Source organism: Nothobranchius furzeri, chromosome 2, assembly GCF_043380555.1.
Source record: "Nothobranchius furzeri strain GRZ-AD chromosome 2, NfurGRZ-RIMD1, whole genome shotgun sequence".
Lineage (NCBI taxonomy): Eukaryota > Metazoa > Chordata > Actinopteri > Cyprinodontiformes > Nothobranchiidae > Nothobranchius > Nothobranchius furzeri.
This window is the reverse complement of record NC_091742.1, coordinates 80,129,449-80,255,926: the sequence shown is the minus strand read 5'-3', so window position 1 is coordinate 80,255,926 and position 126,478 is coordinate 80,129,449. Positions and strand designations below refer to the sequence as shown.

Sequence of the window (126,478 nt, the reverse complement as noted above, 5' to 3'; positions counted from 1 at the left end):
AACTGTCAGTGTTGTGCCCTCTTTAGGAAAAAATGTCTGCACTACATTTGAATTTAAATCTGCCACCGCTCTTGGCTAAGATGTACCCTATGACGTTAGCTTGTACTATGCGATGTCACAATGCCGCTGTGAGCCTGTGTGTGTGTGTGTGTGTTTGTTAGCGGCTCTGCCATCTCGGTTTGCCAGGCAACGCCTCCTTGTGGTGCATTTTTCAAACAGGAAGTGGGAGTGGAGTTGGATCCTGGTAGGGGGTGACTTGCTCTTTAATCACCCACTTATTAAAATCAGGTGTGTTGAAGCCAAGAAACAACTAAAACATGCTGGATAGGGGTTCTTGAAGACCACCAATGAACTAATGGTTAGTCCAGGGGTGGGCAATTATTTTTTCCATGGGGCCACATGAGAAACAGAAAATATTGTGGAGGGCCAGGACAAAAGGCTGAAGTCAATTATGCATAATATTAATGGTATTTCTTTATAAAAAGCAGTAAATACCATCATTTTTTCAAGCTGGTAAGAGTAGACTATATGTTATAAATGAGCAAAAAGGAAAAAGTGAGGTTGGCTTACAAAAATGTGATTTATTCAAATTTCCCAAGGCAATGGTAAACAAAGTGTTCGCATTTGGTTTTTGTTAAACATTTGTGACTTATATTAGTTAACAGTTTTAGTCACATTCACTCCAAAACACATTTTGAGTTTCAAATATTGTTGGAAAGAGGTTCTTAGCATTCTACAGACACACAGTATTGTCTGTAAAATAAAATCACTGAACTGTGATCCTGAGAAAGAGGTTTAAAAAAAAGTGTCCCAGTTTGCCTACATTTGTGGTCCAAACACCTTATTTTGTGTTTTTAAGCAATTTTATTCTTATTCAATGAGAGAAATCTAGTCTCTGCTGGGCTTTAACGAGTGCATCAAAGTCAGGTTGAATGTCTGAGGTGGAGATGCGAAGCACAGCTGACAAATGATCATCAGTGAGAGAGGATCTATACCTGGATTTTGTAAACTTCATCATTGAAAATGTTTGTTCACAAATGTAGGCAGAGCCCTGATTAAGTTTATTTTAGTAACAACATCAGTAACATGGTTGATTTTTAGCACTGACTTCAAAGCAAAAACACCTATTTTTGATCTGCATCGATTTCTGTCACTTTATCTTGCATGCGTTTCAAAAGTCCGACATTTTTCTCTGTAAGATTTGAACAACCATCTGTTGTGACACCTGACATTCTCTCCCATTTCAATCCCAGAGTGTCCGTGCACGCATTTACCTCTGTAGAAACATCACTCCCTGCCGTTGTCTCTTTCATCCACCGCATTGCTGCCAGCTCCTCTGTGAGCTCCGTTATCCCCCGGACATCACAGCTCTCGTCTAAGGCCAATGAGAAAAAGTCCAAACTTGCCACTTCACGTTGCAGCTGAAGCTCCAGGTTCCCCACGGTTCGGCTGGACAGCGGGATTTGCTCAAATGCGCCTTTTTTTTTCAGGGCATATTAGTGCTGCGGAGTCCACCATGCACTCTTTTAGACAAACTCTCCCTCCGAAAACGGCTTGCTGTTTTTAGCTGTTTTGTGGGATATCACAAAGCTGGTCCTGGTTGCTGCATCCCTGGATGTGTGAAGCTTAGTAAAACAGCCTTGCTGCTTTTGCAACTTTGCTAGCAAAGCTTCGGATGTCCGTGCCCTCTCAGCATCAGACGAGTTCTTGTATTTTTCCGAGTGTTTCTTGTCGTAATGCCGACTCAAATTGTAGTCCCTAAACACGGCAATCTCCTCCCCACAAACCAAACACACGGCTTTGCCTCCGACTTCAGTGAAAAAAAAATACTTAGCAGTCCAATTTTTGTTGAAAATCCTGTATTTGGCATCTTTTTTTTTTTTTTTTTTTTTCTTTTTTTTTTTTGCATGATGAGCGGACGTTTCTGGGGCTACAATCACCATGTCAACCGCGGGCACTTGTTGCTATACGTATTGCGTCATTGTGCACGTAAAAAACAACTTCAAAATAAAAGCAATGCAGCCTTAGCCCATGCATGAGGTAAACTGAGAAAATACATTTATTTTGTAATTTCCAATTAACCTTACGCGGGCCGGTCAAAGTCAACCAAAGGGCCGTATGTGGCCCGCGGGCTGTAAAATGCCCAGGTCTGGGTTAGTCTGAACATAGCCAATGATAAAATGTAATGTTCCTGTATGAAACGGCTCCAAATTTCAGTAAATTAAGTAACATTTGCATTCAGAGGTGGACTGGACATTTGCTAGTTGTGGAGCTGGGGTGGGGGGTGGGGTCTGGTCCAGACCGTCTGGATTAAGAACGAGTCTATTTCCTTTACTTCCATTCTCATTTATCTAGCTAAACCATACCCTGGCTGGTGGAGAACTCTTGGCTTCAGATCGCCGATGGGTGGGTACATGTAGCCTGCTCAATCCTACGATGGGGGATCGCCGAGTGTGTGTGTGTGTGTGTGTGTGTGGGGGGGGGGGGGGTGGATTCTCCTCAGATGTCCCATCCACCTCTGAATGCAAATGTTACCATTTAATTTACTGAAATTTGGAGCGGTTTCATACAGGAACATTACATTTTATCATTGGCTATGTTCAGACTAACCATTAGTTCATTGGTGGTCTTCAAGAACCCTTATCCAGCATGTTTTAGTTGTTTCTCAGCTTCAACACACCTGATTTTAATAAGTGGGTGATTAAAGAGCAAGTCACCCCCTACCAGGTTCTAACTCCACTCCCATTTCCTGTTTGAAAAATGCACCACAAGGAGGCGTTGCCTGGCAAACCAAGAGGGCAGAGCCGCAACAAACACTTACACACAGGCTCACAGCGGCATAGTGACATCATATAGTACCAGCTAACGTCATAGGGTACATCTTAGCCAATAGCGGTGGTAGATTTAAATTCAAATATAGTGCTGAGTTTTTTCCTGAAGAGGGCACAACACTGACAGTTTTAGGCAGAATATTTTAATTTGAATTAAGATGCACTAAAGTGCCAGATTATTGACTACACGTGTCTACAGCATGATTAGACACTCATTTATAGTTTATCAGCTAAAAAAATTGACATGGGGGTGACTTGCTCTTTAACAGGCTTCTGCAGAGCTCGACGCCCTCCTGACCTGAAAAACGATTATTTCTCACTGCAGCAGCCAGTATTTATGTCTTTTTATCTAAAGTGTGATCCTCATTATAAACTCAGTTACTTTTGTTATGTTAGTGAAACATGTTGTGGACGTTTTTGGTTCTATCAGCTGTAAATTACAACTAACCAAAGTTATTAATGATCAACTGTGCAGCTTTAAAAACAGCCTCTGTAATGCAGTCACAACCCGCACCCCCCCCCAGACGGCTGGACAGACAGAGATATTTCAGGGCTGAATTTTCATCCCAGTCCGCTCCTGTTTGCATTTGTCTCCCGGATGCATCAGAAGAGCTCCGTTTAGCTACTGCTGGTGATATTCACCCTCACAAATAAACACAGAGCTAAATGTAAATCCTCATTAGGTAGGAAATGGATAAAGCAGTTGGAGTAAGCTACATTAAAAAAAAAAAAAAACTCAATACCCCCTTTTTCCAGGCCCCTCCCCCCAGGCCACACCTTAAGAATACAGGAGAATGTAACGCATACTGACAGACAACCATAAAAACGTGGAGTTATCTTAGCTCTTCGACTCATTGTTGGCACCTTTTCTGCCATAGATCCTTATAAAACCCACCTTTTAACAGCTGTGGAGCTTTCAAGCTTCTGACGGACTCCACATGGTCTGGTGTTGGTCAGGGGTTCTCAGGACTCTGTCTCCACTGGAAGTTCAAGAGAGAGATGCACAAATCGAGCAGGAAGGACTGGGCTTATTACACTAGAACCCCAGGCCGTCTAATCAATATAACATTAGTATGCCAGCTAAGATGGTTGGCCTGGCACTGGCTTTGGCCCTTTGTTTCCTGCTCAGCTGCTACAAGCTGAGATCGTGCACAAAGAGGGGTATGTGCAGAAGTACCTCAGGGCAGTTTGTTGTGTGGATCACGATCCAGTCATTAAGAACGGGATGTTCACAGTGATCGGATGAGGGTTTTCCAGCATTGCACGTGTCAGAGGCGATTAAAACGATTCCTTTCAATGGCAAAAAAATTTAATTTATTGGTTTCTATTTGTATGTGAAGAGCATTTCAATCAAAATGGCAAAAATGTTCACAAAAACATCTTCAAACCCACTTTTAATATAAAACTGGCAATGGTGATACGATTTTACAAATACCCTTGCATGAACTGCTATGTACATTCAATTTGGACTAGCTGTTAGCCTATCAGCCATGTCGGACGTGAACTCTATTCCCCCAAACTGAAGCCGTTCAGGCAGCTTTTTACAGCAGGTGTGATGGTGGTTCACAGAAACATGAACTGACACATTTCGGTTCTCCCTCCCGTCTCTCATGTTTTCTTCTTTTCTTTAAATCAAATAACTTTATTGGTTCAGCAATATTTCTGCATATTGCCACACATCGTATTTTTTTATGGCATCAGCAAACACAAGCGTTCAGCCTGTGTCGTGGACAGTGCATCTGCTCGTTTTATTGCAACATACGGACAGTGTGGAGCGAAGGTTCGGCCTGCAGAGGCTTCGCAGTAAGTCATTTAGGGACTAAACGCCCACCGGTAATGAACCTTTGAGACATCCGTGTAATCGGATAAACAGGTTTCCAGGTTTTCACGTACCGGCTGTATTTCTTTGTCAGTGCAGATTTCTTAAAATGTCCCGCCTCAACATCACATGCTGAATGAACAGTGCCACAGCCTTTAATCCCTCTCTTATGCACCAAACCCGTTTAAAACCCATCTCTGCCTTGGTCAGGCTATTCCTAAAATAGACATGCTGTCTATTTTCTCTATTGTTCAACACCTCACCGAACCAGTCTAATCAGCATCTATTCTTGGAAAGACGCAGCTCCAGTCTTTGTGTGTGTGTGTGAAGTTAGAAAAGGCCTTCCTGTATAAGTACTACTGCATACTCTGTTATCATTTTTCATGCTTTACACAAACAAGATCAAAATAAAGTCACAATAGCAGAGCGGAAGTGAACTGAAGCAGAGAAAATGAGAAATATTAAAATAAAAAAAAAGTCTGACTAACGACTGAATCAGTTTTGCTTCAAACCCACAGGCGGAGCTGACTTTAAACATGTCTGCTCACAGTGGAAGTTTCTACACACGGGGTGTAAAATCTCTCCCCAGAGCTTCCTTTTTTGGGGGAACTGAATATGAAACGTTGGCAACCGACAGGAACAGGAAGCTGCTCCTCTTGACTCAGATAAACACGGCAGCATAACGCAGCACGTTAATGGGCACAAAGAACATTTGGCGCCCAGAAAGACAGATCCAATCGGGATGTAATTTGCCAGAGAAGAAAATGATCTGATTTGGAAGGAGCTGGATAGACTAGAACAGACACCCAGGAGGCAATCATGTTGGCATCAGGATGGGAGATGTAGTGCCGGTCAAAACAAAGTGTAAAGGTCATCAGACTCAGAAAACACCTCCTAGACGTACCAGACAGCTGGGGTTGAAGTGCATGTGTATGAGGCTGGAGGTGGTATAATCAGCGGCTTCTCATGTGGGACAGACGGACGTCCCAGAGGGCCAGTTGGAAGCATGAGGTACATTAGGACACCCAAACTTGTCCAAATGGTTCTGTCCACTCTTGTTGACATATGAAACCCCTGTAGACACTAAGTTGTGGAATCCCATAAGCACGTCTGGATGACCCATGGCGGATGGCTGAATTTGGAACCAGGAGGCATGGACTGATGACTGATGATGTCATATCCTATTCAATGATGAATTTTGTTTCTGGTGATAAAAACATCTAGAATTTACCCGCTGTGGTCCTGCAGCGCTGCCGCACGGCAGAGACTACACCCCACACAAACGTTCCCCCGTCAGATGGGAAACCTGACTTTGAAGTAAACAAACAGGCGAGGAGTGAGTAACACGCTTCTGTCACCTCGCTGATTGACCACACCACCAATCAACAGACAGCACCTTCGTTTATCCTAAAAAAATCAGACCAACATGCTGAATAACCCTGTTTTATGATTGGAGCAGTCCTTCCGGGCAGACCAGAGCACTCTTAGTACACCACACAAGGCAGGATTATCTGATGAGATTACCTTTAGAGCCGTTACATTATTCAGATGTCCTCAAGACTGTCAGAAATGGAGAATCAAGTCAAAAAGCAGCATAATCAGTTGGTGTCATTTGAACTGGGCCATATCTGGGAGCTACGTGGGTGTGACTTCAGGCGACCCCTGGAAGCCATTTGAGGGACTCCGACACAACGCCCGTCCAGACCCGACACGGTGAGGTCTTTCCATGTGTAGAGAGGTTCTTTGAGTGTTTCACCGATCCAACATTAATTGGATGAACTTTGACCCCAACATCTTTGGCTCTTGTATATTTATTTTGTCAGTGAATGTTTGTGTTGAGAAATGTGGTCACCAATGTGTGGTACCTACATATGTGTAAAGGTTCATTATACATGTGACGCCCATCTTCACAGTTCAGGTGAAGCCTGACCTCTGGTGGAGCCAACGGATAACTGCAAAGCACAGACGAGTCAACACAAACCCTTCCTTGTTAAATATTTAACAATTTGGCAAATAAATACAATAAATCAACAACTCTTGTCTCAAACTTCACACCACATAGAAACATCTCAAAATCCGATACTCCCCGACTCGTCGCATCCTGATAACAAAAATTTTATATTATTTTATAATACAGATGGTTGTTTTTCTAACATGATGTAGCCCTGGGACCACTTTTGCTTCCAGCTCTTCACATCAGTTCTCCTCCTTAAATGAAACAGATCCGTGTGTCCCAGAATCAGCTGTTCTCATTCAGGTGTTTTCAGTTTGAGAAAGACAAAAGTGTTTAAAACGGAGACTAGAAAGAATTCCTCTAAACCAAAAACTAGAATTACATCCCACACCCAAGACCTTTCAACATTTAATAATACCGAGTCATCATTTCCACATGATAAAGTTAGAACAGGGCAACATGTAAAACTAATTAGATTTACTACATGTGGCCTTTTAGAGTTCTATGTTTCTATTCAAAGACATAAAACCCCAGAAGGTTTTACCCGTTGTTCCCGTATTAATAACACATATAAAATAAAATCAATAAAGGTGAAAGAAAAAAGAGTGGAGCTCTTACAAGTGATGGATGATAAACAAAACTACCTTTTTTCAAACACATCATGTATGATCTTTATTGTCTCAGCATGACCCATGAGCAGTAAAATATAAAAATAAACTATAACGAGTATCAATGTTATTGGTTCAGTGTTTTTTTTCTAAATCACATCTAAGAACTATGTACACATGTTCAGTACCACCCATTAGGTCTGCCGCTGTTAAATAACCCATCATAAAAACACATTTAGCAAAAAATAGCATCTGAAAAGGTTAAAACCAGCTGTTGAGGAAAACGTCTGCATGCTGACTATAGTTTTAATTACAGGGTTCACAGTTCTCAGAGTGCTTTGTACCAAAAAACTGGAATTCACTACTTTGAACCCTAATCCTCAAAATCCTAACGTTATCAGCCTGGTTGGAGTAATTTATTGTGTTTTGTGTGTAATTCAATAAGACGTCAGTGAAAATGTGATTTACAAACAGACTTTAGATTCTTTTACACCAAAGAGTTGAACATACTTCGTTCTCATAGTCAGATCAGACACAACAGACCATAACTGTTGGTGTTAACAAGCCAAAGTCATTGGTGTCCAACTAGTCACCCAGTTTCTCACCCCGCACGATCCCGTCCAGGGTCATGGGTGGAGATGGTCCCTATGGGCACCAGTTCATCACAGCGGTTGTAGTCTAGTGTTTCACATGACTGGATTGTTGTGGAATACCAGTGGTCCCAGTTGTTAAGCTGCTATCTGAAGACTAAGATGCATGGTTTGCAGTGTGGGGCAAAGGTCAACCAAGCTTCGGCTGAAGATTAAGACTCTGACAGAAGAGAGGTAGGAAGTGATCCGTCCACAGGTGGATATTAGAGCAGGTATGAATTGCTTTTTGCAGTGAAGCAAAAGTTTTTTTTTAAATATTGATCTGGATCAGTGCTGCTTTAGAGGAAACGCAAGTGGTTAGCGGAACACTAAGGTTAAAGAGAAAACTCTGGTACTTCTAGTTCTTTTGCTGCTCTAAGATCAGATCAGAAAGGACGTTGATGTCTTTCTCTGCCGGGTGGCACTGCAGCACCAGCGTCACCATGTTGTCCTGATCCAGGAAAACACACAACAGCTGCCCTTTCAGGTCAGCTGTTTCTTCAGGGGTTCTGTCTGGAACGACCATCATCCCCCTGCTGCCAGGCCTGTGCTGGACCCCTCCATCCCACCCCTTTCCGTGCACTCTCCCCCTGCCCCGCCCACCTCCACCTGATGAATCCAGAGCGCCGCCAGGTGTGCGGTCGCGGAAATTCAGGACTTCTGTTTGGGAGCGTGGATTCTTGAAGGGAAGGAAAGGGGAGGCTGAACCGGCAAAGGAGTGATTTCCTGGATCAGGAGTCCTGATACAGAACAAAGAATTAAAATAGGAAAATCACACAGCATTAATTCTAGATTTTGGTGATGATTGACAAAAAGCAGCACAAAAGAACCCAACCTGTGCTCTGAACGTAGAAAATCATCCAGGTGGGGTCCTCCTCTGCCCAGAGGATCATCTGGGACCATGAAGAGATCTCCAACAAATGTGTACTGAAGGAGTCTAACAGCGCAACAAGAGGGAACACAGGAGTCAGACTTTTAGGCATGGTTGTATGTAAAAGTTACAAATACTTACTATATAAAGAAGATGGCTTCCTGAATACGCTAAGCTTGACTAAGTAGCATTTACTTTCTTACGGATTGATAAGCTAACAGCTAGTTCTAAACATACAGTGTATTACTGCTGTTTTAAAACAGCTCTCATCTCCAAACATCGGCTTTGCATTGATTCCTATAATACGTTGGAGATCAGAGGTGTTTCTAAGACAACACCTTTTAAACTTGACTGCACTTAAAGGGGCATTATGGAAGTTTGACAGCCAAAACATGTATAGAAATAATAAATTTCTTCTTAATACATTCTCCTGCAGTGCCCTGGTCCTGTAGAATGAGCCCTGGGATTTTTATTGTGATTGCCTGTTTTTCTGTAAAATCACAGAAAAATAGAGCTGCTCGGGTCGAGCAGGCTGCTTCATGCGCGTTCACGCTCAGACATAGTCCTCCGAACCATTCTTTGAACGTTGTTTCAGCTGTCATCAAGGATATAAATGTTACAGATACAGAAGATGCCACTGGCGGTTTAGCTCGCCTTGTAAGATTTCAGGCTTTTGTGTAGGAGACTCGGGTTTGATCCTGGATGTGAACATAGTTGTTTTAGAGTTTCTTTTTTACATTAATGGTATATTTTTTTTACAGTAAGATGCCCAAATTTTTACTTGAGACTCGCCGAACGGCATTCAATCCACAGACAAAAAAGATGTGGGTTTAACTTTCATTTTGGAACAATTTTTCAAGCAAGGGAAGGGAATGATCTGAGCATGTAGGACTGACCCATCTTAAACCTTTGTCGGCTGTGCTGAAGAGAAAGGTACAGAACCAAATTATTTAATTAATTAGCTGCGCGTTCTCCTGTCCTCTGTCCTCCCCCCCCCCCACACACACACAAGGGACTGTCAGCTCTCAGAGCTCTGTGAAGCTGACCCCCGTCAGCTTCACAGAGCTTCCTCTCAGCTGTTATTTTCGTTAAGGAGTGTGCACGTACAGCATGCGCGCCTCGTGCACGAGCCTCCAACTGAAGCTGCCGTTACGCTTTTGGCCTGAGGGGGCAATCGCGAGCATAAAAATTCAAAACTCTGAAAAGTTCCTTTAAACTAGCTGTTAGCTTATCAGTCCTGCAGAATATTAAGACTGTTCTCTGAATAGAGACCATTGCAAAAGGCTTTCTAGAACAAGAAAGATAGTAGTTATTTATTTAGCAAAGCCCAGTTTTAATATAAAGAGAAGACTAACTAAAGTATGGAAGCCCATTCCTGCCACTCTGATTGAAAAAAAAATCTTGTATATCATAATTATGAGATAATATCTCCTACTTATGACTTATGACTTAGCTAAGTCATAAGTTCAAGATAGAAGATTAATTTTAATTAAAAAAAAATAACAAATAAATAACAAATACATAAAAATAACGAGAAATCAAAAATGTATTTGATGAAAAAATATTGTTTTCCATTATTATGATTTAGCTATCTCATATTTATCTTTATAGATGAGTCATAATTATGGGATAGAAGATTCCTTTTTTATTAGAGTGGCGAGAGTGGGCTTCCATACAGGGGGACTAAAGGAAGCTAAATATGCTAAGGCATGGCTGCCAGATTGAAACATTCAACCTGCCCTCATCTTTAAGGACTCCAGACAGTGCCTACATTGTTTTTAAATGCAATGCGATAGTTGTTTTTTAATTTAGCAAAGCAAAAAATACCTTTTTGTCATTTACGAATTGCTATAATAACTCTCGCTCATTAGTGCTAGTATTAAAAACAATCTTTAAGTGAAACCTTTTTTTGATGATGTCCCTCCATACAGGCGACTCATCAGAAAGGTCTCTCAGGTTGTCGTTGGTAACGATCACTCCATCTGTCTTTTGGGCAAGCTGCAGAATCAGTCTGTGGGCAGAGGGCAGGCTCATTAAAGCGTTTCCAGAACCTGACTCTAATAGTGATTTAGACAAACATTATCAGGCAGCAGAGCCTCGACCTGTCATCGTACGAGCTGATCCTCTTGCCGTAGACCTCTCTGGAGGGGGTGTAGGAGAGCAGGCCCAGCTTCTGCAGTTCTGTTAGATAGTGTTGCTCTGAGGGAGAGGAGAACATAATAAACTACGTTGTATCTACTCAGAGGGGAAACACCCACGCTTCTCCTGAGAACACACTCGGCACAATAAACACCCTTGGATCTGATTTGTGTTTTCAACCCACAAGTTAGAATTTATCTCCTGTCACCAACACCAGGGGCGGATTTAGCAATTTGGGGGCCCAAGGCGAACACAGACATGGGGCCCCTTACACTAAACTTTTGACAATCTTACCTTTAACTGGATTTGCGAAACTCTCCCCTCTTCTGACATGAGTTATTTTCCCTTTTTATTAGTCCTCCTCTTTTTCCTGTATTTCCCTCCCTTTGAGTGCTTTCAATATTTGCTCTGCTTTCTTTTTTCTGTCAGCGCTCCTGTGCTTTAGCCTTAGTTATTTTTTTTCTATTTTCCATTTTGGTCTGTTTTCCTCCCTTTAAACATTTTCCATAGTCTTTCCTTTCTGCTTCCTTTTGATGTTTACATCGAAAAACAACGTCACTTTCAGAAGTGAAAATAAAAGCTTTTATGAAGCAAGCTAATTCTTTCTCTTATTGGAGCCACTAGGATAACTTCATGTCATGCTTAATGTTTTGACTATCGCTTTGAGTTTGTTACGAATGTTCCCGCCTCTCTTCTTATTCTTATTTGTGGTCTTATGGCACTTGGCAAACAACAATTTGGTGCATTACCGCCACCAACTGGATTGGAGTGGAATGACTACCAATCACTTCCTGTTTGTGCATCGCAGTCTTAATAACCCTCTTATGACCATAATTATAACAGGGCCGCCTGGTATATTTTTTTAATCTTATGGCTGTAAAATTGTAATAAATAGTGCAAAGTGTGTGTAACTCTTCTCCTTTTTTCAGAACAACCTCAGCTTTCAGTGTATGGTTTGTATTTCCAAACCACTATAACATTTCACGAAAAGAAACGTGAAGCCACTTCTCCTCCAGCTTCACTGGCTGCCAGTGAACTTTAGGATTCATTTCTTAATCCTGGTTCTGGTCTATAGAGCCTTACATGGACAAGCACCATCTTACATTGGTGATCTTCTTAGTCCCTACACCCCCAGCAGGTCCCTGAGGTCCAGTGATTAAAGCCTACTGGTTGTGCAGCACCAGGCTAAAGACCAAAGGTGACAGATCATTTGCTGCTGTGGCCCCCAGACTCTGGAACTCTCTCCCCCTGAGCCTGAGATCAGTGGACTCAGTGGTCTCCTTTAAAAAGCAGCTGAAAACTCATTTGTTCAAGCTGGCTTTTGCACGATCTTCTTCACCACTCTCTCTTTATTCTGCTCTCCCCACCTATTCCACCTTCCTCACTGATTTCCCTTTTTCCTATTCACTCTCTCTCTTTCTTAACATTTTTTAAATCCCAATTGCCTGTTTTTGCTCATTTTAAATATATTTTTAAACATTTTCTAAATGCTTTTTTATATTTATATTTTTATTTTTGTGAAGCGCCTCGTGATTTTTATCTTGACAGGCGCTATAGAAATGATATTTTCTTCTTCTTCTTCTATTTAGAATGTATTTCTATTACAGCCTTTAAAAAATCAGCTTAAAAGTGAAAAAGGCAAAAAACGGATTTGAATTTTTTACAGTTATTACTGAACAGGAACTTCAAACTTACTGGGCAAACAATTTAAACTTTGAACTGAAATGCATCCATTCTTAAAAAAGTTTGAACCTTGGTGTCTTGTAGCAGTTTTTAAGACTTTATTTTTGTAAACTTTCAGACGTTTTTATTTGATGTGGTAGACCTTGAAGCAGCTTCTCTCCAGCTGCAGGCAGAACACACCTCACACTGCCATGGGGTGCTTCTCTGGCACACCGTGCACTGCTATACCAAAAACATTTGTTTTAGCAAAAATAATTATTTATTGTAAAAAGATAAATAATACTGGAATGATGCTGAATCTTACAATTAGCAAATAGTTGAGGGTTGTTCAAATAAAAAAATAAAAAATAAAGACTGAACAAACATTCATATCCTGGTTCACCGGAGATCTGGCCTTCTGGGACACCTAATGGATTGTGTTGATTTTCTTTGAGGCATTTCCATAATTTCTTGCTGGCTTTTTATGCTAATTAGCTTCCCCGTTCCGTTATCCGCTTTCACCGTGGCGCTGCGCTCCGTTTCAATCAGGCTGTACAGCAGGATTTCCCCTCGTAGCGATATTTTCCCTAACTCTGATTGCTTCATGCTATAGATCGTTGGAAAGCTGGTTTTATGTACTTTTAGGAACCGTTGGAATTTCCGGGATCTGATCAGCCATTCAAAAGTTATGAAACAGAGCATTTTGGATGACAAACTCAGCACGTCTCTCAACCTTTGTTGTGATTCGGTGCGCTCAAGACAGGGAATCCCGGTGGCTACCGTAATGTATTGTATATGCACGAAAAGCCCCATTTTTAATCTTTTCAGCACTTTTGGAATTTTAATGATATCTTGAACGGTTCAGGAATTATGGTAATGAGAAGTGCGCATGTCCAATCCTGTCTGCGGCCACAGGTTGGTAATAAGAATATTGTGGCATTAACAGAGGGGTGCTGGCGGTCAGGGCTAGGGGGCCCCCCAACACAAGGGGGCCCCAGGCGGCCGCCTACCTATGCCTAATGGTAAAACCGCCTCTGACCAACACACACACACACACACACACACACACACACACACACACACACACACACACACACACACACCTCCCCACCCTGAATTAAAGACTGGCACAATGTGTGTGATGTTGAAGCTTCATTTTGAAAAGTATCAAATACGGTGAAGCGAGGCATCGACACGTCTTTGCCGACACTTCTGCTTTGAAAAATCAATACAAGAGTGGCCTGTATTTGTAAAGGACCCTCTAGAGTCCTAGAACCCCGTCAAGCATTTTACAACACAGCAGTCATTCATCCAGGCACGCGGTGATGAGCCACAGCAGCCCTGGGCTAGGGTTAGGGTTACTGACAGTGGGACTGTCATTCATTCTAGGTGCCACTGGTCCCTTCCTACCAACACCAGCAGACATGGCGGGTGACGTGTCTTGCCCCATGGCACGACTGCAACTGAGTGAGCGGGGCTTGAACCTGCAACCCTTCGTTTAACGTCTCTGCAATCGTCCCGCTCTAATAAAGACATGTCAAAGTGTTACCTTTGATTCTTTGGTCACTTTTCTGCCTCCACTGTGGCACCAGAGCACTGATGTGCCGATGACCGCGCTCCCAGAAATGCTGGATGGCCAGGGCGATTCCTCGGCAGGAGAAGAAATGACCCAAGCCGTGGCTGAGGGGCACGCGTAAAGAGAAGTGTGAAGTTTTCTAAACTGTTCAGATATGTTCTCCAACGAAAACAATGACACAACAGGAGTAGATGACAGCAGAGAGTAAAAGTACTTCTCACCTCATGGCTACGTTGCTCCCATCAATGATGACCGTCCTCAGCTCTGGGTCTCCTGGCTCGTCTGTCAGCTTCAGCTCAAAGGGGGTCTGCAGACCCTCCAGGAAGCGCTGCTCCCCTGTCACCACCACCGAAGAAGAGGGAACAAAGTCCTGCCTTTCCTTTGTTCTAGTGGAAGACGAGTCGTTGTTGGTGAAGATATGGGGTTGAGGCTGCGGCGGCGGTTTTGACTGGCGTTTTGAGTTGGGGGGATGGAGTTGCTTTGACGTGGACGGATCGATCCAGTGAGGGGTCTGGATGTGTTTGGGAAGAGGAGGGTGTGTATTTAGGGCCGAGGGGTAGGTAAACATGGGTGGCCCTTTGACTTCAGGCAGGTTGGTGTGTTGTGTCTGTGTGTTTAAAGGCGGTTGTTGCTTTGGTTGTGAGGCAAACTGGCTGGTGGCTAGATGCTGGGATTTATCGGTCCAGCCAGACAAACTTGACTTTGGAGAAAGGTTTGCCACCTTTACCGTTCCCTTTTCACCGGATTCTCTCTTCTGTTCATGGAACAGGAACTCAACATCTTGTTTTAGCTGAGCTTCAGCAGGTCCATCGTCCAGTCCTTTCTCCAGCACCAACTTCTGAATCTCTGGTTCTTCCCCTAAGCTGTCGGTGTCTCTGCTCCCCTCTTTCTGGAGCTCCAGCAGCAGCTGGTGAGTAGATCCATCAGGCAGCCTGTTGTAGATTTTGGTGATGTTCTGTTCGGTGTACCCACAACTGACAGCCGCTTTTTTCAACACCCCAAGGACAAAGTCTTCCTCCTGTTCTGTCCCTTCCATCTCTGGACTTCCCTTTTCCCGACTTGGGCTTGTGGTTGCCCCCCACTCCTCTTGTTCCTGATCCGATCCCATTTCTCCATCACCGTTTCTTACCTCGACCCCTTCTGTGGCTGTTTCCTCATCCTCCGTCTCACAGGGTTGGGCTTCTCTTCGACTTGAAGTAATACTGACTGGACTGATCACTTTTGGGACACTACCATTTTTCTGCTCGCGGTCACTACGATCCTGTTCCTGTTGGACCAAATCCAGAATCTGTGATGCTTCTTTGGGTCCAGTTCTTGCAAGGACCCGTTTCACAACTTCCTCCGTGTACCCCATGGCTGTGAAGAACTTCAGGAGAAGTAAAAAGTCCTTGTTGTCCTTTGAGACCTGCTCCTCATCTTTTTGCTGCCTGTTGTCCACTCTGACGCCTGACGCTCCCTGATGTTCAAGCTTCACTTCTTCTCCCACTTCCTGAGGCGAGTGCAGGAGTTCTTCCTCGGCCCCTTCCGCCCACCCTCGTGGGCCTACAGCGAACATGAAAGCTTTGAAAGAAGAGTCATTAACTGCTGAGTCATTGCCTGCAGCCATTCCATCGGCCCTTTGATCAGTGGGACCAAGGGGATCGGGAAGTGTTAATTTGGTGGCTTTGGATTTATCCCGCCTACGTTCAGAATCCCTACAAGAGTTGGTACTCTCAACAGTAAGTTCTGGATTTGATCCCAGACTCGATTCTTTCACTAAATCCAACAGGATCTCCTTTACTGACCCAGGCAGAACAAGAAGGTCCAGAGTGTGTCTGTCGTCCCACTTCTCTACCAGGGTTTTGAAGGCGCGGCGTGAGTCCAGGGACTCACCTAAGCCTCTCTCCCCTGTGTCCCAGCGTCTAGACTGGGTGCCTTTATACCTCTCCACTAGGTCTGCAATGAGGGAGTAGGCCCGTACAACAGGCTCCGCAAGCCCTGATAGGAGCAGGAATCCAGGTGAGCCAACCTGTTTGGTCAAAAAAACACAACTATTTTAAATGCATGTCCTCTTTTGGATCATTCAAAACTCACAACGGTGTATAATTTTTATGAAACAGCATTTCCATGATACAGCTCTGGAGACTGGAGCTCTTTAAAAATGAGGGTGATACACTTTGGTGTTAGCTGACTCTGACTAGCCCCAAGGGACATAAATACTGTTTCTTTAAGCCGAGGCCATTCAGGAAGCTATCTACATGTAAGATTGTGACTAATTATGACTTTTATACACCTAAGAATGGCTAAGAAATCCCCACAAGGACCTAGTAGCAGAGGTGTGACCAAGTCACTGCTTTGCAAGTCACAAGTAAGTCACAAGTCTTTCCAGTCAAGTCTCGAGTCGAGTCCCTGTGAAAGACAACCAAGTCCACGTCGAGTCCAAAGTCAATGATGTGGAAGTCCAAGTCAAGTCCAAGTCCTTAACTTTGAATTTTCAAATCATAATCAAGTCATCTGTCAAACTTCAATATAATGACGATGATAATAAATAAATTCCAGAAATAAAGCTGGAATTATGGAAGTTTGACAGCCAAAACATGTATAGAAATAATAAATGTCTTCTTCATACATTCTCCTGCAATGCCCTGGCCCTGTAGAATGAGCCCTGGCATTTTTACTGTGATTGCCTGTTTTTCTGTAAAATCACAGTAAAAGAGAGTTGAGCTGAGCTGCTCGGGTCGAGCAGGCTGCTTCATGCGCGTTCACGCTCAGGCATAGCCCGTAGCATTTCCTATCCGTAGCTTTAGCAGCAGAGAGTGAGGTAGTGCCAACTCAGCGACTTTGTCGCTGTTCCTAACGCCTAGTGATGAACCTAGCTACATTTCTGAGGACCCTTAGCTACTTTCTTCTAGATATTTCCTGCAAATTAGCAACAAAATAGCCATTTTCACTCCGAACCGTTCTTTAAACGTTGTTTTAGCTGTAATCAAGGATATAAATATTACAGATACCAAAGACATCAGTGGTGGTTTAGCTCATCTAGTTAGATGTCAGACTCTGGAGCAGGAGACCTGGGTTTGATTCTGGGTGAGGACACAGTTTTTTTTTTAGAGTTTCTTTTTTACATTAATGGTATATTTTTTTACAGTAAGATGCCCAAATTTTTATTTGAGACTCGCCGAACGGCATTGAATTCACAGATAAAAAAGATGTGGGTTCAACTTTCATTTTGGAACAATCAAGCAAGGGAAGGGCATGATCTGAGCATGCAGGAAGACTGACCCGTCATAAACCTTTGTCGGCTGTGCTGAAGAGAAAGGTACAGAACCAAATTATTTAATTAATTAGCTGCGCGTTCTCCTGTCCTCTGTCCTCCAGGCCACACATACACACACACACACACACACACACACACACACACACACACACACACACACACACACACACACACACACACACACACACACACACACACACACACACACACAAGGGACTGTCAGCTCTCAGAGCTCTGTGAAGCTGACTGTTATTTTCGTTAAGCAGTGTGCACGTACAGCATGGGCACCTCGTGCATGAGCCTCCTATTGAAGCTGCCGTTATGCTTTTGGCCAGAGGGGGCAATCGCGAGCATACAAATTCAAAACTCTGTAAAGTCCCTTTAAAGCTTCATTTATTTGCTCAGACAAGCAGAAAATGCAACTGAAACTGATTATAAACAAAGTGCTGCTGCATTTAGCAGTACAAGATCAAACCCAGAACCAAGAATGATTCATGATTTTGTCCATGTCGTGCCATTTTTGTGCTAAAATATCAAATGCGCTCAAGTCATCATCAAGCCAACAGATGCAAGTCGATTCAAATTGCAAATCATTGGCGTTCAAGTCCGAGTCAAGTCGTAAGTCTTTATAAATTTTATCAAGTCAGAAGTCATTAAAATAATGACTCGAGTCCAAGTCATGTGACTCGAGTCCACACCTCTTCCTAGTAGTGGCCTTTGATGCAAGCACTTCATCAGCTTCACAGAATCTGCAACATGGAACAGGACCAATAAAACCACCACAACATAAAGGCTGGGTCCAAATTCAGGGGCCGCATGTTTCTAAGGCACAGTTTAAAGGCTGATTATGTCACAGAGAAGCAATAAGAGTGTCTAAATTTCAATGTTCCTAAAAACTTTCCCCGAATTTCAAGGATGGGCCAGGTGTATCCTTACTCATCACCCCTATCCCTGGACACAATCTTTACTCCAGACAAAAATAGCACATGTAGATGGGTGAACAGTATGAGGTGATCTTTATGCTACATAGAAACATAAATCAGCACAAAAACAGTGGTGATGATGAACACTCTGCTCTAGGGCTGCACAATATTAGGAAAACCTGCGCCATTCGATAACAGTGATTAATATTGCGATGACCATATTACTTGCGATAAATAAAAACTTAACTCAGGATCAAAAATAATCAAAAACAAAACAAAAAAAATCATAAAAGTGAGAAAAGCAAAAGATGTGAGGAAAGGGAAAAAGAAAATGAACAAGAAAAGGCAATCCGTGGATCCCGGGAAAAGCAGAATCAGCAAAAAGAGCAGGTTTTGCTAACTCAGGTGTTTGCTAACCATCTAAATGAAGTGCCGCCCGCCTCGGGGGTGGGCATCTAACCTATGAGAACCCACCCAGTTGGTCAAATGGGTAAAGAGCTCTATTTGATTTGTTAAAAAAACATCCTGCTTCCATTTGATTGACAGAATGCATTATGTGTAGCAAACATTTGAGCTGACCATTCATTGCGATATTTATCTGTTCTTTGCGATATGTTTACTGTGCACGCTGATATCGCAATAACGTTATATTTACGATATATTGTGCAGCCCTACTCTGTTCAGTTTTATGGCTTTTTGTCAGACTCTGAACCAGGAAATGGCTGCAGGCAGCAAGTAGAGAGCTCAGAGCAGCCAGCGACTCCACTCCCTAGCCAATCAGCAGCTGATAGTTATGATGCTGGCCAGACTCACAACCTGGCCGCTAACAAATACACACACACACACACAGGCTAACAATGACAGTGTGACAGCATAATGTACCAACTAACGTCATAGGTACCATCTTAGCCAATAGCGATGGCAGATTTAAATTCAAATGCAGTGCAGTTTTTAACTGAAGACAGCGCAACACTGTCAGTTTTAGGCAGAATTTTTACATTTTAACTGAGATTCACTAAAGGGCCAAATTATTGAGTACACGTGTCTACCGTTTTTCAGCATAAAAAGTTGATTTGTGGGTGAATTGCTCTTTAAACCGTTTAGAGCAAACGGCAGACTCAAAAAAAAGTAAAAAAAAAAGTGTTAATGCACATTATTTATCTCATTAATTAATGAATGCATTAACGCGATAATAACATATACCCTCAACAGCTATAACTTTAACTTCTATTTAGCGCTGCTGCAGTTGCTAGGCAACAGGACATATCCTGAAGAAGAGGTGAGAAGACATGTGAAGGCTAGACGGTCCAAAATCACAATCAAAAACCTACATCGGGTTGGTCGGCTCCTTACCAGAATGCTGCCCCTGAATTTTGACCCATGAACCTTTTTTTTTCAAATAGTGGTTATTCCTGCAAAATATTGAGGGCTTACGTAGCATGATGCATCAAGACAGTGGGGATTTGCTCCATGACGGACGTAATTTAGATTTTCTGCAATATTTTTGAACAATAATTATCAATTTAAGCTGTTGTGCTGTTTTAACACTTTGATGATTATTTGATGCAACGTTTGGTTTGCTTGATTTAAGGGTAAATGTTGAAGTCTCACCACTATATGTGCTGAGGTGTTTCTGATCAGGCTGTCCACGAACAGTCCTCTGGCTCCACAGAAGACACAGTGAAGGACCGGCGGGTACGACACCTCCTGCTGCTCCTCCTGATTCACAACTCCCTTCACGAATAACTAAAGAAAAGAATTTACATCTTAATCTTGAGTTAGACAAACAGACAGGATGCAAAAGCAGAATCTGCAGAAGTTTGGCTACTGTGAAGGAGAAAAAGATCTTGAAAGACAGAAAAAATCTCTCAAAGGATCCATAATTTAACTCATAAACAGATCATTACACAGAAAGAAGAACGCTGATGTTCTAGCAAAGAGGAAAGAGGGGAAACACCGAGCGACTCGCTAAAGGAAGGTTGACCTTCTGAGACAACCAGTCAGATCAGACAGCGACACAGTGACAGGAAGCAAAACCAACCGGTGGTTAAATAGGTTGAAGTGTTTACATCCAGATGGTGAAGTGTCAGCGTCAGAGGCACAAATTCTCCATAATTTACCTTCAATGTTTGTCATCAAGTCATCCTTCATTACAGAAACTGATTGCTCTGGGATCTTTGCAGCCGTACATAAATCATTTAAATGACGTTGAATGCAAAATGGTAAAACTTTGCTATTTCTTTTCACTTTGTACATCCAGCATTTAAAGAAATGAAATTTTATATCTATTTTATTAATAAGAAAAATTGAACAACACTTAATACTTTTTGTAAAGTCGTAACTTTATACTGATTAATTATTTTTTGACATTCAACAGGATGTTAGAGGGGAACTAGAGAGTTTAGGCTTGCGTTTAACACCCCCAGTGTCCGCTTGTAGAACTGAAACAAAACCTATCTCCTCACTGTGCATTTGTCTTCTTAAAGCCTTAATCCAGGGCTATTCAAATCTGGGCCTGTATCCAGCACGTTTTAGTGGTTTCTCTGGTCCAACAAACTAGATTCAGTGCAGCAGCTCATCAGGCTCTGCAGAAGCCTGTTAATCACCTGCTGACTAAAATCAGGTGTACTGAAGCAGGGTTAAAACCAAAACGTGCTAGATACCAAACCTCCATGCCCAGAATTGAACAGCTCTGCCTTAATCCAGTGTTGCCAGATCCAAAATCCCACAATATCGTACAGAGAGGCTTAAATTATCGTTTTTCAGTACAAATTATCGTGCATTATAAATTTGATAATAACGTTCTATAAACGACTTCTCACTCCAATATAATATAACAAAGAAGGTGTTTTATATTGCCCTGTTTAAATAAACATCTTTAAAACCAGTAATATAATGCTTATAAACGTGCAGAGTGTGTCGGCACCACTCCGACCTCCACGCATTGACACAACATGCACATTTGCGCAGCCCTATTTATTTCATTTCTACATAGGTTAAAAGCACGCGACAAAACATCACAGCAGTGGAAAAACTGACCCAATAAATGACACAGCAGCCTACTCACCTAGTTGCTGATCTCAATCTCCTCATCTGATTCACTGTCTGTCACAGCAGAATGCCTTTAATCACCTGTACTAAGTGGTCTGTGCTTCTCATTGCAATGTTGTGCTGGACTAAAAAGCCACATAGCTTGATTTCAGCGTTTTTCACATAATTTTCAAACTTCTCTTTTTCATTAGTTTGTAGGAGACATTTATAAACCTGTAAGCACTGAGGTGAAATCTGACTTCAGAACAGTTTAAAATTATATAATTGACTTGGGAAAGCCACAGCAAAAGATGGTGTTACTAGATGCAATGTGAAATTATCGTACATTTGAGGATTTTTGAAACTATTGATCGTACATCGTACAGAGCCCAAAATTATGGTACAAATACGATAATTATCGTACATCTGGCAACACTGCCTTAATCTATCATCTGAAATGTCTCCCAGCCTGCCCCTTTCACACTAGCATCGGCTCCACACCACCCAGATAGCCCCAGTCAGCCCAAGTTGATTCCACACATCCTTGCTTAGGAATGCAAGGAATGCAGTCAGAGAAGTTCTCAGCTCCTTGGTAATCAGCATGATAATGCCGTAAGCCCAGGTGGCTTCCCCTCCTCAGACGTTGCGTTCCCGTTCTCGATCTCCACTGGGCTTTTCCAGTGAACCTTCAGTTCCTGTTTTACAGTAAAGATTCTTTTTAGGCCCGAGCAGCGAAAGCGCTGCGAAGGCCTCTTGTTTTTGCTCTGATTATTATTAGGCCCGAGCAGCGAAAGCGCTGCGAAGGCCTCTTGTTTTTGCTCTGATTATTATTATTTTTTGTTATTCCGTGCCCCCTTTGAACAGCTTTTTGGGGACCTTAACATACCCCAAAACTCACAATATTTTGCACACTTGTCAGGCCTGGTGAAAAATTTGATATTTTAAAGGTCCCAAAAAAATCGCAAAGAAAATGGCTGAACAGCGCCCCCTACAAAGTGAAAAAAACCCCTCTCCATAAAGCTTAGTTTATCGTACAGTTATGAAATTTGGTACACTTGTAGTACTCAACAGTCCGCACAGAAAAGTCTCTTGCAACCATGGTCAATATCAAACAGGAAGTCGGCCATTTTGGGTTGAAATGGCGATTTTTTGCCGTTTTTGCCGTTTTTAGGGTCCGTTTCTGATTGGATTGCTCGATCATTTTTCGCACGATCGTCTCAAAAATTGTGTAAAATTGCTCAGAAGGGATGGGCGAACAAAATGAGATAAGGATTCTGAGTTTTCGTATATGTTGAAGGGGCGGAGCCAGGCCTCGAAGTTTGACTACTCGCCAAAAATATTTAAATTGCTATAACTTCATAACTGAATGGAATAGAGTTACCAAACTTTCTGTGGTCATTCGTCATCCACCCACAAAGTAAATTGAAAGGTCGGATGATGACATCACACAAGCCCCGCCCCCTCAGGACCAAAAAGATCAAGTTTTACTGTGAAAGGTCCCAAATTGCCCCATTTCACTTAATCACCACAAATTTGTAGCTGGTAACTCAAGACAAGTGGGGGTTGCTTGGCGTCACTTTATGGGAGTTTTCGGCAGAGGGCGGGGCTGTGGTGGCGCGGCGAATTCAGGCGTACCGCCTTGGCCTTACGTTTGCCTCCCATTTCGTCATTTCCAAAGATATCGTCACGAAACTTCTTGTGAGTGATCCTAGTCCGGCCCCCCAAAAGATCTGATGTGAACATCTGGTGGGCGTGGCCTATTTTCTGAAATAGCGCCCCCTAGGACCATTAAAACTATTAGCCCCAAGCCATGCTTTGACTGAGGATTACGAAATTTGGTACACTAATGTGGTGTCTCAGGACCTACAAAAAAGTCTCTTGGAGTCAAGTTCAAAGTCGCACAGGAAGTCGGCCATTTTGGATCAAGTACGCGATTTAGTGGTTTTCGCACACGTTGTTTGGAGAGTGATGCTCCGTCGCCCTTTTCACCAATCTCCTTCAAACTTCTGCTATATACCCTTAAGACATAGGGGAAAAAATTCAACCGTCGGATTTTTCAAAAGTTGAAAGGTGTGGGCGTGGCTAAGCCTCAAACTTTGACCTGTCGCCACGCTACTCTTTTTTTCACAGCTCCCTACTGGACTCCTTTTACCCAATCACCAGGATTCTGTGGCAAACAGCAGTAGACAAGTTGAGGTTACTTGGTCTCCAGTACTGGCAGGTTTTGAAAAAAGGCGGGGCTTTGGGACCATGGCGAAAATCGCCATCACGCCATGGAAATACGTTTGTCTCTCATTTCTTCAGTTATCGTGATATTGCTACGAAACTTCTGGTGAGTGATCCTAGTCTGAGCTCCAAGAGAAATAGACAGCTGAATTTTGTGGGCGTGGCCTATGTTTTGAAATAGCGCCCCCTAGGACCATTTAAACTATTAGCCCCAAGCCATGCTTTGACTGAGGATTACGAAATTTGGTACACTAATGTGGTGTCTCAGGACCTACAAAAAAGTCTCTTGGAGTCAAGTTCAAAGTCGCACAGGAAGTCGGCCATTTTGGATCAAGTACGCGATTTAGTGGTTTTCGCACACGTTGTTTGGAGAGTGATGCTCCGTCGCCCTTTTCACCAATCTCCTTCAAACTTCTGCTATATACCCTTAAGACATAGGGGAAAAAATTTAACCGTCGGATTTTTCAAAAGTTGAAAGGTGTGGGCGTGGCTAAGCCTCAAACTTTGACCTGTCGCCACGCTACTCTTTTTTTCACAGCTCCCTACTGGACTCCTTTTACCCAATCACCAGGATTCTGTGGCAAACAGCAGTAGACAAGTTGAGGTTACTTGGTCTCCAGTACTGGCAGGTTTTGAAAAAAGGCGGGGCTTTGGGACCATGGCGAAAATCGCCATCACGCCATGGAAATACGTTTGTCTCATTTCTTCAGTTATCGTGATATTGCTACGAAACTTCTGGTGAGTGATCCTAGTCTGAGCTCCAAGAGAAATAGACAGCTGAAGTTTGTGGGCGTGGCCTATATTCTTAAATAGCGCCCCCTAGAGCCATTAAAACTTTCAGCCCCAAGCCATGCTTTGACTGAGGATTACGAAATTTGGTACACTAATGTGGGGTCTCAGGACCTACAAAAAAGTCTCTTGGAGCCAAGCGTAAAGTCGCACAGGAAGTCGGCCATTTTGGTGCAAGTACGTGATTTAGTGGTTTTCGCACACATTGTTTGGAGAGTGATGCTCCGTCGCCCTTTTCACCAATCACCTTCAAACTTCTGCAATACACTCTTAAGACATAGGGGAAAAAATTCAACCGTCGGATTTTTCAAAAGTTGAAAGGTGTGGGCGTGGCTAAGCCTCAAACGTTGACCTTTCGCCATTACTTTACTTGACTTAATAACTCCCATGTGCATGATCAGATCTTTTTCGAACTTTGTCTGTGTGATCATTGACCATATCTGTAAACAATGACAATGTGGACAGCTGACATCACCTAAGCCCCGCCCCCTGACTACAGGAATTTATTTTTTATGCTGAAATGCCCATATTTGTCCCCTCTAATTTAGTCAACATGACCCTAAGGTCATGCACTGTCTTCATGATGCTGTAATGACCATTCAGATCTGATAGCTTTCCAGAAAGGGAGGGGCTTTGATGCCATGGCGAATTCTGGCGTAACGCCGTAATCTTAATATTCAATTTAATGGTGAGCTCAGAGGGGATGCTGAGTCAGGGTGAGGTGCAGACTAGGAGGCCATTCGCGGTTTCTGGTGTCGGGGTGGTTGACGTTTCTGTTCTGTCAGACGTGCACTGGTGCGACGGCAGACCGGAGCGGCGCGGAGCTGCGAGGGCCGAACGACGCTGCTTGCAGCTTTAATTAGGCCCGAGCAGCGAAAGCGCTGCGAAGGCCTCTTGTTTTTGCTCTGATTATTATTATTTTTTGTTATTCCGTGCCCCCTTTGAACAGCTTTTTGGGGACCTTAACATACCCCAAAACTCACAATATTTTGCACACTTGTCAGGCCTGGTGAAAAATTTGATATTTTAAAGGTCCCAAAAAAATCGCAAAGAAAATGGCTGAACAGCGCCCCCTACAAAGTGAAAAAAACCCCTCTCCATAAAGCTTAGTTTATCGTACAGTTATGAAATTTGGTACACTTGTAGTACTCAACAGTCCGCACAGAAAAGTCTCTTGCAACCATGGTCAATATCAAACAGGAAGTCGGCCATTTTGGGTTGAAATGGCGATTTTTTGCCGTTTTTGCCGTTTTTAGGGTCCGTTTCTGATTGGATTGCTCGATCATTTTTCGCACGATCGTCTCAAAAATTGTGTAAAATTGCTCAGAAGGGATGGGCGAACAAAATGAGATAAGGATTCTGAGTTTTCGTATATGTTGAAGGGGCGGAGCCAGGCCTCGAAGTTTGACTACTCGCCAAAAATATTTAAATTGCTATAACTTCATAACTGAATGGAATAGAGTTACCAAACTTTCTGTGGTCATTCGTCATCCACCCACAAAGTAAATTGAAAGGTCGGATGATGACATCACACAAGCCCCGCCCCCTCAGGACCAAAAAGATCAAGTTTTACTGTGAAAGGTCCCAAATTGCCCCATTTCACTTAATCACCACAAATTTGTAGCTGGTAACTCAAGACAAGTGGGGGTTGCTTGGCGTCACTTTATGGGAGTTTTCGGCAGAGGGCGGGGCTGTGGTGGCGCGGCGAATTCAGGCGTACCGCCTTGGCCTTACGTTTGCCTCCCATTTCGTCATTTCCAAAGATATCGTCACGAAACTTCTTGTGAGTGATCCTAGTCCGGCCCCCCAAAAGATCTGATGTGAACATCTGGTGGGCGTGGCCTATTTTCTGAAATAGCGCCCCCTAGGACCATTAAAACTATTAGCCCCAAGCCATGCTTTGACTGAGGATTACGAAATTTGGTACACTAATGTGGTGTCTCAGGACCTACAAAAAAGTCTCTTGGAGTCAAGTTCAAAGTCGCACAGGAAGTCGGCCATTTTGGATCAAGTACGCGATTTAGTGGTTTTCGCACACGTTGTTTGGAGAGTGATGCTCCGTCGCCCTTTTCACCAATCTCCTTCAAACTTCTGCTATATACCCTTAAGACATAGGGGAAAAAATTCAACCGTCGGATTTTTCAAAAGTTGAAAGGTGTGGGCGTGGCTAAGCCTCAAACTTTGACCTGTCGCCACGCTACTCTTTTTTTCACAGCTCCCTACTGGACTCCTTTTACCCAATCACCAGGATTCTGTGGCAAACAGCAGTAGACAAGTTGAGGTTACTTGGTCTCCAGTACTGGCAGGTTTTGAAAAAAGGCGGGGCTTTGGGACCATGGCGAAAATCGCCATCACGCCATGGAAATACGTTTGTCTCTCATTTCTTCAGTTATCGTGATATTGCTACGAAACTTCTGGTGAGTGATCCTAGTCTGAGCTCCAAGAGAAATAGACAGCTGAATTTTGTGGGCGTGGCCTATGTTTTGAAATAGCGCCCCCTAGGACCATTTAAACTATTAGCCCCAAGCCATGCTTTGACTGAGGATTACGAAATTTGGTACACTAATGTGGTGTCTCAGGACCTACAAAAAAGTCTCTTGGAGTCAAGTTCAAAGTCGCACAGGAAGTCGGCCATTTTGGATCAAGTACGCGATTTAGTGGTTTTCGCACACGTTGTTTGGAGAGTGATGCTCCGTCGCCCTTTTCACCAATCTCCTTCAAACTTCTGCTATATACCCTTAAGACATAGGGGAAAAAATTTAACCGTCGGATTTTTCAAAAGTTGAAAGGTGTGGGCGTGGCTAAGCCTCAAACTTTGACCTGTCGCCACGCTACTCTTTTTTTCACAGCTCCCTACTGGACTCCTTTTACCCAATCACCAGGATTCTGTGGCAAACAGCAGTAGACAAGTTGAGGTTACTTGGTCTCCAGTACTGGCAGGTTTTGAAAAAAGGCGGGGCTTTGGGACCATGGCGAAAATCGCCATCACGCCATGGAAATACGTTTGTCTCATTTCTTCAGTTATCGTGATATTGCTACGAAACTTCTGGTGAGTGATCCTAGTCTGAGCTCCAAGAGAAATAGACAGCTGAAGTTTGTGGGCGTGGCCTATATTCTTAAATAGCGCCCCCTAGAGCCATTAAAACTTTCAGCCCCAAGCCATGCTTTGACTGAGGATTACGAAATTTGGTACACTAATGTGGGGTCTCAGGACCTACAAAAAAGTCTCTTGGAGCCAAGCGTAAAGTCGCACAGGAAGTCGGCCATTTTGGTGCAAGTACGTGATTTAGTGGTTTTCGCACACATTGTTTGGAGAGTGATGCTCCGTCGCCCTTTTCACCAATCACCTTCAAACTTCTGCAATACACTCTTAAGACATAGGGGAAAAAATTCAACCGTCGGATTTTTCAAAAGTTGAAAGGTGTGGGCGTGGCTAAGCCTCAAACGTTGACCTTTCGCCATTACTTTACTTGACTTAATAACTCCCATGTGCATGATCAGATCTTTTTCGAACTTTGTCTGTGTGATCATTGACCATATCTGTAAACAATGACAATGTGGACAGCTGACATCACCTAAGCCCCGCCCCCTGACTACAGGAATTTATTTTTTATGCTGAAATGCCCATATTTGTCCCCTCTAATTTAGTCAACATGACCCTAAGGTCATGCACTGTCTTCATGATGCTGTAATGACCATTCAGATCTGATAGCTTTCCAGAAAGGGAGGGGCTTTGATGCCATGGCGAATTCTGGCGTAACGCCGTAATCTTAATATTCAATTTAATGGTGAGCTCAGAGGGGATGCTGAGTCAGGGTGAGGTGCAGACTAGGAGGCCATTCGCGGTTTCTGGTGTCGGGGTGGTTGACGTTTCTGTTCTGTCAGACGTGCACTGGTGCGACGGCAGACCGGAGCGGCGCGGAGCTGCGAGGGCCGAACGACGCTGCTTGCAGCTTTAATTAGGCCCGAGCAGCGAAAGCGCTGCGAAGGCCTCTTGTTTTTGCTCTGATTATTATTATTTTTTGTTATTCCGTGCCCCCTTTGAACAGCTTTTTGGGGACCTTAACATACCCCAAAACTCACAATATTTTGCACACTTGTCAGGCCTGGTGAAAAATTTGATATTTTAAAGGTCCCAAAAAAATCGCAAAGAAAGTGGCTGAACAGCGCCCCCTACAAAGTGAAAAAAACCCCTCTCCATAAAGCTTAGTTTATCGTACAGTTATGAAATTTGGTACACTTGTAGTACTCAACAGTCCGCACAGAAAAGTCTCTTGCAACCATGGTCAATATCAAACAGGAAGTCGGCCATTTTGGGTTGAAATGGCGATTTTTTGCCGTTTTTGCCGTTTTTAGGGTCCGTTTCTGATTGGATTGCTCGATCATTTTTCGCACGATCGTCTCAAAAATTGTGTAAAATTGCTCAGAAGGGATGGGCGAACAAAATGAGATAAGGATTCTGAGTTTTCGTATATGTTGAAGGGGCGGAGCCAGGCCTCGAAGTTTGACTACTCGCCAAAAATATTTAAATTGCTATAACTTCATAACTGAATGGAATAGAGTTACCAAACTTTCTGTGGTCATTCGTCATCCACCCACAAAGTAAATTGAAAGGTCGGATGATGACATCACACAAGCCCCGCCCCCTCAGGACCAAAAAGATCAAGTTTTACTGTGAAAGGTCCCAAATTGCCCCATTTCACTTAATCACCACAAATTTGTAGCTGGTAACTCAAGACAAGTGGGGGTTGCTTGGCGTCACTTTATGGGAGTTTTCGGCAGAGGGCGGGGCTGTGGCGGCGCGGCGAATTCAGGCGTACCGCCTTGGCCTTACGTTTGCCTCCCATTTCGTCATTTCCAAAGATATCGTCACGAAACTTCTTGTGAGTGATCCTAGTCCGGCCCCCCAAAAGATCTGATGTGAACATCTGGTGGGCGTGGCCTATTTTCTGAAATAGCGCCCCCTAGGACCATTAAAACTGTCAGCCCCAAGCCATGCTTTGACTGAGGATTACGAAATTTGGTACACTAATGTGGTGTCTCAGGACCTACAAAAAAGTCTCTTGAAGCCAAGTGCAAAGTCGCACAGGAAGTCGGCCATTTTGGTCCAAGTGCGCGATTTAGTGGTTTTCGCACACCTTGTTTGGAGAGTGATGCTCCGTCGCCCTTTTCACCAATCTCCTTGAAACGTCTGCTATATACTCTTAAGACAAAGAGGAAAAAATTCAACCGTCGGATTTTTCAAAAGTTTAACGGTGTGGGCGTGGCTAAGCCTCAAACTTTGACCTGTCGCCACGCCACTCATTTTTTCACAGCTCCCTACTGGACTCCTTTTACCCAATCAGCAGGAATCTCTGGCAAACAGCAGTAGACAACTTGAGGTCACTTGGTATCCAGTACTGGCAGGTTTCAAAAAAAGGCGGGGCTTCAGGAGCATGGCGAAAATCGCCATCACGCCATGGAAGTATGTTTGCCTCTCATTTCTTCAGTTATCGTGATATTGCTACGAAACTTCTGGTGCGTGATCCTAGTCTGACCCCCAAGCGACATAGATATCTGAATTTAGTGGGCGTGGCCTATTTTCTTAAATAGCGCCCCCTAGGACCATTTAAACTAATAGCCCCAAGCTATGCTTTGACTGAGGATTACGAAATTTGGTACACTAATGTGGTGTCTCAGGACCTACAAAAAAGTCTCTTGGAGCCAAGCGCAAAGTCGCACAGGAAGTCGGCCATTTTGGTCCAAGTGCGCGATTTAGTGGTTTTCGCACACGTTGTTTGGAGAGTGATGCTCCGTCGCCCTTTTCACCAATCTCCTTCAAACTTCTGCTATATAATCTTAAGACATAGGGGAAAAAATTCAACCGTCGGATTTTTCAAAAGTTGAAAGATGTGGGCGTGGCTAAGCCTCAAACTTTGACCTGTCGCCACGCCACTCTTTTTTTCACAGCTCCCTACTGGACTCCTTTTACCCAAACACCAGGATTCTGTGGCAAACAGCAGTAGACAAGTTGAGGTTACTTTGTCTCCAGTACTGGCAGGTTTTGAAAAAAGGCGGGGCTTTGGGAGCATGGCGAAAATCGCCATCACGCCATGGAAATACGTTTGCCTCTCATTTCTTAAGTTATCGAGATATCACCTCGAAATTTGTTGTGAGTGATCCTAGTCTGACCCCCAATAGAAATGGACAGCTAAAATTTGTGGGCGTGGCCATTTTTCTGAAATAGCGCCCCCTAGGACCATTAAAACTGTCAGCCCCTAGCCATTCTTTGACTGAGGATTACGAAATTTGGTACACTAATGAGGTGTCTCCGGACCTACAAAAAAGTCTCTTGGAGCCAAGTGCAAAGTCGCACAGGAAGTCGGGCATTTTGGTCCAAGTACGCGATTTAGTTGTTTTGGCACACGTTGTTTGGAGAGTGATGCTCCGTTGCCCTTTTCACCAATCGCCTTCAAACTTCTGCTATTTACTCTTAAGACATAGGAGAAAAAATTCAACCGTCGGATTTTTCAAAAGTTGAAAGGTGTGGGCGTGGCTAAGTCTCAAACTTTGACCTTTCGCCATTACTTTACTTGACTTAATAACTCCCATGTGCATGATCAGATCTTTTTCGAACTTTGTCTGTGTGATCATTGACCATATCTTTAAACAATGACAATGTGGACAGCTGACATCACCTAAGCCCCGCCCCCTGAATACAGGAAGTCTATTGTTTTATGCTGAAATGCCCATATTTGTCCCCTCTAATTTAGTCAACATGACACTAAGGTCATGCACGGTCTTCATGATGCTGTAATGACCATTCAGATCTGATAGCTTTCCAGATAGGGAGGGGCTTTGATGCCATGGCGAATTCTGGCGTAACGCCGTAACCTTACAATTCAATTTAATGGTGAGCTCAGAGGGGATGCTGAGTCAGGGTGAGGTGCGGACGAGGAGGCCATTTGCGGTTTCTGGTGTCGGGGTGGTTGACGTTTCTGTTCTGCCAGACGTGCCCTGGTGCCCCGGGCTGCCGGCCAGGCCGGAGCGGCGCGGAGCTGCGAGGGCCGAACGACGCTGCTTGCAGCTTTAATTAGGCCCGAGCAGCGAAAGCGCTGCGAAGGCCTCTTGTTTTTGCTCTGATTATTATTATTTTTTGTTATTCCGTGCCCCCTTTGAACAGCTTTTTGAGGACCTTAACATACCCCAAAACTCACAATATTTTGCACACTTGTCAGGCCTGGTGAAAAATTTGATATTTTAAAGGTCCCAAAAAAATCGCAAAGAAAATGGCTGAACAGCGCCCCCTACAAAGTGAAAAAAAACCCTCTCCATAAAGCTTAGTTTATCGTACAGTTATAAAATTTGGTACACTTGTAGTACTCAACAGTCCGCACAGAAAAGTCTCTTGCAACCATGGTCAATATCAAACAGGAAGTCGGCCATTTTGGGTTGAAATGGCGATTTTTTGCCGTTTTTGCCGTTTTTAGGGTCCGTTTCTGATTGGATTGCTCGATCATTTTTCGCACGATTGTCTCAAAAATTGTGTAAAATTGCTCAGAAGGGATGGGCGAACAAAATGAGATAAGGATTCTGAGTTTTCGTATATGTTGAAGGGGCGGAGCCAGGCCTCGAAGTTTGACTACTCGCCAAAAATATTTAAATTGCTATAACTTCATAACTGAATGGAATAGAGTTACCAAACTTTCTGTGGTCATTCGTCATCCACCCACAAAGTAAATTGAATGGTCGGATGATGACATCACACAAGCCCCGCCCCCTCAGGACCAAAAAGATCAAGTTTTACTGTGAAAGGTCCCAAATTGCCCCATTTCACTTAATCACCACAAATTTGTAGCTGGTAACTCAAGACAAGTGGGGGTTGCTTGGCGTCACTTTATGGGAGTTTTCGGCAGAGGGCGGGGCTGTGGCGGCGCGGCGAATTCAGGCGTACCGCCTTGGCCTTACGTTTGCCTCCCATTTCGTCATTTCCAAAGATATCGTCACGAAACTTCTTGTGAGTGATCCTATTCCGGCCCCCCAAAAGATCTGATGTGAACATCTGGTGGGCGTGGCCTATTTTCTGAAATAGCGCCCCCTAGGACCATTAAAACTGTCAGCCCCAAGCCATGCTTTGACTGAGGATTACGAAATTTGGTACACTAATGTGGTGTCTCAGGACCTACAAAAAAGTCTCTTGAAGCCAAGTGCAAAGTCGCACAGGAAGTCGGCCATTTTGGTCCAAGTGCGCGATTTAGTGGTTTTCACACACGTTGTTTGGAGAGTGATACTCCGTCGCCCTTTTCACCAATCACTTTCAAACTTCTGCTATATAGTCTTAAGACATAGAGGAAAAAATTCAACCGTCGGATTTTAAATAAGTATAAAGGTGTGGGCGTGGCTAAGCCTCAAACTTTGACCTTTCGCCACGCCACTCTTTTTTTCACAGCTCCTTATTGGACTCCTTTTACCCAATCACCAGGAATCTCTGGTAAATAGCAGCAGGCAAGTTGAGGTCACTTGGTCTCCAGTACTGGAAGGTTTTGCAAAAAGGCGGGGCTTTGGGAGCATGGCGAAATTCGCCATCACGCCATGGAAATACGTTTGCCTCTCATTTCTTCATTTATCGTGATATCACCTCGACCATTGTTGTGAGTGATCCTAGTCTGACCCCCAATAGAAAAGGTCAGCTTAAGTTTGTGGGCGTGGCCTATTTTCTGTATTAGCTCCCCCTAGGACCATTAAAACTGTCAGCCCCAAGCCATGCTTTGACTGAGGATTACGAAATTTGGTACACTAATGTGGTGTCTCAGGACCTACAAAAAAGTCTCTTGGAGCCAAGTGCAAAGTCGCACAGGAAGTCGGCCATTTTGGTCCAAGTGCGCGATTTAGTGGTTTTCACACACGTTGTTTGGAGAGTGATGCTCCGTCGCCCTTTTCACCAATCGCCTTCGAGCTTCTGCTATATACTCTTAAGACATAGAGGAAAAAATTCAACCGTCGGATTTTAAATAAGTATAAAGGTGTGGGCGTGGCTAAGCCTCAAACTTTGACCTTTCGCCACGCCACTCTTTTTTTCACAGCTCCCTATTGGACTCCTTTTACCCAATCACCTGGAATCTCTGGTAAATAGCAGCTGACAAGTTGAGGTCACTTGGTCTACAGTACTGGCAGGTTTTGAAAAAAGGCGGGGCTTTGGGAGCATGGCGAAATTCGCCATCACGCCATGGCAATACGTTTGCCTCTCATTTCTTCAATTATCGTGACATCGCCACAAAATGTCTGGTGAGTGATCCTAGTCTGACCCCCAATAGAAATGGGCATCTGAGATTTGTGGGCGTGGCCTATATTCTGAAATAGCGCCCCCCAGGACCATTAAAACTGTCAGCCCCAAGACAAGGTTTGACTGAGGATTACGAAAATTGGTACACTCATGTAGGGTCTCTGGCCCTACAAAAAAGTCTCTTGGAGCCAAGCGCAATTTCGCACAGGAGGTCGGCCATTTTGGTCCAAGTACTCGATTTAGTGGTTTTCGCACACGTTGTTTGGACATTGATGGCCCGTTGCCCTTTACACCGATCACCTTCAAACTTATGCTATGTACTTTTAAGTCAAAGGGGAAAAAATTTAACCGTCGGATTTTAAATAAGTATAAAGGTGTGGGCGTGGCTAAGCCTCAAACTTTGACCTTTCGCCATGACATTACTTGACTTAATAACTCCCATGTGCATGATCAGATCTAATTCAAACTTTGTCTGTGTGATCACTGACCACATCTCAAGACAACGACAATGTGGACAGCTGACATCACCTAAGCCCCGCCCCCTGACAACAGGAAGTCTATTGTTTTATGTTGAAATGCCCATATTTGTCCCCTCTAATTTAATGAAAATGACACTCAGGTCATACAGTGTCTTCATGATGTTTTAAAGACCATTCAGATCTGATAGCTTTCCAGAAAGGGAGGGGCTTTGATGCCATGGTGAATGCTGGCGTGACGCCATGACCTTACATTTGACTGTAACTTCCACAAACGGCCTCCGATTTGCCCGAAACTGAATATGGCAATGAACAATCATGCCCTTTAGCCAATGAGGCACAAACGGTTGGTGAATGTTATATAATGTCACCAAAGCTGACCTCAATGGGACTTTTCTGTAGTTGGTCACAGCGCCACCTAGATAACGTTATCCTTCGATAACTTTAAAAAACATGGTCAGAATAGCATTAAAGTTGGTCACTGTCATCACACCACCAGTGTGGTAAAGATAGAGGATTCCCTAGTGGTGAGACATAAAATATAATGGTGGGCTCAAAGGGGATGCTGAGTCAGGGTGAGTTGCGGACAAGGTGGCCGTTAGCAGTTTCTGGTGTTGGGGTGGTCGACGTTTGTGTTCTGCGGACGTGCCCTGGTGCCCCGGGCTGCCGGCCAGGCCGGAGCGGCGCGGAGCTGCGAGGGCCGAACGACGCTGCTTGCAGCTTTAATTAGGCCCGAGCAGTGAAGCTGCGAAGGCCTATTGTATCTGCTCCGTTTATTATTACGCTTTCTTTCTTTCTTTTTTCTTCCGCGTCTTTGACTGGCCTTTAGGGGGTCTTAGCATATCCAAAAAGTCACCAAATTCTGGCCCAATATAGAAAGTGCGTGAAATTTACGTATTTCACTGGCGATGTGAAAGTTCATAAAAAAATGGCTGAACAGCGCCCCCTAGAAAGTGAAAAATACCCCTCTCCATAAAGCTTAGTTTATCGTACAGTTATGAAATTTGGTACACTTGTAGAACTCAACAATATGCACAGAAAAGCCTCTTGCATCCATGGTCAATATCAAACAGGAAGTCGGCCATTTTGGACTAAAGTGGCCATTTTGACCCTGTTTCGGCCATTTCTTGGGTCTATATTTGGTTGAACAGTTTGGTCATTTTTCGCACGATCGTCTCAAAAATAGTGTGCGATCGAACAGAAGCGACGGACGATTAAAATGAGACAATAAAATTGACTTTTCGTAAATACTGAAGGGGCGGGACCAGGCCTCAAAGTTCGAGCACTCGCCAAAAAAATTCAAATTGCTATAATTTCATAAATGAAAGAATTACAGATAAAGTAACTTTCTATGGACAATCATCATCGCCCCCCGAAGACAAATGAATGGTCGATTGATGATGTCACATAAGCCCCGCCCCTTCAGGACTTAAAAGGTCAAGTTTTACTAGGAAATTTTCCAAAATTCGCCCTTTCGAATAATCATCCTAAATTTGTATCAGGTAACTGAAGACAAGTTGGGGTTGCTTGGCGTCACTTTATGGGAGTTTTCTGGAGAAGGCGGGGCTGTGGCGGCGCGGCGAACTCAGGCGTACCGCTTAGGCCTTACGTTTGCCTCCCATTTCGTCATTTCTAGAGATATCGCCACGAAACTTCTTGTGAGTGATCCTAGTCCGGCCCCCAAAAAAATCTGATGTGAAATTCCGGTGGGCGTGGTCTATTTTCTGAAATAGCGCCCCCTAGGACCATTAAAACTGACAGCCCCAAGCCATGCTTTGACTGAGGATTACGAAATGTGGTACACTAATGTGGTGTCTCAGGACCTACAAAAAAGTCTCTTGGAGCCAAGTGCAAAGTCGCACAGGAAGTCGGCCATTTTGGTCCAAGTGCGCGATTTAGTGGTTTTCGCACACGTTGTTTGGAGAGTGATGCTCCGTCGCCCTTTTCACCAATCGCCTTCACACTTCTGCTATATACTCTTAAGACATAGATGAAAAAATTCAACCGTCGGATTTTAAATAAGTATAGAGGTGTGGGCGTGGCTAAGCCTCAAACTCTGACCTGTCGCCACGCCACTCTTTTTTTCACAGCTCCCTATTGGACTCCTTTTATCCAATCACCACCAAACAGTGGCAAATAGCAGCAGACAAGTTAAGGTCACTTGGTCTATAGTACTGGCAGGTTTCGAATAAAGGCGGAGCTTTGGGAGCATGGCGAAATTCACCATCACGCCATGGAAATACGTTTGTCTCTCATTTCTTCAATCATTGTGACATTGCCACACAATTTCTGATGAGTGATCCTACTCTGACCCCTAATATAACTGGACAGCTGAAGTTTGTGGGCGTGGCCTATTTTCCGAAACAGTGCCCCCTAGGACCATTAAAACAGTCAGCCCCAAGCCATGCTTTGACTGAGGATCACAAAATTTGGCACACTAATGTAGTGTCTCAGGACCTACAAAAAAGTCTCTTGGAGCCAAGCGCAATGTCGCACAGGAGGTCGGCCATTTTGGTGCAATTACTCAATTTAGTGGTTTTCGCACACGTTATTAGGAGAATTATATCTCCTCGCCCTTTCCACCGATCACCTTCAAACTTCTGCTATATACTCTTAAGACATAGAGGAAAAAATTCAACCGTCGGATTTTAAATAAGTATAAAGGTATGGGCGTGGCTAAGCCTCAAACTTTGACCAGTCGCCATTACTTTATTTGACTTAACAACTCCCATGTGCATGATCAGATCAATTTCATACTTTGTCTGTGTGATCACTGACCACATCTGAAGACAGTGACAATGTGGACAGCTGACATCACCTAAGCCCCGCCCCCTGACTACAGGAAGTCTATTGTTTTATGGTGAACTTCCCATATTTGTCCCCTCTAATTTAGTCAAGATGACACTAAGGTCATGCACTGTCTTCATGATGTTGTAATGACCATTCAGATCTGATAGCTTTTCAGAAAGTGAGGGGCTTTGATGCCATGGCGATTTCTGGCGTGACGCTGTGACCTTACGTTTGACTGTAACTTCCACAAACAGCCTCCGATTTGCCCGAGACTGAACATCACATCACCAGTGTGGTAAAGATAGAGTATCTCCTAGGGGTGAGACATGTAATGGTGGGCTCAGAAGGGATGCTGAGTCAGGGTGAGGTGTGGACGAGGAGGCCTTTCACGGTTTCCGGTGTTGGGGTGGCTGACTTTCTGTTCCGCCAGGCATGCCCTGGTGCCCTCGGCTGCCGGCCAGGATGGAAAAGCGCGGAGCCGGGTTTGGAGAGCGTCGGGGATGGAGCGGAGGGGGTGCGGACAGAGGGCGAGCAGCTTCGCTGCGAGGGCCGAACGACGCTGCTTGCAGCTTTAATTATTATTCTTTTTTCTTCCGCGTCTTTGAATGGCCTTTAGGGGGTCTTAGCATATCCAAAAAGTCACCAAATTCTGGCCCAATATAGAAAGTGCGTGAAATTTACGTATTTCACTGGCGATGTGAAAGTTCGTCAAAAAGTGACTGAACAGCGCCCCCTAGAAAGTGAAAAATACCCCTCTCCATAAAGCTTAGTTTATCGTACAGTTATGAAATTTGGTATACTTGTAGTACTCAACAGTCCGCACAGAAAAGTCTCTTGCAACCATGGTCAATATCAAACAGGAAGTCGGCCATTTTGGAGTAAAGTGGCCATTTTGACCCCGTTTTGGCCATTTCTAGGGTCTATATTTGGTTGAACAGTTTGGTCATTTTTCGCACCATCGTCTCAAAAATTGTGCGAGATCGAACAGAAGCGATGGACGATTCAAATGAGACAATAAAATTGACTTTTCGTAAATACTGAAGGGGCGGGGCCAGGCCTCAAAGTTCGAGCACTCGCCAAAAAAATTCAAATTGCTATAATCTCATAAATGAAAGAATTACAGTTAAAGAAATGTTCTGTGGACAATTGTCATCGCCCTCCGAAGACAAATGAATGGTCGATTGATGATGTCACATAAGCCCCGCCCCCTCAGGACTTAAAAGGTCAAGTTTTACTGGGAAATTTTCCAAAATTCGCCCTTTCCAATAATCACCCCAAATTTGTAGCGGGAAACTGAAGACAAGTTGGGGTTGCTTGGCTTCACTTTATGGGAGTTTTCTGCAGAAGGCGGGGCTGTGGCGGCGCGGCGAATTCAGGCGTACCGCTTAGGCCTTACGTTTGCCTCCCATTTCGTCATTTCTAGAGATATCGCCACGAAGCTTCTTGTGAGTGATCCTAGTGTGGCCCCCCAAAAGATCTGATGTGAAATTCCGGTGGGCGTGGTCTATTATCTGAAATAGCGCCCCCTAGGACCATTAAAACTGACAGCCCCAAGCCATGCTTTGACTGAGGATTACGAAATTTGGTACACTAATGTGGTGTTTCAGGACCTACAAAAAAGTCTCTTGGAGCCAAGTGCATTGTCGCACAGGAAGTCGGCCATTTTGGTCCAAGTGCGCAATTTAGTGGTTTTCGCACACGTTGTTTGGAGAGTGATGCTCCGTCGCCCTTTTCACCAATTGCCTTCACACTTCGGCTACATACTCTTAAGACATAGATGAAAAAATTCAACCGTCGGATTTTAAATAAGTATAAAGGTGTGGGCGTGGCTAAGCCTCAAACTTTGACCTGTCGCCACGCCACTCTTTTTTTTCACAGCTCCCTATTGGACTCCTTTTAACCAATCACCACCAAACAGTGGCGAATAGCAGCAGACAAGTTGAGGTCACTTGGTCTATAGTACTGGCAGGTTTCGAATAAAGGCGGGGCTTTGGGAGAATGGCGAAATTCGCCATCACGACAGGGAAATACGTTTGTCTCTCATTTCTTCAGTCATTGTGACATCGCCATACAAGTTCTGATGAGTGATCCTACTCTGACCCCTAATAGAATTGGACAGCTGAAGTTTGTGGGCGTGGCCTATTTTCTGAAACAGCGCCCCCTAGGACCATTAAAACAGTCAGCCCCAAGCCATGCTTTGACTGAGGATCACAAAATTTGGCACACTAATGTAGTGTACCAGGACCTACAAAAAAGTCTCTTGGAGCCAAGCACAATGTCGCACAGGAGGTCGGCCATTTTGGTCCAAGTACTCAATTTAGTGGTTTTCGCACACGTTATTAGGAGAATGATATCTCCTCGCCCTTTCCACCGATCACCTTCAAACCTCTGCTATATACTCTTAAGACATAGAGGAAAAAATTCAACCGTCGGATTTTAAATAAGTATAAAGGTGTGGGCGTGGCTAAGCCTCAAACTTTGACCAGTCGCCATTACGTTACTTGACTTAATAACTCCCATGTGCATGATCAGATCAATTTCAAACTTTGTCTGTGTGATCACTGACCACATTTGAAGACAGTGACAATGTGGACAGCTGGCATCACCTAAGCCCCGCCCCCTGACTACAGGAAGTCTACTGTTTTATGGTGAAATGCCCATATTTGTCCCCTCTAATTTAGTCAACATGACACTAAGGTCATGCACTGTCTTCATGATGTTGTAATGACTATTCAGATCTGATAGCTTTTCAGAAAGGGAGGAGCTTTGATGCCATGGCGATTTCTGGCGTGACGCTGTGACCTTACGTTTGACTGTAACTTCCACAAACAGCCTCCGATTTGCCCGAGACTGAACATCACATCACCAGTGTGGTAAAGATAGAGTATCTCCTAGTGGTGAGACGTGTAATGCTGGGCTCAGAGGGGATGCTGAATCAGGGTGAGGTGTGGACGAGGAGGCCGTTCACGGTTTCTGGTGTCGGGGCGGTTGACTTTCTGTTCTGCCAGACGTGCCCTGGTGCCCCCGGCTGCCGGCCAGGATGGACAAGCGCGGAGCTGGGTTTGGAGAGCGTCGGGGATGGAGCGGAGGGGGTGCGGAAGGAGGGCGAGCAGCTTCGCTGCGAGGGCCGAACGATGCTGCTTGCAGCTTTAATTATTTTTTGTTATTCCGTGCCCCCTTTGAACAGCTTTTTGGGGACCTTAACATACCCCAAAACTCACAATATTTTGCACACTTGTCAGGCCTGGTGAAAAATTTGATATTTTAAAGGTCCCGAAAAAATCGCAAAGAAAATGGCTGAACAGCGCCCCCTACAAAGTGAAAAAAACCCCTCTCCATAAAGCTTAGTTTATCGTACAGTTATGAAATTTGGTACACTTGTAGTACTCAACAGTCCGCACAGAAAAGTCTCTTGCAACCATGGTCAATATCAAACAGGAAGTCGGCCATTTTGGGTTGAAATGGCGATTTTTTGCCGTTTTTGCCGTTTTTAGGGTCCGTTTCTGATTGGATTGCTCGATCATTTTTCGCACGATCGTCTCAAAAATTGTGTAAAATTGCTCAGAAGGGATGGGCGAACAAAATGAGATAAGGATTCTGAGTTTTCGTATATGTTGAAGGGGCGGAGCCAGGCCTCGAAGTTTGACTACTCGCCAAAAATATTTAAATTGCTATAACTTCATAACTGAATGGAATAGAGTTACCAAACTTTCTGTGGTCATTCGTCATCCACCCACAAAGTAAATTGAATGGTCGGATGATGACATCACACAAGCCCCGCCCCCTCAGGACCAAAAAGATCAAGTTTTACTGTGAAAGGTCCCAAATTGCCCCATTTCACTTAATCACCACAAATTTGTAGCTGGTAACTCAAGACAAGTGGGGGTTGCTTGGCGTCACTTTATGGGAGTTTTCGGCAGAGGGCGGGGCTGTGGCGGCGCGGCGAATTCAGGCGTACCGCCTTGGCCTTACGTTTGCCTCCCATTTCGTCATTTCCAAAGATATCGTCACGAAACTTCTTGTGAGTGATCCTAGTCCGGCCCATCAAAAGATCTGATGTGAACATCCGGTGGGCGTGGCCTATTTTCTGAAATAGCGCCCCCTAGGACCATTAAAACTGTCAGCCCCAAGCCATGCTTTGACTGAGGATTACGAAATATGGTACACTAATGTGCTGTCTCAGGACCTACAAAAAAGTCTCTTGGAGCCAAGTGCAAAGTCGCACAGGAAGTCGGCCATTTTGGTCCAAGTACGCGATTTAGTGGTTTTCGCACACGTTGTTTGGAGAGTGATGCTCCGTCGCCCTTTTCACCATTCTCCTTCAAACTTCTGCTATGTACTCGTAAGACATAGGGAAAAAAATTCAACCGTCGGATTTTTCAAAAGTTGAAAGGTGTGGGCGTGGCTAAGCCTCAAACTTTGACCTGCCGCCACGCCACTCTTTTTTTCACAGCTCCCTACTGGACTCCTTTTACCCAATCACCAGGATTCTGTGGGAAACAGCAGTAGACAACTTGAGGTTACTTGGTCTCCAGTACTGGCAGGTTTTGAAAAAAGGCGGGGCTTTGGGAGCATGGCGAAAATCGCCATCACGCCATGGAAATACGTTTGCCTCTCATTTCTTCAGTTATCGTGATATCGCTCCGACACTTCTGGTGAGTGATCCTAGTCTGACCCCCAAGAGAAGTAGACAGCTGAAGTTTGTGGGCGTGGCCTATTCTCTTAAATAGCGCCCCCTAGGTCCATTTAAACTAATAGCCCCAAGCCAAGCTTTGACTGAGGATTGCGAAATTTGGTACACTAATGTGGTGTCTCAGGACCTACAAAAAAGTCTCTTGGAGCCAAGTGCAAAGTCGCACAGGAAGTCGGCCATTTTGGTCCAAGTACGCGATTTAGTGGTTTTCGCACACGTTGTTTGGAGAGTGATGCTCCGTCGCCCTTTTCACCAATCTCCTTCAAACTTCTGCTATATACTCTTAAGACATAGGGGAAAAAATTCAACCGTCGGATTTTTCAAAAGTTGAAAGGTGTGGGCGTGGCTAAGCCTCAAACTTTGACCTGTCGCCACGCCACTCTTTTTTTCACAGCTCCCTACTGGACTCCTTTTACCCAATCACCAGGATTCTGTGGGAAACAGCAGTAGACAACTTGAGGTTACTTAGTCTCCAGTACTGGCAGGTTTTGAAAAAAGGCGGGGCTTTGGGAGCATGGCGAAAATCGCCATCACGCCATGGAAATACGTTTGCCTCTCATTTCTTCAGTTATCGTGATATCGCTACGAAACTTCTGGTGAGTGATCCTAGTCTGACCCCCAAGAGAAATAGACAGCTGAAGTTTGTGGGCGTGGCCTATTCTCTTAAATAGCGCCCCCTAGGACCATTTAAACTAATAGCCCCAAGCCATGCTTTGACTGAGGATTACGAAATTTGGTACACTAATGTGGTGTCTCAGGACCTACAAAAAAGTCTCTTGGAGCCAGGACAAAGTCGCACAGGAAGTCGGCCATTTTGGTCCAAGTACGCGATTTAGTGGTTTTCGCACACGTTGTTTGGAGAGTGATGCTCTGTCGCCCTTTTCACCAATCACTTTCAAACTTCTGCTGTATACTCATACGACGTAGGGGAAAAAATTCAACCGTCGGATTTTTCAAAAGTTGAAAGGTGTGGGCGTGGCTAAGCCTCAAACTTTGACCTTTCGCCATTACTTTACTTGACTTAATAACTCCCATGTGCATGATCAGATCTTTTTCAAACTTTGTCTGTGTGATCATTGACCATATCTGTAAAAAATGACAATGTGGACAGCTGACATCACCTAAGCCCCGCCCCCTGACTACAGGAAGTCTATTTTTTATTCTGAAATACCCATATTTGTCCCCTCTAATTTAGTGAACATGACACTAAGGTCATACACTGTCTTCATGATGTTGTAATGACCATTCAGATCTGATTGCTTTCCAGAAAGGGAGGGGCTTTTATGCCATGGTGAATTCTGGCGTAACGCCGTAACCTTACAATTCAATTTAATGGTGAGCTCAGAGGGGATGCTGAGTCAGGGTGAGGTGCGGACTAGGAAGCCATTTGCAGATTCTGGCGTCGGGGTGGTTGACGATTCTGTTCTGCCAGACGTGCCCTGGTGCCCCGGGCTGCTGGCCAGGCCGGAGCGGCGCAGAGCTGCGAGGGCCGAACGACGCTGCTTGCAGCTTTAATTTTTTTTACTATAAGATCAGTGAGTGTGTGATTCTGCATGTCTTGGGTTCAATACATTCCCCAAACCATGTCAGAATTAGGGCTGGGCGATATGGCAAAAATAGAATATCACGATTTTTCCAATATTTTGTCACGATTTCGATTTTATCACGATTTTTTATCCATGAATAGCATAACTTCAATTGCGTATTAAAGAAGAGAAACATTGAATAAATAAACATTTATTCATATCAGGGATAATCAGCACAGTGCTAACACACTTATATTTTAAACTCACACCAGAGATGATAAAAGCCCTGAGAGAAACGATTACAAAAATCAGTTTTTATTGTTTTTCAAGTAACTTAACATAAATTAAAATCATAAACATATTTAAAGTGCAAACATGTCAATTGCAAACGTATTATGCAAACATTAACTTGTTCAAAATACTATGTAGCTCCCAGTTTCTCATGTAGTGGATAGTTAAGCTCAAATACGGCTCTGACGTGCGGCTGGACCAGAGATCGCTTGTGGTAGCAAATAACTGCGCATTCGGAGTATTTTCTGCAACAAGTCTCTAAATAAAGTAAAGATTTCCAGTGCAGATTGGAGACAACCCATAGAAGCACTGATTTGATCTCATTTCAGAGAAAAATAGAACAGGTTAGATGCACCTAATAAATAAAATTACTAACAAACTCAGGAATCTTTCTTTGCTTCACTGTTCTGGTGCTGAGAATATCACTAATGTGGATCAAAGGAGATGCACAGATGAATGCACCTCTTATTATTTGGAAACTACATTTACTGCAGCTGGCAGAGACAGAGATTGTTTCTATTGATACACGGAGTTTACAGAATCATTTTAAATTGTAATAGGGGAAGACTGCAGGAGGGAGCAGTAAAATACAGCAAAAACAAGAAACTACGAGTCTGATGAAACCCGCTGGTTTTCCATCAGGCAGTCACGGGGCAGCTCCAACGACCCAGTGACCGAGCTCAGTCCGGCTCGGCAGAGGGTGAACGAGCCGAGGCGATGTCGTGCTCTGCTTAAGAAGAAGTGTTATTTTCCTGCTTCAGAAGAAGCGTCCAACGTGTTTTTACGCTTTCTCCGAGACATGTCACGTCGCTAAGTTGTTAGCGCCGCGCGCTAAGGAAACCCTGCGTTCCTCTTCAGAACGAAAACCTCGTTGTCGCTCAGCCGCGGCCGAAGCCATGTTTGTTCACACACAGGTGAAAACAAGCGGGGCATTAATATATTACTATGACTCACTCTGATTGGTTAAGGGTCAAACAAAGGTGTGTCATTCGCCTGGGGTAAGTTCCCTTTTCATTCAGAGGCAGAAATTCAACAGCAGAGATGTGAATCGTGATAAAAAAGTCTCTCAAAAATGACAGACCGTCAGATGTGTAGATCGTAAAACGGTCTAAAATGTCATATCGCCCAGCCCTAGTCAGAATCATCCGGCCAAACTGCTAACCCCACAGACACATCACTCACTGATCTGCTCCACAGGTTGTCTCAACAAGAACAAGCCCTGCCGCTGCTAATGAAGCAGTTACACGCAGCAAACAACCGATACCAGCAGTTGGAGACCTTGGTGCGACAGCAGGCTGTCCCAACCGCAGACTCAGGCCTCCGCTTCGGAACCTCCGCTGGCCGCCTCTGTTTCTCCTGTTGTCCCCGGACCGGAAGCAGCAGTTCCCACGGAAGTCACCCACTTCCGTCCAGCCGCATCACCGCCATCTCTGACCTTCAGCGGTAAGTTCGAGGACTGTTACAGCTTCCTTTTTCAATGTTGACTCGCATTCGAACAATCACCAGGAGCTTTCACCACAGACTCAATTAAGATCTTGTATATTGATGGATTACTTCGTCGAAGGGCCCTGAGATGGGCAGAAGCGAAGAGTCACTGTTCCATGTTCCTATCTGGTCCCTTTGAAGACTTTTTAACTGATTTCAAGCTGACTTTTGGCAGTACTGAGTCCGTTACGGATATCAGAAAACGGCTATGGAATTTATCGCAGGGTCAGAGATCGGTGGCGGATATGTCGGTGGAGTTCCGAACTTTGGCAGCACGGTCTTCCTGGAATGAAGATGCCCTTCTCGCTGCTTTCACTGAGTCCCTCAGCGACCGAGTCCGGAACCAGCTGGCGTTGTGCCCGGAACCCCGTTCGCTGGAGGAATTCATTCGCCTGGCTATATCCATCGATAAGCGCCATCATGAGCTGTGGCACCAGAGTTCTAGTGCCAGAACCGCCTCCACTCCTGACTGTAATCATGGTACGGGTCCTTGCTCCTCCACAGAGCCCACCTCCTCGGATGAACCCATGCATATGGGAAGGACTCGCCTCACCCAGGAGGAGAGAGAACATCGTGTAAGGTCATGTCTGTGTTTATATTGTGGGGAGTCTGGACACTTTGCTAGAGCCTACTCAGTACTGCTAAAAGGCAGAGCCCACCAGTAAAGACGGGACTACTGGTGGGCAGTAACTCAGCCTCTGCGAGCTCCCGTTGCATACTCCAGTGTTTTGTGTTTTTTAATTCTGAGCAGTTTACTCTCGAGGCACTAGTTGACTCTGGCTGTGAGCAATCTTTGATGGACCCTGACTTGGTGAAGAGATGGATGATCCCTAAAACCCTTAAACGCATTCTCCAAACATCAATTCTGTGATCCGGTCCAGTTTCTTTCACCTGAGACGCCTTGCAAAAATCAAGCATATGCTGTCGAGAGCCCACCTGGAGTGGGTACTGCATGCCTTTGTAATTTCTAGGCTTGATTACTGCAGCTCTCTATGTGCAGGGTTGTGTCAGTCATCACTGCATCGCCTACAGGTTGTGCAGAACAGCGCAGCCAGGTTCCTGACTGGGACCAGGAAACGGGACCACATCAGTCCGGTTCTGGCCTCCCTGCACTGGCTTCCGGTTTGCTATCGCTCACAATTCAAAATCCTCGTCTTTGTTTATCATTTCTTCCAGGGTAATGCTCCCCCCTATCTAGCCACACTCCTGAACAGACACTCCCCATCACGCGCTCTGCGCTCCTCTGACCAAGGCCTGCTCGCTGTCCCTCGTTCTAGGTGTCGTACTCGCGGGGACCGGGCTTTCTCAGTCCTAGCACCGTCACTCTGGAACCAGTTGCCACGCTCAGTTAGGCTGTCCCCATCTCTGCCAGTCTTTAAGAGTCACCTAAAAACACACCTCCTCCGCTTGGCGTTTCCAGAACATGTTTGAATTTGGCCCTCTTTTATGTTGAGTTGATTTCACAGTTTTCATTGGTTCACTAAATCCATTGTTTTACACATTTGTCCTGTACCAGAATGTTTCACCTATTTTGTAATTTGTATTTTGTAATTTGAATTGCTTTTATTTTTGATTTATTCAATATATTTACCTTCAACTGAACCATGTTCAGCGCTTTGGGCTTTCTGATAGGGTTGCGGAAGGCGCTTTATAAATAAAGCTTTGATTGATTGAAACCATGTCACTGTGGAGCCAACTGAAAAACTATTCACACACTGGTTCCATTTATATGAATACATACTAAGCCAGCAATTAGCTGAAAAACAACATTTGAAGAAAACTGGTGATTTTAAGCATTTTCAAGCATTTTTAAATCATGGGTCCAAATGGACCTGCTAACACCACAGGTGTAAACAGCTTTCTAACACAATACAAGGGTTAAGGCTGTGGTTGGCACTTAATACACTGTGATTTATTATGTGTGATTGTTCAGTAAAACGATGTTGATTTTATATTTCCTCATCAAGTTGACGCAGTGATAGCTTGCTCCTGTTGTATTGTTGTGTGTCCCTTTTCTGCAGGTCTAGAAGCAGACTCTTGTTCATCATTGATTGTTTATTTTTGTGACCCCCCCTTTCTGTCTTTTGTCTCTTCCTTTCTCTTTCTACTCTGTCTCCGTGTCTGGTCGGAACTACAAAGCATTAAAAAAACAATAACATTAAAGTTTTAAGTATCAGACGTGACATTAAAGCAGAAGCTTTGATGTCATGCCTGAGAGTAAATCTGTAAGACTTGACATTAATTCTGTTTGCTTCACAGCCAGACAGGACACGGGGAAAATAATAAAAAAATAAAAAAGAATGTGAGCCAGCTTATCAGTCAGCAGTGGGTGTGTAGGCCCTGGTCAGCCTGAAGCAGATCACCTCAGGAAGAAGGCTGAAAAACAGTCCGGTTGCACCCAGAAAAAAGGCAGACTATGCTAATGTAGAAACTCTTCTATGCTATCCAGACCATGCAGAGCTGAAGCTAGTGAAACAATCAGCTGTGTTCAGGATCTAAAACCTGCAGGAAATGGGCTGGAAGCAGACTGCAGAGCCAGGAATGTCAGATCAGGTTTTCTAAGTCCCAACATAGCGGCCCGCCACTCTGAAGTTGCAAGTGGAATATTCTGGCCACGGAGCAATAGGGGCTGGGTGGCCTTTCATTAGCTGCTTTTACAGGACCATAACGTTTGCAAAACGGGATTTGCCGCGGCTCCCTGGGGAGGATAAAGGTCGTTTATAAGATCAGACTGTGGCGGTAATGTGGCGCAATCGTGGCAATTTTATAAAAGATTAGGTGATGGCGGCATAAAGGGGATATGGGGGCGGTCTCTGCGCTGCTGCAGACTTCCGTTTATCATAACTTGCTTTTTATTGCAACTGAAGCCGTGACCGTTAAGTTTTTTTTTAACAAGCAGCTCCTAAAGGTGTCTGTCCCCATCAGTCCCTGTGCAGTCTCTGGCGATCTGAGCTTCAGCTCTAACAGAGAGGCTCATGGAGCGCTGCGGCGCTCCAGTTTGCCATCTCAGCTGATTTTGTTCAAAAAGCAAAACTTATTGCCTGTGTTTACTTTCATTTTCAATAAAATTGCCAGCCGGAGATCAGCAATAACTCCCCATGTCATCATGACATCTGCCTCTGTTGCGCCAGGGCACATACGACAGACCATTTCCACAATATTACTATCAAGCAAGGCGGAATGAATGGCGCAAAATTCGCGCAAAGCCATGCCGACACGGCGCGTTTATAGACATACCATTGCGGTAATATTACACTGATTTGCTGGCATGATGTATCTTGTAAACAGGCCTAGAAACCCTGTAAAGAGTCATTTTAGCATATACCGGCTCAAGAAAGTGATTAAAAAACTGAAAAAGTTGCAAAGTATTTGTTTAAATGATGTAGGAGAATGGAATGTGCTAATCAACCCAGTCTGAATAAATAATAATGCAAAAGCATTAATATAATAAACAGCTGTTGGATTATTTCTGTATGAACTGACCTGGGTCACTGCGCTCCGGGGTTTTATCTGACCTTCGATAAACTAGCTGGAACTGTCTTGATGTCCTTCCACAGTCACTTATATCAGGCACAGACACCACATACCTCACTATATGTTCATTTAACACAGTCTTTTGGTTTCTAAACCAATATGGGACTGCCATGACAAAAGGGGGCGAAATGCCCCTACCGGGGTATATTAGCTGCTGTCAGCCATGTGGAGGAACTCTTTTTGGGAACCTCCAGAGAGTTGTGAAGTCATGTATTTGTGCTTGTTATATTTTCTCTACTTTATTTATATAAACCAAGATAAAAATGAATCACTGCCTCATCGTTTTATTGAAGTATTGTTGTGTTAAAGTTAGTGAGTAGTAGTTTAAGTAGCTTAAGCCGGGCGTACACTGTGCGACTTTTTCACTTTTTTGAGCCGATTTTCCACTTGTGCGAGAGAATCCACGAGATCGGGGCGAGTTTTGCGCTGAGCGTCGTGTAGTGTACAGGGGGTTACGAGAGGCGATTAACACCATGTGACCAGCTACCGATCAGCAATTGTGAGCTCGCACAAACTTCTGGTGTGTTTGAAATTTTGCTCGTCCCTTGTGAGGGTATCGCACTGTTGAAGCAGCGCCGCGAGCAGCTGCGACCTAAAAAGTACCAGAACCGCTCATGGCGCATGCGCAATCATGCATCAACACTGCTCACCCCCTATTTCCCTAATAACACACGTTGTTCGTTTTTATTTCTACACGTTTTTTACTCACAAAGATTGCCAAGAAAGCATGTTTGTCGTGTTCTTGTCAAATTAAACTGATCACAAAACACAGATTTACTTTCTCTATTTCGTTTTCCTCATCCAACCCCCATAAATCCCTGTGTGTCCTCCTGCAGCACTCCCGAAGGACAACAGGCAAGAGAAAAAAGTCTGACGTGTTGTGTAAAAACAGCTATTTTTAGCATATTTTTAGGTCCGACGTGTTGCTACCAGACGTACAGTGTGAGCACATGACTCGTGAGATCTGCCCTGCGAGGAAGTCGTACAGTTTGAGCTGAAGCTGAGTGCTACGAGTGAAAAAGTCGCACAGTGTCCGCCCAGCTTTAGAAGCTCTGAGCGTCTCTCCTGTGAGGAAGGAACCAATAAGGTTTGGGCCGGACCGGTTCTGACTAAGCTGCAGCCAGATCCATTCCAGACCACGGACCAAAAACCAACACAAGTCTTTAATCTTCAATTTATTGATCAATCAGAGAGAAGTAGGACCTTAAAAAATTGCCCCAAGTCAAAGACAAAACAAATCTTCTGGCTGTGTTTTGTAGTTTTTGTAGTGATTTTTGTCACCTGTTAAATTTAAATTTGTCAGTATTTTCTAAACTGATTCTTGTCACATTTGGATCTTAAACAGCAGATAGAAAACTGTTTCTCAAGTCTGACTATGACGTGCTGGGTGGTGTTTATCTAAACACTGACCTTTTCTGACAGAACTGTTAATAAAGCCCTTTATATATGTGGGTTCTTTTACTAAACGTACATAAAACGTCCTTTATGAGAGTCGTATTCTTGCTCATTTGCACCAAAACTGGTTTCATTTGTTTATGAGCTCACCAGAATTCCCTTTTACACCCTGAGCCATTCCCCTGTCCAAAGGTGAGGGTGTGACACTCAGGTGACATACTAGGTGACATACTAGGTGACATACTTCAAAAGTCCTTTCCCAAAATAAACAAAGCCGTTTTAAAATATCCACTGCAATTTAAATGTAAACAACTAAATTATTTCTTCTTTCAAACATTTTCCACAGACTCTGCTGATAAACTCTCTGAAGAATTTGCCATAAGTGAAACGTTCTGACAAAAAGTGCTGAGCCATCCTTTGACTGTTAACATGTTTGTGATTTTCACATGACTAATACATTAGAGTGATGTCGGTTTGAATGCACCTAAAATCAACACATTAAGAGATTGGAGACGCAGAATATATCAGCATCAATATCAGTTATCGGCCGATGTCGTCCACTCTGTAACACATCGGCATCGATCCAATAATTACAACCGGGCCAATATTACCAACTGATATTCTGTTCATTTTTTTTCCATTTGTTTTTGCAGGTGGGTGGGTCAATATAGATAGGTAGTTTTAGGTAGGTAGGTATAGATAGGTAGGTAAGTAAGTAGGTAGGTAGGTATAAAGGTAGGTAGGTAGGTAGGTATAGATAGGTAGGTGTAGGAAGGTAGGGAGGTATAGATAGGTAGGTAGGTAGGTAGGTATAGGTAGGTGGGTAGGTAGGTAGGAAGGTATAGATAGGTAGGTAGGTAGGTAGGTATAGGCAGGTGTAGGTAGGTAGGTAGGTAGCAGGGTTTCCCCCAGTTTATTTAAACACTGGTTTTTAACCGATTTTAGCATTACCAACTTTTTAACAACTTGTTTTTTATCTACGGCTCCTTTCGTCCCGTCATGACGGCTCCTACCTACAATTTCGGGTGTGGTGGCTGCCTGAAGCTCAGTCAGAAGATCTCGGAGCTGGAGCAGAGGGTCTCTACGCTTCACCATATCCAAGGTCTTGAGCGCGACAGGGGCTTCATCTTTGGCCGGACCTTCGCCGCTGCTGGAAGTGCGGAGATGGCTGACACCATCCCCTGCCAGCCAGACGAGGCTGTGGCGGTGCATGGATCCACCGCGTCTTCTCGCAGGGTCGGGGCACTTGAGGCTACACCTGCTGCAGTGGAAGACCGCTGGCTACATCTGGGGGCAAAGCCGAAAGCCCCCCGCAGCTCCACGCCATTTCTGCGGGATGCCTGGACCACGGTTGGCCCTGGCCGCGGTGGGAGAGCACGGGGCAGTTGTCGCTGCTCCCCTCCATCTGCACTTCCGCTCACCAACCGGTTTGGCGCCTTGGACCAGGACTTCCCTCAATTGCCAGCACCTGGCCACCGTAGCCTCGCAGAATCAGCTCCCAACCCAGGAAATCCCTCCCAGCCGCCGGAGAACCTGTTGACGTCCAGCAGTCGTCCATGTCGTGCCGTTCCCCGGGCTGCCCTGTGCCGAGGGGCGGCACATACGAAACACCATGGCAGCCCTGGGGAGGCTTTCACCACCCAGCCAGTCTTGGAAAGCAAGGGATCCCCTGCAGAGCTCCAGCCCGAACAGGCAGCCTCCTCTCTGATTATCAGTGATTCCATCATCAGGAATGTGCTAATGAAAGGGGCCCGTACTCTGTGTTTTCCCGGAGCAACAGTGTCAGATATCATGGATCAGATCTTGGACATCATTCAACAACACCCCACCGTGAGTTAACTTATTCATGCAGGCACCAACGGCATCCACAAACAACAGTCAGAACTGCTCAAACGGGATTTTATTCACCTTTTTAATATTTTAAAGAGCACACCTGTGCCTGTTTTTATTTCTGGCCCCACTCCTACCGTTGGCAGAGGAAATGGACATTTTAGCAGGCTCTTATCTTTGAACACCTGGTTCTCCTCCATCACGGCACTGAACAGCATTGGTTTTATAGACAATTTTAACATTTTCTGGGGCAGGAGGGATCTGTTCGGCGCTGATGGACTCCACCTCAACAGACATGGCACACGTACCCTGGGGATGAGCCTGGCTTGTTCACGTCCCCCCATGCATCCCACACTGACCTCTGCTGCCCCCACTCACTCGTCCCCCTCTCCTGCCCCATCAGCCTGATGCCCTCCTGGTTCAAGCACCTACAAACCCAGTCTTGATTTTAACAGTAACTCACATATCAGACTTGGACCCTGCCAAACCAACCACATACCTGTCATTATCAGCAGAGAGCGACCAATCAATCACAAATCTAGCAAACCCAACTTCAATAACATTAAACAGCTACCAAAAACTCAAGTTCAATAAATTACACAGCCACTCTACCTCCAGCATCCGTTAATATGGCTCGTTTTAATGTTCGCTCTCTGCAGAACAAAACTTTTATTATAAATGACCTAATTTCATATTTTAATCTTCAGGGTTTGTTTTTAACTGAAACATGGCTGAGTTCAGATGCCCCTGTTGTTCTCACAGAGGCCTCTACACCTGATTTTAATTTCAATTTTTCAACGAGGAATGGGAAAAGGGGAGGCGGGACTGCTTTTATAAGCTCATCAATACTTTTAGCAAACCTGTTTTATTAGATAATTTTAACAATTTTGAAACTGAAGCCGCTTTTAGCATTCCTCAGATTTTGTGTCACTGTTTTTTAAACTATTTTATGATTTTTTAGAGATGAGGTTTTAACTATGATGAATTGCTCCCTTCAGACAGGGGTCTCCTAAACAGAGTGCACCTTTTATTCAAGAGTTTTCAGAGTTTTTATCAATTTTACACAACTCCTTTGATAGGATTATTTTAGATGGAGATTTTAATCTGCACATGGATAAACTTTTAGACCCTTTAGCCACAGATTTTTAAAATATCTTGAATTATATGGATTTTACCCAACATGTCACGCAACCAACTCACAACAGAGGACACAGCCTGGACCTGGTCATCACGTATGGCCTGTCCACTGGTGTGTCCTCTGTTGTTGACTTGGCAGTGTCTGATCACTATTGCGTATTTTTTAGCATCACCAGCGTTATCCAGTGAGAAGTGTAAGGAAGCGTCATCTAACCCCTGAAATGGCTGCTGGTTTTCTTGAAGCTTTTAACAATATCCCTCCAAGTAACATCTCTGCCCCTTGTGATGCCATTATCAATGATTTTAACAGAAGACTTGAGTCAGCTCTTAACTTGCTTGCTCCACTCAAAACCAAAAACTTACAGTCAAATCATACATCACCTTGGAGAAATGAAAACCTAAGAAAACTAAAGAGAAACTGCAGAGTGGCAGAGAGGAGATGGAGGAAAAACAAATTAACAATAAACCATCAGATAAATTAAGAACTACTTAAAATATACAATAATGCCATAAGGAATTCAAGAAAAGCATACTTTTCCAAAATCCTCTCAGACAATAAAAATAACCCTAAAATTCTTTTCTTCACAATCAATAATAATTTCAACTCTAACCCAAACTCAACTCAGAAAACCCCCTCAAACACTCTCCGTGAGGAGTTTGCAGCCCACTTCAGAGGGAAGGTAGACGCCATCAGATGTAATATTTTATCCTCTCAACGTAACGTGGTTTTAGACACATCTGACTGAGAGTGTGTGTCTACCTGAGGAAACTCTGGACAGTTTTGTTCTGGTTGAAGCTGACAGTCTTGATAAAGATTTCTCCTCAGTGAGACCCACCACATGAGTCCTGGACCCTATTCCCACTAGGTATTTTTTATACTATTTTATGATTTTTTTAAAGATGAGGTTTTAACTATGATGAATTGCTCCCTTCAGACGGGGGTCTTTCCTGCCGCTTTTAAACGGGCGGTGGTGAGGCCCCTGCTGAAGAAGAGCAATTTAGATTTTAATGATTTATACAATTATCGACCGGTATCCAACTTACCATTTTTAAGCAAAATTTTAGAAAAGCTTGTTTTAATCCAACTCAGTGATTTTATCAACACCCATTATGTTTTTGAAAATTTTCAGTCTGGTTTTAGGGTGAACCACAGCACCGAGACGGCCCTTCTGAAGATTTTAAATGATTTTAGAGTAAATTATGATGCCCGGAGGGTGACTGTGTTGGTTCTACTGGATCTAAGTGCTGCCTTTGACACAGTAGACCACACTATTCTTTTAACTAGTTTGAAACAGATCGGCCTCTCTGGTGCTGTTCACCAATGGTTCACATCCTACATCACAAACAGGACTTTTATGGAGAGTTTGGATACCTGTTCCTCTAGGGTTCATGGGATTACATGTGGTGTGCCCCAGGGTTCAATTTTAGGCCCAGTGCTTTTTAACCTTTATATGCTCCCTCTTGGCAGTGTCATCAGGAGACACAAGGTGAATTTCCACAGCTACGCTGATGATACACAGCTGTACATCTCTATGTCTCCTGATGACACACGGCCAATGGACACACTTTTTAATTGCATTTTAGACATAAAATCCTGGATGACAGAAAACTTTCTCCAGCTCAACCAGGACAAAAACTGAAGTTTTATCTATCGGTCCTGAGGCCCAGAGAGAGAAGCTTTTACCAAAATTACAATCACTGTCTCTTAATCCATCTGCACAAGTGGAGAACCTGGGTGTCATCTTTGACTCTGAGCTGACTTTTATCCATCATATTAAAAATATCACCAAAATAGGTTTTTATCATCTAAAGAACATCGCCAGAGTCCGCACCATTCTCTCTCGGGCCAATACAGAGACGCTGATGCATGCTTTTATCACCAGTAGAATAGATTACTGCAATGCCCTGCTTTCTGGTCTTCCTAAAAAGAGGATTTCAGGTCTACAACTATTACAAAACTCAGCAGCACGTTTCCTGACGAAGACCAGGAGGCGGGAGCACATTACTCCAGTTCTGTAATCACTGCGTTGGCTCCCCGTATGTTTCAGAATCGATTTTAAAATACTTTTAACAGTTAAGTGTCTTAATGGTCTTGGGCCTTCTTATCTTTCAGAACTGCTTTTACCGTATAAATCCACGCGGTCTCTGTGCTCCTCTGGCAGCCGTCTCCTTGTCATCCCTAAAGTCAGGACACATATTCACAGTAAGGCGTCCTTCTAGTACTACAGCCCTTGCCTCTGGAATGAGCTGCCAGGGGACCTCAGGGCCGCAGAGAATGTTCATGTTTTTAGAAACAGGTTCAAGACCCATCTTTTTAGCTTAGCTTTTAACTAATTACTATCACTTTTTAAATAAATAAATAAATAAATTAGGTTATTTATTTATCTAATTATTTATTTATTTATTTTATGTAGTCCTTTTTTAAAACATATATATTTTATTTTTTTAAACCATAGATTTATGATCAACATTATTTTATATCTATATAACTTTTTATATTACAACTTCCATTTTAGCTCTTATTATTTTATATTTTACCTTAATTTAACCTTTTTTCAGTGTTTCCTCTGTGGGAGCCCTCTGCCCTGGGGGCGGTGGTTGGCTTTGGCGGCCTGGGTGCTTTCCAGGTGTGCCTGGGTGGAGATGGGGGTCTCCGCCCTCCCTGCCCTGGGCGCCCTGTCTCTGTCCCTCGGCTGCTGCTGTGGATCTGCTGCTGACGGGGCGGATGGCTTCCCTGATGGCGTTTCCTTATCTTAGCTGGTCTGGCTCTTCTAAACTCAGTCCATTGTGTTTTTTTTCCATGGGGGGGGGGGGGGGGGGCATGTGTGTGTGTGTGTGTGTGTGTGTGAGTGTGAGTGTGAGTATGTGTGTGAGAGTGTGAGTATGTGTGTGTGTGTGTGCCGGAGGATGAGTGTTGTGAAGGGGTTTTTATTCTCAGACTGTTTTTAAATTCTGGGGATGGGAGGGAATGTGGGTATGCAGGGTCTTTTTAATTTGTTAAGCACTTTCAGTTACATTCATTGTATGATTAAGTGCTATATAAATAAAGTTTGATTTGATTTGAGTGCTTTATAAGCCTGGCGGCCCTCCAGGCTTTGCTTGGCCACCCGCCAGGCTAAGCGTCATGCCCCGCCCCCCTCCCCGACCCTACCGTGTCTGCTGACACGAACGGCGCAATGAAACTAGAGCCCTCCATGAGCTAATACTGGTGAGAAACAGCAGCGGAACGTGTGCAAACCCCCCACCCCTGCTCTCATGGAGGAGCGCTGTGGGACACTACACCTTTTTTAAAGTTTTGCTTAATTTAAACGTTGGGACTGTAGTATAAAATCTTCCATGTGGTAGATCTGTTATTTCTGGTGTAAATTAGCTCTTAAAAATAATTGTAGTGTCAGATTAAGCCATTCATGCTGAATATTTGCTAATTCAGATCTGTTGGTGCCTCTATTGTCACTATAATATTAATATTACCCTTTTACGGCTACTGATTTAACCCTTTTGTAACAGTTATGGCTTAGTATGTTTTTGGAAAATATTTTAAGTTCAGAACCAGTTTGCCTATTTCAGTAAAGACAAATGATAAATAACTCGCACTTGTATAGCACCTTTCAGAGTCAGAGGACTCCAAAGTAGTTTACACTGGTCCTGGTGAAGGCCCTGCTACACCTTCTGGATGGGAGCAGGGAGAGAAGGTGGAGCAAGGGGTGGGTGTCGTCCTGATGGAAACTGCTCCCACAGTAGAGGCAACATATGTTGAATTATCTTTTGCCGATTTGTTCATTGCACAGCACCTTCCAGGTCTGATCTGTAAATAGCCAATGATGACATCTGGTGTTTCAGCAGCACGAGCACCAGGAAAAGGGAAGCTTGACTGCATCAAGTCCTTCGCTTTCAACAATCCACCAGCTCATGTTGGCTGATGAATGCTTGCTCACCCGTGGCTAACTTCTCATTTCATTGGTTCCTTGGAACAAGCTAGTAATTCCTGGTTCAAACGGCCAGATTATCATGGCACTTTTTTGGCCGATTCTCCCCAAATAAATCTTGAGGACGGTTCCTATACCTGTAACGGCTCTAAAGATAATGTTATGTGATATTTCTGCCATGTGAGGTGCGTTAAGAGTGTTCTGATCTGCTCAGAAGGATGTCAGGACAGTTACAATCACTAATTGGGGATATTCAACAGGTTGGATTGTCTTGGTCCAATACCACAGCATTTGTGGTGGGATAAAGGATAAACATGCATTAAGCCTGTTTAATGTGACATGTAGCCAATCAGAAAGCGAGGTGACGGGAGCCAGCTGCACAGAGTGAGGGGAATCCAGATCCGCCGTGTTTGTTAAATCCAAAGTCACATTTGATCTTGGCAGGTTTAGTGAGATTTCCCATCTCGTGTGTAGTGTGTGCCTTGCTGCCACACAACACACCCTGACTGTAGAACCAAATCTGTCCCTGATTCTTTATTGCCACCTGTCAGTTCTCTTCTGTTTAGAGAATCAGTTGTGAAGACCCACCTGGAAGAGTGGAGACCTGGTCTCAAATTGCTTTCCTAGAACACGCAGCTTTTTGCATGATTATAACACATAACTCTTACAAGGTTGCCGAATAAACTACTATTGAGATCTTTCTTGTGACTGGTCGTTGTGTGAAGTGCAGTTCCCATGCTCTGTGGACCTGCTGTACCTTCAGTACATCCTAATGTATGAAAGTCTTCAACGTATGTAAATGTGATGGTTTTGGGTGTACGATTACAGTTACATGGAGTTCTGCTCTAGACAAGCCAATCTCTTAACTTTCTTTTGGTGACCTCTGTTGGTCTGAATCTGAGCAGAACATCTAGACAGAAATGTGTCTTACTTTGGCAGCTTTCACATTGTCCGTCGTCCCTTGCAGCTTCAGCCATATCTGACTGTTCCCATGAGACAAATCTTCCTCCCCGATTCCAAATGTCACCATAAAAATCCTCTCCACGGTGCGGTGAAGGGACGTCAGAGATCCCCGCAGCATCCCGGCACATGCAAACTCATCCTCCACCTCTGGATCTCCACCAAATTCGTCACCTCCATTGCTTCTTTCACCGTCCATCACGTCGTCTTAAACTGGTGGCAGGGCTTCAAACATAGTCTGTTGAACAGAAGCGCAAGGACTCGTTAATTTGTCAAAATACATAATCAGAGATGCACCCAAACAAACAAAATAATCCTCTGGTGATTGGAATCGGCCAGTGATCGACTGGTCAATCTGAAGCTCAAATGGTTTGGTCCATTAATGCATTAATGTCAAGCAGAAATAGAAACAATTTATCCCTTTCTGTAAACTCCCCATCATTTACCGCTTCTTTCCAATAGCACTAACAGATTATCCATGTGGAAGTTTTCTTTTTAGAATCAACCGTCTCAAGTTAACCCAAAAATGTTACATTAATAATAATTAAATTGCTTATGCTACAACTACTAATCATCATGATGATAATCGAGTTCTGTCCTTTATATATATAAAAAAAGACAATGGCAAAATCACGATACCAAACGTAAAAACATGTGCAGTGGTCTCTAGTGAGAAGTACTGCCTTGTAAGTTGTACTGTGCGGGGAACACAGGCCCAGATGTGCTTGTTTCAGAATGGAGAATTCAGCTGGAGGAAAAGTAGCTTCAGACGGCAGGATTTGGAGTCTTATTTCCTGATATTTGGACATCTCACCTCTGATTGGTTAATGGCATTGCAACATTGCCACTGACTCCATTTGCTCTGCAACGCTGATGTTTTATTTCCACAAATACCACAAGCCTGGAGGAGTTCTGCTATGATGTGGAATTGCTAATGCTAACAGTTAGCTTCTACTAGCCAAGACGTTCTGAGGTGTTTTCCGGACGCTAAACCATTAACAGCCTTCCCTGTCATGAGCCAAGATGGGTAAGTCCAAGCAGTGTGACGTAGATCTGTCAGGATTTCCTAATCTATTTTGCATTTCACCATCTATTTTGTATCAGTAGCTAATGCAGGAAATGGGTGTAAGAGACTATTTTATAGTTCAGCCTGCATGAAAAACTCAGAAGGACTGATCATTTTCAAAAATAACAAATAAAAAATGGGTTCTCAGTGAAGAACTTTGTCAGGACCCACGAGATGTGAGGAAAACATGTTACCACCTGTGTTTTGCACACATTAAAGTGTGAATTTGGACATTTTTTATGGTGATAAAGTATGAAATCTATGGAAGTTCATGTTCACATGTTCTTCACATGGGATCACATGTTGTTGCTGATGAAGAACATGCTCCAGCCATGTGATTTTACTTTATTATACTTCTGTGAGGTATTAGAAGGTCACAAATGAACAAAAATAGATAACTGGTATTGACCCTCAAAAACAGAATCGGTGCAACTCCACAGCAACATTTGTGTACAAAATAGGAGCATCAACAGTCCTTTAATTCATTTCAAACACAAATAGATGCCTTCTTTCAATTTGAGGGTTGAAAAACACACAAGACCATGTATTTTTCTCTAAAATGTAACTCAACATCAAATTTGCTGTGACGAAACGTGCTACAGATCCCATTAGGGTCTCATCTAACATTAAACGTCTTTTAGTAAATACATTTAATCTATAACCGGCCTCTTTGATAATAAAACACAATAACCAGAGTGCTGTGAATCGTTTAAAAGATGTTCCTGGCAAAGAAACAGGCCAGGAAACAACTCTGAAAACTTCTCAATACAATTTTTAAGCGTTTTGTTTGCTTACGTGAAGTTTGGTCGCTAAAGTCTGCACAGGATTCCGAGTTTCATTTCCATCTGCGCCAGCTCGATCGAGTCTTCCGCAATCACAAGGAAATAAACTCACACACACACACGCGCGCGCACACACACACACACACACACACACACACACACACACACACACACACACACACACACACACACACACACACAAAACAGTCCAGAGTTCAGGCTGGTGTGGCAACGATCGCCTTTCGGTAAGGAGAAGTCACGTCCCTCTGGAGCAGGGACCGTCTTCCCGTAAAAAAAACAACCCAGAGTCCAAACCGAAACTAAAACGTATCCCCCCAGCTACCTCATGTGTCCTGGGTGTGATTGGCAGTAAAAACAGATAATACTATTTAATAAGAGTCCACCAGCTCGTGACATTTTTAGGCGTTTAACTTAGTCACAGTTTTTGAGAATTCTTTTATTTATGTAACTATTTAGTCTCTGTTTGTTGATTTCAAATAGTTAAAGTGTTATAAACTATTTATAACATGTTTTAAAGTCGGTTTGGGGGATGTTTTTAGACAGGACATCGCGGGGATTTCCAGTGACGTCAGATGCGGGTTTCTTCTGCGTTTTTTTAAAGTACTAAACAGATGTCACGTGCGACTGCACTTCACACCCACACAATTTTTTCTTTTCCATCCAATTTAATAAAACAAACGCATAAATATTTTCTCTCAAATGTTGAAAAGGACTTTCTCAAAGGACAGTGTGTTGCTGGCTGTAGCAAGCTGCTGTGCAGGGATCGATTAGTCTTGTCTACTATATCTGCGTGAACACACACACACACGCACACGCACACACACACACACACACACACACACACACACACACACACACACACACACACACACACACACACACACAATCCCCATTATATTTTTTATTTTTATTAGAATAGCTCACAATAAATTACATTTATCATTCATTGAAACTAGCTACACATTCATCAAATAAAAGCTCCAGCTTCATCCATGCTTCCACTTTTTAATTCAGAATGATTGTTGAAGACAGCACCTGTCATTTGTTGTTGCAGGAATTTTGGTATTCAGTTTACAGAAGTTGAAAGTAAATGAGTACACTACTCAGTTAGGTTATTGTAACTTGTGTTTTTCCAGTATGTGTTCAAAAAGAGAGGTGAAACCCTCTAAAATGAAAATGTAAACACCAAAGCCACTAGGAAACACTCAGGATGACATTTTCAGGTTTACAGGACCAAGGTGGTACGTGACACAAAAAAGTAAGAGATGTGAAACTGTAACAGAGAATAGGGATCATGAACTTAAAATGAAACCACATCAAACGCCTGGTCTGTAAGATGGATAGCCTTCACCATATCTTGGACAGCAGGCGCGTTGCAAGCTTTTCAAAAGTGTGGAGGATGTTTTCTGTGCCTAAAATAAGTTCATGTTATTCATCTTGTTAGTTTAATTTCCATAATAGCGGAGCAGGTGCGAATTTTAGACGCGTCACGCATGTCTCCGTTTTAAACATGTTTAAACTGTTCACAATACAAATCCAGGCTCTGTCTCATTAGATTGGTGTAACTAAAGTTTGTACTGAATGAAACTTTACATTAAACCATGTTGAAAAGAAAAGGATCCGATTAAATCGTTTCCCCCTCATTTACAGTCAGTACAGTGCAGTACGCGTGGCTCTGGGGTTAATCAAGTTTAGTTGTTTCTCTTTGCAACAATCTTCACAAGAAGGTAAAACAGTTAAATGGCAGGTTACAGATATTTCCATTTGACTGTTTATTTTGATGGATAAACTCAAGGATGTTGGTTGTTTTGAAAGAATTACTCCGACGCACACTGATGTGCATGGATGAGCTGACATTTTAATCGTTACACACATAGCGGAGGTAACTAAATCAATCAAGAAATGATTCCCATCGGAACATCAGAGCTTTAAACTGGACACTGTGCTCAGCGCGGATTGGAGTGCACACGGTGGACAGTGGGATGAAGATCTGTGGAGGGGTTCGGAGGGCAGCGCAGAACCACGACGCATGCGATAAGATTTCCTCCCACTGAAGCGGCCTCGAAAGCCGGTCTCTCTGAGGGATGTGTCACTTGGAAAAATGTTAGCTGATTATGAAACTTTGGCTGAATAGCGCTTGTTCCCGTCTCTAATATGGAGACTTATGATGCATCAAGTCTGAGGTAGAATAGCCTCTTCAGCTCAGAAAGCACCTGTAGAGACATTTGATCACACACAAAGTTCATGTGGAGCAGAAGCGGTCGGGCCACGGCAGGTGAAATGTTCCTAGCCTACATGAAGTGAAACTGTTTAACTGTAACATTAATATGTTACTGGACACGCTGGTCTGGTTGGTTAGACCAGTGTTTGAAATGGAACACACACACACACACACACACACACACACACACACACACACACACACACACACACACACACACACACACACACACCAATTAAAATAATGCTGATAGCGTGGACTAGAAGACAGGTGATGGTTACGTATTTAAATGATGATCAGGTTGATGTAAAATGTAATCTCCATCCACATCCAGACAGAATCATCCTCTATTCTTTCTCTATTTGCTCTGCTCTTGTCTGGGCTGACGTAGCTGATGGTGCGCGCGGCGCGCCTAGCGGCTGTGATGCACATTTTACGCATTTGGAGAGGTGGGCTGGATGCTTTGCTTTAACTGGAAGATGGTCCACTTAACGCACGGGTGTAGACTACATATTAATGACAAATGAATGAAAATTAAATTGTGAGTTTTTACTTAATATTTTAGAAAGAAAAATGACGGGGGAACACATTTATGACGTCTTTTTAAACTACATTTTCTAGCGCGACCTGCCTGCTTCACTTAAGTCACTGCTTATTAAGGTCCGTCCAAAATTACCGTGGCCCACCCAAAAATGAAAACCTGGCACTGTGCCTGTTATAAACCTCTGCAAATTATTGTTCTTCACGTTATCAAACTCAGACTTTGTACAGCTAATGTCAAGATGTAAAATTATGAATTCAGTCGAGCTCTTCCGTCCCTCCCTCTCCTGCTCTCCTTGAAACCCGACATCGGCTGTCAGAAGAGGGAGGTGAAGAAGGAGATGAGGCAAACAGAGTGAGTGCGACGTAAAGAAACCAGACTGGTGTGGAGGCGAGCAAAATAGCTGGAAAAGTGTGGGTGTTGAACGATCTCAATAAGAAAACTGTGGGTGTTGCTTCCCCCACATCCCCCACGGGTGCGACGCCCACTGCTGGACTGACCATAGGGCATAGCGGGCAATTGCCCGCTGGGCCGACCCTTTCATCTTTTATGGGCCGGTGTCTGTTTTTTTTTTTTTTTTTTTTTTTCTGGCCTCTAGTTGTTGCTGACAACTTGTCCGCGCCGCCCCACGCGACGCCTCGTAAAAGTTGGTGGATTGGCCAATTGGTAACAATACACTCTGGGCTGGACCAATAGCCAGAGGTCTGATGCACCCGCCAGTTGTTTGTGAATCTCAGTAAACAGACAGACGAGCTTTACAAAATGGAGAACAAAAAACGGAAAGCAGGAGCGGAGAAAATTCGACTAAAAAAGAAACTGGCCCTTCAGGCTGATGCTGGCACATGTGTTAAAATCTCACAGTTGTTTGGTAGTGAAGGTTCAAGTAAAATCAATTTAGGAAGTGATGGAGCCTCAGCCCAGCGACAGGTTGGAGAAGAAAAGAGGGAGGAGGAGGAGAAACCCGAGCCGGTGTTGTGCCATTAATCGACTCGCTGCCAAAAAATGATAAGCCACCGCGGGATCGCGCACGGTTAGGTAATTGCATTTCTAGACAAAATTCCCCAGGATTTCGCCCTAAAACTCGGCATATCTAGCAATATGGACATTCAGAAAGCAAAGATAACCTCTTCCGGTACTTAAACAGATGTTTATCGCGGATATTAGTGTGGCAGTGTTTGTGGCACCCTGCGCGGGCGCTCGAGGACGTACTTGTGGAAAGAGGGAGGAAGATGTGACAGTGTGAGCATCCTGTCACAATGTCCCGATTGATCTTGCGCCCTGGCTACTCGCCTAGGGGATGTACCTTTAGCTGAGTGGTTAGAGCGTATGACTCTCTCCCCAGAGGTCTGGGGATCGAATCCCGCTTGGGCATTGTTTCTTCACCTTGCCACATAAGTTTTTCCAGTTCGGAAGTTGTTTTAAGTGTTGCTATTTGTCTTAAACGTTCACAATGAGGATATACTTGCCACATAAGTTTTTCCAGTTCGGAAGTTGTTTTAAGTGTTGCTATTTGTCTTAAACGTTCACAATGAGGATATATTAATCCTTTTTGCAATATTTGCGATTGAAAGATGGTTTGTGGTAAGAACTGGCTTTCTTTATGTTACAGCCTTGATACTAAAAAAATAAATAAACAATGTAAAATGGCACCATGTATTGAATGTAAACGTTGTATAAATGTAAATAAACAATTCTCCAGCGATTTAATTTTTTCCCCTTCCTTTCTTTAGTCCACTTGACATGGAGCCACGGTTAACTAGTTTGGGGCACATTTTTACTTGGAAAAATAGTATTTAAACTGATCAAGCTTTGGCTTTAATGACACTGTGTAGGTTACTATCTATACATTACTTTGCTCTATTTAAAAGTAACAAGATAAAAGCACATCAGCACATACAATTAAGATTGTCACTTGCCAAATAGAGACTACACCCTCCTGTTTACCTATAAGAAACGCCTCAAAATGTCTTTAAATTCTTTATTGATGATTTAATTGTAGACAACTAAAATGGCATTTTACTTGCCAAAAAGTGATTGAATCGCTCAGATTTTCATGGAGGCTAAAATTGACCAAATAAGGGTTTTATGTATTATCTGTTGATGTTACTGTACTCATACTGTCTACTGTATCATCATAAACACCCCAAAAATGGCACACAAAAAAAGATAATTTCCCTTGCCAAAAATTGATTACAGTGTCCTGGTCACCCATAAAGGCTTAAATTGGCATAAATATGACTTCATTTATTATGATGCTGGGTGTGTTCCACAATCATATTCGAATAAACATGAAAATATTCCGTCCGAATATCTGTTTCTTGTTATAAATATAACAGCTAGAAGGATTTACAGTTAAAATAGGAGAAACATTTCAGGAAACTATTGTCAATTAACCACAGAAATAGGGACTAATAACATCAAGAGATAATAAATAAGGTAATATTTAGGTAAATTTAACCCTTTACACGTGACTCCCCAGGAAGGGTCGTAACACCACTTGCCTCATGCACATAAGTGACCAAAACAAAGCAGCATGGAGACACTCCGTCTCCAACCACCTCTCAGGCAGCAGCCTGCATGATCTACACGTCACCAGAATATAAACAACCGCAACACAATAAAAGCAGTGTTATACAAAATGGAAGGCCTGTAGTGTTTATTCTCTTACAGTAACAACTTATCAATTTTTTGGAGGAATTTATTTGAGATTTTTTGGTTTTTATTAATTGTGCAATAGAAAAATAATCGCTAAATTAATCATCTAAATAGTCATTAGAATAGTTGACTATTCGATAAAATAATCGTCAGAATAATCACTTTAAAAATAATCATTTGCCCCCAACCCTACTTTTTTAGAATACCAGGATAGGAAGGATGGTGTAGGTTTACGTTTATTAGATTTATACATAAATATTACCAATAAGAAAGTGTACGTTGGTGTGTGTCAGAAACAGCGTAAGGCTTAATGTCTTTTCCAAAAACCCAGGTGATGGGCCGGTCTCCAATCAAAATGCCCGGGCTGAATTTTTGTCCCAGTCCAGCCCTGGCGACGCCCATGTTGGACAGTACAGTGCATTCAGTACAGGTGTGCCACAGGGCTGTGTCCTCAGTCCTCTCTCCTACAGCCTGTACACTCATGACTGTTCACTTCACTGCAAACCTGATTGTTTGATATAAATGTGGTGGGCCTTGTTTCAGATGGAAATGAAGATATATTTAGAAGTGAGGTGCAAGAACTGTCTGGTGTTTAATTGACAACCTCTTCTTGAGCATAAAATAACTAAAGTGTTGGATGTTTCTTTTAGGTGGGATGAAACAGGTGACTTTTTTCATAACACTCCCATACATTTTGAACATTTGTTCATCAGCATCTATATGTTGTTCAGTCGTTCCTGTGAAACTTCTTTCCTGTTGTGTTTGGCGCCCTTGATGTCCAAACACAGTAAACAGGGAATCTGCAGATTTAAGGGAGTCACATTTAAGACTTTTTAAGACCTTTTTTAAGGTCACTTTGACCAAATTTAAGCTATTTTTAAAATTTAATGTCAACTATAATTTCCAGCTATTTGCCTGGAACCGGTGCTAACCACGCCGCGAACGTGGGATCAGCCATCCAGTTACCATTAAACTTGCACTTCCCCATGGCGCAAGCTCCCACTAGCTTAACCAGCTAATGTGCTCTAAAAATAGCCCCCTTTCACAACCAGCTGAATGTGTACAGTTCCGTTTATGCCAACATCATACACAAAAAATGCTGAACACTAACTGGAAATTCACGAAAATTTTACAGAAATAAAATAATCCTGTTTATTGGGTCTTTGGTAATTTAAGGCCTTTGGAAACTGTATTTAAGGATTATTTGTCATTTTTAAGGATTTTTAAGGCCTTAAATTTGGAAAAGCAAATTTAAGACTTTTTAAGACTTTTTAAGGACCCGCGGGTACCCTGAGTAAAGCACATTTGTCATTTCCAGAAAATGAAGATTTTCTAGTAAAAATTTAAGATATTTAGAGGAGAAAAAAGAAGAGAAGAAAACCTGTTCAAAATATACACAAGTCTAATCTAAATAGCAAAATGTAAGCAATCAGTAAATCTAAGTAAGAAAGAACACTTTAAACTACATGTTGAATGATGTTAAAGTTTATTATAAAGCACATTCTAGTAAACCAAATCAGACTAAGGAATAATGTAGGATAGAAATGTCATCTTGTGTAACCTCAAAGCAGAAGTAGTTTCCGTATAGATGGGATGGTGCAATACAGTTTCACTTCTGTTTTCATTTAAAGCAGAGAGAAGAAGGCGTTTGTAGATTTACACTCCAGAGCCACCTTCATCACGGTTGAATAATGAGAAGGTAAAGACAATTCCAGCTGGTGAGTACTTCCCCACTTTTTTCTGTCTTTTAGAAAAACCCCTTTAATACATGATGACTGTGAGAGTTTTGTGTTAAATATTGTTTTTCTTTAAGGTGTTTTCTTCCTCTAAACCAACACTTTTCACTCAAAAATATTATTTAAAATTACACAAAACAGCTAATAATAGAATATAACATAAAATCTACCACCCCCAAAAAACAAACAAAAATTAATGAATAAACCTTCCTGTTAGTTCCTGCTAGTTCCTTCTTGTCGATCTCTGGGTTTCCTGTCATCTGTGTGAGAACAGCAGCCTGGTAAAGATTAACTGCTTTGTCATAAGATGCCTAACCATTACGTTAGCGCAATATATTTACATGAATCTCAGACAAGAAGTGCTTATTTTACATTGTAATTTTTTATTAATTTTATTAAAAAAAATTGGAACCTAGAATCAGTTCAAGACTAACCAGGAGTTAAAATGTATTTTTCTTTGGCTTTTTTTTTGTTGTTGTAAAGATTATCATTGTTTAATCAAGTAAAAGACTCCATATGTGACTTCTTTTTATGAAACTAAATCTTGGATCTTATTGAAGTAACTTTAGATATGTGTAACTCATATTTCGATCATGGGTTTGGTGCCTTTTTCTGTGGTTTGGCTTCTCTTAACAAGAAACCATGTGGTTACTGTCAGTCTGCTGATTGGTCAGATTGTCTGGAGGCGGGGCTAAAGAAGTAAATAAAAAGAAGGCTCTGTAGAGGAGTGGTGATCCGATTTAGAACCTGACTAGAACATGCTTTAGACCCCTCTCATTGAGACTGTTTATGAGCTATGTAAACTCTTAAGTGTTTTATGTCATTGCTTAGCCAACTATTGAGTTACTCAATTATTTCAAAACTTTATTGAAAAGTGTACAAAAAATTAACCAAGCTATGTTACGTATACAAATTCATGCTAAAAGTTAGCATAAAAGTATTGCTTTGAGAGCTTTTTCTTGGTACCTCCTTAGGAAAATTAAGAAAACATGGTGTGTGTGTGTGTGTTATAAATAAAAATTAGGCCAGAATAATGATCATATTCAAAAGCCCCCAAATATCTTACAACCAGGGGAGTTTATAAAAAGGTAAACATTCTCCTGTCATAAGAAAATAACATCCGAAATATCTTGTGCTGCATACACACACACACACACACACACACACACACACACACACACACACACACACACACACACATATATATATATATGTAATTGTAAATGCTATTATTTATTCTCTCAGTGAACTATGGCTTTCACCTGCACTGCGGAGATCAAAGACTCTGCTCTTGATGGCTGGGAGGTGATTGGCTCAGGTGGATTTGGACAGATTTACAAAGCCAGGCACCGCCAGTGGTGCTGCGACGTGGCCATCAAGCTCCTTCATTATGATGACGGGTGAGTGGTTACTCAGGGTGATTTCTTAGGATTAGAAGTGATGAAACATACTGACGGGAAGAATTAAACACACACAGGAACAGCTCTGCCTTGCTGAGAGAAATCAACATGATGTGTACGGGAAGCAGCCCCTTTGTCATTCACGTCCACGGAGTGTTCAAAGGTCGATCACCTTCTTCGGGATCGTCAACGCAGCTCGGGCTAGTCATGGAGTTCATGGAGAGGGGCTCTCTGGCCTCACTGCAGGTATTCAACAGGATTAGATTTCAGATTTCAGATTTATTGGCCAAGTAAAATTACATTTACAAGGAATTTGGCTTCGGTAGATGTTCACTCTCTAAAACATACAACAACCACAATAAATGAGAATAAAAATACCTAAAAACACATAAGAACATGTATACCCACACACATGTTCATTTACACACACACATATATACATATATACATACACACACACGCACACATGCACGCACGCACACACGCACGCACACACACACACACACACACACACACACACACACACACACACACACACACACATCCATAAGCATACTGAATAAGTATTAAAACCTATAATAAAAGGATGGTAAAAAAAATCTACAGAATCAGGAGCGAAATGGCTGAAGGAAAGAAACTGTTCTTGTGTCTGGTAGTTTTTGTGTACAGTGATCCTGTACACCTAGTGTACCTAGTGAACTAGACCAAATTCTTGCTTTGCAAAGTTTGGTCTAGGCATGCTCCATTGGAACCTCCGCAGCTCCTACCAGGACTCTGGCTAGCCAATCACAGCTCTCTAGAGGGGTTTCAAACACATAAAGAGCTGTGATTGGTCCATAATGGTGGGCCAATCATAGTGCTCTATCTGCTTAGTGAACAAATCACAGAGCTTTATCCGCTTTGTGGGCCAATCAGGGCACTCTATATGCCTGGTGGGTGGGATGATGCAACAGAGTGAAACAAGAGTATGTCACATTCATTGTCCAGTGGAATGTGGAGATCATTTGAAAGACAACGGTAGAACCCGCCCCACAACCGAGAGCCATCAATGGAGCGTGGCCAGACTAAATAATACATTTATTTAGTCTGGCTTGCCAGGCTACAACAGGATAACATCATTACACAATCTCTGAAGGGCTACCATGAAGTAGAATTCCTCCCAAAATGTACAGATAGGGCTGGGATGAAACAACTCTTTCAAATAAAAAAAGAAGCATCTTGTTTATTGACAAAATTACAAAGATAGGTTTTATGGTATCATCTTCTCATTCAGCATCATTTGTCCATTGGTGTCGATTTGTTTTGTGACTTTGCCAAAGTTTATTGGGTTTTTACATGAAACTAAACTTTATGAGCCTGGCAAGCCATCCTATATATGTGAATAAATAGTATGGCCATGATCAGTCAGAGCTAAACATTTTTCTTTGCAGGTTGGTCTAGATTTCTAGGCTAGAACTTGATAGCTTCAGGTATTGTGATTAGAAATAAAACGTTTAGTTGGGTAATAGATGAAGTCATTAAGTAGAGAAGAAAATGAGCTAAAATACAATGAACTGGACCATGGATCACATATAGGTTGATTATGCATATCCATAAATGCATTTTCTCTCTTTCTTAGCAAACATTAGGAGGTCCTCCTCCCTTGCCACTGGTGTTCAGACTGGTCCATCAGGTGGCTCTGGGTATCAACTATCTCCACAGTCTAAAACCTGCTGTGCTGCACTTGGACCTGAAGCCCAACAACGTGCTGCTGGACTCATCTCTCAATGCTAAGGTGAGACTCATGTTTCAACACAGAGGCCCATAATGTTTCATGCTAAGAAGTTTATGTTAAAACTGAACTGAATTTAACAACATTTAACTTCAAATGAAATGAAACTAAATATTTAGAACTAACCCCCAACATATGTTATTAAATTTAAATAAAATATAAAAATATTGAGTTGAATCTAAATAGTGAATCAATTTCTTAGCCAAATTTGATTGTAAATTAGTGCATTTTAATCCAAGCTTAAAATAAATATTTAGAATCAAATCTAAATATGTAATGTTAAACACTTAAAAACAAAGCCACAAATGTACATTCAAACCTGAAATATTTAGAATAATATCTTAGAGTGAAGCGAGCGTGCCCTTTTAGAGGTTCCGTTAGATCCTCAGATTACGCTGCTTGTTCAGGGAAGTTGAGGCAGCGGTGAGTATAATTGTACCAGACCCTGGTTTGGACTTCCTCAATTAGAACTTGTTTTCTATTTTAAAGTCTGGAATGAAAATTGTCGTACTTGTTCTTCTGTAATAACACTCTTCCCTTTTAACTCTCCCGTTATTTAATTGTTTTAAATACTAGGGTGGAAGATTAATACTGGAGGCCATCCAGGCATCTATTATTTGGGTTCTATCAGGATTAATTTGCGCCTCTGTCAGTAATGTGGGTGGTGGTAACTAGAAAATGATTCCTGTTAGTTGATCAGGCTAACATAGATTTATCAATTAATCTAATTAATCCACCTTTTTAAATGGTTCCTTCCCACGCTAAACAAAGACTTTTTTAATGCAAAGAAGAACCTGTTTGAACCAACGAACCCTCATGACCTATAATCCTTAGGATGTCCCGCTACCGGGGGGGGGGGGGGGGGGGGGGGGGGGGGGGGAGAACAAGCTCCCTTACCTAAGGTACCTTTTCTTAATCGGTCACAACCTGAAAACAAGTCCTGAAGCACAGGAACAAGCAATTCAAGGTGGCTTACCTCTCCTTTAGGTCTGGTCCGGGGCTCCCAACTCAAAAGGTTAAACGAGACCTTTAAGAATCGAATCCAAGGATTCTTTTTCCAAAAAAATTTATTTCAAAATTAAAAAATACAAAAATTAGGTAAATATAAGACTTACTAATCCCCTTTGGAGGATGCTAATACTAAAATCTTCCTGAGAATAACTGGTTGACTTGTGTCATCACTAAACTGTCACACTCTAACTCTAATGGTTGGTTTATGCTTGACGCCTCCGCAAGGTTTTTTTTATTTTTATTTATTTTTTTTTATTTAAATCCTTCAATCAAACAGTCAGACATACAAATATGGCAAATAATAATATAAAAAAGATGTAATACATACACAAGAGAGTAAAAGGCAGATAAACAAAATAAATAAACAGAAATGAAGTAAACACAAGAGTAATTAAACAAGTACATTAAACAGCGTACAAGTATTCAGAGTTTTAACTGCTTTTTTGTTCTGTACACAAGAAATGGTGGATATATACTGTTCCAGTTCTGCTCTTAGCACAGGAAAAAATGGCTTTTTATTACAGAGTTTAGATTTATGGATATGGAACTTAGCAACAAATAAAATCAAGTTTATCAGAAAGAGTGCATCGTTATCTTTACCACTGCCTCCCAAACAACCAAAAATGACATTTTTATAGAACAGGGAGAAATCAGGAAGAATGTTGTGAGTTAAGAATGAATTGACATCTTTCCAAAACTTGTAAGTAAACTCACACGACCAGAATAAATGTGAAGTAGTTTCAGGGTGTACGTTGCAAAATGAACACTTTACATCAATATCCTTCTTGAACCTACTCAAACATACCTTCGTGGGGTAAAACCTGTGTAGAATTTTAAAAGAGATTTCTTTAATTTTGTTGGTCAAAAGAAACTTCTGTGGCAGGGACCAGACTTTTCCCCAGTCTACGTTATGTCCAAACTTGTCCCAATAAACAGTTGCAGGTGAAATAGAGACCAAGTCAGCCTGAAATAAAGATCTAATTTTGGAGTTCGATGTTCTATAGGTAGAAAAACAGACTTTGCCTAGTGGAAGCAGAGTTAGATCCAAAGGTGATGCTGATAACGGAGGACAGACACAAGCCGTCTTAAATAACATACGAAGACCTAAGGGCACAGCATCAAATACTATAGAAAATTCCTTTGGGCTTATTGGAATTTTATATTTGGAAAGAAATTCTGAATAACTATATAGCAGTCCATTCTCATTAAAGAGCTGACTGACTAGTATAATACCTTTGTTGAACCATTTTTCATAAAAAAGAGACTTGTTCTTATAGACAATATTATAGTTGTTCCAGATATAACATCTCTGTGGAGAGAAGTTGTGCTTGTAAAGCACTGCCCATGCTAAAAAAACCTGTTGGTGAAAGTTGGAGAGTTTAATTGGAATTTTCTGTATTTTGTAATTACAGAGCAGAATAAATTTTAGGCCACCTAATTTTGAAAAGACATGATGAGGAATAAAATTCCATATGGAAGTAGGGTTTTTGAGATAATGCTTGATCCAATTTATTTTAAATGTATTATTGAGGGAGCTAAAGTCTATAAAATTTAAGCCCCCTTTGTTGTATGAATTTAAAACTACAGACTTACGGATGTAATGAGTTTTTCCTCTCCAGAGAAAATTAAATAACATCTTGTCTACAGATTTACAGAAGGAGTTATCTACGTGTAACGATTGAGCAGCATAAGTTAAACGAGAAATGCCTTCCGCTTTGGTGATCAGAACTCTGCCTTTTAGAGAAAGATCTCTTTGCGTCCATCGGTTGAAAACCTTCTGAGTTTTTTCAATGAGGGGAAGAAAGTTTAACTTCCCTCTGGCTTCTCTATCTTTAGTGATATGAAAGCCGAGATAAGTGACTGAGAGTTTTACAGGAATGTTACAGATTACAGGAGCAGAGCAATTATGAACTGGAAGCAGTTCACATTTGTTCAGATTAAGAATGAGGCCAGAAGCTTTGGAAAAACTACTAATAAAGTTAAGTGCAACTGAAACCTGTGATGCATCTGCCAGAAACAGAGCTGTGTCATCTGCCAACTGACTAATTAAAATATGATTATTAGCGATACTAATGCCTTTAATGTTACTGTGTTTAATGTGCAGATTAAGAAGTTGGGCAGCAAGAAGAAACAGATAAACAGAGAGGGGGCACCCTTGCCGTACTCCCCGCTTTAAATCAAACCTTGGGGATGTGCCATTGCTTAATTTGATAGAACTATTTCCATTATTGTACAAAGTTTGGACAGATTTACAAAAGAACTGACCAAAACCAAACTTTTTTAGGGCTTCCATTATAAAATCATGCTCCAGGGAGTCAAAAGCCTTATAGAAGTCCAAGAAAAGGACGAAGCTATCGTCATGAACTAACTCAGAATAATCTAATAAATCTAATATCAATCTAACATTATTTGAAATATGTCTATTACGCATAAACCCCGACTGACTTTCATCAATAATAGAGTCAAGCACTGATTTCAGCCTCTTAGCAAGTACCATCGCAAAGATCTTATAGTCATTGTTCAGTAAAGAAATAGGTCGCCAGTTGTCCAGTAGGAGGCAGTCTTTCTTTGGTTTAGGAATGAGAGCAATTAATCCTTGAGTTAATGTAGGAGGTAAGGAGCCTTTGAAAACACTCTCAGCAAAAACTTCCTTTAAAAATGGAGCTAGGCTCTGAGAAAATTGCTTGTAAAATTCTGCAGTAAAGCCATCCGTTCCAGGTGATTTGTTTATTTTTAGCTGGTTAATAGCATTAGTAATTTCCTTCAGTGAAATAGAGGCATCACAAAAATCGGAGTCAGCTTCAGAAATCTGATTAATATTAGGGACAGAATTAAAAAAGGTAGAAGCTTCCTGAGAGCAATATCTTGAGCTGTAAAGATCACTATAAAACTTGGCGCAATACTGAGAAATTTTTTTTGGGTCATCAATGATTGTTCCATCAATTTTTAATTGCTGAATGGAGTTAATTCTAGATTGCTGCTTTTCTAGGCTAAAGAAATATGCAGAGTTCTGCTCGCCCTCTTCGAGCCACTTGCGGCGAGATCTAACAAAGGCACCTTGCGCTTTGCGTTTATATATCTCATCTAACTTGAGCTGCTGATTGGTAAGCTCCAACTGTTCTGACTCAGTGAGTGCATCTAATGACTTAGAAGTTAGGAATGCAATTTTAAGTATAGTGTCGTTTTCCTCTAATCTCCTTTTTTTAGCTAAATCACTACTATATTTTCTAAGGAATTTTGCAATTTCGTACTTCAATAACTCCCAGTTAATGCTAAAGAGATTTTCATTTTGAGCTTTGTCCCAATATAGTCGAATGAAACGCTCAATCTTAGAGGTCACTTCCTTGTGTTTAAGGACTGTACTGTTTAATTTCCAATAAGAGGTTTTAGGAGGACCAGGAGAAAGAGAAGGAATAATAATTTGAATAGTCTTATGATCAGATAGGGGTGCTGGTAAAATATTTGTAATCACATTTTTCAAATCCTTGGATATAAGCCAGAGATCAATGCGAGACTGCTTTGATAAAGTTTTGTTGCTCCATGTATATGATCTCTGTAGCGGGTGAGTATCTCTCCATGTATCAGTTAAATCAAAGCTTTGTAAGAATGTCTTCACGTAAATATTAGGGGAGCCTTCATTCCTTGAAGGCAGCCTATCCAGGCGATTACTTAACACAGTATTAAAATCCCCGCCTAAAACTTTCGGGTATTTAGATAACCAGTAAAGGAGACGTTCTTTCAAATTATAAAAAAAAACCATGTTCTCTGCTTGCGAATTGAAGCCATAAGCATTAACTGTAATATAACTTACACCGGCAACCTCTAGGACTAGCAATATGTAACGACCGGTTTTGTCACGTTCAGAATTTAAAACTTTTCCACTAAAGCGGTTTTTCAAAATACAAACACCGGCTGAACGCTCCGACCCATGAGACAGCCACAGGTCGCCCCCCCACTGTGATTTCCAGAAGTTGGTGTCCTGTTCAATTGAATGTGTTTCCTGTACAAAACAAAAGTCAGTATTAAGTTGTTTGCAGTATAAGAATATAGCCTTTCGTTTTAGATGGTTTCTCAAACCTCTTGTGTTTAAAGAGATAATAGACAAAGACATAAGGAAAATAAACAAAGTACAATAACAAGACCAGAAAAACTAGCACGTATGCGAAAATAGATAAAGGTCTCAACAAAGCACCAACCTGAGTCTGAGAACAGCAAACCTTATAAAAAATTGTGAACATGTGCTACCAAATTCAAACAGGCTGTAAACATTACAAAAATGTCGCTTAGCTAGGAAAGTCTATTCAGCGTCTCAGGGAGGAAGAATTTCCTTTCCGCCCACAAAGGCGCGACCACCTACATAGAAAGCCAGCTTGCCATCTTTCCGCGCCTGGTCAACAAGGGGCCACAGCTTCCTCCTTTTCTCTCTGTCCTCTTCTGACAAGTCCTCCGCCAGTTTCAAGCTCTTGCTCTTCAGGAAAGTGGAGTTTTTGGCAGAGCGCCACACAGCATCACGGTAGTACCTGGAGATAAAACGTATGACGACTCCTCTTGGTTGATTAGCACCGGGCTTCCTAGGGCCAAGGCGGTGAACGACATCGATGGCATCCGGAAGCTTGGTTTTGGCCTCAGGGAGCAGACCCTGGCATATGTGAATAATCTCTCGTCGTAGATCCTGCTGATCCTTCTCTTCTAAGCCATGGAGCTTGAGATTCCAGCGTCAGGAGTAAGCCTCGAGCTGAGAGACACGCTGCTCTGTCTTATCAGAATTAACTTTGCAATCTTTAAATAGAATTTCGCAGCGGTCAACTCTCCCTTTTAGTTCTTTTACTTCAACACAAAGAGTATTAAAGGATTCTTTAACATCCGCAATTTGCTTGGTGTTTTCTGTGACTGCCAGCTTCACTTCTGCAATCACTGCGGAGTTGTCACTCACCAACTTTTCCAATGCATCTGACCTGTTGTTTATCAGCTGTGTGAGGGAGAAAAGCTGGGAGAGGATTGCATCCGTTGTCGAGTCTTCCACTCGTCTCCATTTAGGCGCAGGCGAGTTGACCGGGGTGACAGGGAGAGGCAGAAAACTATCTTCCAGTAACGAGACCTTCGGTGGATCCGCATCTGACTCGAGATAGTCATGCATATTGTCAATTAGCATGTTGTTGGTCTCCGGCAGCTCAGCGGGAGCTAGCATAGCAGCCTTGTTAGTAGAGCACGTGCTGATCAGCACCTTCTTTACATCACTCTTCCTCTTCTCCTGGGGTTTCATCTTACCAGCAGACGTAGCCATAGTGCAGCCAAACAGACGCGACAGATAACTAAAGGCGAAAGTTCAGTTTGTTCACTCTCTAACTATATAGAAAACAGTTCGGTTTGCGGAGCTCAGCGACGCACGTCCACTCAGAGCGCCATCTTGGTCGACCCCCCACGCCTCCGCAAGGTCCGCACGGCTCCGCGCGGAAAAGTTGCGTCATTTTAACAACCACGCCCCTCCACCGCGCCTCCGCATGGCCCAGAATTTCCGCAACGCGCACCTCAGAAAATTTCTAACCACGCGGACGGACGCGGAAAAACATGGCGGACCGGCAAGAACTAGTACGGCAGAGGTTCGTAAATACAGACATGTGTACGATTCAGCTCTCAGAGATCACCGTGATCAACATGTAGTTAATAATTCTTGGAGAGAAATAGCTCGCACTGTCGGAAAAGACGAGAACGCTGTTAAAAATGCTGAAATGCCATGTTGTAAACAACAGTAATTTCTGCTTCTACTATGGTGTAGTGTTGGATGCATGCCGTAGAGCTCCATGCTGCCCCCTACAGTTTGGGAGAATATTGGCTCACCGCAGAGACGAGCCGCACGAACCATAAACGCTGCGAGTTTTGAAGCACGTTCCATCTGCGAGCCACATCACTGCGCGGAAAGTGAATGCGTCAAGCATAAACCAAGCTTAAGTCTCTGCACCTGCCTACTCATGCTCTCGTCGTCCTCCGTCCAGAGGATGGAGGATGACCTCTGCTCTCTTCCTCTCTAACTCTGCACCCTCTGAAGTCTGAGTTCAAGTCTCTCTGAGCTACTTCTAACTGCTCTTTATATATCCTTCTAAAAACTGCAAAGCAAAACATTTTCCATTGTATAGCATTTTCATGTTACAAGCACTTTTTCAGAGTGACGTATTTTGCATTACATACATCATTTAACTTCAAGACAGCTAAACAATGTAATCATTTGTCATCTGTAAGCTTCTTCAAAGGGGGCATCACATCCTGTGGTGCTTTCTTCAGTTGGTTCACTTACTGTCTTCACCTGCCTCGATTCCACTCGCATCAGCAGGCTCCACTGGGCTCCGCTTATCTCTGCCTTCCAAGTGGCCCCTCCCGTTGTGTCCTCTTCCTTTGTGACTTCCTTTATTACCTTCTGTGGCTCTGGCCTTCGGGAGCCCGCAACAAGAGAGACAATGTGTAGTTTTTACCTACCCTAATGAACTAGACCAAATTCTTGCTTTGCAAAGTTTGGTCTGGCTTGCCAGGCTAGTTTTTACCGTTAATCTCTGGAAATATCAAATGTTGTTGATAATGAATGAGATGATGCCCAGCTGTTGAGAAATATTGGCGGCTTCGTAACATACCCTAAAAATTAGGTCTAAAACACATGGGAGAGGGTCCAAATCTCTGGCCAACGCAATAATAGATGCCATGTTTCCTTCTACGGGTGCCCGTGAGAACAAAACACATTTACTGATTTGTAACAAATGGTTAGAAAACTTTCACCATTCATAAACACTGTTGTTTTACACATATACCTCTTTACTTGTTGCCAGTAATGAAAGGGAGTCTGATGTGCTTGTTATTTTGCTGGAGGTTGCGCTCTCAGGTATATTTGACCCTAATGGCCATCCGTTGGTAAGGTCTTACTCAAACACAAAAATACTGCTTGTTTGCAATGATTTAGGTATGTACTGCCCCCTATTGCCAAGGAAAATACACAACGTCTCTTTAATGTAAAAGATAAATGTAAATATTTCGAAAACAATCAAAGCATACATTTTTATGTAAATATTTAAACTCAATTTCAATCATATCAAGTTTAACTAAATATTTAGAATGAAACCAAAAACAACAAAAGCTGGCATGCTAATGTAGACTATACTGTGAAATGGAAATATTCTATCAAAATGAAATCAGGGAGAAGACATCAGCGTCTATTTGATAGTGGGTGTTTTAGTCAGCTTTAACCCTTTATTATCGTGTAGGATGAACTTAGACTGGAACAAAACAGAAATGACTCATAATCCAACAGGCTCATGTAATGTTGTACCAACGTTCAGGTGTAACTTATTAAAATTTTTACCGTGAATGGTAATTTTTTTCTTTTTTAATCTGGGTTGAAACATTTTTACATAATTTTCTGAATATTTAGTTTTAAATGTAGTGGGAAAAGCAAATGTTCTTCAAAATAATGAAATAATGAAGGAGATATTTTATACTTGATGTTACCAAATGAAATGCATTTTAATTCATGCGTGTCAGAATTTTCCACGTGTCACTTTGGAAAAATGTTTATTTACTACATTCAAATCAATATAGATTGTTTCTTTCTTTAGCTGACAGATTTTGGCCTGGCCAAGTTTTCCCAAAGTTTTTCACGGGTGTACAAAAAGGAGAACAACGAGGAGTGGGGCACTCTCAGCTACATGCCACCGGAGGCGTTTGAAATATCCTACAGTCCCAAACGAGCCTCCGACATCTACAGGTGTGCCACTTTCATTTCTCATATAGGATTAAATCGCAAAGCCACTACTCACCTTTTATCAGGTTCTTTTGCCAATCGGTTATTTAGTTACATCGATGGTCTAAAATGTGTTAAAGTGGAGTGAGAACACACTGAAACAGAGTCAATATAACAAATCTCTCCATCAAACAAGGAGAAAATGTGTTTCAGTCAATATAAAGGGGATGAAACTGTAAATGAGTTTCCTGTATTCCCTTCCTCTTTTACAGCAGGATGAGAAAGGGAAAAGAAACCCAGATCATCAACACAATCATTAGAAACATATTGTGTTAATATTGTGGGTCTTAACCGTAAGTGTCCTGTGATCTTTTTCAGCTTTGGTATCCTGCTGTGGTCCATTGTCACTGGGAAACAGCCATATGCAAGTAAGACCATAACTTGTGCAAACATTGTTGTCTCATGACATGGAAAAAGAAATATTGTGAACCATTATATGCAAGTAGAAGGGATGTTGTGTGTAGAAATGCTACCAGTTTCTTGGTGAACTGTAAGAGATTTGGTCAGGGAGGTCCATCAGGGACATCTACCTATCCATCCATCCACTAACTCAACTGCTTCGTCCTCACTAACATTTTTGGGAGCTGGTGTCTACCTCCAGTGGTCAATTAGCGAGAGAGGCGGGACACCCTGGACAGGTCTCCAGTCCATAATAGGGACGCAAAGAGATGAAGAACCAGTTAGCCACTCACTCACACCTAAGGACAATGTAGAGTCTCCGTTCAACCAAACTTGCATATTTTTGGTGTGAGCGAGGAAACCGGAGTATCCGGAGAAATCCCGTATAAACAAGCAAGATTGGAACCAGCAACCCTCTTGCTGTATGGCAACAGTGCTAGCAACGGTACCACCATTTCATTACCACGCAACAGCCTAAGGACAAAATCATCTACAGAAATCAGAGATAAGATCCCTTTACTAGACACCCTCCAGACACCCTTTTTACTAATAAATGTCAGCCATACATATATAGTGCTGGTATCAACACACTGCTTTTGTTTTGCAGATGTAATATCCAGCATAGTGCGGTTTCGCATCCCGCAGGGAGACCGACCATCGCTGGATGAGATCAGGCAAAAGGCTGCAGGGCGTGCAGGGTTGGCAACGGTGATAGGGCTCATGCAGAAATGCTGGGATACAAAACCAAGCTCAAGACCCACCTCTTTAAGTAAGAGAGTTAACGAGTCAGGACCCGACTGGTCTGATCTTTCCAGTTAGATTTCTTTATGACAATGGACCTTACATGTTAGCTAGCAGTTACAGTTAACCCACAAGAAAGTTTGCTTTGGCGTATGATAGCCAGTCTAACACTGGGCTGCTGTTGGTGACTAGCTAGAGACATGAAGCTGCATGAATAGATGATCATTTTACCACATGGGAACACGTGGAGTTGGTTCAAGTGATTCTTTAGCGAGAGGATTTGAAACTTTCTCGCAATTGCTGTTGCAGTTTTGTCAAGAAGTGTGTCAATTTGATCTAAGTTTGTTTCAAAATTTATTTTTGTTTTATTAACAATTAAGTCACCAAGCCTCCCCAGAGCTGTCTTACACACACACACACACACACACACACACACACACACACACACACACACACACACACACACACACACACACACACACACACACACACACACACACACACACACACACATATATATATACAGGTGCTGGCCAGTAAATTAGAATATCATCAAAAGGTTGAAAATATTTCAGTAATTCCATTCAAAACGTGAAACTTGTACATTATATTCATGCAATGCACACAGACCAATGTATTTCCAATGTTCATTACATTTAAATTTGATATTCATAAGTGACAACTAATGAAAACTCCAAATTTGGTATCTCAAAAAATTAGAATATTCTGAAAAGGCTGAATATAGAAGACACCTGCTGCCACTCTAATCAGCTGATTTACTCAAAACACCTGCAAAGGCCTTTAAAAGGTCCCTCAGTCTTGTTTTGAAGGCACCACAATCATGGGGAAGACTTCTGACTTAACAGCTGTCCAAAAGACAATCATTGACACCTTGCACAAGGAGGGCAAGACACAAAAGGTGATTGCTAAAGAAGCTGGCTGTTCGCAGAGCTCTGTGTCCAAGCACATTAACAGACAGGCGAAGGGACGGAAAAAATGTGGTAGAAAAAAGTGTACAAGCTCTAGGGATAACCGCACCCTGCAGAGAATTGTGACGACAAACCCATTCAAAAATGTGGGGGAGATCCACAAAGAGTGGACTGCAGCTGGAGTCAGCGCTTCAAGAACCACCACGAGGAGACTCATGAAAGACATGGGATTCAGGTGTCGCATTCCGTGTGTCAAGCCACTCTTGAACAAGAAACAGCGCAAGAAGCGTCTCGCCTGGGCCAAGGACAAAAAGGACTGGACTGATGCTGAGTGGTCCAAAGTTATGTTTTCTGATGAAAGCAAGTTCTGCATTTCCTTTGGAAATCAAGGACCCAGAGTCTGGAGGAAGAGCGGAGAAGCACAGAATCCACGTTGCATGAGGTCCAGTGTAAAGTTTCCACCGTCAGTGATGGTGTGGGGTGCCATGTCATCTGCCGGTGTTGGCCCACTCTGTTTCCTGAGGTCCAGGGTCAATGCAGCCGTCTACCAGGAAGTTTTAGAGCACTTCATGCTTCCTGCTGCTGACCAACTTTATGGGGATGCAGACTTCACCTTTCAACAGGACTTGGCACCTGCACACAGTGCCAAAACCACCAGCACCTGGTTCAAGGACCATGGTATCCCTGTCCTTGATTGGCCAGCAAACTCGCCTGACCTTAACCCCATAGAAAATCTATGGGGTATTGTGAAGCGGAGGATGCAATACGCTAGACCCAACAATGCAGAGGAGCTGAAGACGACTATCAGAGCAACCTGGGCTCTCATAACACCTGAGCAGTGCCACAGACTGATCGAGTCCATGCCACGCCGCATTACTGCAGTTATTGAGGCAAAAGGAGCCCCGACTAAGTATTGAGTGCTATACATGCACATTCTTTTCATGTTCATTCTTTTCAGTTGGCCAACATTAGAGAAACAAACATTTTTTCATTGGCCTTTAGAATATTCTAATTTTCTGAGATACCAGATTTGATGTTTTCATTGGTTGTCACCTATAAATATCAAAATTAAACGTAATAAACATCGGAAAAACATTGGTCTGTGTGCATTGCATGAATATAATGTACAAGTTTCACGTTTTGAATGGAATTACTGAAATATTTTCAACCTTTTGATGATATTCTAATTTACTGGCCAGCACCTGTATATGTCTGACATTCCTGTTCTTCTACCAGATCCATTTCTAACAAACACGTCCTTGTACTTTTTCGTAATGATCAATCCTCTCTCTCTCTAGTGTGCACAAAGGTGACCGAAGAGCTGTTCAAGATGCACAAACACTGTATTAACGACGCTGTCCACCTAGTGCTGAAGGAACTGGTGAGGAACAAACCCCATTCTCCAGCTGACTTGATTCTCCTTTTAGACAGGATTTTTCACCGCAGCTCAACTTGCTCTTTCTCTTCCTCATTCTAGGACAAATGTGAAGAAGAAAGACTGACAGGGCAGGTCCAGGGGCTTTCTCTAACTCAGTCTGCAAGTCAGTTTTATCGCGCTGACACATTTTAAAGCACAAGTCAACCATATTCAGTGATTTTTTTAAATGTAAACTGTGAATTTTTATGGTTTCAAATCCTTTTTTTGTTGCTGTTACAGCTGTTTCTGGAGTTGAAGGGAAGACTGTTTGGGATGATGTGCCAACAGGACCCCCACCAATTCAGGTGAGGTTTGGGAAATCCCATCAGAACCTAAATCCAACAGTCCTGTCCAGTCCTGGTCCATGAGGGCCACTATCCTGCATGTTTTAGATGTTTCTCTGCTACAAGAGTAATTACCAGGCTTCTGCAGACAAAGAGATTATGCTGAAGAAGGGATTTATTCATCGAATCAGGGGTCTAGGTTAAGAATACATTTTTTAAAAAGCAGCTGCTGAGGACTGAGATGAAACACAAATGAATTAATTTTGGTTTCCTTAAAGGCTCAACTTCCAAACTCTAATTATTCATTACTAGAGAGCAGAAAGTATTTCCACATTTACGACACTGAAAGGTTGAAAATGCTGGTCTTATTCAAAACGGATAGCTAGAGGTGAACTGTGAGATGGGGCCGATGTTTCCATTGTTGCACCAAGCTGGTCAGTCCTGTGGTGTTGTGACATCACAGATTTTGGCAGCTGTGGGGAAATATGGCACGCGTCACTTCCTGGTCTACGGGGGGTTTACAGGAAAGAGTGTTCAACACAGAAAACACAAGCGTGAATTATGTTTTTGGTCATTATTCAATCAGTCAGCAAGGGCATTTTTAAGTTTTGAAGCACTGATAATTAAAGTCAAAAGATTAATCATTTTGGAAAACTCAGACAAAAGGGGCTTAGCATAGAGTAAATACACTGGGTCTGTTAAAAATACAACTGATGAGTCTGAAACAACTCAAATATGGCTAATATAACTCAGTGGCCAGTTCTACACATAGATTCATTCATGCTATTAGCATAAAGTACTCACTACATTAAAGCACCACACATTAGCCGTGTGTCTACTGTAGGAGTTCAGAAGAAATCCTGGGAGGGGGTAAGGTGACAGGGAATGTACGCTGGCCTGGTCCTCTCAGCTGTCGGTTCTCTATACAAAATTAGCCCTTTGCTAAGAGGTCAGCATGTCGCTACTGTTCAGCTCCGTAAGGTGTCTATGGATATGAAAGTCATACTAGGCAACTTTTTTCATGTTTTTCAATAATTTTCATGAGCCAGTATGCGCTAAAATTACCTTTTACAGTCAAAAGTGGCGTTCAATGACCAGAAGAAGCCGTTTTTTATGGCTCTGTAGGAGACTACAGTGGAAACGGGCCTATTGTGCAACCTCTTTGTTTTAAACTTTGACATTAACAGTTGGAATAAACCCAGAAATGTTTACAGTCAGCTTCCTTCAAGATGGCCAACCACAGCTAATCAACCTTTAAAAAACCAACTGATCTACAAATCAGCCGATTTTACAGAAACTAAGCTAGGAGCATCTGAGCCCCCCCCCCCCCCCCCCCCCAACGACTTTCAAGGCATTCATTCCTACTAGAGTAAAAGTGACCTTTAAAAATATGAAAAAGTTACTTAGTGTGCCTGTAACTTTATTTCCTATACGGCTTTGCTGACTCTGTTCTGTTTGGGTAACAGAGTCAAAGATAGCTAATATTTTCTAAAAAGTATAGAAGCATGGGTGATAACAGCATTGATAGCAAATGTGCAGGCAGGAGAAAATGTCGTAAAACTTATAAATAAAAAAATGACATCATATAGTTGGATTAACGTTTCTGTTCTTTCAGCCAGAACCCAACAGTCAGATTTTTTGTTGTTGCAGGAAATGGCCGGTGTTTGGACTCCAAAGGAAACCAGCAGATCAAGAGTTGAAGGTAAAGAAGTCAAAGCAACCACAACAGATGTACAAGTTCACCTGTTGTGGTGTCAGTTTTTCAGATAAGTGTTTTCTTTTTCAGATGGGTCTCCAAGCCGTCCTATGAACGAGTGTCAAACTGACCAGCCCCGATCTCCACCGGAGTGTACAATAAAAAAATCTTCTGTTCACCCCATACAGACATCCCCACCTTCTCCTTCAACCAGGCCGTCTCATAGCGAGGCAGCTCAACTGTGCGGTCTCACCAAACATTTGTTACCGCAGTACCAGGTGGGTGGGTGCTTCAAAATCAGAGGAGTTTTTTGTGTAAATGGTAGAAATTATGTTTGTTGCACCTGTTGTCCAAGTGTTTTCTTATGTTTCACCCAGCTGTGGTTGTTTGGGGATCCATAAATTACTTTCCAAACCTTAGAGCTGGGCTCTATCCAAACCCTAGTACTGTTTAAACAAATAAAACTTAGAAAAACGTACCATCTTGGACAAATAAAATTTAAAGGTGGAAAATTAGATGTTTCTCCTACCATTCAATCAAGCTATTTTGAGTATGTGCAATTTGAAGATCTAAGCTGCGTCTCCAGAATCGGGAACACACGTAACTTTTTCTAGGTGAAAACTTCCAGTACCCAACCTAAACCGCCTTCTAACCGCTCTTTTCTCTGCCGTGAACATCTACAACACACACATTACAAAGGCAAATGGTCGCCGGCTCTACCAGCTGCCTGAGGACAGGCTGCTTTCACAGCCAACAAGTCCTTCGCCTAACAAGAAAAGAACAATAATCTTAACAAAACACTTAAAAAAAACAACTCCTTAAATTACATTTGCAAACAGAATGGAACATTCAGACCGTTACACTATGCAGCCCAGCTGTGGCTTCACTTCTTGTTCTGCTGCTCCAAGCTGAAAAAGCGTGATTTTTGCACACATAGGAGTATGTAAAACTGGGGGAGGGACAATCAGAGAGGAGCTCAATGTATGAATCATGATCCAGTCATTAAGAATGGGACTTTCACTTTGACTGGATAAGGTTTTTCTACCAATATACATTTCTGACACATTACAAACATTTTTTAAACAAAACATCCATCCATTTTCTTTACCTGTTCATCCACATAGAGTTGCCGGGGGCTGGTGCCTATCTCCAGCTGTCTCCGGGTGAAGAACGTTTCAAGTAATTTGGCCACTGCAGGAAGCTAATCCCAGACCGTACCTTTAACAGACTGAAAAAATCATGTACAAATAAAAGTTCAGTAAAAGTATCACCTCTCTAAGGTAAATTCTTTTCTTAGTTTGATCTGAGCTCACCAGTTCTGGGAAAAGCAGTAGCCTTATGAAAAAACAGGAATTTGTTTCGTTTGTTTTTTGGCTAAAGTGAAAATATAATTTAAAAAAAAAGACTATGAAAGAATAAAATTTCTGATTAAACACTGTCCATCTCTCTGCAGCGTCAGCATTCCAGCCCTGACACCTACTCCACCTTCCCGTCCCCTTCTCGAGGATTCAAGATGTTTTTCTGCAATGTGACCGGATTTCAGAGCGGCATCAACAACACCATGAACATCTTCTACCCTGGTTCCTTGGAGAGGAAACGCCACCCAACGGCGCCCTCTACCTTTGACAACACTGAGTTCATAAAAAACAAAAATTTTCAGCAACAAAAAAACTGATTTATTTTCTACTTGTGTATATTTTTGTAGCATGAAAGCATTTTGAACAGATTTTTTATGTTTTTTATTCCTTATTTATTGTGTTTTCTCACACTTTCTTTTTGTGTCATCAGCAGTATAATTATAAGCTTTTTTATTTCTATTTTTTCCCACCAACTGTGGTGAGAAAATGTCCACAATTCCACTGCCAACTCGTCTAAAGATGCCAAAAAAATCTCTTTTATACAAACTCTTCACTTTTTATCCAAACATGAATTTTCTACTCTTCTTTTTCAAAAACATATCACACATGCTGTAATCCACCAACATACACACACCATGAACCACGAATATAATAATGCTTTAGGAATGTGCAATTACAGCTTTTACTGGTAATTTTCAGATTATTTGTTTGTTTAAATAACTAATAAAAATGCTTTTCTTTTCAATCAATAGATTTATCTTGCTGGTAAATGTGATGAAATGTGGGGTTGAGGTATTTTTTCAATAAACAGCAATTTTTAAAATACTTTTTATTAACTGTAAAATATTTTTATCAAATTTATGTTGAGATTCTTTGAATTATAAACATGTTTTATTTTGAAGGCAGTGGGACTATTTCCAGCAGCGGATGAACATTAATTTGAAATGTGAAAAAGAAACATGCTACAGTTTATGTTTGAGATGTTTTTGTCTTAATTCTGGAGTGAGGTGAACCAACTATCAGCCTTTCTAGAGGATAAAACTATAAATATTCACTAGTTTACAGATAAATGTTTAAGGTTAGTAGTTTCTCCTTACATAATCTATTTATTTTAATTCCAAGTCGAAAATCTCAAAAATATTTAACATCAAAATTTTTCCTGAATGTAAAGGAATGGATGTTTTGGTTTTTCCTTTCGAAGCTGCATTGGTTCAATAGTCTAAATGCAGCTAAGACCAAAGTGTCTTACTGCTGCCCCTTTAACAATAGCTAAATTGGAAAACAAGTTAGCTCAAAACGTTTGTCATGCCTCTTAACAATGTTCTATAATAGTATAGTTATAAATATATTGTGTAGTTATAACAAAAAATAACGATTATGTGGTTCTCTCGCATTTGTTTAAAAACCTCCACCAATAACACGTTTCGGACCAAAAGCCACTATTGGACCATCCGGTTGTCGGTCTCACTGAACCGTCACACTTCACTGGGTCCTCCACTCATCACACACACAGGTATTAAGCAGCAGAACACCACTGGTGTGAGAGGCTCTCTGCTCAATAATATCAGAAGGAGAAACAGCTGGCTGCTACCACTTCAACTTTAGGACAAACTACCAGAGTCCCAAAACGAAAAAAAAAAAAAAAAAAAAAAGATTGAAGTCACAGACAACAAAAGAGATTAGAAAATGGCGGCTGGTGTTTAGCGCTAGCTCGTTTCCTCTGGCATTGCAAGTTTCTGGTTCCGGCTCAGGGAAGATACCCAAGGGGAGGGGTGAGTGTTCCGTGACCGTGTTTATATTTAAACCCTAGCTTGTTCTGTAGATTCAGTATAGCAGCTATAAAACAGCTCCATAATTTAATCGTGGCATTTACAAGCATAAATGTCACCAGCAGTAGCAACATGTAGTACTTCTGCTGCATCTGGGCGTCATGTATAAAATAGTTTTTTGACAATTTCTGCCAAAATAACCATATAATAAAAATATACAACGTAGTAAAGAATTGTTTTTAAAGAGCAAGTCACCCCCAAATCAACTATTTTTTTCTGATAAACTATATAAATGCGTGTCTAATCGTGCTGCAGACACGTGTAGTCAATAGTTTTGCACTTTAGTGCATTTTAGTTAAAATTTAAATTTTCTGCCTGAAACTGTCAGTGTTGTGCTGTTGTCAGGTAAAAACTCTTCTGCATTTGAATTTAAATCTGCCATCGCTATTGGCTAAGAGGTATGCTATGATGTAAACTGGTACATTATGATGTCACAATGTCGTTAGTGTGTGTATTTGTTAGTGGCTCCACCCTCTCGGTCTGCTAGGCAACAGCATTTGTTGCATTTTTCAAACATGAAGTGGGAGTGAAGTACGCTTCTTGTAAGGGGTGACTTGCTCTTTAAACACTCGTGAATCACAATGAAACTTTGGATATTGGAGCTGTTTTAGCAGAAAACTCTTTGGTCCTAGCTGCCCTCATACTAGCTGTTAGCACATCATTCCTGCAGGATGTACCACCTATATCCTTAAACAGAAAATGATCATGATAGATAGATAGATAGATAGATAGATAGATAGATAGATAGATAGATAGATAGATAGATAGATAGATAGATAGATAGATAGATGATAGATAGTCTCCTAGTTCTCCTCCAGTTTTACTTTCTGCTCCTATAACACAGTTTTGTTCTCTGTACACGACTCTCCAAAGTGCTAACACAGGACTCTGCTGTGTTCCAGGATGCTGACACATATCAGCTGTGATGGTTCAGCATGAGCCCAGCAAGTTACTGGCGCTGATTCCTACCCTCCTTGCCAATCCTCCATCTGTCACCGGATCCTATCCCGCGAAACGCAGTGGCGTGCACAGTCTCTGTTCATCAGCAGGGACAGCAAAACCTACGGATGGATTCCTGGGTAATTTGTTGCTTTTAGAAGCAAATATCAGCTCTAATAAGACATATGATACTCTAGTTTATCTGAGTAGTGTAGGACTTTTTGAATTGCAAGGTCAGATAGTAGAGATTGAACACGTGGAAATTTTTGGCCAGTTTATCAGGTACTATCAGGTATATGATGATTAAGAAAATGGTAAATTGCCTGTATTTGTTTAGAGCCCTAGGGTTCTACAACCCCCCAAGGCACTTCACACACTGGTGATGATGAGCTATAATGTAGCTACAGCTGCCCTGCTGTTGTACACAAGCACCATCAGCCCCTCGGACCACCACCAGCCAAGGAGGTTGAAGCGTCTTGCCCAAGGACACAACTGTGACAGACTGAGCAGGACTCAATCCCACAACCCTCTGCTGAGACAGGAACTTAACTCCTCTGCCATGGCCATAACTAGGGCTAAAAATGTTAACCCCATGAGAGACACAGGAGGTTTTATGGCACTTTAGCAAATTTCAGGTAGTTTTTTAATTCGACTTTAGGCAAACCTGATAACACTTGGAATTTCGATTTCATAGAACTGTGCTTCACTTAAAAATCCTTAATATAATTTCCAATGTGACCAATGTTAAATCATACCACAGGACAACAGAATTACACAGTAGACCCAAAAAAGTGTTTTTTGATCTTTCAGTATCCATAATTCCACTAAAACAACCATCGGGTCATCATTATCTGTACCACCAGGAAATTCTTTGTCAGTTTTATTTTTGTTTCTCATGTTCTGAGAAATAGAGAATAGTTCTGATGAAGCTAACAAGTAAATGTTCCAAAATAAACTGTTGTCATGTTAAACACATCCAATGTCTTAATGAGTCACAATTAAATATCTAAAATAAAATTTGCAGTGACCCCTTTTGCTGTTGCTAGCTGTTAGCTCGTCATTCTGGTCAGAGCTGATGTGTTTCATTAGACTTGGTTCATTAAAAATTATATTCACGTAAATGATCCACCCAAAGTTTTCCACAGTGATGTCTAGAGCTTCAAAATACATTTTGAACATTCACTCATTCAATCAATGTTAGTTTTCCATAGAGTGACAGTTGCACAGACAACAGACAGCAATGATATTTAATGTCACAAGCCTTGTGTAAACTGTGTTTCATGCATAAAAGTAAAACCACAAACTAAACTTCTGGAGCATGCATGAGAACAGATTAAATACCTGCAGCAGACAAGAGGGAACAGGCCACAAAAGTGCAGTCACTATGGAAATTACATTCAAGAGTGTTTGGTGCAACAAAAATTCACCCAATCAACAGATTGAGATAAGTTCAACGTAGATTCCAATACGGTTACTCCCTCTTCCACCCACACAACATCATCTCAACAGACCCTACAAGGGGAACACCAGAAACCCAGAGAAGGTGGAGTACTTCCATCCTCCCATCAGGTTCCCCCTCTCCAGTTTTAGGTACGCCTTGTCCCCTCGCTCCATTATCACCAACCCAGCATTGGTGGCAGCTTCCCTTGTCACGTCCTGGTCCCCTGCAAAAGCTGAGATCACCGGCCAGCCGTTGAGAACTAAACTCGCCTAGAAAAAATGCACAAGACGCAAAGTAAAAAGATGTGAGATAAAGAACCGTTGAGGTCATAAAGATATGAAAACCATGAAAAGAGTAGTAGTAGACTTAACAGACACACTGGTTCAAGTAAAAAGCATCAGATATGATAAAATAGTTAAACAACAAAATACAAAGTAAAATACATAGAGTGAACAGAGTACATACAGTTGTGGTCAGAGGTTTACATACACTTGTAAAAAATATAATATAATGGCTCTACTGAGTGTCCCGTTATTTCTAAAACTGATTTTTCTCTGATAGAGTGATTGGAACAGATACTTCTTTGTCACAAAAACATTCATGAAGTTTGGTTCTTTAATGTCTTTATTATGGGTTAACAGAGAAAAGTGATCACATTTGCTGGGTCACAAATATACATACAGCAGTGCTAATATTTGGTTACATGTCCCTTAGCCATTTTCACTTCAATTAGGCGCTTTTGGTAGCCATCCACAAGCTTCTGGCAAGCTTCTGGTTGAATCTTTGACCACTCCTCTTGACAGAATTGGTGAAGTTCAGTTAAATTTGATGGCTTTCTGACATGGACTTGTTTCTTCAGCACTGTCCACATGTTTTCAATGGGGTTTAAGTCAGGACTTTGGGTAGGCCATTCTAAAACCCTTATTCTAGCCTAATTTAGCCATTCCTTTACCACTTTTGATGTGTGTTTGGGGTCATTGTCCTGTTGGAACACCCAACAGCGCACAAGACCCAACCTTCGTGCTGATGATTTTAGGTTATGTTGAAGAATGTGAAGGTAATCCTCCTTCTTCATTATCCCATTTACTCTCTGTAAAGCACCAGTTCCATTGGCAGCAAAACAGCCCCACAGCATAATATTCCCACCACCATGCTTGACTGTAGGCATGGTGTTCTTGGGGTTAAAGGCCTCACCTTTTCTCCTCCAAACATATTGCTGGGCATTGTGGCCAAAAAGCTCGATTTTTGTTTCATCTGACCACAGAACTTTCCTTCAGAAGGTCTTATCTTTGTCCATGTGATCAGCAGCAAACTTCAGTCGAGCCTTAAGATGCCACTTTTGGAGCAATTCCTTCTTGCACGGCAGCCTCTCAGTCCATGGAGATGCAAAACACGTTTGACTGTGGCCAATGACACCTGTGTTCCAGCAGCTTCTAATTCTTGGCAGATCTGCTTTTTGGTGATTCTTGGTTCACTCTTTACCCTCCTGACCAATTTTCTCTCAGCAGCAGGTGATAGCTTGCGTTTTCTTCCTGATCTTGGCAGTGATGAAACAGTGCCATGCACCTTATACTTACAAACAATTGTTTGCACTGTTGCTCTTGGGACCTGCAGCTGCTTTGAAATGGCCCCAAGTGACTTTCCTGACTTGTTCAAGTCAATAATTCACTTTTTCAGATTCATGCTGAGCTCCTTTGACTTTCCCATTGTAGCGTTTGTGGGCGTTTGTATCCAATGAGCCCTATTTACCTGGCCTAAGAGAAGTCACCAGCTGTAGTCACTCATAATCACTCACAAGAAGTTAAGAGGCCATGCTATGAAGCTCAGTTCACTGACACATTTCTAAGTCACCAAAATTGCTAGATCATGTTGCTGTATGTATATTTGTGACCCAGCAAATGTGATCACTTTTCTCTGTTAACCCATAATAAAGACATTAAAGAACCAAACTTCATGAATGTTTTTTGTGACAAAGAAGTATCTGTTCCAATCACTCTATCAGAGAAAAATCAGAGTTTTAGAAATAACGGGACACTCAGTAGAGCCATTATATTATATTTTTTACAAGTGTATGTAAACTTCTGACCACAACTGTAAAAGTGAGACACTTTTAAAAATCTGGATCTAAAAAGTAAAAATATTTTTATCTTATAAAAATCATAATCAAGAAGAGTCAACACAAACACTTCAACCAGTGCTTCCTGAGGCTGGATGAGTAGCAATTCAATTCAATTCAATTCAATTCAAAAATACTTTATTAATCCCAGAGGGAAATTAGAGCTTCAGTACACACAATTCTGAGATCAGATATACAGACATAGACACATGACAAGAACTGGTGACTGTGGTCATTTGCAACCCTAGTCACGCTACTGTAAAAGATCAAGAGGGTTTATATGAGGATAGAGTCAGGGGGAGGGAAAAAAAAGGCACATCAGAGTTACCGTCAACAGAGAGGACAGATTTGCTATGCAAAAAAACACCTCAGACAGATATGCACACAGACTTCAGACATCACACAACATAAGTGTCCACTAGGTGGGGAGGTAGGGTTGGGACTCTCCTCACTTCAGTGCCTGCAGCCGCATGGAGCAGTGCTCAACACCTCCGTTTTCACAGGGGAGGGAGATAATGGGTTAGAGGGCATACGTGGATACAATTCCACGGCCTTCACCAGTCACAGTCCTGCCCAGGCTGGGATAGGGAGAAAGAGTTACCATAGCAACAGCAGCATTCCACATTTCTTCTGAGGGCGGAGATATGACTTCAGACTCACAGGCTCCAAGGGCACCAGATTCAGATAAGGATTGTTTTGGGGACAGACAGAGATAATTTCCTCTCTACCTTAGAGTTCTGTTGGTCTTCAACCCCTCTAGATCCAATAATGGCGTAATTAATCAATCCCAATCCGTGCTGATCCGTCAACTCTCTTCTTGATGGAATCCACCTTTTGTGCCAGAGCCTGAATCTCAGCCAAAGTTCCAAGCTTACGACTCATCTTGACAATTATATGAGTTTGTGCGTTCACAGCACGATGCATTCCATCCCTGAGCTCCAGGATTAAACCAATATTCCTCGAAAGCTCGTTAATTTTCCGGTAAGCCAGGTAACCGCTCAGGCCAAACAGCAGGAATCCCGACACCAACACCACGAATATCCAGACGTCTTCAGAATCCTCTACAGACAGTTGAGAGAGGCAGATCAAGTTCCACTGTTTCCAGGAGTCCATGTTATGCCCGGCTGGCTCTGTCCCAGAGGGGCCTCTGGGAGCCCCTTCTCCTGTTCTCATCATTGAAAAAAATTTGTCAATCGCGTTGAGAGACCAACTGACCAGATCCAGTTTTAATAATTTCCAGTTTCCAGAAAAGATGCAGAAAGCGCCGTGCACAGACAGGACAAAGAGGCTTGGGATAAGAAGGGAGGGAGAGGAGAAAAAAGCGTCTGTACTCTCCAAGAGCCGGAAGAAAAAAACAACAACAACAACAACAACAGCTCACATTAGGATCAGTGGTTGCTGAATACTGTTAGATGGTCTTGAACTGTGTACTTTATTTAAAAGTACAACCCCCCGCAGTAACAAACATCTGGTTGGCACTCCCCCCCTGGGTATTATAAGGAGGATTCTCTATATGCATCATCGTAAGCAACATGCAGCTTCGTTAAGCTGCATGTTTGTAAGATGACCACAAATTTTTTAGCTGTAGTCAAAATTGGCATCTGGAAACGGCACCATCATCTTTCTTTAGAAGAAAGGCTTTCAGCACTTCTACTTGTTCTGCTTTTAAAGACATGTTCAAGTCATTTAGACCAGAGGAAAGAGCCGCAGCGAACTCCGCTTCAGTCGCCATGTTTATGACAAACTTGGCGTTATGGTGTGTGATGTACGCTCCTCAGCGCTGATTGGCTCAGTTAGAATTCTCGCAGGGTGGGGTTATTTGAATTGGAGAGTTCCCAGACCCTTTCTCTGTGCAGAATTAAACAGAGGAGGAGTCTGGCAGGCCAGGCTATTTGTCCCACACCAAAAAATTCAGATTGAGGCAATTTAGCTTTCCCATGTCTTGTTTTGGTAAAAACATCTCTTACAAACATAAAATGTCACATTCTTCAGACAAACTGTCCACAAAGATTAGGATCCCTGAGGGGACATCTGGAAGATGTTAAGCAGCTTTCAGAAAAAGGTTCTGATGCCATCAAGTAAAGGGTTGGATTGCAGATTGTCCACACAGCACACTGTAAATTGCATTTACGCCTTTTTGTTGTCCCAACGTTTGATTTCATGTTAATATAACAAGGCTTTTGTATTGTTGTTGTTATAAATTAGAATAATTAGTTAAACACATCTCAACAACACTAAAAATGTTAAACAATAATTTTATGTCCAGTCAAATAAATTATCCAAGTCTACTTGACTTTTGAGCATTAAAATATATGTCCACTGGGTGGCGGTAAGTGGCGCAAAGTTTGTTTCGCATGTGCCTATGATAACGGAAGAAGAAGTCAACGGAGCTCTCAGCTCAGTCAAGCAGTCTTTCACGCGTGCAATGTTCTGTCCAGAAGGACTAATGACTCCATTTAGGGTTAAAACCAACTACTTTGTCCATCTAAAGGTGACACTGAACCAGTTCAACAGAGGCCCACCACTTTGGTAAGTTTTCTTTGGGTTTATGTTGAATTTGAATTTGTTAGTTGTTAAATAGCATTAGCTTGATTAGTCATAGTGAAATTAATAAATAAAAGGTCTGAACCTGAAAGTAAATCGTGTAATTCTAAGTTTAATGTTGAATGCAACTTAGTATATCTTATATTTGAATGTTAGAAGTAGGTAACTCGCTGTTTGTTGGTTAGCATAGCAGGGTTGGCGGGGAAATTGTTTTGGGAAATGTTTACTCGGTAACAAGTTAATTAACCTTTTTTCTGAAAATGTATACTCATAAAATTAAGCTAAATGCTCAAAGCCGGGTCCACATGGGCGCATCTGTGGCGCGAAACAGCAGCGGAATCTCGCAGCATCTCAGCCGTTCTCCTCGCTAAGCTCCGTACGTCACGTGACCCTCAGAGAGTAGACGCCATGCGTTTACTTCACACTTTAAAACCGAATACATTGTTTTATATAGTCAGTATTCATTTAAATAATGAAACAGAAATAATTAATCAAAATATTAGGTGATACTTGCAAGTTAGTTCTGTGAAATGTTGACCTCATTAATCATGAGTTATTTACCTAAGTTTTACCTATTTCAGATTCTATTTTGAAGGTGCCCATGATGAAAAGGCCTTTTACACCGTATGAAGTGGACCTGTAAACTTGGTACTTTTTTCTGTGGAAATCGTAAGTGCATCATTGAACCTTATCAAAGCAATCACAGACATTATGGCAGAACTTGCCCTTTGCCCTTCATTTACAATTACTGCTCACAGTATTTCAGATCCAAACAATCCTTGCATGTCCATCTGAGAGATCATGGACTCAATGAAAACACTAATGGACTAATAAGCTTTAAGGTAAAATGTTTGTTGTAAAATTAAAATTGTACATGTGTTGCAAGTTTGCAACAAGATTTATTTTTTTGTTCTTGAATGTTTCTCAGCCTGGTATTTGGAGCACCTTCGTTGTTACGAATTCTGCAAGAAAGATCCAGATCAACTGATGGCCACTGAACCCAGTGAACTAAACCACTACCTTCCACTGTCATCCTACGCTGTCCAAGGCCGACTGGTGATTTCTCCAAAGGTGTTTCTTGTACATTGAGGTGAGTTATTGTATTTTGGCTATTTTTGTTCTTTCTCCAAATGTTTGTCACCCTAAAAGTAGTAAATGGAGCTCAACTACTTCCATGAATGGTGTCAACATTTATTCATCTCTGAGCCATTGGATGGTACTTAGTGATACAAGACAGTACTAAGAGCTCATCACAAAAACATGTTTTTGTAAGCTGAACCTTGTAAAATTTTAGCAATATTGTCCACAGACAACCTTGTAATGTAGCAAGTTGGTGAAATGATGAACATCACATTCCCCCTACGAAGAAAAGAAATAGTTGAAAATCAACCTCTTGCGGCTGAAGTCAAAGAAGGGTGGCCAGCCCTGTTCAAAGAACAGCAGGCACATTTCGATTTTTCTCTTTCACACATTTGTCAACTTTTTGTCTTTTTTAAAAAGTTGTGTAAAGTTGCAAATTTTGTTGTTGTCACCTTCAATTACAGATTGAAGCAGAGTTTGCTCGGCTGACATCTGTTGACCTGAAGAAGTCTTTCTTCAGTGGACTGGATCAGCATTTGCCAAGGTTCCTGGAGCTGTTCAAGGCCAAGAGTGGGAAATCAGCTGGACTAAGCAGGCAGCTTAAATGTCTTGATGACGTAAGCAAATAAATGTTCACATATTTTTGTTAGTATTAGTAACATTTCCTTTGGAGATTATTTACAGTTTTACCAGTTTTCAGTATTTAACAGTATTTTCTATTTTCTAATACAGAGAAGAAGAAAATTATGTTAACATTTTGTTGGGTTATTGTCTTTGGGTGAATAGAATTCAGTCATGCCTTTTAGGAAATCCATCAAATTGAAATTATCTTTGAAACAATCTGCCTGTGTAAATTTAGCAAAAAAAAAAAAAGCATGTTTCTACACAAAATTACCACAACCCCAGTAGCTTTCCTATAGTGATAGGTCAGAGCTGGAAAAACTTATCAGAACAATTCTATTCCAAAAGCTATAGTATTTAGAATAAAACAAAATGGCTAAAGGCTGCCAAATCCCCCCTCCCAATAAAACAAAAACAGAAAAACTGTCAGTCAACACAAATTCTGTAGCAGACTTCTATTGCAGTACAGGTTTGGAAGAAGAATTTGAAGTGAAAATGTCCAACTAATCAATTGAATATAGAAAACAGAATAAAAGAATCAGGATATCAATAATTTGTTATTCTCTTTATAATTAGTTGTTTTGTCTTTGTTTTTTCTCAGTCCTCTATACTGAGGAAGAGGTCATTTGTTCTTCCGGTGCCTTCCGTATTTTCTCAAGGATGATCCTTCAAATGCATTCAAGACTGTTCAGGTGAGCATTTGTATCAAAAATGATCTGTGAACAATTTCTTTATAAGTGAAAGTAGTGATATGATATTAGATGTAGTTATATAAAGAAGGGTTTTAAAGCCATACTATGCAACTTTTTCACATTATTAAATCACTTTCTGGAGCCAGGATGTGCTAAAATGAACCTTTGCTGGGGTGATGAAATGTCACACAGACCCTTAAGCTTGGTTTATGCTTGACGCATTCACTTTCCGCGCGGTGATGCGGCTCGCGGATGGAACACACTTCACAACTCGCAGCGTTTATGGTTCGTGCGGCTCGTCTCTGCGGTGAGCCAATATTCTCCCAAACTGTAGGGGGCAGCATGGAGCTCTACGGCATGCATCCAACACTACACCATAGTAGAAGTAGAAATTACTGTTTACAACATGGCATTTCAGCATTTTTAACGGCGTCCTCGTCTTTTCCGACAGTGCGAGCTATGTCTCTCCAAGAATTATTAACAACAAGTTGATCACGGTGATCTCTGAGAGCTGAATCATACAAATGTCTGTATTTACCAACCTCTGCCATATTAGTTCTTGCCGGTCCGCCATGTTTTTACGCGTGGTTAGAAATTTTCCTAGGTGCGCGTTGCGGAAATTTTGGGCTGTGTGGAGATGCGGTGGAGGGGCCTGGTTGTTAAAATGATGCAACTTTTCCACGCGGAGCCGTGCGGACACGTCAAGCATAAACCAACCTTTACCGCCCTCTGTTCTGCAGCTCTCCTCAATGAGAGGGGGGATGGGGGCGTTGCACACGTTCCGCTGCTGTTTCTCACCAGTATCAGCTGATGGAGGACTCTAGCTCCGTTGTGCCGTTCATGTCAGCGGACACGGTCGGGGAGGGGGGCGGGGCATGACGCTTAGCCTGGCTGGTGGGCAAACAAAGCCTGCTAAGTGCTGGGGGAACCCTGAAATATGAAAAAGTTGCAAAGTATGCCTTTAAAAGGGCAAACGCACAGCGAGGAGATACGTTTCAATTCTGCTTTGACCACAGACAGACACCAGGGGGCACTAAAAACAAGCAAAACTGCCTAGTCTCCTTTTAACAAGGTTGTCTGTAGAATTATCCAAATATTGCAAGGGGTCATAGTGAGTAATTTGCTTTATAACTTGTGTAGGCCATTGACGAGGAAGCCACACTCACTCGGGGAATGCAAGTGTGAGTTCTGCTGGTGAAAGATGGAGAGGACATCATTGCCACATCAGTCATTCTTGAGGAACAAGTGGTCCTGCCTGATGTGGAGGACATTCCTCATGCCATTGCTCTACTGATGGGTCTGCTTTTTGCCTTTAATATAGACTATCCAAAGGAACTCAGGTACACATTTGAAGTTTTTCAAAAGGTCCTGATGAACATCGGCGGAGGTCAGTTTTCCTCCCTTGTGCATGGTTTGAGAAACAGACTGTTACAAAAAACCATGTAGATTCTCCTGAAATGTCTCATCTCATGACTCATGGATGTCTGAGCTTTTTGAAAGCACTCAACGTTTCCTGTTAAACATTGTTCCAAAGGTCATATAGAAGTTTGGCACATGGTTTGGAATTCTTGTTTTGTTATTTCATCTGTTTAGGTTTATTCCATCAGAAAATATAGTCATATCAGTTCAAAGCCAATCAAATGCATAGGTTGATTAAAAGTATTGCAATAAAGAGGTCAACATAAGACCAAACGATAGAGGACAAGATTAAAATGTGCACTATTTGTTTAGAACTACTATTTTGAATTGTAGTATCATTTTGAATTTTATTTTATTGTTTTTATTTGTGCAAGGTTTTGTCAGATGCTTTAAAAGTTTATGCACTTGAGTTAATGTGCAATTACTTGTCTCATTTCAGACACTAAATATGTTCTAACTATAAGACCTTGATAAGCTGCTGTGTTAATGTTTTTTTTTTGAGTGCAGACTGTTCTAAAACGTTTTCACTATTCATTACAAAACAAAACAGCTTCAGTAAATGTTGCAGAGCTGTAACTTCATTACTGCTAAATAAATAAAAAAAACTAGCTGAGTTGATGAACATGTTTGTATTGTTTCTGTTTTTGGAGGTGAAATTTATCACTAAATGGATCATTTTGTGTGAAATGTACATAAATTAATCATATGAATGTTTTAAATTTCCAATATACAGTGCCCCCATCTTTTTTCGATATGGCAAATGTTTTAAATTATTTAGTTAAGTTGACTTAAACATTTCTTCCAAATGAATTGATACTTTTAAATTGAGTCAACATACATTTATGGATTACACGGACTGTACCAGTCAGTTCTCTCAATTAAAAAAACAACCCCAAACTAGTTTTGACAACGTAAAATTATTAATTGTGGTTAAAGTTGAAAAAACTAAAAGAAGTTGAATCAACTCTTGATTATAAATTTAACTAACTTAAAAACATGTTGGTATAACAAGAGAGTTTAATTTGGGATAAAATATGGTAATGTTAAGACAACAAATTTTGTTTTTTCATTTAACTCAAAATTTTAATGCAGCCCTTTCACTCGTATTTTTAAGTTGAAACAATATGTTTTATTTTACAGTGCAGGGGTGTCAAACTCCAGTTCTCAAGGGCCGTTATCCTGCGTCTTTTTGTTGCTTCCCTGTTCCAACACTGTTGACTCACCTGTGCAGCAGCTAATCAGGCTCTCCAGAAGCCTGTTAATCACCTGCTGATTGAAATCAGTTGTGTTGAAACAGGGAAAATGTGGGATAGTGGCCCTCGAGGACCGGAGTTTGATACTTGTGCAGTAGAGTCAATGCACTTCAACCTTTCAACCTTTCGCATTTTGTACCAGCTCATTCCTGTTGCTGGTGCCTGCCTCCATTACCCACTGGGCAACAAGTGAATTCCACAATGATGGTCACTGACTGCCAAGGGTTTGTTGCTACCCACCTCTCCTTTACTTCCACCATGCTACACTACAAGCGCCTCGTGATTTTTATCTTGAGAGGCGCTATAGAAATGATACCTTCTTCTTCTTCACTCAGTCCAACAAAAAGATACAGACCGAACAGAAAGTTCAACGTCATTGCCGTGTCTTTCTATTGTTGGATTGTGTATTTTCTGCAAGGCACAGGTCTCTTTGTGCTATTTTTCAAACTCTGGGGAACATCTTGGTATGACAAGCCCACCGTCTAGTGATGATTCTCAATTGTGACATTTACAACAAGTGCACCACCCCACATTCACTATCCTCAAATTGGTCTTACTTGTATCGTCTGGCGGTTGTAAACTTTAACAACATGAAAGCTGAAGCTGTAGACTCCTTTCCTGGGGGCCACAAAGATACTCGTCGCTGGATCAAAATGGCTGCCAACGTTCACCAAAATCTACAAGAGAAGTGAAAGAAGTAACGAACCACATCACTGACTAGGACACGATTAAGACCCATCTGTGTTTGATGGAAGTTTTGTGATAGTTGCTGAGCAAGAGCTGCCAATTTTAGTTTCGTACAGTCCCAATCTTTAACATACTGTGAATATTTTGGTCTCTTTGATGTTCTAAGAAAGAATAATAAGTTGGATTTTTGCATGTAAAAAACCTAAACTGTGTGACTTTTTAGGAGTAAACATAACATATACTCTGTGCTTCATCCAACAGCTAGGACCAACAACTGTGAAGTGGCAGAAGAAGGCTGGAGTACTCGGGTCAAAGGAAAAATATTTAATCGGTGCAAATAAATTAACTAATGTTTTGACACTGCTGACTTAATCAGAGTTACCAAAGTGACCTATGTCACTTTTTAGTTTTCAGTGTTAAAGGTTGAATATGGAACACGGACACACTGGTGAACTTTCAGCCGCTGGGATGTTGGTTCACTGCTGACATGTTCCAGCACCATGTTCAGAGACAAATCATACAGGATAAGGACCCACTTCTACTAACAAGTTTAGCTTACAACATTATTTACCGTTAGAACATCTTCTGGGCTCAGAATCAGTTGCTTGACTTGTCACATCACATTTTGCACAGTCCCAGCCTTGCCTTGCTGAGTGGACTTTTTAGCGCAGCGGTGCCCTCTAGTGGCTGGTAGATGTAAACATAAACACAGTGTTTTGCCCCGACAGAATAACAATTTGATTATTTATCTGTTTAAATATGGCTTTAAAAGAAGAAACAATTCTGCACCCCTCTGAACACCCCATCCATCCATCCATTTAGAAAAAAATATAGTTTTTTATTAAAATATTCCATATTCTAACTTTAACCAAACAGCATCAATTTGGACAATAGTAACTTCACTCGTGTGCCATTTTTTTCTCTAAAATTAATTCATTACCCTCATCTTGATTTGTAGTTTTATTTTAGTAGATTATGCTCTAATTTATAATAAAACATCAGATGACCCAAAGAACCTGTTACCGTTTGACCTCAATTCCATTAATTCCTGCTGTATTCTGTTCATACTGTTGGAATTAATGAACGATTATAATGATTTGGGGTCTCCTGCTATAAACACCAAACACCAATGAATGACTAAAATTAGTACATTACATGACACACTGTTTCATTATGTCTATTTAAAAGAGCAACTTTTGTTGGGTTTTCTGAACCAGACAAGAGGAAGAGTTGAAGTAAGTGTGTTTTTTATTTTTAATATTGCGAGTATTTAAATAATAATCTAAGTTTCAAACAAAAAGCCCTTTTTTTGTTTCTGGGGTAAGATCAAAAACTTTAAATGAAATAATATTTAACAAATTTGACCAAAATTAGAAATACACAGTTTACTAAAACATGAAAAGAAATAGATGTAGATCAAACAAAATAGTTTTTGTTAATAAAGGCTATAATGTCATTATGCTTTACCAAACCTATAGAACCCATCCCGCCAAATTAGTCAAAGATAATAACTTTGGTTTCTACTCTACATTTTATTGGCAAACAAGCTGTACTATCAGTTTTAAATTAATTTTACACTTTTATCCTTCCTTCTAGACCCGTAGTTAAACTGGCTTAAACTATTAACGCCCACCTGATTGAAGTAGATGGTCATGGTGCGGTTGCTCATCTCTGATGGTTCATGGTTGGTGTTACGGATGGCTGAAAATGCCACCCGACCCGTTCCTGACCTCACGGACAAGCCTAGAGCACTTCCTGATGGTTCTGCTGACGGCGTAGAGTCACAAACGACCAGACACTTTCCCTCCAACACGATCGGCTCTGTGTCATTCTGGCCTCTCACTTCCAAAGGTGCCCAGCGGCCGACAAGCAGCAGTCCAGCAAGAAAGACCAAGTGTGGAGAGAGGAATGGGGCAGGAGGGAGCCGTGGATAGACCATTGTTCCAAACACTATTGAATTTGAGGGTGGTATTCTTCTGCTTGTATTTTTCTCCGATACTAATCTTCAGGGACAACTTCTACTGCACTTCACTTTAACTACAGAGACATAGTTTCACCATCAAAGAAACCAGAGTTTCCTCTCATCTCATCTAATGATTCAGGTAAAAGTCCTGCTGGCTTTTGCTAGATCCTTTCCAGAGACAAATTTTAGTTGTCATGAAGATGATGGTCTTCCATGGCAGCAGCTAGATGAAGGTAACTAGCTCCTGAAGGACCATTAAAATCTTCAGACCTGAGAATAAAAATAAACATATTTCATTTGCATGTGATCAAATGTTTCAAACTCCAAATTTTACACACCAGAAAACCAGGTTTAATGTAACCACCCATCCAACAGCCCATCCATCCATCCATCCATCCATCCATCCAACCTTCCAACCATCCATTCATCCAACCTTCACACCATCCATTCATCCAACCTTCACACCATCCATTCATCCAACCAACAATCCACCCATCCATCCATCCATCCACACAAAAAAATCAGCCAACAGTCCATCCATTCATCCAACCAACAATCCATTCTTCCATCTATCCATCCGTACAAAAAATCAGCCAACAATCCACCCATCCATCCATCCATCCATCCATCCAACCTTTCAACCATCCATTCATCCAACCTTCACACCATCCATTCATCCAACCTTCACACCATCCATTCATCCAACCAACAATCCACCCATCCATCCATCCATCCACACAAAAAAATCAGCCAACAGTCCATCCATTCATCCAACCAACAATCCATTCTTCCATCTATCCATCCATACAAAAAATCAGCCAACAATCCATCCATCCATCCACAAAAAAAATCAGCCAACAGTCCATTCATTCATCCATCCATCCAGCCAACCAACCAACCAACCATAAAAAAAGAAAATCAGCCAACAATCAATCCATCCATCCATCCATCCATCCATCCATCCATCCAAATCTAGCTAAATCAAAATGTATCCAAATAAATCTTGTTTACATTTTTGTTTATTTAAAAAAAACTTCAACATCATAGAAATACCAGAAACAAAATAGTAAAACCAACAAACACTTTGTGATGTTCAATAACAGTTAGCACCTTCATAATGCTTAGAAGTGTCTGGCCTAAAATGTTACAAATTTAATAAAAATAGAAAATCAAACTTCAAGGCAAAAGGAGAACAAAAATAGAAAATGGATAATGCTGAGAAACCAAATGAGATATGAGGTAATGTTTTGGCCAGAAAGTGGCCTGCATTAGTGCTGCCAGCTGGACTCAGAGGCAGGAACGTGGACTATCACAGTCCCACCTCTGAGAGGCCATCTGTCCCAGTACTTATCCATTATTTCTATTCTCCCTTTCTATCTGTGCTCACATTCCTTTACATGTAGTCACAGTGAAACAATACGAAAGGTATAAGACGTGAACCAAATTCTACAAATCACAGCTTTGAAAATGATAAAAATAACTCTTTAAACATTTATTCAGACAGCAGTTTCCCCCTTAGATGCCTGCTTAACCCTCTATCATCCTAGATAAAAGAGACAGTATTCATGCAAACAGAATTGTTAAACATGCTTTAAATCCATCATATCATCACCTACCTCTAACTTCTGCAGCGACACAGACAGCAGCTTGTCCCAGAACAGTGAGCACATCCCAAGAGCTTTAGCTTCATCTGTTACCTTCAGTTTCATCCCTACTCCTCTTTCTCCCCCTCTCTCTTCCTCTCTCTGGGACTGTTTCTGTTCCAGGGAACCCCTGTGGTAGAGCAGACGTTTAATCACACCAGAAGCAGCTTCTGCTTCTACGCTCCAGCTGAGCTCTCATTCTTATATCCTTGTTTTAACTTGGACCAAAAATGGAAAAAGGTATAAAAATAGAAACATTCAATTTGCAATAAATGTATCACATAATAAAATCTATAAAAATAATAATATTAAATATTATTTTAAAAATGAAAAACACATTTTAACCAAAAAAGAAATAAACAACAACAACAAAAAACATCCTATCACATTTATTTTAATTACCCAGTTTAAGTTATCCTGTGTAAAAGGCAGACTGTGTCATGTGCTGTGTCCCTTCCATGTTATCTCCCCTCTCCCAGGTGTCTCCCATGTGTCTCCCAGGTGTCTCATGTCCTCTTATACTCAAGTTATTTCAGTTTTCACACTCACCCCTCAGTTACAGTATCAGTCCAGCCATTTCCAGCCCCAGTGTAGCGTCATAAAGGGCCTCTAATTTGTGACAAAGGTCACATTTTCCCAGCTGGGTCAAGCTGGGTCAGACTGTAACTCTTAGTTCCACAGATTAACCCAGGAGCCCTGATGTCTGAAGAATATCATCCTTTATCTGCTGCTGTTCCGTCCCAGAAGAAGGACACTTCAAGTTTCACAATGATAATTTAAATAATAATTTTAATAAAGTCTTTGACTTTATTGAGGTTCGTTATAATCATAAATAATCTCTTGGTTCAGTATAAATGTATTTTAATTACTGAAATGAATTATTATGCTTTGGGTATAAAAATGATTACTGTGATTATGGTTGATAATGTGTGTTCAGCAAACCAGAAGGTCATCTCAACCGTAACCAGCTCGTTCAGAACTGATCCAGAGTAAAGGTTAATCTGCCATCACATGTTTGTTTTTTTTGACTCATGACCAGAGCTTTCCTGCTCTGAGAGAGGGCGTGTTCTGAGGAGTTTGTTAAACTAACTTTCCAGCAGAGAAACTTCAGTTTGTGAACCAACCACCATCACCGAGGATACGGGAATGGCCGTCCCTAACCGCCACCTGCTGTTCTGTCACGCCGATAAGAATAGCTACAAATAAACACAACTGTAACCAGCTGACGCAAAAACTCCCTCAGAGTTATGGACTTTGAGACGCAAATAGTTCCACCAGTCGAGTGACCCAAGGAGACATCTCAGGACCGATTTGGTCGCACCAGAGGTCCATCTACCAACCTCGTGCCTGGAGGAAACCATCTCCACCTGACACTTCGGATCCAAAAGGGGGTCTTCTATACTGGGTGAGGTAGACATTCTGACAGATTGTGTTTGATGCGTTTCTCTCTAAGCAAACGACTCAGTTAGCTGCAAAACCATCATTTCTAACCCAGAACGCGCTTCTCTCTCTCTCTGAAAGAAACCTTCTGAGAACATCCACGCATCCAAAACTCTCATTACGTGGACAAAGCGGGTTCAGAAAATGGATGGATGGGTGTGTATATGATTACTTTCAGATGTTTCTCTGTTGAAAGATGCATTAAATGTCTGCTGGGATGTATCGTTAACTGATAACGGTGCCGGTGCGTAATTTTGGACATGACATGAATTTACAGACTGCAGAGTCAACAATAAAATGTTGTGATTAAAATGAAACAGAGTTTTAACCCTTCCAGTCATGAACAAAAACATTTGGATTGTTGATGGAAAATTAAATCTTCAATATTAGAACCAAAGTTTTATCGTTTCTTCTTTTACCCAAAATGATAAAAGTTTGATTAATGACAATAATCCATGCTCTGAATGTTTTAGACAAAGATTTAATGTGGACAGCAATAAATGCAAATTTGGTCAAATAATTGTTTGTTTGAAAGTTGTTGATAAAGATTTTATAAAAAGTAGCACAAACAGTGACCGGCACAGGTCTTAGTTAATGACACAATACTCACTGTCCCAATTTGGCAATTATTTACACACTCGTGTACTAAGCACTCAAAGCCTTACTGCACTCTTCCTCCAACTGCACTTAACTGAGGATCGTAGGGCGCAGTGCGAATGCTAGGCCTGGTTTTTCTCTTCCAGCTGACTTGTACTTCCTCACTGAGGCACATCTGGGCTTTTCAATTTATTCACAAGGCATTCATTCCTACTAACCACTGCAGCTGTATTGATTAAATGAGTGTTCAACACCGTTAAACTCAGTCCTGTACATGTTTCCCTGTTGGTTCCTCAATTTCTCTCCAGTGGTCTGTCCACAGTCTCCTGCCCATTCCTGCTTCTGTAAGCTGACCTCTTCAGTTCAGATTGACCTTGTACCTGTTTGTTTAAAACTTAAACTTTAGTCATCTGGCTACTTCCTGTTTATGCTGCGTTTTAGTACTCACCTCACTTCCACAGTGACAGACTGGAAATGTCACAATAATTATTTTTGCTCCTCTGAAGAAAAGGTAATGAAGTGGAAACCGACAGACACTCAAAATCTACTTGGTGAAAAACCTGGAACACAATCACTGGAGTCTGGGAAATGTGGTTGTTTTTATTTCATTTTGAATAAAACCATAAGGCCTTTAACAATGCCATGATCAAAAATGTGAAAAAAATTCAAGGTTTGTTTAGTAAAAACGACAACAAGGTGACCCACAACTGAACTGACTTCAGTTAATTTTAGTTTTACATTTTTTTGAACATTATTTATCAAAAATATCAGCTTGCTTAACTAAACATACGTTTTTATTAGTTAATTCTGCTTTTCCTTGTGAAGTCAGTGGAACATTCAAAGACTTTCTGTCCTGTAGGTCCTTTAAGACAAGTCCTCAAGTCCATGTTGCCGCTCTGGTGGACTCAAAGATAAAAACTCAAACTTGGTTAAAAAATGACGGATCTTCTGGTGGTTTTGAGCCAAGATGTTATAGAGTTCAATCATTTTTTTGAAGGAGGTGGTCTGAATATAGCCTACAAAGCCCTTTTATCTGGTAGTTCCTGCTGTTTGCTGTTTGATTTTTCACCTTCCAGGGCAAAAGAAACTCTCTGAGAACACCTGAGTATCAGATTACAGTTTCATTTTGCCTGACTTTCTGGAAAACAAACTCTCGGTCAACTCCTGAAGCTGTTGGCAAACACTAGTCATTCTTTTCTACGTCAAAATATTCCACTGCATTCTTGTGTGGATGCAGCTTCGGTTTCCTCACAGGTATGTGCTAAGATCAGAGTGGTTTATTCCAGCTGTTCTCTGCTATTTATTCTCCTCCCAGCAGACAAATAATCCTGAGTTTCTCTGCTTGTGTTACTTCAGAGGCTCCCTGTGACCTTTTGCTAAGCCCTGCTCTCACAGCGGATTTTGATTTGATTCTTCCCTTCTGACAATCTTAAGGATTCTCCATTTACCGTAATGGCTCTTAATCATAAATTCCTGCTGTGAGGTGTGTTAGGAGCGTGCTGGTCTGCTGAGAAGATGTTGGCACCACTCTGATCACAAATTCATTCAAACCTGTTGGATTGTCTTGGTCTGACTCCCTGTTGAATGTGAAGTGTACCAATCAGAAAGTGAGATGACAGCAGTGCACTGCACATGCCTCCTCTGCCATGTCTGTGTACTCAAAATCACGTTTGATCTTGAAAGTTTGTCTTATCTGGGAATGTCATGATTGAAATCTGTTCTTGTGTAGTTTTTATCACGTGGCCCAGTCTAAAACTGGTATAGCTGTGATAGTTTTTTCGCCACATGTGGGGTCTCTCGTGTTTTATAAATGAAGACAGTTTGTGTCATTTATTACTTTATGCCCAGTCATTGTATCCAGATTTTAGGTGTGCACCTCCACTGCTCTGAAAAAACACTGAACTGTAAATAAAATACGTGCTTTGTTTAAAGACGATGACAAAGTGAGACAGCTAATTCTTTGTGAGATTAGCAGGAATCAGGTACGCGTGGCTGAGGTTAGTCAAGTATAAAAGACGAGGTATTGTGTTTCTTTTTCTACCTGATCACTGGACTAAAGCACCCATGAAACAAACCTTTGTGTCTGTGAAATCTGCAGAATCACATTTAATCCTTTCTCGCTCAATTTAGACATGTGCTCACTTAGTTACTATAAGTAATTGTAATTAGAAATGAGAAACCTTATTATTATCTCATAATATTATATTGAAATGTAATCTTTGTTGCACCAAAGGAAAGATACAGAAGAAGATTTTGGCCATTTAAACAAAAGTAAAAAGGAAAAGTTAAAGAATTCTGACTTTTTGATTTCTAAGTTTAGTCAGAAATCCCCATGTAATGATCAGAACAATCCTGATGCTTCTTATTTGGATTTTTTTCAGTAGCCCTTGTAGCGTTATGGATTTATGCTCTTTTATGAAAGAGAAACCATGCTATTTATTAATTCGGAATATTAATTTTAATAAATCAATAACCAAATTTTATATTGTTCAGAAGACTCAAAGGTAGTTTTCATCCATAAACTGCCGATAATATCTGAGTGTCTGTTCTCTCTCGCTGTCCAACACGAACTGAATCATAAGACTGAAAACTTACCAAAAACCTTTCTCTTCTCAAAGCAAACGTGCGTCATCAAATGTGTCTGGAGTTTACTGTGAGCAGGTGTGTGTGGATGTGTGTGAATGTTTGTGCTTGAGTGTGTGTGAAGGTCAGTAACAAACATTCTCAACATTATTTAAGAATGGATTCATTAAACCATTATAATTACCCCAAAGCTAAATAGTCATTCATTTGATTAATCACATTTATAATGAGCAAAATGATAATGGTTATTTTAACATTAAAATCAAGAAAAAGAAGTTTAAACTTTATGTTTTGACTTGGTCTGGGTACAACTCATGTAAACACATCTTCTGGTAGACTGCAGGTGGCAGATGTTATGGTTTCCTCCCAGACTCGCTGGCGTTCAGGTCTTAATCTGTGGGTGAAAGTTCTCAGCGACCCAGCTTTGACACAGCTGAGTCCAACACCACCATTGTGACAGAAAACCCATATTTCCTCACGTTACACCCTAATCCTCGTCTGTAGTATGAAAATTACCAATGCAGGAAAACTTTTATTGCATTTACAGTTTTTTCTCTTTGTGTGCATTAAAGTGTTAAGAACAAATTGGCAACCCAACATTAAACCAAAATACGTGATGTTAATGCATTTGGTAGATACTTTTATCTAAAGCAATTTACACAGAAGTGTGGCAGCAAGGTGGGTAAATTGCCTTGCCCAAGGACCCAGCGGCAGAATGAAAAGGAATGGCCTGAGATTGAACCAGCAACACAGCAAAAGCGACACACATTCCACTCACAAACACTTCCTGGTAAGATGGAGAATCTTACAAAAACCTTGAGATCAAATCTGACTTTGGAGAAAATAAACATGTCGGAGGAGTGTGCAGCTCGCTTTCTGACTGGCTACAAGCCACATTCAACAGGTAGCACCCAACATACTGAAAATCCCCAAGTAATGATCAGAACAATCCTGATGCTTCTCAGAGAGCTCTAAGCATGCCACAAATCGTAGGAATATCTGATAAGATTATTTTTAGAGAAGTTAGATATCTGGTGTGTTCTTAAGATTGTCTTAAGGGGAGGATCGTGTCAGGAATTAGCATAATTACTTCCGTACGGCTTTGAGGAGAATCTGGTCCACCATCCGACGCCCCGGGGGGGGGGGGGGGGGGGGGGTGTAGCAGTGCGCTACCGACACTATCTATAGTGGGGATGGAGTGCTGCTGACCTCTACTCAGGACGTTGTGGATCGGTGGGCAGAATACTTCGAAGACCTCCTCAATCCCACCAGCACATCTTACAGTGAGGAAGCAGAGTCTGGGGACTTTGGGTTGGCCTCTCAAATCTCTGGTGCTGTGTTGGCTGACGCGGCTCTGCAATATCGCGTGGACATCAGGGGCAGTCCCACTGGACTGGCAGACTGGGGTGGAGGTTCCCTTATTTTAAAAGGGGGCAACTGTTCCAACTACAGAGGGATCACACTCCTGAGCCTTCCTGGTAAGGTCTATTCAGGGGTTCTGGAGAGGAGGGTTGTTGAACCTCAGATTCAGGAGGAGCAATGTGGTTTTTGTCCTGGCCGTGGAACACTGGACCAGCTCTATACCCTTAAGGTTGGTTTATGCTTGACGCGTCCGCGAGGTCCGCGCGGCGAAATTGCGTCATTTTAACAACACGCCCCTCCACCACGCCTCCGCATGGCCCAAAATTTCCGCACCGCGCACCTAGGAAATGTTCTAACCACGTGGACGGTCGGACGTGGAAAAACATGGCGGACTGGCAAGAACTAGTATGGCAGAGGTTCGTAAATACAGACATTTGTATGATTCAGCTCTCAGAGATCACCGTGATCAACATGTTAATAATTCTTGGAGAGAAATAGCTCGCACTGTCGAAAAAGACGAGGACGCTGTTAAAAATGCTGGAATGCCATGTTGTAAACAACAGTAATTTTTACTTCTTCTATGGTGTAGTGTTGGATGCATGCCGTAGAGCTCCATGCTGCCCCGTTCAGTTTGGGAGGATATTGGCTCACCGCAGAGACAACCCGCATGAACCATAAACGCTGCGAGTTGTGAAGCGCGTTCCATCCACGAGCCGCATCACCAAGCGGAAAGTGAATACGTCAAGCATAAACCAAGCTTTAGGGGGATCCTGGAGGGTGCGTGGGAATTTGCCCAACCAGTCTACATGTGTTTTTTGGATTTGGAGAAGGCGTTTGACCGCATCCCTCGGGGGGCCCTGTGGGGGGTATTCTGGGAGTATGGGGTACCAGGCCCTCTGATATGGGCTGTTAGGTCCCTGTATGACCGGTGTCAGAGCTCAGTCCGCATTGCCGGCAGTAAGTTGGGCTCATTCCCAGTGAGAGTTGGACTCTGCCAAGGCTGCCCTTTGTCACCGATTCTGTTCATAACCTTTATGGACAGGATTTCTAGGTCCAGCCAAGGTGTTGAGGGCATTCGTTTTGGTGTCCTGAGGATCAGGTCTCTGCTTTTTGCAGATGATGTGGTCCTGTTGGCTTCATCAGAACATGATCTTCAGGTTTAGCTGGAGCAGTTCGCAACCGAGTGTGAAGCAGCTGGGATGAGAATCAGCTCCTCTAAATCTGAGACCACGGTCTTGATTTGGAAAACCGTAGAATGCCTTCTCCAGGCCAGGGATGAGGTCCTGTCCCAAGTGGAGGAGTTTGAGTGTCTTGGGGTCTTGTTCATGAGTGAGGGAAAACTGGAGCGTGAGATCGATAGGCAGATTGGTGCTGCATCTGCAGTGATGCGGGCATTGTACCAGTCTGTCGTGGTGAAGAGAGAGCTGAGTCAGAAGGCGAAGCTCTCGATTTACCGGTCGATCTACATTCCTACCCTCACCTATGGTCATGAGCTTTAGGTAGTGACCGAAAGAACGAGATCACGGATACAAGCGGCCGAAATGAGTTTTCTCTGAAGAGTGGCTGGGCTGTCCCTTAGAGATAGGGTGAGAAGCCCGGTCATCCGGGAGGGGCTCGGAGTAGACCCGCTGCTCCTCCACATTGAGAGGAGCCTATTGAGGTGGCTCAGGCATCTGGTCAGGATGCCTCCTGGATGCCTCCCTGGTGAGGTTTTCCGGGCACGTCCAACCGGGAGGAGGCCTAAAGGTAGACCCAGGACACGTTAGAGGGACTTTGTCTCTCACCTGGCCAGGGAACGACTTGGGATTCCCCCGGAGGAGCTGGCCCAAGTGGCTGGGGAGAAGGAAGTCTGGGCCTCTCGACTTAGGCTACTACCCCCGTGACCCGACTCCGGATAAACGGATAAAAATGGATGGATGATTTAGCCGTGTGAACTGGGCCAATCAGTTGACTTAGAAAAGATAAAGTCCTTAATATTCTGGATGTCAACAAGAATTCAGAAGACTTAAGAGACAATAAACTTAAACAATGGCTATTGTTTAGATCCAAGTGTTTCTTTGTGTCTAAGCATCATGGAATAAAAACTATTTCAGTGACAGTCAGCCATTAGTATGTAAGTAAGTAAGTACAACATGAGTAAAATCAGGGCAAATACCTCAAACCAATAAAAACAGATCATAAAAAACAACAGCAGTGACAATATAGTAAACAAAATCAGGAGTAAAAACAAAGTCAAGGTAGGAACAAAGACAAAGCCATCTTTCAGAATATTTATTGGGGGAATGCCTGGATGAAAAGGTGAGTTTTAAAATGTTTTTGAAGACCTCTACAGTTTTGGAGAGATGGAGTTTTGATGGCAGACTGTTCCAAAGTCTGGGGGCAATAGTCTGAAAGGTCCTGTCCCCTTTGGTTTTTAGTCTGGTTTGAGGAACAGCCAGGAGGTTTTGAGATGTGGATCGAAGGTTCCGTGAAGTGGTGTATGGGGATAAAATCTCAGATAGATAGCTTGAAGCCTGGTTGTTAAGAGCTCTATAGGTCAGCACTAATACTTTAAATTGTATTCTATATTCTACCGGGAGCCAGTGGAGGGACTGTAAAACTGGAGTGATGTGAATTCATCCGCTGGATTTTGTTAGGAGTCTGGCTGCTGCATTTTGGATGGCTTGAAGTTGTGAGAAGGAGGTTTTGCTGAGACCCGTAAAAAGAGTGTTACAATAGTCTAAGCGTGATGAGACAAAGGCATGGATGATTATTTCCAGATCTGCAGTTGAAACCAGTTTACAAACTTTTGAAATGTTTCTCAGGTGAAAGAAACAAGAGCGGGAGATGGTTTTGACATGTGTCTAAACTTAAAACTGGATCAAAAATAACTCCCAGGTTTCTAATGTTGGACTTGGTGTTGGGCAAAAGGAGGCAATTTCCTGCTCGATTTTTGGCTGAGGTTCCGGGGGTGCAGAGATCAGGGTCTCTGTCAGTGGCGGCTGGTGAAAAATATTTTTGGTGGGGCTGTGCTATTTTTTTATTTTTAAACAAACTTGTGCTTTCTGAGCTTTGTGCACAACTTCACTATTTCCTGAATTAAGCACAGCTCTTTTATTTCCTGTCTTACATCATTGGACAAACTGATTAATCCAGGTGTGTCTGACTATTGGCACGCTGCCTTGCGGACCAAGGTTGAAAAATACTGCATTAAATTGCACATAAAATAACACGACCATAAATGGTAAATAGGCAATGCAAGAGGCAAGTAACAAAAACATTTTGTTTAATTTCAACATTTGAGTGAACACCAAAAATTATGAGCAGGTCACTGTTACAGTAATGAAACACCACTTAGACAAAATGCCAGAAATTTACACTGTTAAATATTTCTGGAGTGTTGTGCCAAGGTCAACTTTATACAAAGATCAAGTGGATGCATTTGTGTGTGTGTGTGTGTGTGTGTGTGTGTGTGTGATACCTCATTTGTACAGAAATTTTGCCCTTCTGTCCTTCTGAGTGGCAAAGCTCTCGATTAGCTTTTTATTGAAGTCAGGAATGTTTCAACTCCATGCTCATCTCACCCTCAATAGCCTCTATGAGCCCTTCCAGTCTGGCTTTCGTCCTGGCCACAGTACAGAAACTGCACTCATAAAAATCACTAATGACCTCCTCACTGCTGCCGATACTGGACTGCTCTCCATTCTCATCCTCCTCGACTTGAGTTCAGCCTTCGATACCATCTCTCACACCATCCTCCTCCATAGATTGTCTTCTCTTGGCATTTCTCATACCCCGCTTGATTGGTTCCGTTCATATCTCTCTGGCCGTACTCAGTTTATTCAACTAAAATCCTTCACTTCCCGTCCCTTCCCTGTCACTACTGGCGTCCCCCAAGGCTCTGTTCTCGGTCCACTCCTTTTCATCACTTACCTTCTTCCCCTGGGAAATATTTTCCTTAAATTTGACATCCATTTTCATTGTTACGCGGATGACACCCAGCTCAATGTATCCTCCAAACCCTCCTCTTCACTTCCTCCTTCCTCCCTCACCAATTGTTTATCTGAAATCAAAGACTGGTTCACATCAAACTTTCTCAAACTCAACAGTGATAAAACAGAAATGTTACTTGTCGGCACTAAATCTTTACTATCAAAAATCCACAGCTTTACACTTCCCGTCGACAACTCCTTAGTTTCCCCCTCCCCTCAGGTCAAGAGTCTGGGTGTCATCCTCGACTCCTCACTATCCTTCCAGTCCCACATAAACAATAATACCCGGTCTGCCTACTTCCATCTACGTAACATTAACCGTCTACGCCCCTCCCTCACTACTCACTCGGTCGCCATCCTTGTCCACAGCCTCATCACTTCCCGTATTGACTACTGCAACGCTCTTCTCTTCCGTTTTCCTCACAAATCCCGATCAGACAGCCAAGTTACAGTCCTGGACTCGCCACTAACATCAGCGGAGCTCCAGGAAGCCCTTAAATGCATGACTAATAGGAAAGCTCCAGGTCCAGATGGGTTCCCAGTAGAATTCTACAAAGAATTCTGGATCATTCTGGCTCCAACATTTTTCAGAATGGTGAGGGAAATCAAAGAGAGCGGCAGATTACAACCAAACATGAATTCAGCCAATATTAGTCTCTTGTTAAAACCAGGCAAAGACCCGGCATTTACTACCAGCTATCGCCCAATTTTTCTTATTAATGTTGATCTCAAAATAATTTGTAAAGCCCTGGCCAAAAGATTAGAGAAGGTAACCCCCTTCATAATACACCCTGACCAAACTGGTTTCATTAAGGGTAGACAATCACTCACAAATTCACGCAGATTACTTAATTTGATAGATTTCTCTTACAGTAGAAACATAGAAACTAGTATATTATCTCTAGATGCAGAAAAAGCTTTTGATAGAGTTAACTGGAAGTTCTTATTTGCAACTTTACATAAATTTGGTTTTGGGAACTTCTTCATAAACTGTCTACAAACATTATACAGTTCACCAACAGCACGTGTCAGGTCGAACGACCAAATATCAGCTAGCTTCTGTCTTCAGAGGGGGACCAGGCAGGGATGCCCACTCTCCCCCTCACTATTTGCTATCTTTATTGAACCACTAGCAGCAGCAATTAGGCAAACAACAGACATTAAAGGGATAAAGTGTAAGAAAATAGAACATAAGATCAGTCTTTATGCAGATGATGTTTTACTCTTTCTCCAGAATTCTCAATCCTCTCTCTCCCAAGCAATAGAACTGATAAACTCTTTTTCCAGAGTTTCAGATTACTCTATAAACTGGTTAAAATCCACAGTTCTACCAATTAATTTCTCATTTGTCAATTTGCTTAATACACAATTGGAGTCAGGGAATATCACATACCTGGGAATTAATATCTCTCCCAAGTTAGCAGATCTAACCAAACTAAATTACATCCCACTTTTAAGGAAAGTGGAAGATGATCTTGCTAGATGGAAATGCTTACCAATATCACTCATGGGGAGAGTTGCTACAATTAAAATGATGGTCTTACCCAGAATAAATTACCTATTCTCGATGATCCCAAACAAACCTCCAGCTGACTGGTTTAAATCTCTGGACTCCTCAATTACTAAATTCCTTTGGCAGGATAAACCCCCACGAATTAGCTTAAAAACGCTTCAGAAGACCAAAGACAGAGGAGGACTGGATTTACCCAACTTTTATTATTATTTCTTAGCCAACAGGCTGCAATATATACCAAGATGGTTGCAAGATAACCCATTAGACAAGTCCTGGTTAGATATAGAACAGACACTTTGCAATACGATAGAGCTTTCAGACTTACCATTTATTAGCTCAAGCATAAGAAAACATGAAAGCTTCAAAAGTATTAGTATCAGCACTTCTCTGACAGCATGGTGGGAGTATCTTAAAATGACAGAGTCTTCACTAGTACCATGCAATCGCACACCTATCTGGAATAATCCTGACATTTTGCAAAACAATAAAATGATGAACCTTCTGGACTGGAAAAACAAAGGAATCCTATACCTGGAACACATATATGAAGGATTGGACTTCATTCCATTTAATCAAATAGTCTCCCAATTTGGAATGGATAAGAATAGCTTTTTAGAATATCACCAAATTAAATCTGTAGTCAAACAAAAATTTAAGCTCAATAAAATAGAATTACAAACACCACCAAGAGTATTAGACTTTTATAATCTCAAACCCCCCAAACTACTGTCTAAAGTATATAAGACACTGTCCAAAATAGACGATAAAATTGCAATCCCTATTGAAAAATGGGAGGTGGATCTATCAGTCAGCTTTGACCAGGACTTCTGGTCCCAAACTTGTTTAAAAACTTTTAAAATGATCAAACACCCTAATTTACAATTAATTCAGTACAAAATTCTACACAGAGTACACTATAAAGGTCATCGGATGTTCAGGATGGGGTTTGTGTCGTCTGACACCTGTACACACTGCACAAACAACATTCCTGACAATTACATTCATGCACTGTGGTCCTGCCCACCTGTCCAGGAATTTTGGGGTAGAGTATGTGAGGATCTGTCAAATTGTCTGAAATGTCATATCCCAACTTCCCCCTCTCTTTGTTTACTGGGAAACCTGGACGATGTCCCGATTGTAACATCTTTGGTTCACGTGGTTCGGACTGCCATATGCATCGCTAAGAAAACTATCCTCTTGAATTGGAAAAATAAAGAAATTCTCTGCATTAACCAGTATAGAAATCTTTTGTTAGATCATATTACACTTGATATAGCCTCTGCTTCCACTTCAGATGAATCTCTCTGGGCTCCTTTGATCGGTTCCATCACATAGCGAGGGTGGGGGGCCGTTGATGTTGTCCTGCGGGATGGTGTGGGTGGGGGGGTGTGGGGTCTGAGTTTGGAGTATCCGGATGTTCCCTGGAGGTGGGTTCACTGGGGGTGTCTGGGACTGGGGGGCCGTTGCCCCCCTCTGGAGGTGCTTGGGTTGCCTCGGGGGGTGGACTGCTGGCGGTTGTGAGTGGGGCCCCTTGGGGATCTTGGCGGTGGCCATGGGTCACTGCCTGGCGGCTGCAATGCCCCTGGGCGGGTCTGGGTGGGGGCCTGGGGGCTCGGGGTTTGGGGGTGGCCGGCCCCGTGTGGGGATCTGGGCGGGGCCTTGGGGGTCGGGTCCTGACATGTATGCTGCCGGGAAGAAGGCAGGGACACCCAGCAGTGCCTGGCTCGGGTTCGGGGGCCTCAGGTAGACCTTGGCTCCTCTGCCGTTCCATCACAGGGGAGGGGGAGGTCCAGGAGGGGGAGGACCCAACCTTACCTGGATGTCCCATGTCTTATATATTCTGGAAGTTGTGCAAATGCAGGGGTGGGCATAGATATTCTGCTGGGGTGGGGCTGGGTTGGTGCCCTCAGACTCCGTGAGGCTCTGTAACGCTGCTGCTTTGGGCCCTGGCAGGATGGGCTGGGGTCTCCATGCCCTGGGTGGCAGTTTGACAACAGAGGTGCCTATTGGGGCCAGTAGGGGAGCTGGCTCCCTGGAGGGCTAAGCCCAACCAGTCATTCCTCCCCATCCCCGCATATTTCTCTCCTCCTGCTCCCTCACATCATCACACAAACATACACATAGGACCTTGGGGGGTAGACAAGTCAGGGAGTGCGGGTATGGACCCCATTTCCGCATTCCTGTGGCAACCTGCCCCCCAATTTTATTTGCACCTTATACACTTCCACTGGCGACATTCCACACAAACACACACTTAGGGCCTTGGGAGTGAGCACATTCAACGGCATTTGGCAGGGGGATATTTCAGCCTCCTCCCGAGTGCCGGTGCCCACTTCCAATTTTAAACCGCACTTAGACACTGATGGCTGAGGGTGTAAGTGGGGTGGTGCGGTGGCATCAGCTGGCATATGCTGGATGATGCCCGCACTGCCCACTCACCACAGCCATGGAATTCACCTCATGATCAAACAACACTATATTGGAGCAGGCGGAGGGAGACTAGGGGTCTTAGCCACCTCTGTTGTTGCTAGGCTTCCTGGGGCTGGAGGCTAGGAGGGAGATCTGGCCGTCTGGTTGGGGTCTGGGGTGGTGGGTTGCTGTGCTCAGCGTTGGGCAGGGGAGCCTGCTCATCAGCACCCCAGCAGAAAGGGTCAAACTCTGGTTACCGGTGATGGTTGTACCCAATGTGCAGCAGTACCAGGACCAGAGTGAATAGGGTGTGTATGGGGAGCATGAGTGGGTGTCCGGCGTGCATTTTTGTAAGTCTTGGGTTGTATGTGCATGTGTGAGAATGAGGGAGGGAGCGTGTGACTGTGTTTGTGTATGACTGTATATGTCAGGTGGAGCCTTTGGGTCCTCCCCTCTCCTGGAACTTCTCTTGATGATATAGATCTCTGTCCCCCCTCCCCCTGCCACACCTGGTGTGGGGGCTTGTGCCTTGGTCTGCCTGAGTGTTCGTGGCAACCGGGTCTGGGGGGTTAAGATTTTGGCATCTGCCTGTTAGATCCCGGTGGCTGCCTGGTGGGGTCTGGGTCCCTGGGCTCTGCTGGGTCCCCGGCGGGGTGGTCGCCCCTGGGTCCCGGGTCGCTGGGTCCCGGGCTCGGCCGGCTAGGGGGTGGGAGGCTGCGGGCGGGCCTTTGGGCTTGCCGCTGATATCTCCAGGGACTCTGCCGGCTGCTGGTTGTGGCCCCCCGGGGCGATCCTCTGTGCCTCTCGAGGGGGGCGGGGGCCTTCCTGGTTGCAGTCTCCTTGGGGTTCCTGCGTTCTGGGGCAGCGCCTGGATCTCTGGGACTTGGAGCTCCCCCCGTCTCCTGCGCATCTTTGGGGGGCGGATCTGTGGTCCCTCACACTCTCTGTTGGGCGCTCCTATAGAAAAACCTTAAATAAACAAGCGCGTGTACACACACAGGTGCTCACATGGTGCTCTCAAAAGTATGGGCTTGGGCACGTTAAACACAGGTCTTAAGACTATGGTGGGCACTTAATGCGTTGTGATTTATTATCGTGATTCTTCAGTTAAGCAATATTGATTATATATATATATTTTTTTCTTTTCATCAAGTTGACGCAGTGATAGGTAGATCTTGTTGTATTGTTGTTGTGTCCCTTTTTTTGTGTCCCCTTGTTTTTTTTCTTTTTTTCTGCAAGTCTAGAAGCAGACTCTTGTTCATTTTTGTTTATTTTTGTGGACCCCCCCTCTCTCTCTCTCCCCACCTTTTCTTTTCCTTTCTCTTTCACCTCTGTCTCCGTGTCTGGTCGGAATTACAAAGCATTCAACAACAATAACAATAAAGTTTTAAGTATCAGGCGTGACATTAAAAGCAAACGCTTTGATGCTCCACCTGTGAATAAATCTGTAAGGCTTGTCACCAGCATTCAGACATCAATTCTGCTTGCTTCACAGCCAGACAGGACACGTTAAAAAAAAAAAAAAGAAGTCAGGAATGTTTGTGACAAGCTTTTTTTTCCATGGAGAGCATGGCAAGAGCATTCAGCCCATCCTGTGTCATGGTGTTCCTCAAGGAAAGTCTTAATCCTCTTTAAAGTAGAAAAGCACCTTTCTGATTCAGCTGTGGTCATGGGTGTGGTGACAAGAATCTTCTTTTGCATGGCTCAGGATGGTGTGAAAAACCTGTCATATGATAAATAAAAAACAACAGATAAGTACATAGGAAACACTTTCATAGGAAATAATGTCATCAGTATCCTCTTACAAATGTCATATTTCCCAGTTTTTGGGACAATAAAACATTTCTGATTCTCAATTAGATGTTTTTACATTTGAGGTAAAAACATCTAATTGAGAATCAGAAATGTTTAATTGTCCCAAAAGCTGGGAAATTTGTTTGCTGCAGCAGAAGTGTAACAAGTAAAATGGAATCAGATTGATGTATGTACAAATTTACATGAAATACACATTTACGTGATTAAATATGTATAATAAGTATGTGTGTTGAAATTAGTTTTTACAGTTATTGCACATTAAACATGTTATTAAACAAATGTCCCGGTTTGTGGGACAACCAAGGATTTCTGATTCTGATTGTCTTGTTCACAGAAATGTAATGTACAGCTTACCTCTGCACCCAGCTGCTGTTGTTCCCTGCATGGCAACGTTAGCTCTGCTGCCTAGCATGGCTAGCTTCACCGTGTTGTTGTCCATGTGTGCCCGGGATGACTCGTGTTTCTTCACCTTCTCAGAAAAATGTTTCATGTCTGTAACTCCTGACTCATCCATGCCTTATCTGTCTCAGCCGTTTTGAATAACAAACACGGAAAGCAAAATAACGCATTAGCGTGATTGCATCCAGCTAGCCAAGCCTTCCTGGTGTACCAATTTTGGGAGAAGCCTCGTGTGTACAGTTTACCTCTCTCCTTCTCCTGCTGGCTTATCTTTACGTCGGGCTGATCTGGTCCAAGCTCTTTGACATTAAGTTTTTCCACCATAGTTCTCCTCTCGAACGGATACTGGAGAAGGGACTGAACTGAATTCAGTGGCTGCTGAGATCCGGTATCCATGCTGGTTGTAGTCACCGGCTGCGTCCATGTTACATCTGCGTCACGACCAAAAACGACTCTGCCGAGTTCTACCGAACACCAACGAATCCTTTGGCTGTAGCTCCATCGCCCATCATGCTTCTGAAACGTTCTGAAACAACGTCGACGCTGATTGGATACATTCCCATTCCTACCCTTTGATATTCTTGTCAGCAATTGGACAGCTGGTCTCGTCCTGTTTGGGCGATTGAAAAACAGCACACAGCCTCCACCGCTCGGCAGAGATCGGCAGAGACCGGCAGAGACCAATATATATATATATATATATATATATATATATATATATATATATATATATATATAATTTATTTTTGTTACAAAACACACAATTAACTTAGAATATGTGATTATTGTTAATTTTATTTATTTATTTTTTAAAATTAAAATTAAAAACACGGAAAAACTGGGAGGGCGGCGCCCTATCGCCCTCTACTGGCCAGCCGCCACTGGTCTCTGTCTTGTTGGCGTTGAGAACAAGAAAGTTGCTGGACAGCCAGTAACAGATCTGGGTCAGGCAGAGTACAAGGGTGGCCAGGCTGTCCAACTGGTGTGGCATGAAGGACATATAGAGCTGAATATCGTCAACGTAGATGTGGTAGGAGATGTCAGAGAAAGACCGAATGATGCCAGCTAGAGGAAGAATATAGAACGTGAATAGTAGAGGCCCTAGAACTGAACCTTGTGGGACCCCGCAGGCTAGAGAAGCGGTGTCTGATGAAAAGGTTTCGGACTTCACTGCGAATGTTCTGTTGGTGAGAGAAGAGGAGAGCCAGTCTAGAGCAGAACCTGAGATACCAGCCAGATCATTTAACCTGTTCAGTAGAACGTTGTGGTCTACTGTGTCAAAAGCTGCACTGAGGTCAAGCAGGACCATGACAGAGTATTTCCCAGCATCAGCAGCCATTAGGAGGTCATTATGCACCCTTACTAGAGCAGTCTCAGTTGAGTGCTGCTTCAGAAAGCCAGATTGGAAGGGGTCAGAGATCTTTGACTTAGAAAACCAGGATCTGAGTTGAGTTTCAACAACCTTCTCAAGTACTTTACTGATGAAAGGTAGCTTAGAAATGGGCCTAAAGTTACTGGTGGAGCTGGCGTCAAGGTTGGGTTTCTTTAAGAGAGGAGTCACCATTAAAAGGCCTTGCACAAACCAAGACTGTCTAGGATGTATGAAGCCAATCTGTTAGCATATGTTCTGTTGTTGATGATTCTCAACTCCTACCAAGTACAGTTATAACTCAGTATTTGTTCAATTCACTCATTTGAAACTATTTTTCTGTTTGCTAGAGTGAATTAGCTGTGGGAGCCATCTTGAATTAGGTAACAGCAAAAGTTAATCAGCTGTAGATGAACATTCATTAAGTAAACTTAAAAAAAAGGTCAACCTGAGTGGTTCATGAAATATTTTACTAACAGACAAAAGATGTTGACTAGGATTTAGATTAAGATTTACATTATTAATCCTCAAGAGGAAAATGTTTGTTTACGGAGCTCCAATGAAACATAAAAGGGAATACAATACACCAAATAAAACACAAAAACCATAAAACAATTGTAATCAAAGTAGGAGCCAAGGTCGCTACTTACACTTAGCCAGTTATGGTGGTGGGCCACAGGTGTTCTTTATAATGCGCTATCACCTGAGGTGATGGGGTTGAGGGGTGTGGTCACACCTTTTGTCTTTTTCTTTTGGCTAACACCTTCACGCTCAACTGGGGTTGGGTTGAAGTGGTTTGCTGTAATTTGTCTGTTTCTGTAAATAACACAAGCCTAAAATTCAGTACGGATTATTGGAGACGGGTCACAGATCAGAACCATCTCAGCTGCCAGCGACTAAACAAATGGATCAAAACCGCTACAATCAATGTAAGGTATGGAAGATAAAAGGAGGATCAAGGCACTTTTATTTGTCTTTACCTTACACTTGATGTTTTCTATTGCCCTGAGGTAGTCAGCTGACCTCATTCTTGGAGCACTTCCTGTTGCTGAACCAGACCTGACCAACTGCAGCAACCCCAGATCATAACACTACCCCCACAGGCTTGTACAGTATAGACATTAGGCATGATGGATGCATCCCTTCATCATTACCCTGATGCGTTCATCACTCTGGAACAGGGTCAATAGCACTTATTATGTCACATAACATGTTTTCAGACTTCAGTTAGCTTTAGTTTCAACTGGACAGATTACCAGTGGTGCAGTGTTTTTGCCGTTGTCATGGAGACAGGGATTAAAGTAAGGGTACAGAGGCTCAGTGAAGGCACATTCTTCGTAAGTGTAGATATGGGTCTTGGCTTCTGTGTTGTAGAAAGTCACTGATCTTTCTTCGTAGTCCAGCAGTATGCCAACTCTCTGAGGAGATGTGTAGAGGTTAAGGGTCACGGAGGGTCCGGCACAGGCACGAAGACTCTCACCGTTTCTTCTACAGATTGCCCAGTAACCATTGTCAGGACGAACGGTGATGGAGCCCTTCCTGTTGATGGACTCCCTGGCTACACCGAGATCCCAGTCTGTCTTATCTCCAACCTAAAACACAAAGAGTTCAGGGAAAGTTGTAGTAGTGAGGCAGAGATGAAAGCAACACTGTAGACCAAGAAAACGAAGACCTGGCTAGAAACATCATGCAGGTCATCAATACAAATGAGATCAAATGTAGATGTAAGAAGACTGATCTTATTCTAAAACTGATTCTGAGTTCTGTTCAAACATTTCTCACAAATATCATATTTTAACTTGTTTTTAAATTACCAATATTTAATAAATTGCATTTACATTCATCCATGTTTAACAGAACTTTATACATTTGTCATCAGTATTTGTATCTTGAACTCTGACCTTAACCTCCCAGAACCGTTTCCCAGAGGTGAAGCTTTGCTTCCCCAAAACAGCAACACAGGAGTCAAAGCTGTGGGGGTCATTCAGCAGCGAGGGTCTTCTATTCTGGGAGCTCACGCTCACCTGTGGACCAACATCACCAGATTCATGTACACTAGCAGGCTGAGAGCTAAAGTTAGTTTGAAGTCAGATTTGTTATCAGTGTACCTTTTTACCATCTGAGGATAAAACCAGCCACCCAGAAGCCGTCTTAGGATCCAAAGTCACATCCACTAGAGATGAATGAATGAATGAATGAATGAATGAATGAATGAATGAATGAATGAATGAATGAATGAATGAATGGAATCAAAACCACAGATAACTGAACTGTGTAATGTATCTGCTGAGTTATAATTGTTCTGTTTTCTTTGTTTGAATCACTTACCTGCATATTTTCTCAGCATGCTTATTTCTGTGAACAAACAAAAACATTAAATTTTATTTTATAAAAGGGATAAAACCCTAAGAACTGAAAGGGTTAGTGAAATCACGTGTAATGACAGCTTTAGAAAATCAGTTTAACTTATAAACCAACTTAAAATATGTTTAATGCTATGTTGTGTGGTTTGAAATGTGAATTAAACAGCTATTTAGCTTTAAGTGTGGAAGGTAATACAGAATCAAATCTAAATATATAGTTAAATCTAAATATTCTAAAGAAAATCTGAATATATAAAGTGAAATCAAAATTTAACATTGAAATTGTTCAAATCTAAATAGTTACAATTTTAATATACACAATTAAATCTCAATTTAGAAAGTTTAAATGTTAGTCTGTACTACTTATTTTAAATAAATATGACTCAATCTAAATGTTTAGAATCAAATGAACTATATTTAGCTTCATCTGAATCAAATCCCTGTTTACATGATGACATTAAATATTTACATTTCTACAATTGCATTTCAGTGTTTACGTCTGAATATCTTTGGGTTTGTTTGATCCCCCCCCCCCCCCCCCCCCCCCAGCTCCTCAGTTACATTTTTACACCTGTTTCCCATCAGCTCACCTGTTGCTGTTAGGTAAACACAACTCAGTAAATAAGCATCCTGTTTTCATTCACCAGTCGTCATCTCCTGCCTCCTTGAACCTTTACCTGCTTTACCTTTGGGTCCCACACCAACCACAAATTGTGACAATATGTGTTGGAAATAAACTAAATATTCAGCAAAGCAAATTCAATCTGTTGTTAAATTGAAGTAGCCTACCAAAATAAAAGCATGTTACGTAGATCCTCAATCTAACAACTCAAAGTCCTTTAGATGGAAAGCCACTTCATGGCTCACCTAAACATTTGCAGGAAGAACCCAGACAGCTAGAACCTGTCTCCTGCAGCTCTCATGACCTCCCTTATCAGATGATTCTCCACACGTGTAGCTCTGTTTATGCACCTTTGATTTTGGGATCTGTATTATCTCGATTACTTGATGACTGATTCATGCTGACCGTACAGATCCAGTCACACTGTCACTAACATTGTGGCCTAATTCAGTGGTCACTGACCTTCAGCACATAGATTCTGTTCAAATTCACGGCATATTTCCAACAGCTTGGAAAAGGACTCTCTCATGGTTTTTGTACAAAAGTCCTGGTCGACACTGATCTCTGACCAGTCTCTTGAAGACACTGGAGCGCTCAAGGACGAGAAGCTCTGAAACAGAAAAATCAGGAGCACAAAAGGTTATTTAAAGGTCATGCATTTAAACCCATTTACTAGTGTTGCAAACTAGCATCAAACCCCTTTTGGGGTTAAAGCATCCAGATGGTGTTTTATTCAATCTTGGACAGGTTTACTGCCCCCTAGTGGAGTATCTACAGGTGGCATGTACCAAATTTATTAGTCTATTATTGCTATGTTGTTAAGGGGTTAAATATCTGAACTAATCCGTTCTCACTACATGAATTATCTTTTCAGAAGCTAGAAATAATATTTAAAGTGTGTCAAACCTGCAGAAGATGCAGAGGGTCTCTGATGTTCTCCAGGAAGTCCAGCTCACTGCGTCTCCTCTGCAGTTCACAGATCTCCGTCTCGAGCTCCTCCAGGAGCTCCTCCGCTCGTCTTTCGGCTGCTTCATTCTTCGCTTCGATCCCCTCCACCAGCACAGCTTGGTTTCTCTCAATGGTGCTTATCGCCATTGTAACAAGCTGCACACTCGTCTGTATCTGCCGTTCTTTACTCATCTGCAAACGGGCATCAACCAAGGGATTTAAAGCCCACAAATCCTCAATGAAACAATCAACAGAGAGCTTTATTTCTATGTTTCCTAACAAAAATGAGTTGTGTCATCAGTCTTTAATTGGTGTGAAGGTTGCTACAACGACAAAACTAGTAAATGTGTTAGTCTCCTTTTCAACTTTTCCTGTACAATTCACTGGGACTGGGTATAAGCTAATGTCTTACTCTGTCCAGTTCCTTGGATTTCTTGATCTCTTCGCTCTTTTTGACCCTGAACAAGATCATCTGTTGAACGTCTGCTTGAATCTTCTTCATGTCCATCTGTAAAGTTTGTAGGTGAGAACAACTTATTCCAACTAGACCAACACAATCTAAAGGTTTGCTGAGATTAATCATGACATTTCCCCCTCCTCACCTTGATCCTCCTGCTCTCCTTCTCCATGGGGATGACCTCATGGTGTTTGTGGTCCGTCTCGGTGCATTTTGAACAAATCGGGGTCTGGTCCTTCTTGCAGAACATTTCCAGGGGCTTGTTATGGTTCCTGCAGAGATGACGTGTGCTGAAGGTGGCCGGGTCCGTCAGCCTGTGCTTCGTCATCACAGAATCCCTCAAGTGAGGCATCAGGTGTGTTTCACAATAAGACGCTTGGCAGACGAGGCACGACTTGACGGCTTTTATCTTGTTTTCGTTGCAGATGTCACAAGGTATGTCGTCAGATTTGGAGTACTGCTTTGACACGCTTCTCTTTGCTGGCACCGGCCGACTTCCTGCTCTTTTCTTCAGAGACCTGTCAGTCGAACACAGAACAGTCCTGTCAGTAGCTTAACTGAGAATGTGATCTGCAATGCAGGTCATTGATCCTGATGATCAATTGAAATTTCATGAATTACTGTCCTCATTCTCCGCCAGCATCACTGATGGAAGGAAAGCTTTCTACTCTGACAAAATTCTCAGCTCTACTGACTCTCAGAAACTATTGTCGACATTCAAAACTCTGCTCAACCCTCTGTCTCCACCTCCTACCAACAATCTATCAGCTGCCCCTTTGCCTCATTCTTCACTGACAAAGTGGCAGCTATAAGCAAACAGTTTACTCAACTGGCCACTCCTGAACATTCGCTACCACAAACTCCTTCTAGCCCAACCATCTCAAGCCCTACTGCTTCATTTTCCTCTTTTCCCCTCACTGAGAACTGTGTGTCCAAGCTTCTCACGTGCAGCCACCCTACTTACCACCCACTCG

At 42.3% G+C, this 126,478-nt stretch overlaps 4 protein-coding genes and 1 long non-coding RNA gene across 7 annotated transcripts in view; 2 read left to right on the top strand and 3 right to left on the bottom strand.

The window, feature by feature from the left end:
• Window positions 1-6,445: 6,445 nt before the first annotated feature.
• On the bottom strand, window positions 6,446-59,625 carry khnyn (KH and NYN domain containing). The gene is made up of 9 exons (XM_054747443.2): window positions 59,480-59,625; window positions 57,590-57,856; window positions 19,880-20,014; window positions 14,311-16,097; window positions 14,063-14,193; window positions 10,815-10,911; window positions 10,616-10,723; window positions 8,677-8,778; window positions 6,446-8,581 (listed from the first exon to the last, which is right to left on the bottom strand). The coding sequence occupies exons 2-9, from the start codon at window positions 57,815-57,817 to the stop codon at window positions 8,200-8,202; spliced, it is 2,970 nt and encodes a 989-aa protein (XP_054603418.2). The 5' UTR covers window positions 57,818-57,856; window positions 59,480-59,625; the 3' UTR covers window positions 6,446-8,199.
• Window positions 59,626-66,497: 6,872 nt separating this feature from the next.
• Window positions 66,498-86,254, top strand: ripk3 (receptor-interacting serine-threonine kinase 3). The gene is made up of 13 exons (XM_015941894.3): window positions 66,498-66,622; window positions 67,886-68,040; window positions 68,118-68,286; window positions 69,659-69,814; window positions 78,421-78,569; window positions 78,924-78,973; window positions 79,612-79,773; window positions 81,973-82,055; window positions 82,152-82,215; window positions 82,332-82,396; window positions 84,026-84,077; window positions 84,162-84,349; window positions 85,525-86,254. Exons 2-13 carry the CDS (start codon window positions 67,892-67,894, stop codon window positions 85,744-85,746), a joined length of 1,509 nt encoding a protein of 502 aa, XP_015797380.3. The 5' UTR covers window positions 66,498-66,622; window positions 67,886-67,891; the 3' UTR covers window positions 85,747-86,254.
• A 3,173-nt stretch (window positions 86,255-89,427) lies between these two features.
• Window positions 89,428-103,786, bottom strand: LOC107373739 (cerebellin-1). 2 transcript variants are annotated; one of them, XM_070548046.1, is made up of 5 exons: window positions 103,630-103,786; window positions 101,684-102,283; window positions 99,921-100,040; window positions 95,831-95,932; window positions 89,770-89,907 (listed from the first exon to the last, which is right to left on the bottom strand). In XM_070548046.1, exons 2-4 carry the CDS (start codon window positions 101,987-101,989, stop codon window positions 95,837-95,839), a joined length of 522 nt encoding a protein of 173 aa, XP_070404147.1. In that variant the 5' UTR covers window positions 101,990-102,283; window positions 103,630-103,786; the 3' UTR covers window positions 89,770-89,907; window positions 95,831-95,836. The 2 variants fall into 2 exon arrangements, with proteins under 2 accessions (XP_015797381.1, XP_070404147.1); XM_015941895.3 differs by lacking the exon at window positions 95,831-95,932 and having other exon boundaries at window positions 89,428-89,907.
• LOC129166521 (uncharacterized) lies at window positions 93,886-98,723 on the top strand. Of its 2 annotated transcripts, none has more exons than XR_011519081.1 (7): window positions 93,886-94,283; window positions 94,880-94,967; window positions 95,057-95,140; window positions 95,227-95,388; window positions 95,608-95,741; window positions 95,843-96,691; window positions 97,832-98,723. It is a non-coding gene; the product is annotated as an uncharacterized lncRNA (long non-coding RNA). The 2 variants fall into 2 exon arrangements; XR_008565505.2 differs by having other exon boundaries at window positions 95,608-95,995; window positions 96,601-96,691.
• A 17,403-nt stretch (window positions 103,787-121,189) lies between the features above and the next one.
• The window catches only part of LOC107395471 (E3 ubiquitin-protein ligase TRIM21), a 12,076-nt gene continuing 6,787 nt past the window's right edge, over window positions 121,190-126,478 (bottom strand). Inside the window, exons 3-10 of the mRNA XM_015974867.3 lie at window positions 125,650-126,022; window positions 125,460-125,555; window positions 125,006-125,239; window positions 124,562-124,709; window positions 123,443-123,469; window positions 123,223-123,287; window positions 123,016-123,138; window positions 121,190-122,706 (exon numbers count right to left, since the gene is read on the bottom strand). Coding sequence (XP_015830353.3) covers window positions 122,338-122,706; window positions 123,016-123,138; window positions 123,223-123,287; window positions 123,443-123,469; window positions 124,562-124,709; window positions 125,006-125,239; window positions 125,460-125,555; window positions 125,650-126,022 — 1,435 coding nt within the window. The 3' untranslated portion in view covers window positions 121,190-122,337. The remainder of the gene's footprint in view (window positions 122,707-123,015; window positions 123,139-123,222; window positions 123,288-123,442; window positions 123,470-124,561; window positions 124,710-125,005; window positions 125,240-125,459; window positions 125,556-125,649; window positions 126,023-126,478) is intronic.

Coding starts and splice junctions, on each gene's coding strand:
- khnyn (XM_054747443.2), bottom strand. CDS start 57,817: ATGGACGGTGAAAGAAGCAATGGAGGTGACGAATTTGGTGGAGATCCA. Junction 16,098..19,879: donor ACACCTCAGCACATATAGTG/GTGAGACTTCAA, acceptor TTGACCAAACAG/GTTGGCTCACCTGGATTCCT. Junction 10,724..10,814: donor ATCAGCTCGTACGATGACAG/GTCGAGGCTCTG, acceptor CTCTGCCCACAG/ACTGATTCTGCAGCTTGCCC.
- ripk3 (XM_015941894.3), top strand. CDS start 67,892: ATGGCTTTCACCTGCACTGCGGAGATCAAAGACTCTGCTCTTGATGGC. Junction 78,570..78,923: donor CGAGCCTCCGACATCTACAG/GTGTGCCACTTT, acceptor GATCTTTTTCAG/CTTTGGTATCCTGCTGTGGT. Junction 84,350..85,524: donor ATTTGTTACCGCAGTACCAG/GTGGGTGGGTGC, acceptor ATCTCTCTGCAG/CGTCAGCATTCCAGCCCTGA.
- LOC107373739 (XM_015941895.3), bottom strand. CDS start 101,989: ATGGTCTATCCACGGCTCCCTCCTGCCCCATTCCTCTCTCCACACTTG. Junction 100,041..101,683: donor TGACCATCTACTTCAATCAG/GTGGGCGTTAAT, acceptor CTTCTCTTGTAG/ATTTTGGTGAACGTTGGCAG. Junction 89,908..99,920: donor ACAACCGCCAGACGATACAA/GTAAGACCAATT, acceptor CATTTTTTCTAG/GCGAGTTTAGTTCTCAACGG.